The sequence below is a fragment of the Arvicola amphibius genome, chromosome 9 (assembly GCF_903992535.2).
Source record: "Arvicola amphibius chromosome 9, mArvAmp1.2, whole genome shotgun sequence".
Lineage (NCBI taxonomy): Eukaryota > Metazoa > Chordata > Mammalia > Rodentia > Cricetidae > Arvicola > Arvicola amphibius.
The window spans coordinates 59,330,122-59,461,758 of record NC_052055.2 but is presented as its reverse complement, the minus strand read 5'-3'; the positions used below and the strand labels follow the sequence as shown (position 1 = coordinate 59,461,758).

The 131,637-nt window shown below is 49.1% G+C and overlaps 5 protein-coding genes and 1 long non-coding RNA gene across 10 annotated transcripts; 2 read left to right on the top strand and 4 right to left on the bottom strand.

Moving 5' to 3' along the window:
* Positions 1-2,561: 2,561 nt before the first annotated feature.
* Positions 2,562-7,262, top strand: Dazap2 (DAZ associated protein 2). The gene is made up of 4 exons (XM_038342574.2): positions 2,562-2,714; positions 3,775-3,893; positions 4,521-4,766; positions 5,900-7,262. The coding sequence occupies exons 1-4, from the start codon at positions 2,702-2,704 to the stop codon at positions 6,026-6,028; spliced, it is 507 nt and encodes a 168-aa protein (XP_038198502.1). The 5' UTR covers positions 2,562-2,701; the 3' UTR covers positions 6,029-7,262.
* Positions 7,263-8,315: 1,053 nt separating this feature from the next.
* On the bottom strand, positions 8,316-24,880 carry LOC119822919 (small cell adhesion glycoprotein). 2 transcript variants are annotated; one of them, XM_038342575.2, is made up of 4 exons: positions 24,378-24,833; positions 23,792-23,860; positions 9,460-9,540; positions 8,316-8,963 (listed from the first exon to the last, which is right to left on the bottom strand). In XM_038342575.2, exons 2-4 carry the CDS (start codon positions 23,823-23,825, stop codon positions 8,785-8,787), a joined length of 294 nt encoding a protein of 97 aa, XP_038198503.1. In that variant the 5' UTR covers positions 23,826-23,860; positions 24,378-24,833; the 3' UTR covers positions 8,316-8,784. The 2 variants fall into 2 exon arrangements, with proteins under 2 accessions (XP_038198503.1, XP_038198504.1); XM_038342576.2 differs by lacking the exon at positions 8,316-8,963 and adding an exon at positions 8,982-9,389 and having other exon boundaries at positions 24,378-24,880.
* A 4,812-nt stretch (positions 24,881-29,692) lies between these two features.
* On the bottom strand, positions 29,693-57,944 carry Bin2 (bridging integrator 2). Of its 3 annotated transcripts, XM_038343377.1 has the most exons (12): positions 57,828-57,944; positions 51,155-51,235; positions 45,017-45,071; positions 44,675-44,769; positions 44,118-44,213; positions 41,144-41,251; positions 40,862-40,947; positions 39,189-39,264; positions 38,389-38,471; positions 36,106-36,808; positions 30,812-30,886; positions 29,693-30,056 (listed from the first exon to the last, which is right to left on the bottom strand). In XM_038343377.1, exons 1-12 carry the CDS (start codon positions 57,906-57,908, stop codon positions 30,027-30,029), a joined length of 1,569 nt encoding a protein of 522 aa, XP_038199305.1. In that variant the 5' UTR covers positions 57,909-57,944; the 3' UTR covers positions 29,693-30,026. The 3 variants fall into 3 exon arrangements, with proteins under 3 accessions (XP_038199305.1, XP_038199303.1, XP_038199304.1); XM_038343375.1 differs by having other exon boundaries at positions 29,693-30,886; XM_038343376.1 differs by having other exon boundaries at positions 29,693-30,886; positions 36,106-36,805.
* On the top strand, positions 31,075-44,890 carry LOC119823394. The gene is made up of 3 exons (XR_005286946.1): positions 31,075-31,226; positions 35,325-35,420; positions 44,595-44,890. It is a non-coding gene; the product is annotated as an uncharacterized LOC119823394 (long non-coding RNA).
* Positions 57,945-63,900: 5,956 nt separating the features above from the next.
* Positions 63,901-77,578, bottom strand: Cela1 (chymotrypsin like elastase 1). Its single transcript, XM_038343647.1, has 8 exons — positions 77,539-77,578; positions 76,756-76,838; positions 74,387-74,487; positions 72,816-72,941; positions 71,143-71,279; positions 69,719-69,864; positions 64,542-64,691; positions 63,901-63,984 (listed from the first exon to the last, which is right to left on the bottom strand). Exons 1-8 carry the CDS (start codon positions 77,576-77,578, stop codon positions 63,967-63,969), a joined length of 801 nt encoding a protein of 266 aa, XP_038199575.1. The 3' UTR covers positions 63,901-63,966.
* An 11,434-nt stretch (positions 77,579-89,012) lies between these two features.
* Galnt6 (polypeptide N-acetylgalactosaminyltransferase 6) lies at positions 89,013-129,145 on the bottom strand. Of its 2 annotated transcripts, none has more exons than XM_038342571.1 (12): positions 129,095-129,145; positions 121,274-121,492; positions 115,124-115,714; positions 113,457-113,629; positions 101,510-101,659; positions 99,936-100,170; positions 96,074-96,191; positions 94,644-94,844; positions 94,037-94,168; positions 93,352-93,453; positions 91,569-91,721; positions 89,013-90,650 (listed from the first exon to the last, which is right to left on the bottom strand). In XM_038342571.1, the coding sequence occupies exons 3-12, from the start codon at positions 115,615-115,617 to the stop codon at positions 90,537-90,539; spliced, it is 1,872 nt and encodes a 623-aa protein (XP_038198499.1). In that variant the 5' UTR covers positions 115,618-115,714; positions 121,274-121,492; positions 129,095-129,145; the 3' UTR covers positions 89,013-90,536. The 2 variants fall into 2 exon arrangements, with proteins under 2 accessions (XP_038198499.1, XP_038198500.1); XM_038342572.1 differs by having other exon boundaries at positions 121,390-121,492.
* Positions 129,146-131,637: the final 2,492 nt, after the last annotated feature.

Sequence of the window (131,637 nt, the reverse complement as noted above, 5' to 3'; positions counted from 1 at the left end):
TATTTCCTTTTTTAAAGATTTATTATATATATATATACATATATATATATATATATATATATTTTTTTGCATGAATGAATGTATGTGCACCATGTGTTCTCAGAGGTCAGCAGATGGTGTCAGGGTCCTTAGGACAAACCACCTTGTCTTCACACAGGTTCTGACCTGGGCTCTGCATGGCCTGGCTCGCCATGCTCGTCACCTTCATCTCTTACGGTTGCGAGCGGTTCTCACTTCTGTGATCTGGCCATACTGCCCCATTTTCATGGTCCATCTCATGGCCTCCCACACTGAACACCATCTTATCTCTAGCAGAAGTGACGTCCTCCCTTTCCCAGGGACCCTCTCCACTTGTTTAGTGGCTCTGAACTCCTAGATCTCATCTCAGGCACCACACTCCCACTCCCCAGTAAACCTTGCCTGACCACGTAGACAAGAGCAGGCGCTCATCTATGCGCTTCCCTAGCATCGCGGATGGTCCATAAGCTGATTCTAACCATTGTAGGTAATTACCTTGACTTTTCCAGGCCTTATGTTTCAAAACCACGGGGGCTCTGCTTTGTCTTCCGTGCCGTTTCTCTAGTGCTCCCCCGGACCTGACACAGTGGGCATTCGGTAAACACTGGCTACGGTACTGTAAGAAAGAGTGTTCGACAAGTAAACGAACAGCTCGGTTTAAGAGTAAGACCACGGCCCAGCACTCGGGAGGCAGAGGCAGGTGGATCTCTGAGTTCGAGGCCAGCCTGGTCTACAAGAGCTAGTTCCAGGACAGGCTCTAGAAACTACAGGGAAACCCTGTCTCGAAAAAAACCAAAAAAAAAAAAAAAAAAAAAAAAAAAAAAAAAAAAAAAAGAGTAAGACCACGGAAGCCGCGCCTTTAGTCCCAGCACTCGGGAGGCAGAGGCAGGCGGATCTCTGTGTTCGCGGCCAGCCTGGTCCACAGAGCGAGCTCCAAGACATCCTGGGCTCAGAGAAACCATGTCTCAAAAAACAAACGAAACGAAACGAAACGAAACAAAACAAAACAAAACAAAAAGAGAAACATGGATCCTCCCTTCTGTCCAAGAAAGTAGCCAGTTGCTCCTTCACCCCACCTGGTGGAGAAGGCGGCGAGCTGCAGCCCCTTCACCGTGATGGCTCACTAGGCGGACCGCCTGCCTCTTCGTTGGCTCAGCGTCGGACTGAAGCCGAACACCAGACACCTAGCAGAGGGACGGCACCACGCCCTGGAGGGCCCGGATATCAAATTAAACCTTTCTTCACGAGCCCCTGGTCCTGGGAAGGACCTCCCTGTAGCAGCACCTGGATTTTTATTTGTCGATGTTGCTTTTATTATTATTTTATTTACTATGTGTGTGGGTGTTTTGCTTTCAGATACACAAATGTCACTGGCTTTAGGATACTAATTTAATCCGAATCAAATTTATAATGCACTTAAAGGAACCTTTACAAAATACCTATAAGAATTCCAAAACAATCTTTAGTGCAACCTTGTCAGGGATTGACACTGGGTAAGTGATAGGAAAACAAAACGCAAACACTGACCCGGAACCTGGGAGTCAGGACACAAAACCTGAGTCTGTAACCTGTGTCTTTAGATCGGCTTTCTCGAGTATTTATTTTTATTTATGCATGTGTCTGTGTGACATACGGCACCCATGTGCATCTGGCAGGGTCCAGAAGGTGTGGGATCCGAACACGATAGGGGCCTCTGGAAGAGCCGTGTTCTTAACCGCTGAGCCTCTCTCCAGCTCCCCTGGATTAATGAGGGGTGCAGAAAGAAGCAGCTTGCCCGGGGCTGCTGTGCGGCCTGGATCAAACTGCTTTTACAGTCAGTCAGTCACTGGAGACAAAGGCAGGGATGACTGAGTAGGAGTGACGACGGGTCATCAGTCAGGGTGCTCTCGGGGCGCTGGGGTGGTGGTGGGGGGAGACGTTCGAGACGGTGGTTTCTCGGTGTAGCCCTGGCTGTCCTGGGACTCACACTGTGGACCAGGCTGGCCTCGAACTCACGGAGATCCGCCTGTCTCTGCCTCCCGAGCACGCGCAGCCGCGATCTATCGGGTTGTGATATCTACAGGCGTCTTTCCACTCCACGGTCTCACCCAGCAGCTCTCCACCCACGTCAACTACCACGGAGAACAAACTACAGATCGGTCCAGGACGGCCGACTGCAGACATGCGCAACAGCTCGGCAGACACGCTGGAGCGAGGAAACAACGCTGTCCGGAAAGACGTCCTCTTTACTCTCCAGCGCTCGGCCCTCTGCAGGGAAGGACTTCGGGTCACCTAGGACGGGCGGCAGGTGCAGGTGCTGGCTGCGCGCGCAACCCTGGCTGGCGGGGGCAGGTCTACGTCAGCGCGGCGAGGGGCGCTGGGCCGCCCGCGGGAAGGAGCGGCAGGCAAGGGGCTGGGCCTCACCTCCAGACACGCCGCGAGGGAGGACCCGGGGCTCGCGAGTGGGGGGCCGCGGAGCGAGCGCCGCCCCGAGCAGCACCGCCATTCAGGGCGGGGTCGCGCTCGCCCTCCCCCGCCGCGACGGCGGCCTCGCGAGTGGGCGGGGCTTCCGGCGGCAGCGCGCTCGGGCGTCTACTGACGCAGAGTGGACGGGTGTCACGTGACACGGAAGCGACTCCGAACAGGAAAAGGACGAAAAAAATAACCGTCCGCGACGCCGAGTCGAAGCGGACCCGCAGCCACCATGAACAGCAAAGGCAAGGCCGGGGGGCGGCGGGGAAGGTCGGGGAGGCGGGCTGGTCCGGGGAGAGCCGGCCCGGGGGGCCACGGGCTCGCGGCGGGCCGGGCCGCGCTTCTCCTTAGAGGGCCGGGAGCCAGGCCGCACCTGACGTGGCCGCCCCCTCCCCCGCGCCGCCGCCGCTCGGCCCTCCCGGCCCCCATAAACTCGGTGGCGCAGTTTGGAGCCGCGGGCTTGTGTGAGGTGGGGGGGCTTTTCCGTGACGGGCACCCGCTGGAGCGAATGGGGAGCTAGAGCAGGGCTGTGGGGAGGCCAATGGCGGGCCGGCGGAGGCGGGGCGCCGCGCTTCGGAACAACAGGCCTTAGCGGCCTTAACTAGTGAGGTGCCGGCTCCGCGGCGCCGTCTCCCTCGCCGCCCGCCCTGCGCTAGACCAGGTCTCCCCGTCCCCGTGCTTGTGCCGCCCTCAGAACACCCCTCCCGTTGCCCTCTGCACGGCTGACTCCATCCTCTCATTAGGAAGTCGACTCTGAGTAGGAATCTGGGAGGAAAACAGTCTGGACTGGAAACAGCCCAAAGTAGAAGTCCCCTAAGACACCGGCGGTCCAGAACCTCGGGGACGGGTCCCCAGACCTGTCCTTCATCGGGAAGGGGACACGGTCAAATTAGGCTTGATTCCGTCATCAGTATGCTTCTGGAAACAGCGCCTTTTCTGCTCCGTCAGCCCCGTGAGGGTGCAAACAGCCCTCCCTGCTTTTCTTGGCTCCAAGAAATTCGGCGCTGTAGGGCAATCTGTCTGTCGTCCCCGGCGCGCCTCCACCAAGTTAGCTACCCTGTGCATCCTGCCCAGCTGGTGGCTCTGTTCGCAGCCTTGCTTTAAGTTTGTGTCTGCATCTGTTGGAGTGAGGAGCTCACAGAGGGGAGCTCGAGTCGAAAGGAGATTGTGAGTGTCATTTGAGGATGCTGGGAACAGAACTTGGGGCCTCAGGAAGAGCAGCACTTTTTCTTAACCAGTGGGCCATCTCTCCTGTCTGCCATCCCCCCAGTTTGACAGACAGCACCTCCCCCTTTTGTGTTCCAGGTCAATATCCAACACAGCCTACCTACCCTGTGCAACCTCCTGGGAATCCAGTATACCCTCAGACCTTACACCTTCCTCAGGCTCCACCCTACACAGACGCTCCGCCTGCGTACTCAGAGGTACTGCAGCTTGCTAACTTTGAACTAGTTGAGGACACCCATGGGCCCCTCGTTCAGTCTTTAAGTGTGACTTCACAGACAGAAGGATGGTGATTACCATTGAAATTGTGCTGTTTGATTATGTTATTTGACACATGCTGACGTTAAGGTGAGGTTGGGACCCTTGAACAGTAGGTGACCCAGGAGACTGTTGTGTTATTGTGTGCCAGTGACTCTAACGCAGTGATCTGTACACACAAAGAACTGAGAATGGACTTAGGAGCCGTGCATGGTGGTTGAGGCTGGTAGTCCAGCACTTGGGAGGCTGAGGCAGGAGGATTCTGATTTCAGGGCTGTCTTGGGCTATATAACCGAGCCCTGTCTCCAAAACCAACCAAGGAGCTGGGGATGTAGCTGATTTGGTGGAGAGCTTGCTTAGCATGCACTAAGCTTAGATTTGATCCCCAGCACTGTGTGAACTGGGTTTGGTGGCTAGGGCTTGTAATTCCACCAGTCAAGGTGAAGGAAGGAGGATCAGGAGTTCAAGGTCATCCTCTACTACATTGAAGGTACCACTAAGACTTGATAAAGACAGTTCAAATAGGGATGTCACAGAGTAACATTCTGCCCTCTCTTCTGTTCTTTTAGCTCTATCGTCCAAGCTTTGTTCATCCAGGGGCTGCCACAGTCCCCACCATGTCAGCTGCGTTTCCTGGCGCCTCACTGTATCTGCCTATGGCCCAGTCTGTGGCTGTTGGGCCTTTAGGCTCCACAATCCCCATGGCTTACTATCCAGTCGGTCCCATCTATCCACCTGGCTCAGCAGTGCTGGTAGAAGGAGGGTATGATGCAGGTGCCAGATTTGGCACTGGCGCTACCGCTGGCAACATTCCTGTGAGTATGGGCTAACTGGAAGCGATATTCCTTCTCCCACCATCTGTGGACAGTAATGGTCAGGGTTGGCACAACAGCTGCTGTCTCATTGGCAGAAATGTGACACATCCTTTGGTTTTGAAATTAATCAAAATTTTCTTGCCTTAGTAAGATACTGCTAGCTAGGTGGGCAGTGGTGGCACACTCCTTTAATCCCAGTATTCGGGAGGCAGAGGCAGGTGGATCTCTGTGAATTTGAGGCCAGTCTGGTCTACAGAGGGAGTTTCAGGACAGCCAGGACTATTACACAGAGAAATCCTGTCTCAAAAAACAAAACAAAAACAAAAGCCTGCTAGCTTCTTTTTCATTGGTGTGGGCACAGTGAACACTCCTTATTAAGTCCATACACTCTTAATATCTACCACAAGGATGAAAGGTACCAGGAACCCAGGTGATTAAAAAAGTAGAATGCATAATCCCTAGTAAGTAGGTGTTAGTTACCAGTTCCTCCTGCTCAGTGTGCTAGTATTTGGGGTTGGTAGCCCACCTGGTTCTAGCAAAGGCCATCTTCTCAGGAGCCACATTCTAGAGTGAAGTGGAGCGGTGTCGTCAGTGGCTCTTAAGTGTTACAGTGCTGTGTTACAAGTCTGGAATTGCTGAGGTGCAACCCAGTGGTAGAGCATTTGCTTGGATATAGAGTGCTCTCCTGCTCCATGAACAAATGCACGCACGGCCCACAAGAGACCCCGTGGGCTGTTTTTGCTGTTTTGGAACTGTGGCATGCAGTGGTTCTCCTGGGGACAGGCTGCATCTTAGGGTGGGAACACTGATGAGTGACAGGCTCCCTTCCTGTCTGTTTGGATTCAGATGGTGACTTGCTGTAGAACTCAAGCTGTCAGAATTAGCTCCTTTAAATGGTGGTTGCCTGGTGTGTGGCACATGCCTATAATCCCACAGTGGGAGGCTGAGGTAGGGGTCAGCCTGGGCTACATAGCAAGAAGCAGGCAAGTCAGGGTTACATAGTGAGACCCTGGGTTAGCCCACCCCACCCCCTGCAAAAGAAAGTTACTGGTTGGCTCCCTGCTACCTTTTTGAGGCATCTGCTTCCCGTGTGCTCCTCCTCCTTGCCCACTGTCCTTGTCCTTTCCTTCTAGCCTCCACCCCCTGGATGCCCTCCTAACGCTGCTCAGCTTGCAGTCATGCAGGGAGCCAACGTCCTTGTGACTCAGCGCAAGGGAAACTTCTTCATGGGTGGCTCAGATGGTGGCTACACCATTTGGTGAAGAACCGTGGCCACGCCTGTGCCGGGAAAGACATCACGTACCTTCAGCACTTCTCACAATGTAACTGCTTTAGTCATATTAACCTCAAGTTGCAGTTTAGACACATGTTTTTGGGGGTGTCTTTCTGGTGTCCAAACTTTGAGGCACTTTTCAAATTTAATAAGGAACCATGTAAGGGTAGCAGTCCCTCCCTAGAGCATTTTGAGGTAGGGAGGCATCCATTCTTCAAATGAATGTGAGTGAAATAGCCCTGAGGCTCTTCCCCAATTCCTCTGGAGTAACACTGTACCATCCTGGTCTTCGCTTTTAGTAATAAAACATCAAATTAGGTTTGGAGGGAACTTTGATCTTCCTAAGAATTAAAGTTGCCAAATTATTCTGATTGGTCTTTAATCTCCTTTAAGCCTTTGATTTATAGTAGTTGTTAAATGAAACGCATTAGCTGTCTGCCTTTTCCTCCCCACCGGCCCACCCTGTCCTTCGTCTTCCGTCAAATCAGTGGTGCAGGACAGAAAGCTGGTCACGCGGCCCTTCTCGCCTGCACCTGTCCCACTTGCCATTTTTAACTCGTCTTCATAAGGATCCTCTGAAGCCCCCTGTGCCCTGAGCACAGACCCGTTTCTTTGGGCTTTGTGTATCTCCAGGAGAAGGTGAGGGGACCTTTTGGACCCACCTTGTAGGCCGTCTCTGCATCACCACGAACCCAGACTTGCTGTGGTGCCAAACCTGAACTTAAACAACAGTTCTCAGTGCAAGCTGTCCCAGAAAAGTTTCTTTAAAAGTGATGGGCAGAGAAGAAAACACATGAAAAAGCTTGGCTTTAAAGCCAAATTAAGGGTGTTTCGGATCCAACCTGGCTTTCATTTTCTGAGTGTCTGATGCAGCCACTCGGGTCCCCAGGAGTTTTCCTGTGATGGGTTGGTTAGTAGGGTCACATGAATGCCTCGCTATGAAACGACTTGAGTCCAGTGAGATCTCATTAGGATTAATATTTCAGGGATCCTTAATATTCTGATTTGTTTTCTGAGATTGGATTTTATTTTATCTGACATTTCAGTTCATCTAAATCTTGTGTTCTGTACATGTATTGTTTGACTGTACCATCGACTGTTATGGAAGTTCAGCGTTGTATGTCTCTCTACACTGTGGTGCACTTAACTTGTGGATTTTTTATACTAAAAATGTAGAATAAAGACTATTTTGAAGATTTGAATAAAGTGATGAAGTTGCATTACACTGTACTCTAGGCATTCTTTACTCAGCATGTGTTCACATGTTCATACATGTGAGGTCTTTTAGAGCTCACCCAGAAATGAGCTCGGTGCTCCTGTAACTACTTTAGCGATGTCTGTGAAATAAATGGAGACGTGCAAGGTGAGGTTTTAGGTTGGCTGTTCTCATGAGCTTTCACTAGAGCTGGTTCTGGGATTCAGAACACAATCTTAGAAATGAAAGAGCAGTGCTGGTCGTGTTGGCACTGGACTTTAATCCCAATGCGGGGGAGGCAGAGCCAGGTGGCCCCTGTGAGCTCAAAAGCCACCCTAGTCTACACAGTGAGTTCTCACTCGTGCTAAGGCCTCCATCAAGGGAAATACCTTAGTGTAGTAGTCTGTACACTTCAGGGTAATTTCTAGATGGTTGCTCCAAAGTTCTATGTGGAGAAATAACTGAACACAAGCGGGCCAGTCCCATTACTCCAGAGACTGTGGAAAGAGGTCTGCCAAAAGTTTATGGCAGCCTGGGGTAACTAGCAAGATGATGTCTCAAACCCACAAAGCAAAAGCCAACCAGCCTCTGTACTGCAGCTTCTGGAACCTACACTGCTAACATCGGGTAAGAGTTTTAATACCAGAGTATCCAAGGGGCTTGGGTGGAAAAGAGCCTGGTCCGGCAGTGGTGGCACACACCTTTAATCCCAGCACTTGGGAGGCCAACCTGGTCTACACAGTGAGTTCTAAGACAGCTAGAGCACACAGAGAAACCCTGTCTTGAGGAAGAAAGAAAAGAGCTCTACTGGTAGGAAATTTAGGTGGCTAAGTTTTTTCTAACTCCCTCTGTATATAAACAGGGATCTGGGAAATTGTGGCCTTTGCCAGGATAAAGGTCAAACCCACTTAGTTCTCATGTGTTTCTGATGGGACAGTTGCTGCTTTTCTGAACACTCCTGAGGTAGTTCTAGGAACTTCAGAACATCCCTAAGAGTTTTTAAAGAGCGACAGCACACGCAGAAGAGTTAAAGAAGCAGAGAAAACGCTAAGTCAAACTTTAGTTTTTACAAATGAAAATCTGACTTTCATAATAAATTTAATCTGGATAAAAACAGTGTAAATTTGAGGCTGATGGGGGAAATGGTAAGATTCGGATCAAAGGAAGTAACACTCGGAGGCCTGTCCCTCCTGGCCTGATCCTCCAAGAAGCTACACTAGGACTAGGCAAGTAGGGAGGGGATAAAGTGGACCAGCCCGTGGCCACCTTCCACATCTCCCACTTCCAACTCAGGCATGGCCCCATGTTGTTGGCCAGTTGTGAGCACTGTCCTTACCAAGGCCTGACTATATAGGTGTCATAAGCAGCTTTCTCCGTGTCCCTGGACCATGGAGTCAGTGATGATGTTATTGGAGACTGTGTCCTGGGAGGTGAGTGGATTTGCCATCTCATTCAATGCCACTCACTGGCTTCAGAGCAAACATTCCCTAATTATAGAGTCAGTGTGTTAGCACTGGAGCCAGGACTTGGCCCCTCCAGTCTGGGGATCATTAGATGAAGTACTCTTCCTTCTCTCTGCCCTTGGCTGAGTCACTCTCCATCTGGAGGATGGTGCTGGGCTCGCCTTCTGCGGGCTCGTAGGTGACGTAGCTGCCTTTGTTCTTGTACAGGTAAAAGAAGATCAAGGTCACCACCGAAAGCAGGGTGAGGAACACCACAGTGATCACGACTGGGAAAGGAGAGAGAGACATCTTTGAGTACTGACTGGGCCAGTCAGGTCCTCTCAAACCCAGCTTCCCCAGGACACAGCAGCCAGAGTCTCTTGGTATTTAGCTATCACACAGTTTAATTCCCTCTCAAACCAGTTCCTGATGATCATGCTAGAAACCAGGAGGGAAACAGCTGATGCCAACAGGAAGGGTGTTTTAATACATAGCTTCCCATGAGAGTTTCTCTTCCTCACCCACTCAACAAAACCACACATCTCCTCCTTCCAACCCACGCACTCCAGCTGAGCATCCACATGCGCCACAGTCTGTTCTCGGCCACTCCCAACCTTGTTGGCGTGTCTCTCCATCTTTCACAGCTCTGCATGTGTGAGACCTACATGCCAGAAGGAACCCAGTACTGGAGTTGGTCCCTGATGTGACTTTTCCTGTATGAGGAAAATCTTAGCTGTCACACTGGATTCCAGGGTATCTCTGAGCCCAGAGGCCCCTTGTTACCTGCAATGAGCGCTGTGCTGGCCTCTTCAGCTTGTGGGGACAGGGTCTCATGGGCCTGAAGAACTGGCGTGGTCATCAGTTCTGGGAAGTTGGAAGGGGAAAAGGAAATGGTGAGTCCTTTGTCCTTGCCATTCTGTCACTTCACCTTCCTGTTCAAAAGCTCAGTGGTTCAGAGCACTGTCTGCTCTTCCAGGGGTCCTAGATTTTATTCCCAGCAACCCCTCGGTGGTTCACCATCATCTGTAACTCCTGTAACTCCAGGTCGAGAGGATCTGAACTTCTAGTTTCTGGGCACCAAGCAAGCACACATGTAGTACACAAACAGACACACAGACAAAACATTGATAAACATAAAATAAAGATCAAAAAGTTCAACTAGTATCTACAGTAACTCCAAACAATAACCTGGAACAAAGAGATTAAAACAAACCATTTCCAAAAGACAACATTTTTATGAATTTTTCTCTATCTAATACAATGTTTAAAAACAGGGACTTGAGCTGGGCATAGTGGTGCACACTGTTACTCCCAGCACTTGGAGGCAGAGGCAGGTGTATCTCTGTGAGTTCAAGGCCAGCCTGGGCTACATAGTAAGTTCCAGGACAACCAGAGCTACATGGTAAGACCCTATCTTGAAAAAAGAAGAAAGAGAGAAAGAAAGGGGCTCTTGGTTGGTAGTGGTGGCACATGCCTTTAATGCCAGTACTCAGGAGGCAGAGGCAGGCAGATTTCAGAGTTTAGGCCAGCTTGGTCTACCGACTTAAAAATAGGAGGGGGTTGTTTTTCGTTAGGTGTGGTGACATGTCTGTAACCCCAGCACTCAGGGCTGAGACAGACTGACTGTTCCAGGGTAGCCTGACCTGTACAGGGAGGTTCTGTCTCAATACAAAACAACTACGATTCTCGTATCTGATGAACAGGGGTTCGAGCCTGAATTGATTGATTTTCAAATGTGATCTGTCCTTTTCAAGCTACTCCCTTGGGAAAAACATCACCTGCCAGCATCAGTCACTTCAGATGCTAACGGTACAGTACCTAGTTTATAGGCTGTGAGGCAGAGACGCAAGGATCCAGCCTCAGTCACTTCGGATGCTAACTGTGAGGCAGAGACAAGAGGATATGGCAGTATAAGGAACACATCAAATGTTGAGTGAATATATATGAATATATTTGTACCATGCAGCATAGATGTATCCTGTACATCTTTCCATGTTCTACATACTCTTTAATCTTGTCTGTATGTGTGCACATTTGTGGATTTTGGTACATGCATAGCATAATGCACTTGTGGAAGTCAGGGGACAAGTTCTGATGCCCATTCTTGTTCTCCCCCTTGGGTGATACAGGGTCTCTTGTTCTCTGCTGCCTACACCTGGCTAGCTGGCCTTGTGAGAATTCTTCTCCATCTTTCACCTCAGTACAGGAGTGCTGAGAAAGAATGCAGATGCATGCTACTGCCAGGCAGAGTGCTGAGGATGCAGGTGCATGCTACTGCCAGGCACAGGAGTGCTGAGAATGCAGATGCATGCTACTGCCAGGCAGAGTGGCACTCACCTTTAATCCCAGCATTCAGGAGACAGGCAGGTGGATGGATCTTGTGAGTTATAGGCCCGCCAGGGCTAGTGGGACCTGTCTACAGCAGAACAATGCATACTATGCATCTGTCTTTACCAGGTTCTGGGGATCAGGATTTGGGTGCTTATGCATGTACAGCACGCTGCCCACCAAGTCATCTCCTCGGCCCTACATACCTTTCATAAACATTAGTTTTCAGTAATAAAATATACTTAACCTGCCCCAAACCTTTTTCTTGTGGAATATTACTTTAACTATGTAAAGATGTGTTACATTTGTTTATGCTGCATTGGTTTAACTGTGTAAAGATGTGCTGCTGTTTCACCTGGCCTGCCTAAGGTACCTGATTGGTCTAATAAAAAGCTAAACAGCCAATAGTTAGGCAGCAGAGGAATATGCGGACTGGTGGGTAGAGAGAATAAATAGGAAGAGAAATCTAAGCTGGAGGGACAAGAATGAGCGGTGAGAACAAGGGAAACAGAGGGAGACGCCTGGGGACAGCCAAGCAGCTGCCAGCAGCAGGACACAAAGTAGGACACAGAATGAAAGGAAGGTTGAAGCCCCACAGCAAAACAGATGAAGAGAAACGGGCTAAATTAAGTTATAAGAGTGGTGGGACGAGCATAAGAGAAGGCCAAGCATTCATAACTAATATCAGGTCTCCGTGTCTGTATTTGGATGCTGGTTGGTGGTCCATAAGCAAGCCTGCTCTACCTTTCACTTCTAGGATAGGCTCTGCACTTTAACAGGCTTGCAACAGGACTTTCCCCACCCTGTATCTGTCTGTCTGTCCCTTAAGCTCCAAAGCCCAAGTCATTACTCAGAGTCAGGACATTATTAAACTGTGGTCTGGAAACTTGTGGGCAAGTCTTTTTAAGGTCTCTCTAGGTAGCCCCACTGGCCTGGATTTGCTCCATAGCCCATGCTGGCCTTGAACTCACAGAGATCTGCCTGTCTCTGCTTCCCCAGTGCTGGGATTCAAGGTGATAACCACACAGTCTTTTCCTAATTAGCATTTGATGTAACTGTTGAAGAAGTAACTTGGTAAAGGTCACTGCAGGATAGAGGTGTCCAGGAGGACACTGGTCAACTCTGGAGTCATCATTTTCTTCAATAAATAATTTAAGTCTGGCCTAGTGCTCAAACCTATAATCGCAACCCTCAAGAGCCTGAGACATGGGGCTCACAGTGAGTTCTAAGCCAGTCTGGATACAGACTATGAGATCCTATCTCAAAAAAACTGAAATAAGAGAGATGAGAAGCAGAGGAGGGAGGGTGTGGGGTAGGGGGAGAGAGGGACGGGGGGAGGGAGAGAAAGAGTGAGAGAGGGAGGGAGGAATAGAGAGAGAGGGAGAGAAATAGAGAAAGAAAGGGAGGAAGAGAGGGAGAGAGGGAGGGCACAAGCAAAACTAGCAGCTTTGTGTCCCACCTGCTTTGCCAGGAAGTGCGCTAGGCACACTGGGAACAGCAGAGCAGGACCAGCTCCACAGTGCTTACACCCCACAGGTCTTATCATTCTGAACTGCAGAAAGTCCAACAAGGAGCACCAGCAGGGACTGATCTGGTGGTGGTCCTGCTGGGGGCGACTTTAAGGAAGCAATGTTTGATGGCAGCAGTACTGGGAGTCGAAGTGGCTACTGCCAGCAGAGCCAGGTCTTAGGGCCGGCTGTGGCACCACTGAGCACGGGTAAAGGGATCTCAGCTGCTGTGAGCTGCGGCAAGAACAGGTCAAGGGCGTTGAGGGTCTTTTTTTACAGAGGCCAACAAGAGCCTCTAATTCCCCATGATCCCATACTGAAAAGCAGCAGGAGGTGAGCTGCGGAGAGACCTTCCAGTCCATGGCCAGCCCAGGGTGGGGGGCCAGGTGGGGTGAGACAGGGTCTCTGCAAAGGTCTGGCTGTCCTCGAACTCACAGAGAACCGCCTCATGTATGAGAGGCCAGAAGACAACTCGAGGGAGCTGGCTCTCTCCTACCACAGGGTCCAGGAGACTGGACTCGGGTCATCCTGATGGCTCACTCAACCTGTTATTCTGTGAATCATTAAATCGACATTGCAAGGCTATTGTGTGAATAAAGTGGGAGAACACCTAAAGAGTTGGCATGTCACTCAGCTGTAGTGCATGGGCATAGGCATGCACATGTGTGTGTATGCATGTGTGCATGCATGCATGCATGTGCACGTGCAGCTCCAGCTCCAGGGGATCCAATGCATTATTCTAGTCTCTATGGACACTCATAAGTGCACACACATGGAAGTGTGCACGCACGCACACACACACACACATCACATTAATAGTGATCTTAAAATATGACATCTAGCAAGATGGCTCAGCAGGAAAAGGCACTTAGTGTATAAACCATGGGACCCTGTAAAGGCTTTAAGTTCTTGAGCTTCTCACTCTCCAGCCTCCACCTGCTACAGCGATGGCAGGCATCACCCACGCTTGTTTTTACGCAGTGCTAGGGAACAAACTCAGGGCTTTGTTAGGCCTCTACCAATTAAGTAAATACATACTAGGCATAAGGTTTTTAAATTTACTTTTTATGTTATTTGTTTAGAGACAGGGTCTCACTATATAGTTGCTGTGGGCCTCGAATTCAAGAGTTCCTCCTGGCATTTTGGACTGACAGATTTTTTCTTTTTTTTTAAATGTATTTCCTTATTATGTATACAGTGTTCTGCAGGTCTGTATGCCAGCAGGCTAGAAGAGGGCAGCAGATCTCATCACAGATGACTATGAGCCACCATGTGGTTGCTGGGAATTGAACTCAGGTCCTCTGTCTGGAAGAGCAGCCAGTGCTCTTAACCTCTGAGCCATCTCTCCAGCCCAGATTTTTTTTTTTTTTTTTTTATGAAAATGGTCTCTACTAGAAGTGAAACAGCAGAGCAAGGTGATGCACACGACTTTCAGAGGTAGAGGCAGGAAGATCCCTGTGAGTAAGGCCAGCCTGATCTACATAGCCAAGGCTAAATAACAGACCTGGTCTCACACAAAAGAGAAAAGTGAAAGCTGTAACACCGGGCTGAGCCGTGGAGCCTGGCCAGGGTTTAGAGAGGTAGCTACTGTCCTTTTCTGGAGTCTACGCTAAAGGTCCAGAGTGCTCACGGTCTACCCACTCCTGTGTCCCTGCAATCTTCTCATTCCAGCATGATTTCAAAATGTGAGTCATCTACAAAAAGACAAAACAAAACACGCACATCAAGCTCTCGAGCAGCAATGCCAGGTTAGAAGCTGCCGGAGACTCCCAGAACAGCAGCAGGAAGCTCCAGCAGCTCAGGTGGCGGGAAAATGACAAGGGCAGTCTCAAAAGCGTTATATTTGGAATAGGCAAGGGAGGGGTGTAAGGCTCCAGGTGTGGCCTTGAACGTCTCAGGGTAGAGAGGAAGCAGGATCTCTGTCTCTGTCTCTCCAAATGGAGAGTGGCTTTTTCAGTAGGGAGAGGCAAGCAAGAGTCACGGGAGCTGAGGAAGTGAGCTCAAGAAAAGAGAAGCTGAGCTGGGCGTGGTAGGACAGTAATTCCAGCCACTGGGAGGACTGTGAGACACTGTGAGGCCAGTGTGGGCTACATAATGAGGCCTTGTCTCCAAGTCAGGAAGAAGAGAAGGGGAATGGCCCAGGAAGCACAAACACAAAAGGATGAGGCGGCACTTACAGAACTTGTAGCCAATCTTTGTCCCCTTGCAGGGACTCTGAGTCGCCTGTGCAGACAGACGGCTGCAAACCGGCTAGGCTTGGGGGGGTCAAGTTATTAAGGCCTGCTTTCGGGGTGCTGAACTGGAGACAGCAAACAATATGAGTCAGGATGGGTACCTTACGAGAAAACTGTTACAGACTTTTATGTTCAGAGTCCAGGTTGACAGACATAGAAATTAAAAACTTAAGCCAGGAGTGGTGAGGCAAATTTATAATCCAGGCTTGAGGCAGGAGGATTGCCATGAACTCAAGGTCAGCTGGGGTTCCATAAAGAGAGTCTGTCTCAATACCTAAAAATGTTAATTCAATAGCCAGGAGTAGTGGTGGATGTCTTTAATCCCAGACAACAGAGCTACATAGTGAGACCCTGTCTCAAAAAGAAAGAAAGAGGGGGGAGGGGAGAAAGAAAGAGAGGAAGAAAGAGAAAGAAAGGAAGAAAGAAAGAAAGAAAGAAAGAAAGAAAGAAAGAAAGAAAGAAAGAAAGGAAGGAAGAAATAAAGAAGGTTAATTCAGTAAGTATTGAGTGATTGACTGTACTCTGTGCTAGGTTCTGGTCACGAATCAATGAACAGAACAGGCCAGTTTACCTAGGCCATACGTCCACTGAGGAGCCAGAGATGGCTTGGTGGGCAAAGGTGCTGGATGCACAATGTAGAACACACATAAAATGGCAGGCAAGAAGTGATTCCACAAAGTCGTCCTCTGACCTCCACAGTTATTTATGCAGGGCACATGTACCCAGACACACACACACACACACACACACACACACAGAGAGAGAGAGAGAGAGAGAGAGAGAGAGAGAGAGAGAGAGAGAGAGAGAGAGAGAGAGAGAGAGAGAGAGAGAGAGAGAGAGATTTTAAAAAATGAATGAAAATAAAATCCACTGAAGAGTACTCTGAAAACTGAGGCAGGGATATTGAAAGTTCAAAACCAGCCTGGGCTATATAGGAAAACCCTGTCTCAAAAACCAAAGACAAATCAAACAACAACAACAAAACCCACCTCCAAATCCCCACCTTCACAGGGCTCCTCAACTGAAAACGAGCTGCGGTGTGCAGTCTGGGTTCTGGGTCAGTGAACGGTGTCACCGGACGCTCACAGCAGCGTTGCTTCTGAATCCATGGGTGAAGCAACCCCAGTGTCCATCAGGAACCGGATGAACAGAATGCAGCTAATGTAGACATGGGGTATTATTCCGCCTTAAAAACTGATGGAGGCGCTGGGGAGAAAGGCTCAGTGCCTAAGAGCACTTGCTACTTTTGCAGGGGGCCAGGGTTTAAGTTCCCAGCACTCAAGCTGTGGCTCACAACCACCTGGAACTCTAGTTCTGGTTTCTGAAGGCACACACATACAAAAATAAAACTGAAGGAAGGAAGGAAGGGAATTCTGATGTGTGGTACAACACAGATGAGCCCAGAGAACATGCTGTCAAGTTCAATAAACAAGGCACAAAGGACAGACAATGGGCTGGCCCGGTAGTGAACAGACTTTAATCCCAGGAGACAGAGGGATCTCAGAGATGGAGGCTAGCCTGGTCTACACAGAACAGAGTCCAGGGCAGCCAGGGATGCACACTGGTACTCTATTTGTTTTAAAGGCAAATATTGTATGATTGCATTTATATTGATTTCTGATGACCTAGAGTAATCAAATTCAAGAGACAGAGACAGAACATTTAATAGGTAGAGTCTGGGATGCTGAAAAGTGTAGGTGATAGATGTCCTTAAATGGCACAGACGGAACATTTAGGATGGGGCTGAGGACCAAGTGCTTGCCCAGTGTATGCACGACTCCATATGTAGTTCCCAGCAACACACATGTAGACACAGTACATTTTGTTATGATTTAATCACAAATTTAAAAACCTCTTTGCCTGGTGGTGGTAGCACACCTTTAATCCCAGCACTCAGGAAGCAGAGGCAGGCGGATCTCTGAATTCAAGGCCAGCCTGGTCTACAGAGAGAGTTCCAGGACAGGCTCCAAAGCTACAGAGAAACCCTGTCTTGAAAAACCAACCAACCAACCAAACAATCAAAAGCCAAACAAACAAAAAACCGAAATGACAACAACAAAAACAAAAACAGCCCTTCCCTTTGCAAAATGTGTGCATCTGTGTTTGTCTAGGTGCACTGCCTGATGTCTGTGTGCATGCCTGGGACCCATTTCCAAGGCTAGAGTTACAGAATGTTGTAAGCCTCCAAGTGAGTTCTGAGAACTGAACCCAGGTCCTTTAGAAGGGAGCCGTGCTCTTAACCACTCCCCTTCCCTCAAAGACAAGATGTGTAGCCTGGGCTGGTTTAACACGCATGATTCTCCTGCCAGCATAGCCTGCACAGGTGTTGTTGAGATGTCCCCCCCATATGTACAGAACACAAGGGAGGATTGCAGAGGGAGGACCACAGGGGGAGGACCACGGGGGGAGGACCACAGGGGGAGGACCACGGGGGAGGCTCTGTAAAGAATAGGTGAGCCAATGGGATTGGGGAGACAGAAAATACAGAAGGAAGTAAAAGTAATTCCATGGTGGTTGCTGGTTCGAATATGTGGAAAACAATCAGGAAGAGGGCAGGGCGGTGCCATGTAGGAAAGAGCTGCAAATTTCAATAAGAGAGTCGTGGAACTTTCCTGAGAGGTTCCCTGGAAACCTGGAAGATGGTGATGGAAGCAGCCATGCAAGCAGCAGAGACGCAAAGTCAAGGTTCAGCTATCTATAATAACCGCTGGGCACCTGGGCTGGAGTGCGTGCAGCATGTTAAAGGGGCCACAGGGAGGCACCTTGGAGGGAGCAGCAGGGAAAGAGAGGTAAAGGCAGCGCATGCGCCTGCGGGCTGCAATTTGGCCTGTAACTGTCCGTGAACTTCCAAGCTGTTACAGGCTCATCACAGAGCCGGTCTTGCTAGATGTTACTCTCCTACAGATCTTGTTAAAATGCAGACGATGGGGGCTGGAGATGGCTCAGCTGTTATAGCACTGACTGTTCTTCCACAGAACCCAGGTTTGAGTCCCAGCAGCCACATGGAACTTTCTGGAACTCCAGTTCCTAGAAGAGCTGATGTCCTCTAGTGGACTGTGCAGGCACTGTATGTACATGGCACACACACACACACACACACACACACACACACACACACACACAAAATGCAGGCAAAATAGCAAACATTCGTATACATAACACAAAAATTTAAAAAAAATCTCTATTTTTTAAGAATTCAGAGGCCGGGCGGTGGTGGCGCACGCCTTTAATCCCAGCACTCGGGAGGCAGAGGCAGGCGGATCTCTGTGAGTTCGAGACCAGCCTGGTCTACAAGAGCTAGTTCCAGGACAGGCTCCAAAGCCACAGAGAAACCCTGTCTCGAAAAACAAAAAAAAACAAAACAAAACAAAAAAAATAATTCAGACGTAATATATGGAGTGGAGGACCCCAGAAATCCAAATTTCACACTTTTGAAATTCTAAGACTATGATATCATGAAGAAGCTTAATCTAGTCCACGGGAGGAGAGAGAGAGAGAGAGAGAAAGAGAGAGAGAGAGAGAGAGAGAGAGAGAGAGAGAGAGAGAAACAAGTCCCCAGGCTCAACCAACAACCAGCAGCAACTCTCAGGCTCTCAGGCCTGGGGAGGGCGGCACTGTGGACTTTCCGGTCCACTGCAGCCCATGCATGAATGCAGATCCCATCAGCAGAGCTATGAGAAATTATAACCTGCTTTGATTTGCTCTGTAGGGCTGGCAGGCAACTGAACCTGGGCTCGTGCACACGCCAGGTGAAAGTGGCAGTGCTGGGTCCCGCTCTCTCGAACCCCAAGCGGCTGCTGCTATTTTAAATGAATGAATTTTGGGTTGTGTTGTGTGGCAACACGTGATTCCAACAGATTGATTTTAAGGGATCTCTTTGACTGTGGCTCGGCTAACAGGCTGATGGTGAAGATGAAGGCAGACCTGACGCACACTACAAACCCAAATGGGGAGCCTTTCTCTAGCACCCGAAAGCCTTGACTGGGTCTGGCAGTGAGTGAGAAAGTGGCCAGATCTGCTGGAAAGCAAAACCCCATAGGACTGGAGTGGAGTGGAGTGGGGTGGAGTCACACTTCTGTGGCCGGAGTGTTACCTGGGATGGGGAAGCTCTGATGAACAGACTGGGGATGGGGCGTGACTGCTTATCAGATACCCAAGGCGAAAAGAATAAAACTGCACTAGAGATTAAGAAATGGGAGTTGGGCGGTGGTGGCGCACGCCTTTAATCCCAGCACTCGTGAGGCAGAGGCAGGTGGATCTGTGAGTTCAAGGCCACCCTGGCCTACAAGAGCTAGTTCTGGGACAGGCTCCAAAGCTATAGAGAAACCCAGTCTCGACCCCCCCCCCCAAATTAAATAAATAAATTTAAAAAGGTGGGTCGGGGATATGGCTCAGTGTGGAGGACTAGCCTTTCAGTGCGTGGCCCTTGGTTTCGTCCCACCACTGTGAGAAATACACACAGGAAATTTTAAAAGTCAGGGCTGGAGAGATGGCTCAGTGGTTAAGAGCACTGGCTGCTCTTCCAGAGGACCCAGGTTCAATTCCCAGCACAGCACCACAAGGGACCTCACAACTGTCTGTGACTCCTGTTCCAGGGGAAATCAGATACCCTCACACAAACATGCATGCAGGCAAAATACCAATGTACATAAAATAAAAAATAAATTTTAAAAAGATTAAAGTCATTAGTATACTCAAAATAGGAGGCTGGGGGAGATCAGTCATGTGGTACGTAGGCGGGTTGGTGCACACACAGTAGGCACACGGTAGGTAGGCAGCGGGTCAGTGCACACACGGTAGGTAGGCAGGTCAGTGCACACAGTAGTCAAGTCAAGTAAAGCCTGGACATCAGCGCATTTACCACTGAACCCACAAATGACCTTCACAAGACAAGTTTTGGTTGAATGCAAAGCTGTGGTTTAGGGCAGGTTCAAGAAAAATGGAAGGAGGAACTGGAGTCAGAATATAAAATGTGTGTGTGCTGCCGAAGGCCAATGTCCTGTGTCTAAGTTCTCTTCATCTTATTGTTTCTGATCTTACAGCATCAGCTAGACTGGCTAGCAAGCCCCAGGGATCCCATCTCCACCTCCCAGCACCAGAATGATAGGCCTGCTTCCCTCGATGTCTCTGGCTTTCTCTGTCAGTGCTGGGATCTGAACCTGGGTACTCAGGCACTGTGACACAGCCATCTCCACTCTCGTCCCATAACTAAACATTTTTTTTTTCTTTTTGACAGCATTTTGCTATATTGCCCTGGCTGGTGCAGACTCAGAGATCTGCCTGCCTCTGTCTCCCAGTGCTGGGTTTAAAGGCCTAGCTTGAAGCAAACCCTACAGAGTTCTGTACAGGTGAATACAGAAATGGAGCAGCCACTGCAGCCTGAGGGAGCTGCCAGCCAGGGCTCTGTGCGCACTCAGGAATGACTCACAGAGCAAACAGTTCACGGTGCACAGCTGACGGTGCGTCTAGAGCCATGTCCTCAAAGAGGTGGGATCTATGCAGCGACAGAAAGCAGAGAACCTGGACATGGTACAGCAAACAGGGAGATGGTGGAGGGGACGCCTCAGCAGGAAACGGGAGATGGTGGAGGAGGAACCTCAGCAGGAAACGGGGAAATGATGGAGATTCCTTTCTAGAACTTTGATTTGCTCAAGACTGTCCTTACGAGTGAGAATGGGAAGCAAGCACTGAAGGAGAGCCAGAGGTTCACATGAGGTTTATCCACGGTGGTTTGACCTTATGTGCCCTGCTGACCTTAGTTGCTTTTGAATCGATATTGCAAACCAGGGCAGGTCCATAGCCTCCTCTGAGTGCTAGTGTTACATGCATGCGCCATCACAACTGCTAGTTACGACTTTTATGATGAAAACAGACAACAAGGTAATCTAATCCAGAAAGCCTGGCACCTAAAGAAGGCAGCCGGGCTATGGGTGTCTCGGTGCTAGAGTGGTTCTGCTCACGTAGGCCCCAACTCGGATCCCCAGTTCCTGTCAGTTTTTCCTAAGAAAGAAATCTGCCACTCTCTGTCTCCCTTCAGAGTAGGCAGGTGCGGGCAGAGGGCCATGAGCTTGAGGCTCCGCCCAGATCCGCTCCCACACCTTTCTTTTGTTGACCCAGATACTAGCTGATTTCTTTGTGTCTCTGTCTTATCAGGAGGTTTCAGATCTGCTGCCACCTGAAGTCGCCAACCTACTTATTTGCTCTAGGCCTGCCCAGACAGGGGCCACTCCCACAGTCCTCCCTATGGGAACCCACTCTGGAATTCTGTCCCTCTCTCCTGTCTCTCCTGTGCCCCATGGCAGGCGGCTGGGTGGGGGAGACTTGGATGGAAAGGACACACCGTGGGGGTACATCCAGCCTGGCATAGTCTGTTCTCATCAGCTGCACCATGGGAGATTTTCTCTTTTCTTTCTTTAAAACTGGGAAATCACTGAAAATTTCTTAACTTCCTCAGTTTTTGCTTTGATAAAATAAGAATAAAACTTGCTTGGTGTGTTGAGAACTAAGTTCAGTGAAAAGTTCTAAGTGTCTCATATGTGGTGGGACCACTGGGTAGTAAGGGTTGGGCTTCCCCTGGGGGGGGGGAGTGGGCGGAGTTCCCAAGGCAGGGCTCCGGTCCCTAACAGGGCAGGCTGACGCGTGGTCCTGCACCTTGGTCCACAGTGACCTTGGGCTTATGGAAATGTCTCTTAATGATTGCATTTTAATGACTTTTCCTTCAAAATCAAGAAAATGAGCTTTCAAATAAAGCTTAAGATTTAAGATTGATGTATCAGCCAATTAATTATTCATTGCAGTATTTTCATCCATAATAACTCATTATAAACATCATTATATTTGGGGGGTATTGAGACAGGGTTTCTCTGTGTAACAGTCCTAGTTGTCCTGGAACTCTGTAGACCAGGCTGGCCTTGAACTCAGAGAATCTCCTGCCTCTGTCTCCTGAGTGCTGGGATTAAAGGCAAACATCATATTAATGCTACCATAGTCTTAACCTGGAAAGATTGAAAAACACACATTTTAAACTTTTTGTTTTTAGACAGAGGAAAGAGCCCACCGGGACATAGGGAGTCACATGGTGTGGTGCAGAGTGGCCCAGCATTCTTTAAGGAGTCCTTAGGGACTCCTGACTGAGGAGGAGGGATGTGAAGGTGGGCTACCCAGGAGCTGGACCCTTGCATGGCACCCTGCAGGGAATCCTGCTGATCTCTAGTCTTCTCTCCACTCCTTGGATGCAGGATTGCTCACATCTGGTGAGCAGGAAACTGTGCATCCTAAAATTCTACCCTGCTCACACCACTTGTACCAAGAACATAAACACACAACTCAACAACACAACTCAATTTTAAAAATGGGCCAGGAGCCAGCGAGATGGCTCAGTAGGGGGGATACTTGCTGCTAAGCCTAACAACCTGAGTCCCTGAAACCCACATGTATGCTATGGCATGTGTGAGCACATGAGCACACATGTGCACAACATGAATAAATAAATACTTAAAAAATGGGCAGAGTCTTGAACAGACAGTTCTCCAGAGACACCCTGGTCACCAAGACCATGTAAACTTGCTTGGACATCACAGTCATTAGGGAAACAATCAAAGTCACAATGAGATACCGTGTCACACACACTGAGACAGCTAGCATCACACCCACCCCAAATAACAAGTGTTGGAAAAGATATGGGGAAACCAGAACCTTCGTGCACTGCTTGTGGGGATATAAATAACACAGCTATTATGAAAAATTGTATGGTGGTTCTTTTAAAACAATATATAATTGCTATATAACAACTCCACATCTGAATGCATATCCGACAGGATGGAAAGTAAACAGCAACCAGATATTCACTTCTGTGTGTCTAAACAGAACGTCCACACATACAATAGGATCTCACTTAAGATGTAAACCAGAGGACATTCTGACACATGCTACAACACGGATGACCCTGCAGGCTCGGCACTAAGTGGAATAGCAGACACAGAGCAAACACTGAATCCCCTCATCCAGAGAATCTAGTGCTTAGCTCTCCTCCCACTCACAGCCTTGGCCCACAGGCTAGCCGCGTGGTCTGTCTGTCTGTCTGTCAGTCCATCTCTTTGCTCACCTCTTCTCACCAGATAAATGGGAATCAAGTGCCTCAGATTTACTAATCCCTGGAGGAACTGCCCTAGATTTGCCTTCCCTGGGGTCCTCCCTGTCTTCAGATCAACAAAAGCAAAGCCACTCGAAGTGAGCCTTTGTTCTTCTGAAAAATGAGACTATACAAAAGAAGACAAAGGGATATAGATCAAGGTTTGCTCCTCCACACCCTGGCTAGCACAAGGTGAAAACAATCAATATGTAACTATCTGTCACTGGGCCAGACCAGCCTGATTAGGAACTGCAAGGTAAGAATCAATTCATCACCCAAGAGCGCTGCCCAGCGCATCTCTAGGGGAGCAAGAAGTGAATTATAAGGTAGGGTCTCTTTCCAGGGTTGCAGGCCACCACCACCTGGCTCCTTGCAAAACCCGTCTCCCTTTTCTGACAAGGACTTATGTAGCCCAGGCTGGACTTGAACTCACTACGTAGCTGAAGATAACTTGAATTTCTGGTACCTGCCTCTACCTCCCAAGTTGCAGGGAGAAGGGACCACAGGCAAAGCCATCACAGTGGGTTCCACCCCACAGGATTCATTCCATACAGGGAATCAAACCCGCGCTTGGCAAGCACTCTACCATTGGAGCTACATCCGAGCCCTCCCAGTTATCTTTAGAAGACTCTTTCCCACCTTCAGCTACAGGGGTGAATGTAAAATTGGTTCCTTTGGGCTTAAAAGAACATAATGAGCCCAGGTTACTATCAGAACCCGGAACTGGCTAGGCCCAGATGCACTAATGGGCACATTATAGTTGAATCCCGCTTCCTCCGGAGGCCTTTTCCTGTGTAAGGCCGGGAGGGAAGGAGGGTCTTCCAGTCTACACTGGGGCTTCCCGGACTGGTTTAGGGGTGGGATGGGCGTAGATTGTTGAACAGTTTTCGTATTCCATTTATTCCATCACTTACCTCCAGGAGAAGGTGTAGCCGGTAGGCTGCTCATCGCTGCCGAGGGCAGAGTATCTAGCAAGGCCAGTTCTGTGGAAAGAACGGAAAAGAACGCGGTAGATGGGGTCTTGAGGTTGCATGGCTTGGAGATCCCAGCAGAGCCTTCGGCGCCAGGTTTTCCTGAATCCCTTCCCCCTGGACGTGTCTCCGCTCTTCCTTCTGGTTCTCCCTGAGGATCTAATCAATTTTCATAAGCAAATCCCTACCCAAGAGCAGATCCCCGCCCGGGTTTATCTGGGACGTGTCACGTTGGTGACTTTCCCCAGGTCGCCCCTTTTACCAGGCTTGGGAAAGTCAGTCAAGGGTTGGCAACTGAGCAGCCGACCGGGTACCGCAGAACAGATCCGGGCACCACGGCCACCTGCATTACCTGGAGCCCCGCGGAGCCGGACACTGAGTGCACCAGCTCTCCGGGGACCCCGCGCGTCCCGTGCCCGCGCCCTTGCGGCCGTCGAGGGTCCCCGCAGCCGCGCGCTCCCCGCCCCAGGTCCGGTTCCAGCCGCCGAGTGCGATCCCGGGCTCCCAGGCTCCCCCGCCGTACGCTCACCTTTCCAGTCTGACCGGCGACGGGGCAGGGCCGGGCGCCGCGAGTCCTTTTGAACTCGCAGTGGTGGGAGCGGCCGAGATTCGCTCGCCCAGGCCGCGCCCGGGACCCCGCGCCGAGCGGCCGCCGAGCCCGGGCCGCGGTGGGTGGGACAGGAAGGAGCGCGGGGCCGCCCTCGGCAGGTTCCCCCGGGAGGAAAGGCCACTGTCCGGAGCCGCCCTCCCTCGTGCCCGGCTCGGCGGGGGGCGCGAGTCGCGCAGTCCTCCGCGCGGAACCGCCGGTGTCCCGGACCGGTGCAGGTAACTTGGCGGGAGCACCTCTCCGTCCAGCGCCGGCCAAGCAGGGCGAGAAGCCAGGCCCCACCTGCACCTTCCGCGTGCGACCTTCGTGTGAGGCCGTGGAGCGTGGAGAGGGTGAGGGGTGTGGCTGAGGTCTGGGCAGGATTAAAAGTCCCAGCGCAGACGCTTGCCAGCTGAGTGGCTGTGGGCAAATCCCTGAACACCTCGATAGTCCGGCTTCCTCATCCCTAAAATGGGGACTGAAAGTGGTAATTCCTGTAAAGCCATTTCACAACCCTGGTCCTAGCCCAGAGCAAGTGTCTTAATTTAAATATTCATCTGTGCTGCATTTTAGCTGCTGCTTGACTCACATCAGTGGCAGGAAATGCTCCCAAATTAACTAGAGGAACCCAGTGACTAAGAGGATGTAATTCTATACAGCACGGGCTCTGCAGTTGGCCCCGCTGTGTAAGCTAGCACACGCTATGTCTGATTGTCTTCCTGGGGCAAAGCTATGAACCCGTGGTGTTACTGTGGGGCTGGGGCCAGTTGATTAAAGCCTCACCTGGCGCATATTTATGTGCTCAATAAACACTGGCTAGTGTTATCTGGGCTGAGGGTCGGACCTGACCAGTCACACCTGGCTCTCTTAAGTGTCCTTTTTCTTTAAAATATAACCTTAAATGTTTGCTTTGGGGCAGAGGGTAGTTGGAGAAAGGCTGAGTTCAGCTTCCAGTACCCACATGGCAGCTCACAACCATTAGAAATTCCAGTCCCAGGGAATCTGACGCCCTCTTCTGGCCTCCACTGGCAATGCAGGCACACATAAAAAATTATTTGCTGGGGCTGGCGAGGCACTTACCTTGTAAAGTTGACAGCTGAGTTTCATCTGTGGCAACCACATAAAGATGGAAGGACAGAACCAACTCCACAAAGTTGCCCTCTGACGTCCATGCATGTTATGCCTGCACGCATACACGCGCATCGTGCACACACACAAATAATATTTTCCTTTTTTATTGTTTTGCTTTGTTTTTCTAGACAGGATTTCTCTGTGTAGCTCATAATTTTTTTCAGGGGCTGGAGAAATGGCTCGGAGACTAAGAGCACTGCCTGCTCTTCCAAAGGTCATGAGTTCAATTCCCAGCAACCACATGGTGGCTCACAACCATCTGTAATGAGATCTGCTGCCCTCTTCTGGCCTGCAGGCATACATACAGGCAGAACACTGTATACCTAATAAATAAACCTTTAAAAAAATTTCAGAGGTTTACTGATACATGACTTTACCCTAGGCATTTAAACACACTAAGAAGCAGAAGGCTGCAGGGGAAGAAGGAGCCATTATGCACACGTTGAGCTCCAGACTTGGCATCAAGTGAGGAATTTGTGAGCGCCTGTGTATCGCGCACTTCAGCTTTACTGTTTGACGGACCCTGTCATTCAACTGTATCGTGTCTGTAGAGTTCTCTACAGCACAGGCCGGCGTCAGATTCTGCCCTGCTGCCTCAGCTGTGGCTGTGTTGGGGTTCCAGGTTGGCACCTCACACCCAGCTCTGGTCTGTCCTCCGTGGAGAGGCATGGGGACACGTGATGGGTGGAATGTAAGCCCCAGAAACGTGAGGGAGCAAGCAGCCCTCTCGGGGCCTCGGGCACAGGTACAGATGATAGTTATTTTCCCCTCATTTTATTGGTTTCCGCGTGCTGCTACTGGGGTGGTGGCTCTCTGTTCTTGCCTTTTTCCCGGACAACATCTGGATAAATAGTTTGGTTCCCAGCTGACACTTGTCCAACCTAGCTAAGCATATGGCCCTTCCTTCTCCCCTCGGAAATGGGAGTAGAGTCACATGCCAATAAGGTGCCACATTCACAGCCGAGTGCCCTTCCCACTGCAGCTGTGTCTCTGCTGAAGCAGGTCTAGACTCCTCCCCTCCCAACAGACTGGAAGTTCTACAAGGTAGCTATGGCCCACTCCCCCAGAAAGATTCCCATTGCCTGGGGAGGAGAGTCAGCAAACAAGAAAAACCAAAACAGAAAGCAACAGCCCTGTAAAAGGAGGCTGGATTTCTCAGGTGTTTTGTTTCATTTTAAAGACAGGGTCTCATGTTTCCCACAGTGGCCTCAAAATTTCCTATGCAGCATGTCAGGACGACTTGAATTTCCGACCCCACCCCACCCCCCGCAGACTGGGCTGACGTGGGTACCACCATTTTGGGTTTATGTGGTGGTTTATCCAGGGCTTCATGAATGTGAGACAAGCAGTCTACCAACTGAGTTACATCTGCTGCCCCAAGGGTGTTTGCAAGACGGTGAAGATGGAGCACAGGAGGGGCCTGCGCTCCCAGCCTCTTCTCTACCCTTCAGTGCCCCCAGTCACACCTCGGTGGTGCGGGATGTCCTGTCTTTGCTGCTTTATTGGTCAGTGAATGATGCTGCACCACGCCCAAAGCGGGCTGGTATCTTAAAGGCTGAAGGAGTTCCCACAGACTCTGAAGGCCACAGGAGGGAGTGTTTTCTAAGGAAGCTAGTAAAGGCGGGCAGTGGGGGCATTTGAAGATCTCTCTTGGGAAGCACACCACCCCCCGGCCCCCAGACTACTGTTCAGAGTAGAGAAAGCCTGTGAAGAACACGCTTTTTAAACAAGATAACAGGGCTTGATTTCAGAAAAATGATTTCTACGGGTTTGGGTCCGGGAAAGCGTGCCTAGAGGTGGGTTTGACACTCCCTGTATTCACCATCACGGGTGTGTGCCTGCTTGCTTGATGGCCACTGTGTATGTCCACAAGTTCATCGCAGGGCAAGGAAGGACTGCCTGCCACCCTGCAGGGGTGTCTGATGGAGAAACCCTGGCACATCTGGGCCCAGTCCTCTCTGGGTATCAAAGGGCTTGGGAGGCACCAATGAAGGAAGCATTTTCCTGACGGCTGAAAAAATGACTCGGTTACCAGACTCTCCCTTTGCTAGGTTATACACTATACATGTAAGGAAAAACATAGAACCCCAGCTCCTGTATTGTCACACCAACTACTGGAGAATCCTGTAAGTATTTAAAATTCTGTGTCAATGCCTGTATTAGGGGACTGGGACCCCCTAGAATTAGTGTTTATAGCACAGGATATAATTCATGTATAATAAAGTCCGTAATAGTCCTGTACAGTTGGGTAAGCCTCCACCCATGTACATACCCATTCAACCATAATAGTAAAAGTCATGGTGTTTGTAATTACTGTTGTCTGGAAAAGGCCCGCCTAGCTCCCAGCCCCACCCCTTCCCTCCTGTCATCATAGACACCACGCTGCCATGTCATCCCCTGCCCCAGCAGTGGCAGTCAGGGTTCACATTTCCCTGCTGTACCGTACAAAAGGAACCAGCCAGGTTCTTTCTCCATCGTACTGGAGGATTTGGAGAGGACATGGCGCCAGGTAGGTGGCAGCCGCAGCTGAGGTCTGGGCAGCAGACCCCAGCCCTCCACAGATTCCATGTGTTGGTCTTGTCTTTCCTGCACCCGGCTGTTCTTTCTATGAACTGCTCACCTGTCAAGGGATCCTCCATTGCTTCATTCTGTTCACTTCTTGAAACCAGAGGGCCTAGATAAGCTTCCTTCCGTATGCAGTGACCCTGCCACGCTCGTTTCTCAAGCCTAACCATGAGGAATTCTCACAAATAGTGTTCGCCACGTGTCCTCCCACGACCCACTGTTGCCATGTGTCCTCCCGCGACCCACTGTCATGTCCTCCTGCGACCCACTGTTGCCACGTGTCCTCCCGCGACCCACTGTTGTGTCCTCCCGCGACCCACTGTCACCACGTGTCCTCCCGCAATCCACTGTTAATCTGCGGTTCTCACAGCACACACTAGTAGTCTTAGCGTGTGGAGATGGAAGCAGAAGGATCAGAGGTTCAGAGCCAACCTGGGCTACATGAGACCCTGTTTCAAAAGATCAGACGGGAGGGAAAAAAGAAAGCAAGCAGGACGGTAGATGGTGACAGAAAGGACTTCAGGGTCACTGTCTGCACTGAAAGCAAGGACAGGGTTCTGACCCCACACTTCATGTCACTCCCACCACGGTACCATGTCTGTGCCTCCCCTCCTGTGTTCCGTAGCGGCTTCCATCTGGCTCAGGCCCCAGTTCACACAGGACTGGACTGCACAGATGAGCAGCTCTGAAGGAGAGTCCTTTCCCACAGTATTTGCTCACAGGAATGCACCAGAGTTAGACAGGCATCTGGCCAGGAGGTTGGTGGACAGGGCTCATGTATGACTAAAGCTTTCTGAACCTGGGGCAGAAATCATTACAGTGGAAAACTGGTGTGGGAAGTCTTCTTCTTTTTCTAAAATTATTTTTATTTATTTATTATGCATACAATATTCTGTCTGTGTGTATGTCTGCAGGCCAGAAGAGGGCACAAGACCTTATTACAGATGGTTGTGAGCCACCATATGGTTGCCGGGAATTGAACTCAGGACTCTTGGAAGAGCAGGCAATGCTCTTAACCACTGAGCCATCTTTCCAGCCCCGTGGGAAGTCTTCTGTATGTATATGTGTTGCTTTTATTGGTTAATGAATAAAGAAGCTGCTTTTGGCCAATGGCTTAACAAAATAATAGTCAGGCTGAAAGAGATAAATATAAAGAGAGTAGGCGGAGTCAGGGAGAAGCCATGGAGCCGCCACCAGAGGCAGATGCTGGACAGAACCTTGCCAGTAAGCCACAGCCATGTGGCAATACACAGATTAATAGAAATGGGTTAAATTAAGATGTAAGAACTAGCCAATAAGAAGTAGAGCTAAGAGCTGGGCGGTGGTGGTGCGTGACTTTAATCCCAGCACTGGGGAGGCAGAGGCAGGAGGATCTCTGTAAGTTTGAGGCCAGCCTGGTCTACAAGAGCTAGTTCCAGGCTCCAAAAAAGGAGGTAGAGCTAATAGGCCAAGCAGCAATTTAATTAACAGTTTACATGTGATTATTTAGGGGGTCTGGGCAGTGGGAATGAATGAGCAGCCTCCTACAACAGAAAACAGTGCTCAGGGCAAAGACTCCACACTTTAGTTAAAGTCACACTTTATTTAGTAATGTGAAAATCTTTCAGCTTTACATCTTTTCCAAGTGAATAGATAGTTGGACATATGTCCTCCTTTGAGAATGTGTGGACATGCCAATAGATGCTTTTGTGTTAGCATTATTACAGCCCTGCTTCTATTAATGCTCACATCTTGAGTAAAATGTTCCCTGAGTGTGGTCCCCTCTCCCCAGGGCTGCTCCTCAGACTCCAACAATGACAGGTCTCCGAGACTGAGTATCTCACTACCTGACAACATGGAGTGGCTTGTGACCTTGACCCTGTGCAAGACATTTCTGTGGGCAGATGGAGTTTCTCTTCAGAGTTCTGCGTTTTCACTTGGAAACACCTGGGAGGTAAACATGGTTGCATCAGATGCTGGCCTACTCAGGAGGGGTAAAAACTCTACTTTTTCTTGAATTATATTCCATGCAGTGCTGGTGGCCTCTGCAGAGGGTGGCACCATGGTGCTGACTGCTGGGATTCTTCAGGGAGGAGCTGCAGGCTCCGTGCACAGGTCACTGCCTCTGTGGTCAGATGAACAGAGGAACCTGCCCACCACGTTGGCAGCAGCTGTTCTAAGGAATGGGTACCATTTACTTGGAGAACTGCTTGGGTGTTTCTTGGGAGCTAAATAATTCATGGATCCATTTCATGGCACCATTATGGCTCGCATTCCGAGTTGCTGTGCTGCACTGTGTCTGTGAGTATGTGTAAGTATGTTTCTGTGCATCTTGTATAATGTCTGTGAGTATGTGTATGTTTTTGTGTATCCTGTATAATGTCTGTGAGTACGTGTAAGTATGTTTTTGTACATCCTGTATAATGTCACTTTTTAAAGCAATATCAGGCAGGCTGGGGAGACCCCGCATGGACTCTGGGCAGGTACTGTGGGCTGCCTGTGATTCCAGCACTCACACTAGCTATAGAGCTGGCCAAGGGTGGCCTTCAACTTCTGACCCTTTTGCCTCCACCTCCCAAGGACCAAGCATATAGGTGTGTGCCACCGTGCTCAGTTTATGTGACACCAAGGAGTGAACCCAGGGCTTCCTGCTTGCTGGACAAGCGCTCCGCTGCCTGAGTGGCATCTCCTGACCTCCTTACCTCTTTCTGAAGCTCAGGTGCTGTGATGGTGTTTTCTCCTGGATCCGAACAGAGGTGAAGCTCAGGGCCTTGGTTCTACGAGAGAAACAGTTCTGTCAGCGAGAGACGCTCAGCTCCCCAGTGTCCCATGGAAGTTCTTCTGTGTCTTATGCTTCCCGAGGGTCACAGACGACCCGAAGGGCAAAGGTCTGACAACATTTCCCTGAGCTGGGAGCATCAGGGCAGGCTTTCTTCTGTGCCTTTTTACAGATCTGAAGGGTATCATGACTTGCTGGCTAGAAAGTCAGGTCTTTGGTTCTGGATTTTGTTCCCACGATGGACATACCTTGTGACTGGCTCCTGCATATGAAAGAGTCTTCCAACGGCTACTGGTCACTTTGAGACTGTCTTCAGGACCACACTGCAGCCCTCACTTGTAAGTGATCCTAAGCCATAAATGATCAGGAAAGGCAGGTGGCTTAACAGTTTCTTTTGTGTGTCTGTGTGTGTGTGTGTGCGCATGCATAAGCACACATGTGTATGTGATGTGGAATGTCCTTCTGTATGCTGTGAATATATTTTATTACCATTTGTTAATAAAGAAACTGATTTGACCAATAGCCAGGCCAAATAGCAGAATAGAGGCAGGCAGGAAATCCAAGCAAAGATACAGGGAAAAAGAAGGTGGAGTCAGAGAGACACCAGCAGCTCCTGGGAAAGCAAGATGTGAGCTGACTACCCATGAGCCTTGTGGTAAAATATAAAATAATAGAAATGGATTAATTTAAGTTGTAAAAGCTAATTAATAATAAGCCTGAGCTAATAGGCCAAACATTTTGCAATTAATAATAGGCCTCAGATTGGTTATTCCGGAACTGGCGGGCAGGAGAGACACCTCCAGTTACATGTATGTGTGTGCATGTGGAGGCCAGAGTTGATGCTGGGTATCTCCTTTTATCACTCTCTACCTTTTTCTTATTTTTTTAAAATTACATTTATGTGTGTATATATGTCATGGTATGTGGAGATCAGAGGACTGGGACTGGCTTCTCTCCTTCCTCCACGTGACCCTAGGTACCTAATAGGTCACTGGCCTCAGTGGTAGGCATCTTTACTTGCTAAAGCAGTCTTGCTGCCCCCTTGCCATATTCCTTGAGACAGGGTCTCTGAACTTGAAACTCACTAATTTGGCTAGCTTGGATAGCCATCAAGCATCAGGGCTTTTCCTGTCTTCAGTTCCCATATGTCACCAGGTCCAGTTTCACATGGTGCTGAGATCCAAACTCAGGCCCTCAGGCTTGTACGACGAGCACTTTGCCATGGAGCCTTCTTTAGGGGAAAGTTAGGAACCCAAGCCATAGACAGCACTGTCAAAGAATTATGTCACGAAGACCTTAGCCCTTTAACATAAAACATGCTCTCTTTGAGGGCCGGGTCACTCGGCAGTACTTGCCTAACATGCCTGAGTTCTGAGTCTGATTCCATCACCCGAGTAACACACACTACAAACCCTCCCTGGTCACCTTCTCTGACCCACTCTTTAAAATTGCAATTTCAGCCCCATTTCCTACATCCTTCCCCTCGTAACATTTCTTCTTATCTTCTATCACCACTAATTTTTACTAGTTTCTTTCTGTTCTTTCTTTGCCACTTAAAAACATGTGTGCGCGCGCTTGTGTGTTAAGCCAGGAGAGGGTTTCAGAGCCCTTCCCGATCCACTCACTGTCCTTCAGAAAGCCTCTCTGTAGACCCAAGTCTCACCCTTTAAGGTTTGGCTGGAAGCCCCAGGGATTTTCCCATCATGCCTTACTTCTCCTACCCTGGAGCTGGGTCACGGGTCACATCTGTGCCCAGCCTGTTATGTAGATGAGGGATTTGAACTCCAGTCCTCATGATTATACAGCAAGAGCTTTTAATTGCTGAGATGTTTCTCCAGCCCGATTTGTTTAGACAGGGTCTCATGTCGCCTAGAGTGGTTCCAAATGCACCACATAGCTGAGGATGACCTTAAACTTCGAGTCCTACTGCCTCCCTCAGTAGTGCTGGGATGATAAGCTTGTGCCACCAAGCCTGGTTAACAGAGCGCTAGGTAACAAACCACTGTTCACGGTCTTAACCCAGTTTCCAGAGAAGTGCCTGGAACATGGTATGGGCTTGGTGACTGAGGCTGGTGAGTGAATCCTAGTGCTGTTCATTTCTCATGTGACCCTCTCTACAACACACCTGACTATAGACTGCCTACCATAGGCCATCATATTCCTCCTCCTCCTCCTCCTTTTATGATTTTCAAGAGAGGGTTTCTCTGTGTAGAACAGACTGGCCATGATCTCACCAAGATCCACTTCCCTCTGTCTCCTGAGTGCTGGGAATAAAGGTGTGCACTACCACCTGGCCAGTCCATTATCGTCCAAGCAGCCCGTCCTAGTCTGTTTTCCTGTCAGCCTTTGTACACCGCCCTTTCCCCAACATTGTTTCTTATTTTTTCCCTCATCCTTACTGCTTGCCTAATTGAACTTTCTGAGGCGGGATCTTGTTATGTGTGGCAATCTGGTCTTGAATTCAGCATCACTCTGCTAGGCTTTCCCATCCCTTTATGGGATCCAGGCATGTGCCAGCATGCCCAGCTCCATCCCACTTTTCAATATTTTACGTGTGTGTGTGTGTGTTTGTGTGTGTGTGTGTTTGTGTGTAGCACACAGTGTCATGTCGGCTGACTTTAGGAAGTCAGTTCTCTCGCTCCACAGTGGGGCCCAGGGATTAAAGTCCAGCTCCACAGCAAGCACTTTCAGCTGCTCGTCCGTCCTGCCAGCCCAGTTCTCTCGTTATGATAAGCTTTCCCTATGATTTGAATAGAGGCCTGGATAGACAGCTCAGTGGTTAAGAGCACTGGCTGCTCTTCCAGAGGACCTGGGTCTGACTCTCAGCACCTACATGGTAGCTCCCAACCATCTGTTACTACAGTTCCAGGGGATACAACGCCCTCCCTGGCACACACACAAGAAGAGCACAGACTAATATACAGGCAAAACACACACACACTCTCTCATTCATATATATATATATATATATATATATATATATATATATATATATATGTATGCACACGCGCGCGCATACACACACACACACACACATAAAATAAATAAACCCCATAGCTTTAACAGAACATAACTTCATTTCCATGACCCTAATAGAACTTTGCTGTGCGGTGAGTCAGCACCTCACCTTTTCTAGACTGTCCCTCCCTTTCAGATGCCATCCCTCTGGGTAGTAGCTGGGTAGTAGCATGGCTGCAGTCACAGAACTGGGAGGCAGAGGCAGGAAGACTGCCACACAGTCAAGGCCAGCCTGAGTTTCAGGCAAATCAGAGCTACATAGTGAAACTGTTTCAAAGAATCAAAAGGCCATACCTTTTCTTTACAAGTTCTATAAATTCCCGCCTTTAGGTCCTCGTCATCAAAGATACATCCTGAAAATCTGTTGCCCTTTTCTTTGGCTTATTTACCACCCCAAGAATCATAAAGTATAGACTGTCTCATGCCCCTGTTGGAAATATGGGGATGGTGGCACATCTTTTAATCCCAGCGCTGGCACAATCAGGCAGGAAGACCAAGAGCTCAAAGTCACTCTGAGCTATATAGCAGTCTGAGGCCAAGCTATGTGAGTCCCAGTGTCTGGGGAGAGGGTGCAAAATAACTTAGGAAGTAGAGGCACCTGCTGCCAAACATGATGACCTGGGTTCAATCCCCGGAAGTCACATAGGAGAAGGAGAGAACTGGTTTCTGGGAGTGGCCTCTGAGCTCCACCTCCAAGCATGACATATGTGTGCCAACACACATCCACATGTACACTCATCCAAGTCATGACATGTTGCCAACACACATCCACATGCACACACATCCAAGCATGACACGTGTGCCAACACACATCCACATGTACACTCATCCAAGTCATGACATGTTGCCAACACACATCCACTTGCACACACATGCAAGCATGACACATGTGCACCAACACACCCACATACACACACATCCAAGTATGACACATGTGCACCAACACACACCCGCATACACACACATCCAAGCCATGACACATGTGTGCTAACACACATCCACATGCACACACATCCAAGCCATGACACGTGTGCTAACACACATCCACATGCACACACATCCAAGCCATGACACGTGTGCTAACACATACCCACATGCACAATTAAAATGAAAAGGTGAGGCAAGAGAACTGGGCATGGTGATGTGCACTTGTAACCCCAGGATTCAGGAGGAGATGCAGGTAAATTTCCTATGAGTTGAGGTTAGCCTGGTCTATGTAGTAAGTTCTAGAGCAAGTAAGACCTTGTCTCAAATAAAACAAAGCAAAAAACTTCAAAACAATTTCAAGTTTTAGGAAAAAGTTCCCAAGGGTGTTGTTGGGTGGTTTTTGTTGTTTGTTTCGACTGGGGAATCCATCCAGCGCCTGTGCACACCAGACAGGAACTCAAATGCTCTAACAGACTGACCTGTATTCCCAGCCCGTTTAGAAGAATGTGGAGACCCTGAATACCGACTTGTCTTGTCTGTGGAGCATTCTGACTTTGGTGAAGGAACAAAGACACAACAGGAGCCAGGTACGGTGGTGCACACTGAACAGTAGTGCTCGGGAGGAAAGGCAGGGACACTGGGCATTTGAAGCCTGCCTTTCTACACAGTGGGCCCTAGTGTTCTAGGCCACTCGGGCTATGTAGTGAGTCTCTGTCTTAAAACAATGAAACACTGGTCTGGAGAGATGGCTCAGCGGTTAAGAACACTGACTGCTCTTCCAGAGGACCAGGGTTCAATTCCCAGCAACCACATGGCAGCTTACAGTTTCTGTGATTCCAAGATCTGACACCCTTACACAGACATACAGGCAGGCAAAACACCAACGCAAATAATATAAAAAATTATATAGAACAAAACATAAACCAAACAAAAAGCAGCTCTCAGGGAAGCTCACAACTGTCTGTCTGAGTGTTCCTCTTTCTTAAACTTCATGCTTAAGCCAATATTAAAATATTTTTTTATTAAAGCTGGGCTCAGGGATGCAAGCGTTTAATCCCAGCACTCAGGAGGCAGAGGCAGGCAGATCTCTGTTTGAGGCCAGCCTAGTCTACAGATACTACGCCAGGACACTAGAACTACACAGAGAGACCTTGTCAAAAAAAAAAAACAAAAAAAAACAACCAAACCAAACCAAAACAAAACAAAAAACCCAAACATTTAGAAAGCCAAACCAATTAACATAGAAAAAGACCCAACCAGAGCCTCACTTGCCTGGACGGTGCTCTCGGTGGAGGAGGCACATGGCTCTTCTGGGCTGGGGCTGCCAGTGTTTTCCTTTTCTAAGGCCTCAGGGGTTCTCAGCGGCTTCTCAGGTGCTTCTGGATTGGAAGAGACTTCTAAGGAGACCCTGGGGCTGCGGGGTGAACCCTCTCCAGAGGCTGGAGGGCTGTGGGGCCCACTGCCTGAGGCAAGCCTGGGGCTTGGAGGGGCTTTGGGTGGTGGAGGCCGACTAGGGGGTGCCGACATCCTCTGGATAGAGGCTCCTTTCCTGCTCTGCTCGGCTCCTTCACTCGCGGTTCGGGTGCGAAGAACAACCTCTTGTGGGGAAGGCTGCTCTGTCAGTGTCTGACCACTGCCCAGGGATGGAGCTGGGGAGCACAGGGCGGCTTCCTCCTGGGATGCAGGAGAGGGTGGGGCCTGGGTGGGCCCGTTGCAGGCTGGTAGAGGCTCTTCCCCCTCAGAAGACCTTGCTTCAGACTGGCCTTCCTCCACTTCCTCATCCTTTAAGGACTCCTTGCTCCCACAGCTCTCTTCTTCATCTGCGGCCTTAGAGGCCAGCGCCTCTCCAGTGGCTGAGACGGACTCGCTCCCACTGGTCACAGAGAGAGCCGAGGGGCTGGTAGGGGAGGTCACAGGGCTGGAGGCTGTAGAAGTTCTAACGGGGGGAGAGATGACTAAGGAGCGTCTGCTGCTGCTGTGGAAAGAAGGACAGTGGGGTTCAGCAGGTCACAGGACGCTGTCACCCAGATGACCACAGGGATTATCACCGCTTGAGGCGGTGTGAGAAAGTAGGCACAACTGTCAGCGAAGCGCACCGAGAATGAAGTAAGAGGTACATTTCATCTCCACCACAATTGCAGCTTCATAGCAGAATGAAAAGAAACAGAGAGTGGCTCAAGAGACCCTGAAAACCCATGGTCTGACCTGCCCCGACCCTGCTGTGTCCTGGGCAAGAGGGCCGGAGGAGGAGAGACACTTGCTTCTCATCCTGAAAGGGGTGCTGGTGTAGCCTACGCCTTTTCTAGCAGACGTAAGTTTAGAGGCTCAGACAAGAGAAGAGCTGTTGTTATTGTTTGGCATCCTGGGACATCAATGGAGCTGACTGTAAATCTGGGGAGAGTGGAAAGAGAGCTCCGGCTTTCAGTGCCGGAGAAAAGAAAATGGAGTTCTTGTAACAAAAGAAACTATGTCTACAAAGGTCTACATTGACCCATTAGTAACTATTAGTAACTCTTCTTGCCGTCTATAGTCCTCCCTAAGCCCCATTCCCGCTCAGGTCACAAGGCCAGTCTCACTGCCACCTTGCAGCCTTCTGCCAGGATCATCACACAGGCCGTTATGTGTCTTTGCTCAGTTCCCTCTGTTCCTTATCTGTCAGCACGGCCTGTGGAGACAGCTTTCTGTGTCACCTCCATGCTGTAAAACACATCAGGGTGGCCGGGCCTCCTGTGCTGCTAGACCCACAACACCCATCAGCAAACCTTCTCACAGAAGGAGCGGGCGGGAGCAGTCATATTCCGAGGGACACTGACCAGGATGAAGAACTCCCCAAGGACAAAAACACAACAGAAAAGTGACAGAAGAGCCAACGCAGACGGACAGATTTCTACATGCGTGTAGGTACAGATTGGAATCCAGAATAACAACAAACGCCTTAGATAGATCACTTCTTCAGAGAAGGTTAAACAGTTGGAAAGCAGGAAAAGAATCGACAGGGGTGTCACAGAGCAGGAACCCTGAGCTCTCCGGCAGCACCAAAGGCCGCTCAGGAGAGCTAGCCATCTGGAGCTGCAAAGACAGCCAGCGGTTGAGAGCGCATGCTCACCTTGGCAAAGGTGGGAACAGAGTAGGTGAGGAGAGGACGGGGGGTGGGGGGGACAGGACACATCAGCTATGTTCACAGCAAGCAGTCCTTCTCTTTCCACCCGCACTCTCCAGGACAAGGTAGCATAGGCTGGCCTGAAACTCTCTACACCACTATGTGGCCAGGATGGTCTCAAATTTATGACTATATTGGCTTACGCTCCCAAAACCAGGAGGGTGCCACTGTGTCTGGTTACAACAGCTGGCCACCTAAGTTTGGTGTAGGTTATGATGGTTTATTATTCTTCATCTCTAGCTATACTGGAAATGTTTGATGAAAAGAAAACTAATGTCCATGGGGGCACAGAGTAAACAGCAAAGACCTGGAGTAAAAAGGCAGGGCTGGCGTGTGGGATGAAGCTGCTGAGTGTGACCACACAGGACACAAGACAAGCAGTCTCATGGGCTCACCTCGACAGCCCCTTCACCACAAAGACTTTGTTGGAATGTTGCTTCTCCAGTTTGCTCATCACTTCATAGAGACTGTGGTTCAGCTAGTCAGGAAGAAAGCAGAAAAGCTAGACAAACGCGAGCCCGCGGCCATTCCCTCCCCAGTCAGCTCTCCCAACCCAGACCTCCTGGTCCTTGTACCGCAACCCTCACCTCTCCAGCACTGCCACAGTCGGGCCCCACCCTATGCCCTTCCCCCTTGGTCCATCGTGCCCCGAGGGCAGCAAAGGCAGCTTTCTCAAGTCGGGTCTTTCTCAAGGTGGGGTTTGGCTTGAGGCTGTCACTTGTTTCGGGTGACCCAGGGAATGAAAGCTCAGGTTAACATTAACTAAGCAAATCCTAAGTTAGCAGGAAACTGTGGGAAGGAGTCTGTGCTACCTGTGAATACAACATGGAAACAGTACAGAATGCTGTCATCTCACAGCAGAAGAGACCTCGCGAGGTCATGTCCTACTCCAGAGCAGCCATCTGAAACAATGACCTGTGCTCAACCGCTCTCCCCGCTGCCCAGCAGCAGCTCTGGTCACGTCAAGTCCCTCGCATACCCTCACCTCCTTACTCACGCTGGAGCTTGCGTGCAGTCAGGTAATGGAGATGAAGATGCTCTGATAGTGTGCACAGGTGTCTGTTTCACTAGCACTCAACACAATCATTTCATTAGGCGATAAAAGCCAAACTGCGCTCCCAACTGTGCCTAAAGATACAGTGTAAACAAGGCCCACCATGAAATCCCTAGAGAGCCCCACTGAGGAGTCGCTCACCTTGCTCATCTCTCTGTAGAACACATCTCTCAGGTTGGAAATGTTTTGGAAGACGGTCACATAACAGCTGATACGGCTGCAGGGAAACAAACAGGCGTGGGTAAGGGCAGCAGGACCCAGCTAGCCACCAACCAGGCTCTCCAGAGAAGGGCACCTGGCCTCCTGGATGGAGAGGGTCTGGAATCTGACTCATGGCAGCCGGGCCAGGTGTGCTGAAAGGGGAGGGGAGACACTATTAGCCCGGTTGGGTGTGGTGACACGTGCCAGCACTCTGAGTTCAAGGCCAGCCTGGTCTACAGAGTGAGGCTCTGTTTAAGAAAGAAAAAAGTTATCTGTTTTGGGCTTCTGGGGTGTTAATGTAGAAACTGCTTTGCAGAAGTTTTAAACAACTATAAGAATATAAGGCGATGTAATTATAATTATTATAATAAGGAGCTTTTTTTTTCCTTCAGCAATACATGGATTCTATGTGTGTGTACTTTAGCAGATTTCCCCTATAAACAAAAGTTTTTATCTGTGACAAGGAAAGAACATGCAGAGGCTCCTCCATCTTGTATTCCTACTGCAGCCACTCCAGGTTTAAGGAGTATTGCTCTCCTGGATGGAGAATCCTGACCTGAGGCCTAGCTAACTGTTCATTAGCCTGTTTGTATGGAAACCCCCTCTAGCTAACTGCTTTTGTTAATTACTTGCTTCTGCAAACCCCCATCCCAGCCCCTGCTGAACAAGATACCAGAACATGGTTTCTGCCTTTAAAAACCCCATATTCTGGACACACTCAGGGCTACCCCTTGGTCCCCAAATACCTGGGTGTGGCCCCAGCCAGCTGGAATGAAGGCTTTCAACTGGCTAAACTGTCTGAGCGGTCCTCCCTGGTGGGTTCCCCGTGAAACTTAGAAAGAAGCTATGTGTTTCTACTCTGTTTAAATTTGGAGTCACATGGGGCATGATGGCACACATCTTTAATCCCAGCACTCAGGAGGCAGAGGCCAGGCTGGTCTACAAAGTGAGTTCTAGGACAGTGAGAGCTGTTATATAGAAAAACCTTGTCTCCAAAACAAAACAAAACAAAACAAACAAACAAAAATCGGAGTCACATAAATGCAGTCAATAAAAAGAACGGTATCCTAACATCTTAGCATGGTGGCATCCTGGGCTACACCGCTAGACTCTGACTTACGAAAGGCTACAGACAAACTAAGCAGCACAATGCTCCAGCTGCAATCTGCTGTAATCTTAGGAGAGCGAACGTGGTGCAATGAAAATAACATGCAAATGAGTTTCAGTCCCTGTTTCTCTTCCACTGTGGAAGCTTTGAATCTAGAACACTTCTGTCGACCACGAAGCCTTGGCATATTCGTTAGTGTGGACGCCTGTGAACCGTGACGGTTTCAAAGCACACGTGTGCGATGAAATGCGGATGACAAAGCCTTTACCAGACAAGAGCTCTCCTCCCTAACGCACCTGTCCTCCAACCCAGAAAAGCTGGTGGGGCAAGGATGGCTGGCGGTGTCACAAGCCTAGGGAGATAAGGACGCTTGCCTAATCACACAGCAAATTAGTGGCAGTGTTGAGGCTACAGGGCTCTTTCCAAGAGGCGCCACATGTGGACGCTGGTGGCTTTGTACCCCACTGGCCTGAGCAGCTGGCCCATGCTGGATGTCAGTCATTACCTGTTGTAGAGAACAGGCAGCTCCTCCAGCAGCTCCTGGTTCAGATCTTCAAACACGCCCTGGGCTTTGCTGAACTCTTCTTCTGCCTGCGTGACGGAACGAGAGGTAGAGGCTGCCTCCGTCACCCTCACCACCTCTCCTCTCCCTGCCCAGACCCGAGTCCTCCTCTGCCTCAGGACTCTGACTGCCCAACAGATGTCCTTCAGGACACAGGACTCCCTCAGGCCTGCCCTCGTCTTGACCCCCACCTCTGGGGGTGGGGCAGGGTTTGCTGGGTTTTACCTTGGCAGTCTTAGCCTCATCTTTCTTCTTGGCGTTCTGCACGGCCTCCAGGTGGTGTCGGGCACTATCATAGTCGACCAGTTTCCGGCCCCGCTTGGCAATTCTCTCCTAGTCAAGGGTGATGAGAAAGGGTATAGACGCGACTCACTTTCCAGGATGTGTAATAGAATACCAAACAAAGAAACAAGATTCTTGGATTTTACCACTGAATTGTGCAACCTGTATTAAGATTTAAAATTTCCTACAAACCCGTTATAAACTGGTTCAGCTTCCAGGAGCAAGGCCCTTGAGCATCCCACTAAACTGAAAATCAGGATTTTGGGTTTTAGCCCCTTATGTGCCACTTACTAGCCTCGTGGCCTAGGGTGGGGGACATCTCTTTTTGAACCTTGGCAGCCTCATTAACCCTACACAATATCACTCTATGGCCAGACGCAGAGCACGAAGCACTCTTAGGGAGTCTGTGCGGTCATCAAAACCACAAGCTGTGCTGGGAGCAGACCACGCCCCGCCCAGCTCCTCTGTCAATGTGATCTTCTTCCATAGCTCGCACTCCTGCTTCAACATGGGGTTGTAGGAGATGCCTCTGCGCTGTCCAGGATGGAAACAGCTCAATGGTCTGTAGCAATGCAGAGGGCCTGGGTTCAGTTCTGCCCACCAGATGACTGACAGCAACCTCTAACTCTGGTTCTAGGATAATCTGACTCCCTTTTACAGTGTGCAGGCACCTGCGTCCATGTGGTGTGCATGCTCAGGCACACACACTAAAATAAGTAAATGGATCTTTAAAAAAGGAGAGGGCTAGGTGTGGTGGTGCATGACTTTAATTCTAGCACTTAGGAGGCAGGAGCAAGGAGATCTCTGTGAGTTCAGGACCAGCCTGGGCTACTCTGTTGGCTACTTTTAGGTCAATTTGATATAAGCTGTAGTCATCTGAAATGAAAAACCTCAATTAAAAAAATGCTCCCATTAGATCTGGCTGTTGGGCATTTTCTTAATTAGTAATTTAAGGGGAAAGGCCCAGGCCACTGTGGGTGGGGCCATCCCTGGGCTGGTGGTCCTGGGTTCTATAAGAAAGCAGGCTGAGCAAGGCACGAGGAGCAAGCCAGTAAGCAGCACTTCTCCATGGCCTCTGCATCAGCTACTGCCTCCAGGTTCCTGCCTTGACTTCCTTCTATGATGAACTGTGATGTGGAAGTGTAAGCCAAATAAACTCTTCCCTCCCCAGCAAGCTTTTAGTCATGGTGTTTCATTGCAGCGCGAGAAACCCTAAGACAGCTACACAGTAAGACCCTGTCACAAAAAAACCCACACAACAACGACAAACCAAACCAAGCAAAGAAAAAAACCACCAGTGATATATAATTCAACTTCTGCTTAGCCACACAACAGAAAACTACCTTGGAGTGCATTCTATCTCATGTTCTGAAAAGCTGAAGCTTAAAAGCTAGGCGTAATCATTGACATCAATTTGGAAGCCCATGGCAGCACAGTGCCAGCAGAGTAGATGATTAATAAACCACAGCCCCCTTCTGAGGCCCGAGATGCTTCGATGCCTGAAGGTGCTAGCCTCTGACAGCTGAGCGGGTCCCGTCCCCGAGACGGACAGTGTGGGCAGACCAGACAGCGGTCTCCCCAAGTTGTCCTCTGACTTACTGGGTGCTGTTGTACACACTGTGGTGAACACACATGCACAAACACGCAAACACGCACAGCAAATACATGAATAATGAAATAGGTTTTTTTTAGAGCAGCTGGTGAGATGACTTAGAAGTTAAGAGCAAATGCGAGTCTCACAGAGGACCCAATTTTGGCTCCCAGCACCCATGTCAGGTGGCTAGCAGCCACCTGCAATTGCAGCACCAGGGGATCCAATACCTTCTTCTGGCTTTTGTGGGCACCCACACACATGACACACAGATACACATACATATAAATAAAAATAAAAAATATTTTTAATTTTTTTTTTAGTTTTGGTTTGGTTGAGGTTTTTTGTTTGTTTGTTTTTAAGACAGGGTTTCTCTGTGTAATAGTCCTGACTGTTCTGAAACTCACTTTGTAGACCAGGCTGGTCTTGACCTCACAGAGATCCTCCTGCCTCTGTCTCCCATGTGCTGGCATTAAAGGTGTGCACCACCAGTGCCCAGCAACAAAAAATATTTTTAAATAATTAAGTTTTTTAAAAAAATTCTAATTTGGCTTTCTAGAACACTTTGGAACAGGCTAGGTTCTTTTCACCTGACAGAACTTCAAGTATGTGAAGATATATCAAGACATCTCCAAGTTTCTTCTATACAACGGACATCTTTAGATTTATTAGCTGTCTCTCCCATCTAAAAGGGAAGTCCAGGCACAGTGACACCCCTGTAATCTCAGAACTCAGAAGTCACCCCTGTAATCTCAGAACTCAGAAGGCTGAGGTAGGAGGGTGGCAAGTTTCAGGCTAGCCTGGACTACATAGCAAGATTCTGTTTAAAGAAAATAAAAGAAGTGGATGCTTTGGGGCTGGAGAGATGGTTCAGCAGTTAGGAGGGCTCTTCCAGAGGACCCAAGTTCAGTTCCCAGCACCCATGTCAGGTGGCTCACAACCACCTGTAACTCCAGCTCCAGGGGACCCAACACCTTTGACCTCCAGGGGTAATGTACCCATGTACACATGTCCCACTCAAACACGCATGCACACACATAACTGAATATAGTAAGAACAAATCTTTAGGTAAGAAAGAGATGGACGCTTTGACCTAGTTGGATCTGGTTCACTCATCAATTGAGCCCAAAGTGTAATTCACTGACATCTAAGTGTAAACACAACCTCACTGCACCTCTGTCAGCCTGACCTCTTATCTACCCCGCTCCATAGCTAACCAGGGGCTCAAGTGCTGCTTACAATGTAAACCAGATGTTTACTAGCTGATGTAAACTAGCTGATGATCTAGCTAGTGTGGATGGCCTCCAACCCAGCAGACTGAGTTACCTTCACCTCGCTGAACTGGGCCACATAGTTTTCCATGGTCCTCAAAGCCTGGTCGGCCAGTTTCTCTTCATAGTCTTCCCAAAGGAGATCATTGTTCTGTGGGATCCAGGCAGAGGGTGGTGAGTACCCTATGTCTACAAGCATCCACCAGAGAAACACCCACATTCTCTCTGCAGAGAACTCTACTGTGGCACCATAGTTAGAATAGCATGTCAGATTCTCAAGAAGAGACATGGGCTCTAAGGAACGGCATTCAGGGGGTGAAGAGCAAGGCTCCGGCCCCAAGCTTAGAGGACATGCGTGCATGTGCTTGAACAGTTAACTGCATGTGGCTGTTTCTCATAAACAGCCCATCCTCAAGGAGGGGACGTTTCTGTGACCTTACGGGAGGAAAGAAGGTAGAACCAGCTGTAATCCTGTTGCTTAGAGGTGGAGGCTCTGTAACAGAGAATGAACTGGCCCTTTTCTGTTTTCCAGGATACAGAGAGAGGCTCAGCTGAGGGAGATGGGAGATGGGAATGCATCCCAAGGCAGAGTCACGCCCAAGCAGCCCTTACCCCCACGATGGCCTTCAGCTCCTCATGCCCGTCCCAGTCACTGCTGTAGACCTCCTGCAGGGTCTCTGACACTCGCTTTGAACTTTCATGCATCACTGAAAGGAGAGAACTCAGTCCTACCACCAAGTGTCTCAAAAAGCAATGATGTAATCCCACGGTGACAAGCCACAAGGATGGGTTCTCAGTAAGAGAAGCTGGGTGGGGCTGGAATAGGAAGTCACTGGGGGCCCTCAGAGTTTCAGGGGTCAAGGGCAGCTGAGCACTGGGAACCCTGGGTCGGGCTGTTCCACCCATCAGCCCGCCCAGCCCGCCCAGCCCGTGTCCTCCCAGGCTGATACTCACCTTTGACTGCACTAAGGAAGCTCTTCAGGTCCTTGTACAGCTTGTGGCCTTCGGCCTGGAAGCAGAGAACGGCTTTGGTAACTAACACGGTCTGTTTGGAGGGTGCTGCAGAGGTTGGCCTTGGAAAGCTCAGTAAAGACAGAGCTCACTCTGCCAGCAAGCTGCAGGTTGTCTCTTTGGGTTTATTTACTGTATGAGCTGGGACAGTGGAAGCCCCCATTGCACATTTTCTGCCTTCTGCTTTTTCTCTCTTCTAGTGCACAAGAGCCCATACCTAAGCCCTGGAACGAGGGCCCCGCATGTGACTGTCTGTTGATCCTCGCTGCCGCTGTACCACAGCCCCTTTCCTCTCTGAACCTTCACACAGACATTTCCTGCCTCCCATGCTGTCTTACCCCATCTTCACTCGGCCCTCCCCCACCCACTGCTCCTACTCCAAGGAGTCCAGTTGATCTCCTTCCCTCCTGTGCACTGAGCCCATCTGACCTCTCCGTGCTTCTGCCTCTGCTCTGGTGTCTGAATTCTTTCTCGCTCTCCCTTCCCCCTTTCTTCTCTCCCCCTCTCATCTCTGTCTCTTTCTTAAAGAGAAGCAGAGCCAGAGAAGGAGGCTGGAATTAGATCTCACCCTGAAGAATGAACTAGTCATGACGTCTGTTTCAGCCTCTGCTTCGTCACTGTTTAATGACAAAAATCTTTCCTCTTACTTAGTCCATGCTGCCTTGAACTTGCAACAATGCTCCTGCCTCAGTTTCATAAATAGTAGATATTCTCTGCTTCTGCTTCTTTTTTAAAAAAATGTTTCTTTTTTTTTTTTTTTTTTTTTTTTTTTGGTTTTTCGAGACAGGGTTTCCCTGTAGTTTCTAAAACCTGTCCTGGAACTAGCTCTTGTAGACCAGGCTGGGCTCGAACTCAAGAGATCCGCCTGCCTCTGCCTCCAGAGTGCTGGGATTAAAGGCGTGCGCCACCACCGCCCGGCTCATTTTTAGTCTTTTTAATAGTCTGTCTGCCTCTCTGAGTGCAAACTTACAGGTACCAAAAGAGGCCAGAGGAGTCGGGTCTACCTGGAGTTACAGGAAGTTGTAAGCCAGCAGATGTGGATGCTGGAAATTGAGCTCAGGTCTTCTGGAGGAGTGGCACATGCTCCTGAGCACTGAGCCGTCTCTCCAGTCCTACTCTCTGCTTCTTAGGTAGGTACTTCCAGGAAACAGAAGCCAGTAACCCCTGCCCCATACAGGGCTTTTCATGTTAAACAGCTCTGAAATAGTACCCGTACAGGGAATCTTTAAAACATTTGTATGTATATTAGTGTTTTGCTTGCTTGTATGTATGTGCACTGCCTATGTCCAAAGACGACAGAAGATGGTGTCGGATTCCTTGGTACTGGTGTTTTAGATGGTTGAGTGGCCATGTGGGTGTTGGGACCTGAACCCAGTCTTCTGCAGAGCAGCAAGTGCTCTGAACTGCCGAGTCATCTCTCCAGCCCCAGGAAATTTTAAAAAATTCTTTATTATTACATACATGAGTGTCTTGTGAAGTGTGTGTGAGTACGCATGTGCCATGCCACACATGTGGAGATCAGAGAGTAACTACTGGGAGTGAGTTCTCACCTGCTTTGTTTAGGTGAGGTCTCTCTTATGGTTTCTGCCCCCAGTACATCCTCAGGCTCACCTTAAGAGTGTTGCCATTAGCCAGGCGGTAGTGGCACACACCTTTAATTTCAGCACTCAGGAGGTGGAGACAGATGGTCTCTGTGAGTTCGAGGCCAGCCAGCCTGATCTACAGAGTGAGTGCCAAGACAGTCAAGGCTATACAGAGAAAGCCTGTCTCGTTTGCTGAATTATAGATGCGGTGGTGCAGCAGTCAGATTTGCAGGTTCTGGATACCGCCCTCGGGGCATCAGGTCTTCCTTCATACCGACTTGAGGACAAACCTTAGGCTCCTATCACCAAAGCTGTCTTCCTCAGAGGTCTCCTCAATTATTCCCCATTGCACTGTTTACAGCCTCCCTCACCTCACTCTTCTCTCCTGTGTGGGTAACTCCAGTTTCTAGGATGGGGTGGAGACGAAGTGAGAGAGAGCTAAGGTGTGGTCCACCCACTTCAAAGGAATGTTGCAGGCCAGCTCAAGGGCCAGAAGGAACCGGCTCAGGGAACAGAGTATTTGAAACCTAAGAGATGCTGTGCAGTTCACCAGGAAATACTTGCTGTGAATTCGTTCATTACTAGAAAGGCTAGTGAACTTTTAAATTAAAAGATAACGGGGAAAAAATGGAAATTTCTATCTAATAACTGCATACATACAGAGGTCAGAGAACAATGGCAGAAACTGGTTCTCTTTGCCACGTGCGTTCTGGTGACTGAATTTACATCAAGCTCGGAAGCAAGTGCCTTTTCTCACAGAGTCATCCTGCCAGCTCAATAGTCAAGATTTTAAGGGCTTTGGAAGAGTTTTTGAAGTTATAAAAATTAATAAAAGGGCTGGAGATAGCTCAACACTTAAGATCAGTTACTGCTCTTGCAGAGGACTAGAATTCAATTCCCAGTGCTTACCTGTAGCTCCAGCTTCAGGGATCCAACACCTCCTGAGCAACTGGACATGCATGTGCATATTCACAGATACACATGCATACACATAAATAAAAATAAAAATCTTCTGGGCAATGGCGATGCACTCCTTTAATCCCAGCATTCAGAAAGAAGAGATAGGTAGATCTCTGTGAGTTCAAAGCCAGCCTGGTCTATAGAGTGAGTTCTAGGACAGAAACCTTGTCTCAAAAACCAACCAAACAAACAAACAAAAAAAAAAACTTTTCAAAAATTTAATGAAGATTTAACATTTTTTTGAAAGAAAACAATAGGGACTTAACTTTTTACTTCATCATGAAAACTTGATTTCAAAACAATCTGACTGATTCAACTGCATTGACCAGATGACCCAGTGGTTAAGAGCATGCATTATTCTTCCCAATGACCTGCATTCCATTCGCAGCTCCCAGGGCAGCCAGTTCACAGCTTCCTATTGCTCCAGCTCTGGGCACCCGACACTCTTCCTGTCCTCAGGAACTCAGCAGCAGATGGCAGGTCTGGTCACAGACTGCCGGGAGCTGCCTGTCGTGAGTGCTGGAAAAGGAAGCTGGGTGCTCTACAAAAAGTGTGCATCAACCACATTCCACTCTTCCCTTACACACTGGGCCATCTCTCCAGGCCCACATTCTATTCTTTCTTTACACCTTTGTTCTTCCTTTTGAAGAGATAAAGTATGGGAGTGGCCGTGGATGTGGTAATAGTGGGGAGGTGGGCTTTAGGGCGACAGGACTAGTGCCCGGCACCCATTTCACTTTGCAGACCCATCCCCCTCCCCTGGCATGTCTAGGCTAAATAACCCAGCATCTGTTTTCCCGGTGCCAGCTTCTCACTTGGCTGGCTGGCTGGTGTGCTGGTTCTATTCTCAGCTGGCAGGTTCCCCTACTTCTCCGGCTTCAGTTCCCCTGTCTATAAATGTAGAGGAAAAGCCACTTCTATCTCTTGATCTGCTGATTTCATCAATTCTGCCCTCTGAAACTTTGCCAAGTTCTCAGCATTGCCACAAAGAGTCTGAGTTAGTTCTATCCACCCCTTCTAGAGACAGCACCCTCAGTTAATGAGCCACTCTCTGTGAAGCTTGACCAGAGCAGTCAGCGAGGCAGCACTGGATCCCAACAGACTGAGGATAGAAGGTCCGGGTGGGACTCCCGGACACGAGCAGAACAACAGGAGACGGCACAACCAAGCCATGAGCAAGTGCTGTCTGTACCACCAGGAAAAGACTGCAGAGCTTCCGGAGGGAAAACACCTTTTCCTGAATTGTGAAGGAGGGAGGCGAGGAGAGCGCGCAGAAACAAAACTTACAGAGGGTGTGCGATGGGGCACTTGGCAGGTATGCACAGCGCCCAGGGCCTGAGCTCAGCACCATGCCGGCTGACTGTGGTGGTGCACACCTATAACCCAGAATCCAGGAGAGGAAGCACGAGGATTGAGGTTCTCCTCAGCTACCCAGTGAGTTCAAGACCAGCATGGGCTTCATGAGACACTGTCTCAAAACAAAATGATGGAGCCCACTCTGGAACCCAGGCAAATTGCACCTGAGAGTGACAGCTGATACAGAGTTGAAATGCATAGGGAGGAGGTGAAATGATCAAAACACAGCATGTGTGAAACTGTCAAAGAGTAAACTTTAAAGGTTGAAAGTGAAGAGCTGATTCCTTTGCCATTAGTGACTCAGAACTATTCCTACTCCACGTGAAAGGAGACAAGCAGACATGGTGGGACTCCTGATGGTAGCTACCAAATAAAAATGAAAACCTAGCTGGGCGGTGGTGGCGCACGCCTTTAATCCCAGCACTCGGGAGGCAGAGGCAGGCGGATCTCTGTGAGTTCGAGACCAGCCTGGTCTACAAGAGCTAGCTCCAAGACAGGCTCCAAAGCCGCAGAGAAACCCTGTCTCGAAAAACCAAAAAAAAAAAAAAAAAAAAAAATGAAAACCTAAATCTAATCAAGCTTCTACATCTATACATCTACAGAAAACAGAAAACACAGACAACAGAACACATTCAATAGTCAGTAAAAAGCCGGGCGGTGGTGGCGCACGCCTTTAATCCCAGCACTCGGGAGGCAGAGGCAGGCGGATCTCTGGAGTTTGAGGCCAGCCTGGTCTGCACAGTGAAGTTCCAGGACAACCAGAAAACAAAATGAAACAGCAGCAACAACAACAACAAAACAGCCAGCAAAGCATAAATTGTAGGTGACTGTGGACAAGCTGTGCTCTCAAAGGACAAACCTCAGGAAGGAGGACCGGAGAGATCCTCAGCGGAAGAGAACTAACTGTTCTTCCTAGAGAACGGGCCTCCATCTCCAGCACCTGGCCTGGGATGCATGGTGAGTACCAGGTCAACCAGGGTCAAAAAACTAAGAAGACTCTGTTATAATCCAAACCCAAGAAGAAACAACCCTAAAATAATCTTAGAAACTTCACGATTATAATAGATATATTTAAGTCTTATACACACAGATATCACAGCAATATAGAATATGAAACAAGAATGGATATAGCCTACAGAATCATTATTGTTCTAAAAATCATTTTCTTTTTCCTTTTTATTTTGTGTGTGTGTGTGTGTGTGTGTGTGTGTCTTTGCGTATGCACATGTGGGCAGGTCAGAGCCAAGGAAAACATGTGGACATCCAAGGAAAACTTGTAGGAATCAGCTCTCTGTCTCTACCCTGTGGACTCCAGAGCTGAATCTCTCCAGCTTTATGTTTATTTTTTTTTTGTATCTCAGGCTGGTCTTGAACTTGTGACTGTTGGGGTGGAGGTGCCATCCCATGCCCCCTTCCAGGAGCTGCCTCAGTCCAGACTCTGCCTCTGAGAAAGTTTGCCATCGCGGCTCCACCCCAGAGGATATTAAAAGCCCCCTCCCTGTGGTTTCCTCGACTTCCCCTGGGGCCACCCAGGAATGCTGTGCTCAGAATAAACCTAGGTTTACTGATTGGTTTGAGTGGTTTATTACATCAGCGGCATCAGAATCCCAGTAACCAGAATTTAAACTTAACATTTGGTGCTGAAAAGTGACCTTCCTGTTCTAGCCTCCCCAGGGCTGAGATTATAAGCATGAGTGACCATGCCTGTTCCCGTTTCTTTTTTCTGAATATACTTTCTGATCTGTAGTCATGAATATAGGTTTTACATGGAAATAATAGAGGCGGGGATACAAATGGCTGCTGGCATCTGGTGTGGGCCCAGCAGTCTTGTGTTCCTGGCCTGTGACATCTGACCTGATATTCAATAGTGTCGGAACTGCACTGCCACGAGATGTTTGTTTATGCAAATCACTTGTGAATCATAAGGAACGTCAGCAGTCTGTGTGCTGAGGTAAGCCCGTGCGAGCCGCCATGCCTGCTGCCAGGGTCTTCCTAACGTCAATGCTATAACATGCAGAGAAAGAAGATCAGGCCCTGTGGACTAAACAGGGCAACAGCCACAGAAGGGCAAGTTCTGTTGCTTTTCAGAGAACAGACTGAGCAGTAGGCCAATGAGATGCCTGCCCGCTAGACTCTTCCGGCACCAGGCCCTCGGTACTGCCCTTCTCCACCCTCAGGTTACCTGTTGTTGGTAGAAGTTGCTGGCACTTTGTTCAAATCGCTCATCTTTGGTTTCTACAGTTTTCCCCAGTTTCTGCAGAACCTGAGATAAAAGACAGAAAGGCCTGTATGGTTATGGTCAAGTCTCTTAGGTATTGGTGTTGGGTGTAACTACAGGTCCCATTTCCCCTCAGCTCAACAGAGTCAGGAATGTAACACAGCTAACAAAAACAAGGTTTGTGTTTCTCAAACTGGGACACCTGGGGGACAGGTACATGGTATGGGGGATCTATCTGCCTGCTTATTCTCATTCACAGCCTCCTCTCTTTCTCTCTCTCTTCATAAATAAGTTGTAACTTTCTGGATTCTCATTATTTGAGCAAGGTGTTTTGAATGTTTGGTTTGGTGCTGGGTTGAACCCAGAGTCTTGCACAAGCTAAACATACATTCTCCCACTGAACTCACCTCCAGCCTTAAACTGATTTGTTTGTTTGTTTTTCTTCTGTGTGGCCCTGGCTGTCCTGGAACTCATGCTGTAGACCAGGCTGGCCTTAACCTCAGAGACCCACCCGCCTCTGCTTCCTAAGATCTAGGGCTAAGGTCTGTGCTGCCACACCCAGCTCTTAAACTGATTTTTAAAAGGGAACAAAAGAGGACATTGCACCAAAACAAGATTACTGAGATGACCTGACTTGGACCCTTGGGACACATGTGGTAGAAGGAGAGAACTGACTCCCAAAAGCTGACCTCTGACCTCCACTCGTGTGATGCACACTCGCATACACACCCACGTGTGTGATGCACACTCGCATACACACCCAACAGCTAGATCGATGAAAAAAGAAAGAACCAAATCTTCTGAAAGCCCTATCTTGGGCTTTCAACTTCTGCCTCTTCCTCCTCACCAACCCCACCATGCCACCCTATTCTTTCTGGTTTCACTGGCACAGCCTGAGGCCCGGCCTTTATTGCTTTCTTCTCCGGCCTTCTGCAATAGGTCTTGACAACACTGCTTCAGGTCTTCTAATAGCTCCTCAGTAGACACCCATGATGTGTTCATGAGGCACCATGGGTAGTTTTAGCATGGAGACAGTCCCTAGTGCTCTATCCTTCCACAAGCTTCAGCTCTCGGTGGCCTTCACTACACAACCATATTATTATTTTTGTTGGTTTGTTTTAAGATTTCTGAAAATCTCCACTATTAATTGTTAGAGACTTCATTCACTTTCTAGAATACCCTAATGACTTCTCTACTTTGCTATGCAAGTATAAAACAAATATAAATAAATAAATAAACACCCAGCTCAGCCCTTTCTCTCACTAATCTCTACCTGCTTTATTCTATTAATCAAGTTTATCACTCACTCCTAAGTGTTTGACACTTTGGTATTTTCATGATTTCCTATTATTATTTAATTTTCTTGTATTCATCATCTCTGTTTTCTTCTAAATCTCCACTCCTCAGATACTTACTCTGCTTTTTTCTATAGCTCAGAATCCAGCGAGAGGCCATTTAGTCACGTCAGTAGGAAGGAGGCGATTCCTACTGGATGTGGATGTGGGCTTTGCTAGACTGGGACCACGGCCGTGCACTGCTGGGCCTGGATACGGGGCTTTTGCTAGGCTGGAACAGTATAAACATGGAGTGGAAAGGATTCCTGACCAAAAATCTGGGTGTGTGCAACTTCACACAGCCTTCTGGGAGGGTGTGGCTCATTCAGGGTGTATTTGGGGAGTGACAGAAATAAGATAGGTCGACTAGGATCTCATTATAAAGGAATCTGAATCCCAGAGATGTGTGCCTAGGCCTGTGCAGAAGGCTGTGTGCACCCTGACCCAAGTCTGCCGTCTTATGGCCAGAGGAATAGGTCAATGCCTCTCACATCTCATGCTCTCTCCATGGTGATTAAGACCAAGGCTTCTGCAGTCACATAACTCATACTGTGGCCTTCTGTTGACTGGCTATAAGACAGTTCTGCCCAGGGATACACAGTGAAAGATATTTTTGTCTTGAAACTACTGAGGGATTAAAAGAGACCATGTATGTGGACTGTTTTCTCTAGCTGTCTGCTAACTGTGTCTAGTTTTGTTTTTGTTGTTTTTTTTTTTTTTTTATCTTTTTGAGACAGTGTCTCACTATGTAGTCCTGGCTGTCCTAGAACTCACTATGTAGATTAAGCTGGCCTCAAACTCAGAGATCTGAACTCAGAGATCTGCCTGCGTGCCTCCAGAGTTCTAAGATTAAAGGCACCACCACCATGCCCAGTAGCTGGGTCTGGTTTTGTTTCCTTGCCTACGACGACGGCAGGTGTTTCCTTTTCTTCCAGCGCATCTGTCTTTGTTGGTCTCTAACCTCACCTCACTCATCACTCCTCCCTCCCTGCACAGTCCCCTCCCTCCCTGGCTCCACCCTCGCCCTCCCCAACAACAGAAAGTTGCAAAACCACCTTGGTGGTGGTAGGCACGGTTCTTACTTCCTTCTCGTTACTCCTCCCTTCCTTTGCCCATTTAATATTTCTTAGGCGGGGGTGGAAATCAAGAAAACTCAACTTAGAGCCAATGCAGAGGACAGCTAAAGGCTTGAGGCTATAAGACTGCATGGGGTATGAAAGCTGAGAATCTTCACACCAACAATTTTTTTTTTAAGACTACAGCATACACCTTTAATTCCAGCACTTGGGAGACAGAGGCAGGTTGGGGGGGAAGATCTCTGAGTTCAAGGCCAACCTGGCCTACAGAGCAAGTTCCAGGACAGCCTCAGCCACACAGACAACACCTGGTATTCCCAGGCAGTCTCCCATAGAAGCACTAACCAGGAAGAATCCTGCTTAGTTTACTAGATCAGATGGGATTGGGCGTGTTCAGGGAGGTATGGACATAGACCCACCATTAACTCTTAAATGGAGAAGGTGAAAGAGATAAGCTGGAAATATTTATCATCTCTCTAGGCCTGAAGTCACTTGTTGCTATAGAAACTGGTGCCTGTGTTGGGCCGCCTACCGCACTGGAGGCGTTCTCTTGGCCTTGACGGAACAAGATGTGCGTCCGTGCAGCAGATGTCTGCTGAAAGAGTAAATCTCTGTGTGTGTCTGAGTGTTTGAGACAGAGTCTCACTCTGTAGCCCAGGCTAGCCTCAAACTAATAGTCCCAGCCTGTTGAGAGCTGGGCTTATAGGTGTATACTACTATACCTGGCTAAATTCTACTTTATGATCAACTCCTAATGAAAGCTAACAATACCAGTCCCTAAAGTCCTGCCCTGAGAATTCTGCCAGTTAGTCTGGCCAGGCAGCTGACAAGTTAGGATTCAGATACTTGGAGAGTATGGGCTAGCGAGAAAACGAGGCAAGATGTCGACACTTCGTGAGTGTGAGTGTGGGTGGAGTATGTTCCAGGGTCACCTGACCTAGTCTTCTATCTAACCTTTGTGTAGAGTGGGAGGGATACACCTTTAAAACTCCATGGCCAACTTCTTTGCATTTTAGGTGGTGTGAGTAGGAACCAGATGCTAAAGGACAGTATGCAGTACTATCAGACTTTGTCTTGGCTGTAAGGATCTAACGCACTCTGAGGAAAGTGTGCAGACACACACTAGCTGGAGGCTCTCTCTAAGAGCCCCTGTGTTCTTCAGGCTCCTTTCTCACCATTCTCCTGCTCCAGCTGCATTGCTCACTATTCCGCCTGAAGTGATTGACAGCTCAGGTCATGCCAATGCTAGCCTTGCTCAGCTGGAAGGTGTTCTCACACTCATGGGGGGACTACTGACCACCCACAGTTCCTATTTTAAACTCAGCCACTATTAGAAAACCTTCCACCCAATCCTCCTGCCCTCTAAGTTCCCACAGATGTGCATATCTTAGGCAAACAAGTAGATTCTAAGCTTCCGGCAGACAAGAGTGCCTCTAATTTACCTCTTAATTCCCTAGTCAGCCCCCTGAACAAAAGAATCTATTGCAAATATTTGACAAATTAAACTCTTGGGGATATAAGCTGAATAAATGTTAACAGAGAAAAGAACAATATAGGAGTGGTTTTTAAAAATGCCCTTGCTCAGGGGAGAATTGAGCAGTCGGCTGCAGAGAAATCACACACAGGGAAGCAGTTGACTCAATGTGAGGATGTATCATACTGTACCAAACACAGCTCGTGCTGCATTCGGTGAGAACTGGAAAACAACTGGAAGGATGTTTTATTCTATTGTGTTCACTAGTCAGCAGGCCTTCCCCCTTCAGAGGAGCGTGAGCCCTATGTAAGTGTTTCCCTTCCATCAGCTCCTTCATAGACAGGCTCTGCAGGGTTGGGGCCACACTGATGGCAGAGAGGCTCATCGGGAATGTGGCAAGGGGCCATCAGACTTAGCTGAGAGCCACCTTGTCAGCCAGAGGGTCTGCTTCACTGGAACTCTCTCTCTAAAGAGGGAGTTATCTTGTTTTCAGTAACTCCCCAAGACTCAAGATCTCTGGCTCTCCCACCCAGGCCCTTTCTCCTTTAAGACCAGGGTCTGCCCAAGCCAGCCCTGAACTCACAAGCTCCCTAAGCCAGCCCTGAACTCACAAGTCCCCACTCACGGGCGCAGTCTAGCTTGTGAGGTCTTCAGGGCAGACTTGTGTCTGTGCCTCTCCCTATCCTGCCAGGGTCCAGGACAGGAAGAACAGCGTGCTTGCTAACTACGTAGGAAATGCTTGATTCTGACGTTCAGAGTCACCTTCTGTTTTCAACTGAGTCTTGGTAGATAGAGTTTCATAGAGAAAACCAACCTTCCCATTTTATAGAGAGACCCAAAGCCAAGGACAGAACATTATTTAGGAAGGTTGGGGACCTATGCTTAAAGGAGACAAAGAGCTCTAAACCCAAGGGTATTGTGTTGACAGTGGGCCAGAGGAAGCCAGGCAAAAGCACCTCATGTATCTGGGGCTTTAATTTAAATTTTTTTCTTTTGTGGGGCCCAGGATCCTGCTTGCTAGAGAAGTACTCTAACACTGAGCCATATTCACCAGCTCTTAATAGAGCAGGTTTTTTGGTTTTGTCTTTTGTTAGCTTTGCACAGTGTAGCTTTCTCTAGGTGAGTTCCCTGACACCCTATTTATAACTAGACCCTCCCACAAGCACTGCACTCAGATCTATCAGAAGTCCAGTTAGACAGCCTCCAGAGAGGCAAAGTAATGGCATGTGAAGTAACAAAGGCTAGCCGCAACATCTTTATTTTCCTCTTGTCTTCCACATGACCTCAGAAGACAGACATCTATAGAGCCCCTCTCTTCCCTCATGGCCATTTAATTCCGAGAACTACATCTCCAACTACTACATTCCACCAGTTCCCTCGGCAATGGCACTGGAGAGCGGTTGCCCCAATCCTCTCAGCGGCCAGTGTGCCACCTTTAAAAGCTAACACAAATCTTTCCATTGTTAAGCGTGTTGTTTATTGAACTGCTTCAAAGTTCATGCACCCTTTTCTCTTTGCTCATGCCTCTCCCCCTTACCACCTTTTCTACTAAGCACAGAAAATACTTCAGATGGTAAAATCAAAATACCTTTAAAATGTGTAGGGAAAGGGCTGGGATAGAACTCAGCTGGCAGAGTGTTTGGTTTGCTCACAAAAACCTCTGGGTTCAACCCCCAGTATCTAAAAGCTGTGTTGGCACATGCCTGTAACCTCAGTACTCGGGAGCTAGAGGGAGGCAGGGCGCTGGGAAATTCAAAATCATAGTGAATTTGGGGATACAAGAAAGTCTGCCTCAAAAAAAAAACCCAAAATAGAAATACCCAAACTGAAGAGCGCTGAGAATGGCGGCTCAGCTTGCGACCCCAGCAACCTTGAAGACTGAGGTTGCAGGATGAACACCATGAATCCTGGACCAGCCTGGGCTACAATTTAAGACTCTTTCTCAAAAAAACAAACAAGACATTGCGAAGAGGGGCCTTACAACCTTTTTTTTTTTTTTTTGACAGCATCTATCCCTGGCCGTCCTGGAACTCACCCTGTAGACCAGGATGACCTTGAACTCACAGAGATCCGCCTGCCACTGCCTGAGTGCTGGGATTAAAGGTCTGTGCCACCATGCCCCGCTGTCCCCATAATATGAATGGACGGTGGCATGTTACAGGCCAGTTTAAGGAAGCACACGCAGAGGCCTTAAATCACCGGCAAGGCCCAAGGAAAGGCATAAGAAGCAGGGACTGGCTACTGTGCACAGCTCCTCCTCACCCCAACAGAGTCTTTTGTAGCTCAGGATGGTCCTGAACTCAGCATACAGCCTAGGAAGCCATGGGTTTTCTATGCTCTTGCCCACTGGCTCCATGTATACCAGTGTAAACAACACTCAGGTGTGAGGAGAAGTGTGTAGATTATCCTAGTCCTCAGCGCGGGGCGACTCACTGGTAACACAGCCGCTGTCACTTACTGTGGGGGCAAGAACCTCCAATTAATTCATCATCTGTGAAACACCCTCCTTGCTTTATGGCCAGGACAAAATCTGCGACACAGGTGGCCACTATCATTTGTTCCTTCCTGCCGTCTTTTCTGGGTCAGGCTGAGGGCTGCAAAAGGCCCCTGAGCAACAGCTGTCTCCTCAGCTGCTTCCTTCTCTCCCACATCGGCCAGTGTCCATGGACGCTCACTCCCCGCTCAGTTTCTAGACAATAGGACCCTTCCTCCTCAGCCCAGACCCGGGCGCCCTGCTGAGGCCGGGCTCCTACCTTCTCCTGGGCCCTGCTGAACTTCTTCTGCACCTGTTTGGCGAAGAGGCCAGCTGCTCCACCAGCCTTGCCCTCGGCCATCCTGCCTGCTGCGGGGGCGCTGCCTAGTCCTGTGGTTTCTAGAGGCCCCTGAGAGGAAGTGCGGCCTCCCAGCATGCCTCGCGTCAGGCCAGAGGGCGGGTCTTCTTCACACCCTGCCTGCGGCCTGCTGTACCTGGGCGGCCTGAACCACTGCCCACTCCCCGGGAGGACCACTGGGGCACACCCCTGCCCACTCCCCGGAAGGACCACTGGGGCACACTCCTGTCCACTCCCCGGAAGGACCACTGGGGCACACTCCTGTCCACTCCCCGGAAGGACCACTGGGGCACACCCCTGCCCACTCCCCGGAAGGACCACTGGGGCACACTCCTGTCCACTCCCCGGAAGGACCACTGGGGCACACCCCTGCCCACTCCCCGGAAGGACCACTGGGGCACACCCCTGCCCACTCCCCGGAAGGACCACTGGGGCACACTCCTGTCCACTCCCCGAGGACCACTGGGACACACTCCATCTACTCCCCGAGGACCACTGGGGCACGCCATTGCCCACTCCCCGAGGACTACTGGGGCACACCACTGCCCACTCTCCCCGAGGACCACCGGGGCACACCCCGTCTACTCCCTGAGAACCACAGGGGCACACCACTGCTCACTCCCCGAGGACCACTGGTGCACACCACTGCCCACTCCCCGAGGACCACTGGGGCACACCACTGCCCACTCCCCGAGGACCACTGGGGCACACCCCGTCTACTCCCTGAGAACCACTGGGGCACACCACTGCTCACTTCCCGAGGACCACTGGTGCACACCACTGCCCACTCCCCGAGGACCACTGGGGCACACCACTGCCCACTCCCCGAGGACCACTGGGGCACACCCCTGCCCACTCCCCAGGAGGACCACTGGGGCATGCCACTGTCCAACTCATGTGCTTCCCCAGGCAACAGGCTGGCATCCACAGGGTCGTTTGCAGCTGAGAGGGCAGCTGGGCTGTTCTGAGGAAGCTGACTGAGAAGGGATTGCTCACAGTGGACTTTGGTGGGTGCACAAGACCCTCGGAGATGCTAGCTCTACAGTGAGGAAGGAATGGCCCCTTCAACACTGGTTCCCAAAGGCTGAACGGAAAAGAACTGAACTAGGAGACAGAACAGGTTGAGTCTCACTCGGTAAGGACCAGAGCCCACCTATGGGCTGTACCTGTGTTGACGCTGGGAGGCTGTGTCTCAGTGTGGGCTGCTCTAAACCTGGAAACTGTGAGGACAGAGCACAGAAGGTGGGCAGAATCCAGATCTGAATTTGGAAGGAAGCCTGGAAAGAGATGGGGTCCTCAGGAAAAGGGATGCTATTAATAACATACTGAGGGAGAACCAGGGGAGTGTGGCGCGCACCTTTAATCCCAGCACCTCAGAGGCAGAGGCCGGTGGATCTCTGTGAGTTCGAGGTCACGTGGTCTACAAAGTGAGTTCTAGGACAGCCAGGGCTACACAGAAGGACCCTGTCTCCAAAAAGCAAAAATATATAGATAAGAGCTGAGGAGGAGAGTACAGTAGAAGCAATGGTGAGCAAGCATTTCCAGTCAAAGCACATTATGTTAGACTAACACGGGATGGGAATTTAGACACAGGATTTTAGATTATGTAAATTGGGGTAGGGCTAAAGGGATTACTCTAGGGACTAGGTCTTCCAGGAAGTTCCCCCTCTCACTTAGAAGGAATAACTTAAAGGTATGGATGAATACGAGGTTTGGGGTAACCATTTATTCTAGAATCTCAAAGAGCTGGTAAATTCCCTCAAGGAAAAGATGTCATAGCCGACTCCCTGTGGAATGCAGAGGGAAGCTGGAGGCATGCCAAAAAATGCCTGCCATTGGTTTCCTTTCCTTGAGCTAAAAAGACACCGCACTCAAGGCCAGGAGTGCGCCAGGCACTGCAGCTCAGGGTGAAGCTGAGCATGAATGGCAACCCCAGTCTCAAGTGCTTAGTGTTGAGTGGATGGGCAATCCGGTGATTATCCAGTAATGTTCTTGGCTCACTTACAGAGATGGGGACAAATATTTCAAGCAATAAGTGGTTAGGGAATGGATGCTGGCTTTGGTAACGGCCTGAAGAAGGCAGATTAATAAAATGGAAGGCCCTCATATAGAATAGGAAAGAGCAGAGAAATAAAGAGACTATAGGTCCTGCTGAGCTGCTGGGAAAAGATGCCAATGGCAGCCAGGACATCAGTAGCCCAAGCCTGATGCAGGATGAGCACCATGAATCCTGGACTAGCCTGATACCCGAGTCACTCCCAGGATGTCACAAGACTTAAGCAAAGTGTCCTAACTATTACCTCTAAGACTCTTCCTTCTTGGTGTTTGCTTGAGACAGGACCTGTAGCTCATGCTGCCCAGAACTTGGGCAATCCCTCTTCAGTCTTCCAAGTGCAGGGACTCCAGGTGTGTGCCACTCTGCCTGACTGAGAAGCTCTCTGATGCAACTGACTGGTTGGTGCTGAGGGAAACAGTAAGATCAAGCTGGGGAATGCCTAAGAGTTGTGCAAACAAGCAAGTCACGTGGGCTGCCTTAAGGAATATGGGCCCTTGTTGTGCTAATTTCCTTTGACAGAGAACAACAGTAACAACAACAAACCAAACAAAAACCCACAAAACTGTTTCTTATAACAGTTTTATAAAAACAGTTATATAAAATTATATAATTTTCCTAGGCTACCCCAACTCCTCTGTGGTGGAATTAGGACAGGAATTCAGACATCCAGACCACAGTCCAGTCTCTTATAGTGTACACAGTGATGTAGAAGTCACAGTATACAGTGATGTAGAGGTCACAGTATACAGTGATGTAGAGGTCACAGTACACAGTGATGTAGAGGTCACAGTATACACAGTGATGTAGAGGTCACAGTATACACAGTGATGCAGAGGTCACAGTATACACAGTGATGTAGAGGTCACAGTATACAGTGATGTAGAGGTCACAGTATACACAGTGATGTAGAGGTCACAGTATACACAGTGATGCAGAGGTCACAGTATACAGTGATGCAGAGGTCACAGTATACACAGTGATGTAGAGGTCACAGTATACACAGTGATGCAGAGGTCACAGTATACAGTGATGCAGAGGTCACAGTATACACAGTGATGTAGAGGTCACAGTAAACACAGTGATGTAGAGGTCACAGCACACAGTGATGTAGAGGTCACAGTATACAGTGATGTAGAGGTCACAGCACACAGTGATGTAGAGGTCACAGTATACAGTGATGTAGAGGTCACAGTATACACAGTGATGTAGAGGTCACAGCACACAGTGATGTAGAGGTCACAGTATACACAGTGATGTAGAGGTCACAGTATACACAGTGATACAGAGGTCACAGTATACACAGTGATGTAGAGGTCACAGTATACAGTGATGTAGAGGTCACAGTATACAGTGATGCAGAGGTCACAGTATACACAGTGATGTAGAGGTCACAGTATACACAGTGATGCAGAGGTCACAGTATACACAGTGATGTAGAGGTCACAGCACACAGTGATGTAGAGGTCACAGTATACACAGTGATGTAGAGGTCACAGCACACAGTGATGCAGAGGTCACAGTATACAGTGATGTAGAGGTCACAGTATACAGTGATGCAGAGGTCACAGTATACACAGTGATGTAGAGGTCACAGTATACACAGTGATGCAGAGGTCACAGTATACACAGTGATGTAGAGGTCACAGCACACAGTGATGTAGAGGTCACAGTATACACAGTGATGTAGAGGTCACAGCACACAGTGATGCAGAGGTCACAGTATACAGTGATGTAGAGGTCACAGTATACACAGTGATGTAGAGGTCACAGTATACACAGTGATGTAGAGGTCACAGCACACAGTGATGTAGAGGTCACAGTATACACATCTATGTAGAGGTTATAATATACACCATGATGTAACCAGCTCTGCTAATACAGTGGTGAAGTAGTAAAGAGAAAATTAAGGGTACACAGAGGGAAAGAAGTCCCTTCAGAATGTGATTGAAAGCGAGAAACTTCAACATGGCTTACCAAATCAAAATGCAGAGATGGCTCACTGGTTAAGAGCATACTGTTCTTGCCAAGGACCTGAGTTCAGTTCTTAGCACCCATGTTGGCTCAGAACCCACTAAAGTCCATGCATCTGTCCTCCAAAAGGACATGTACTAATGTGCACAGATCATCCACTACCATTTCCAGTTTTAAAGACAAATAAACCTAGACAATGGTGTTAACAAACTATGGGCCAGGCATTAATAACAGCACCCAGTAGACAGAGGCAGGTAGATTTCTGTGAATTGAATCTAGCTTGGTCTACGTAGTGAGTTCCGGGCCAGTCAGGGCTACATGTGAGACCCTATGTCTGAGAGACAGACAGACAGACAGACAGACAGACAGACAGAAGAGAGAGAGACAAAGAGAGAGAGAATGCATCTAACAACAAACTATGCTTATTTAGAAGCAGATAGTGGCCCCGAGTTTAGCTGGCTTAGGATTCTTATCCTCAACCTCAGAAATACACTCATGAAACCACCTTACATTTTCATGTACAAAATGAAATTCTTTCACATAAGAAAAATAAGTAAATCAGTTCATATATTTTTAGCTTAAGTTTTAATTTTTAAAATGTGTCTACTTTTCAAAAAGCTTTGTTTTATTTTTATATTTTATATGTATGTCTGTGTAAGTGAAGTGCCCCAGGAGACCAGAGACAGTATTGGGTCCTGTGGTGCTGGAGATTCAGTTGGTTGTGAGCTTCCATGTGGTGCTCTGGGAACTGAACTTGGGTCCTCTGGGAAAGCAGAAGGTGCTCTTAACTGCTGAGCTATCTCTCCACCCTGACTTTGTTTAACCTTTAAATTGTGAAGTAAATTATATCTTTTAAACAATATATCTTAGAAAGCCATACAATAATTATGTTATATAATATATATAATTGTATGTTAGCATATATGTAGTTGGGCATTATAAGGACACGTAGGTGTTTTGAGAGGCTCAGCCACACTTAGATGGGTATTGTCTTCTGCTTACGTGTGCACATGTCTAAGGCATGTGATTCCTCGCCCCTGTTTAATAAACTAAGTCTGCTTCCAGCTGTACCTTTGTGGAGGTTCTGAAGGAGGGGATGGGGGACTGTGCTCTGCTGGTGCCAATGCTGCTGTCTCCCTGCTGCTGGCAGGAGGCTCCGCCTCAGCCAGTTCCCTGCTGTGCTGTCCACTCCCTGAGTCCTCCTGTCTGCTCTTTAGTGATTGCTCTGAAAAGCTGTTCCTCGTCCACCAGAACGTCTTCTTTCGGTTCCCCCTTTGTTTTTCCTAGCCCATTCTTGGCACCCTGTACCCTGGCCAGGACAGAACAGAGTTATCAGCTTCCCAGTTGTGTGTGGTTTATAGAGTCCAAGATCCGCTTGCCTATTTTAGTCTCCATGAAATGCTGATTCATGCTTAACGCCAGTCCTGAATGGTTGCCTCTTCCTCTCTGGTCTCCCCCTTCCTCTCACCCTTTTCTTTCTTTATTTAGTATCTGTTCTCCTCCCTCCCTGTCCTGCTCTATTGCTGCTCCCTTAGTCGGCTGGCGCCTGATCTCCTAATCCCACATCTAGGGCATCTTGAAGGTCCTGTCATCCCAGAGCTTGGAGTTAGCACTTGTTCCAAATACAGAGCAAAGGGGTAACCAGGCCATGATGTGGTGAAACTCATCTTAGGTCCTATAAGTGGATTTTCTGTAGGGTACTTACTTATAAATGCAAACACACACTATGATAATCCATTCAGTTTTATTTGCCTTTCTGTATCTGGTTCAATAGGCTCACACTGTTTCATCACCCCCTCCTTTGCCCCAGGTGCTGGCAACCCAACCCAGGGCTTCTTGCATGGTAGAGGAACCCTCTATGGCTGAGCGCCACCAGCACTCCTTCGCCCCCCCCCCCCCAAGTACTGAGGATGAACCCAGGGCCTGGCTCTACCACTGAGTGATGATCCTGACCCTGCCTCCTTCTTGCTGATGTCAAGTCTTATTACAGAGCTAAGAACCATCTTGGGAAGGCCAATGGACTCAGGAAAGTGTTCAGTTGGAGGCCATGACCTGAAGGAAAAGACAGTTATGTTCTCAGTCAGTCACCTCTTTCCATGCCTTTCCTCAGGGCCTCTAGTTGAGTATGGCAGTGCACTGGATTGGTGGGGTAGCACAGAAAGTAGGTTGTTAGCCACATGCCCAAGAAGGGCAAGGGCAGATCTTCGACATGTCTGTGAGCCAAGATTACGGAGCAAGGCTCCAGAATGTGTCTGCTGGCTGGAAGACACAGTGACACGCTGTATGGCCCCACTACTGGAACAGCTAGGCAGTGTCTTCTGCTAAGACCCCTTCCATAAGTGAAAATTACGGAGCACTTAAGGGAGAGGGGGCGCGTGCAGTGCAGGTTTTTCTACAGCCCGCCCTTGACTTTGATTCAGCCACATGTGTGCTTGATTCAGGTTAGAATAAACTATAAAGGCACCATGAGGTGTGTGAAGGGGACTCTGGCTGAGGAGCTTCTGTGGGGGAGGGAAGGGAGTTAGGGAGACAACAGCTTCCCCAGCCTGGGTTTTCCTGCCTAACCCAGCCAGTGCTGGATCGCCAGGAAATCATTCTCGGGAACTCACAGTATTCATCCAGGAGATGTAAGCAGAGACTCGAGTGAAGACTGTGGGCTTCCTGGAGACATTACAGCCCAGGCTGGACACAAAGCTCGTCACTCCGTGCACAGAATACTGGCCGTTCACCAAGCAGTGGAGGGGACCTCCAGAGTCACCCTGTCAGAAGAGGAACAGAATTCTAAAACAGCAGCTCACCTTCTGCCCACCTATGCACCCAGGTACACACACAAACACACACACGTGCATACACACATGCACACAGGCACACACGTGTCCACACACACACACATGCATGCACACACAAGCATACACACATGTCACGCACATAAAAATCAATAACAGCTTAAAGTTCTATGCACCACTGTGGAGAGGAAAGATAACAATAAGACATTGACCTCAAAAGCAGGAGGTTGAAACGAGTCCTGAAACCATGAATGGAAGCAGGACATGAATGAGTGCTGCAGGGGTGGGGCGTAGGGGTGGGGGTGAAGGATGCGGGTTTAGAAAGGGAGGAGAGACTTCCATTGTGCGGGTGCAAAGGAAGTGGAGATCTGACTGGCTTCCACAGTGGGAATAGGGGTAGGGGCAATCTGCAGTTTTAGCTCTTCCCTTCCACATGGGTTCTGAGGACTGAACTCAGGTTGTCAGGCCTGCTGAGCCAGCTTGCAGGCAGGCTAGAACGCTCGCTGCTGCCTGCGCAGGGGGAACTGGAAATGGACTCCGTGGCTTCACACAGGCTAAGCACACAAACCCTCACTTTCCCCCTTCCTTCCCGCCCCACCCCCGCAACCCCTCTCTTTCTTTAGACAGGGCTTTGAGGGGACTGGAGAGAAGACCCAATAGTTGAGAACACTTGCTGCTCCTGCAGAGAACCCCAGTTCTGTTCCCAGCACCCACATGGTGACTTTCAACTGTCCATAACTGTGGTTCCAGGGAATCTATGTTCTTTTCTGGTCTCTGCAAGTGCCAGATATGTCCACAGTGCCCATACATGCACTTATTTTTAATTAATTCTTGCCTGGCTGAATTTATTTTTTCCTTCCTTCCTTCCTTCCTTCCTTCCTTCCTTCCTTCCTTCCTTCCTTCCTTCCTCTCTCCTTATTTATTTTCAAGACAGGGTTTCTCTGTAGCTTTGTAGCCTATCCTGGAACTCTCTCTGTAGACCAGGCTGGCCTTGAACTCACAGAGATCTTCCTGTCTCTGCCTCCTGAGTACTGCGAATAAAGGCATGCACCACCACCGCCTGGTTGAATTTACTTTTAATTTTCAATCATGGGTATGTGCATGTGGGTACCTAGGGAGGCCAGAGAGAGTCTGGCCCCTGGATCTGAAGTTACAGGTACGCGTAGCTTGTGAGCCACCTGATATAGGTGTCGGGTCTGAACTCTGGTTCTCTGGAGGAACAAGAAGCATATTTAATGATGAGCCATCTCTCTAACCCCAAAGTATGCACGTGTGTGTATAAATGCATACTAATATATTTAAGATATGGAGGCAGAGTTCAAAAGATTAGCTGGACATGGTGGCATATGCCTGTAATCCCAGAATTTAGGTATCTGTGAGTTTGAGGCCCTTTTGAGTTACATAGTGAGTTCCAGACGAGTTTGCACTATACAGAGAGTGCCTCGGGGGGGGGGGGGGGGGGGGGGGGGGCGGGGAATGGCGTTAATACAGTGAATGGCTCTTCTGGATATTTTCCACTATTCACTACTGAGCCTCATAGTTTCATTTGCCAACACAAGCAAGCAATACACTTAGCATCAATAAAAATTAAACTTAAAAAGGAAAGGGGGCGTGGAGACAGCTCAGTTTGTAGGGTGGCTAAAGCAAGCACCGAGGCCTGAATTTGATTCCCAGGACCCAGATTTAAACAAAGAAAATAAAACCCCTTGTAATCCCCAAGCTGGGGAGATGGAGGCAGGCAGACCCTGGACCCTAACCTCTTTTGTGAATTATGGGGTAGTAAGAGACCTCATCTCAAACATAAAGGTAGATAGTGCCTGAAGAACGGTACTCCAGGCCGTCCTCTGCCCCCCCCCCACACACTTGCAAATGCACATAAACACACACAAAGAACTAGAGAAAGTGACCAAAAAATTCAAACTGGAGCTGATTCTTCAAAGACCTCACCATAATCCCAACTACTTAGAAAAAAATGTTTTTAGACGACTATACTCACACACAAAATACCCAAATCTCTCCCACCCACACCCTAACAAATTAAGGGAGGCAAGTTAAGATTTACTTTACATGTACGAGGGTCTTGTCTGTGCACTATGTGCATGTTAGTGCCCACAGAGGTCAGAAGAGGACATCAGGTCCCTTGGAGCTGAAGTTAGGGGAGGTTATCTCTCCACTCCACCCCAATAATTTTTTGAGAATATTTCAGAACTATGAAATGAATGGCAGGGAATTGAGCATGTATAATATTATCGCTTTATGCTAAATGACAAGATAAAAGACTGAGCTGGACAATAAGGAGGGTGTGGCTGGAGATTTAGGTCAGAAGTTCTGGAAGCTGTGAAAGAACCCAGTGTGGATGTACAGACTGAAGCCAGAGAGAGCCACGGATCCTAGAAGGGGACTTGCTTAGGTCTGTGAAAACCTCAAAGGCCCACTATTGGGGGGCTCTGCAGCAAGAAAGAATCCAGAGACACATCTGTTACAAAGACTTATCCACGTGGAGAAATAAAATGCCCAATTCTTCAGAACCGAAGGCCTCTGGGAGCAGAGGCGCGCGAATTTGTTGGGGAAGGCTGGACTTGAGGAGGGAGCTGGGACCTAGGAGAGGGCGCGCTGTGTGTTAGTTTATCTCTCCTTTATGGTCTTGTTATTAACGTTTGATTTTATTTTGAGACAGGGTCTTACTGTGTACCCTGGTTGGCCTGAACTCTGGTGACCACCTGCCTCTGCCTCCCCAGTGCAGGGATTATAGGCGTGTGCCACCACGGCCAATATCATAGTGTTTAAGTTTTAACAGTGAAAATTGGAACAGCAATGGTCACTTGACTTCCTGTAGTTCTTTGGGTTCACAAAATCCTTTAATCCTTCTGTCCTGTTGTAACTAGCACACCGGCCTCCTGCAAACTTCCCTTCCACTTCCACAAAGCTGAACCTTAAAATCAAACCACACTCTGGTGCTGTTGCCAAGATGGGAGGAAACCCAGCTGGGAATTAACCCATCCCCCTTTAACTGGGTCTGTGAGAGAGAGGGAGTGAAGCCTGTGCCAGCCTCATGGCCTGGAAGGACAACCCTTTCCCGCTCACGTAATTATCCTAGGCGCGCGCAACCTTTGTTCCTTCATTTTCTGTAGTCAAACTGACTTCCTAGTTCATGAGTAACCAGAAGCAATAAAACTCAAGACCTGCCTGCAATCCTGTTCACGGGCAGGGGACACCTGTCACCTCCAGCTCCCCTCCCCGCCCAGTTAGAGCCAGCTCCACCTGGGCTCTGGATTCCATCCCTCCCTTCCTTACTGGGATCGTGGCCATCCATTATTCTTCTGGGTCTCCAGGACACTTTCCTCTCTGCCCATAGCTACTCGCAGTTTTCTTCCCATTGAAAGATCCATCTTTCCATGACTTCTGTCTCTAGTGGGTCTGTCCTCTCCCTCATCCAAGGCTCTGAAGCAAGACCCACATTCCCTGAAGAATGTCTTTTTACGCTTACCTGTCAACTGTGCTTCTGCCCTCACCATTGACAGAGACTCTTGCGGAACAAAGAGCTGTCATCCACCGCAGTTCCAGCTATGAGATGTCCTATCAGTCTCCAACAGTTTTATAGATTTTATTGCATGTTTATCTCTTATGTCTACGCCCTTTCTTGGATCTGGGTGTGTTCTCTGTTCTCCACCCACCCCGGAAACACTCAAGCCTTTCTGTTCTTGTTGGTCTTTCCCAACCCACTACTCTTTCTTACTCGGCCACTTTTCCTTGAGATGGGGATCACGTTTGTTCCCAAGGGCATCTCAACTGGCGTTCTCTCCCAAGCTTTATTATTTTATTTCTGTTTTCAAGATAGCATCTCATGTATCCCATGCTGGCCTTAACTTGACTTTGTAGCCAAGATGATTTTGATGTTCTGAGCCCCCATCCTCTACCTCCCCAGTGCTAGGATTATAGATGTCCACTTCCGTGCCTGTTTATGCGACACTGATGGGATCAGGACTTTGTGCTCCTGCCACTGTGCTCACAGTTGAGAGAGTATCCTTTGGGTTTCTCTAGCCATTTCCAAAGGTTCTACCATAGCCAACGACAGCTCAGCAGCCAAGCACAACCAGGTAGGAGGCTGGGTATGATTTGGGAACCTCTGATCCTAGCTCATTCTAACTGAAGGGAAAGACCGAGACTCCTCCTGGTCCTGTAAGGCCAATGCCTTCATCCATCGCCCCTTCCTCTGGGTGGCTGTCCTGGTTTTTCACCAGGTAGGTCTTTCCTGACTGGCAGACAGGCAGTGACTGCCCGGAGGTCCATGTCACTCATTGTCTTTAGTTTAGTCCCAGTGGTACAACAGCACACTCGGGTCCACAGTGCCAGCACGCCACACTGCCCTTGACTTTTGGCTGTCATTGTTGAATCCCCCCTGTGTTCCTAACACCCAGCACAGCTCCTGCACATGAGAGACATGCAGACGGACACAGGATGAACTGCACTGAGCAACTATAGTACAGTTTATTGTGGGTTGATCTTATCTAGGCAGAGAATTCTCTGCATTGTATAAGAGAGATTATAAAACTGCTTAGTGCAGGTTCCTGTGCCCTCCTGTACCAACTCCTGCGAATACCTAAGGGAAGGGCAGCAGAGGGAAAGATGTAGAAGAAGGGAGAAACAAGAAAAGGGTTTGGATGCTACCTTTCACACCGTTAACTGCCACCCTCCCCACAGGCCCAGCCCCACAGCTACCATTAAAAGGATTTAGGTCACAAGTAACTTCTAAAGAACACACACACACACACACACACACACGCACGCACACACACACACACATGCACACACAGGCGTGTCAGGCTACAGAGCAGTTTTGAGGTCAGGATAGTGAGCAAGGTATTTCCCCATTCCTTCCCACTTTGAGATCCTGTGACAGAGTAGAAGGCTGAGTCTGTCCTGGGTGCAAGAACAGGCAAGGGACTGAGGGTGAGCAAAAGGCAGAGCGCCAAAAGGGGCTCCCACCTGTGTGCACTCACCTGGCATCCTGAGCGAATCCCGTCTCCACCAGCACACACCATGGTCCTCTTCACCGTGGAGCCCCAGTAAGAGGAGCTGGAGCAGGTGGCATAGTCCACGCTGGGCAGGTACGCCTGCTGCAGGGTCTGAGAAACCTGCCCATTGGCTTAATGGAATGTCATGTTGGAAGTCAGAACAGGGGAGGACTCTCCCTTTAACATCTCACCAAGCCTTCCCAAGATCTGGCTACCTAAACTTGGGGCTGGCTCCTCTCTGCTTGTGGCAAGTCACGGATCCCCCTCTCTTTTCTGTAGATGGCAGCCACAGGTTCACTGTTCCCAGGCACTGACCTCCAGGCCTGCTTTTGCTTACTCCTGCCCATGGATAACTTAGCTAAGCAATAGCATAGTCTCCATAAATTCTGCCTGTTCTGCTGCTCACACCAGAGGTTCCACAGAACAGAGCAGAGCAGAGCAGAGCAGAAGAGACACTGGGGCCATCTGGCCCCTCTCTTCCCCTTCCTCTCCTTTCATTTTCTGGAATGCAGCCTCATTGCAATGCCCAGGCAGGCCTCAAACTCCCGGTCCCCCTGCTGCAGTCTCTCTTGTAGCCAGTATCTTATTGCCCTTTCTCTCTTCTTTCTCCTCCTCCTCTTCCTCTTCTTTCTTCTACAGGGTCTCACTATGTAGCCATAGCTGTTCTGGAACTCACTATGTAGGATAGACTGGCCTTGAACTCACAGAGATCCACCTGCTACTGTGAGTGCTAAGACCAGAGGCCTGTGCCACAGCTGGTTTATTTCCTTCTTGTAAGCTGAGTTCAGGGGCTGGAGAGATGACGTGGTGGTTAAGAGCCCTCACTGCTTTTGCAGAGGACCTGAGTTCAGTTCCCAGCACCAGTCTGGGCAAACACCCTCTTCTGAACTCTGCACTTCCTACACGTGCAAACAAGTGCATGTACACATAGTTAAAAACAATAAAGATGAATCATTTTTAAAAGAGCTTGGTACAGTTTTCCTTTATCTGACTCTTCTGAGTCTTGAAAGCCTTTGTGTCTGATGCTATTTCTGTAGGTCCTTAGAGTCCTTTCCTGGTACAGAACCACAGTGCTATTATAAGAATTGAGAGCTGGATTAGAAGTCTGTCTGTGTCTGCCCCTGGCTTTCCCAATAGACTGTGCTCAGGTAAGGTCTTGACTCTTCTCTAGGAACCCCACTCCTGCCTTGTGGCTGCCAGGCTTCTGGGCTATCCTTAATGTTTCCACGTTCCTAACCGGCTATACGAGTCCATGACCTCTGACTCAGCTGTATCTGTGATTTGATCTGTGGTTCCCTAAGCTGTTGGTCTCGGCTATAAATGTCTAGGGCCACAGAAAAAGAAGTTCTAGGAGCACAGCGGTTTCATCAAAATCTCAGTGGTGTACGGTGGAAGTGTGCATGACTTACTTTGGGTTTTCCCCCAGCCTGTGATGTAGCAGGGAGTATTGTTAGCCAGGGTGGTTCCCTCCTGGGGCAGAACACCCAGCTGGACGTAGTTATTGAGTGTAACACTCTGGGCCAAGCGCAGCAGAGCGATGTCATAGCTGCAGGAGGAGAGGAGGTATTTTACTCATGAGCAGGTCCGCGGTTCAGAGGATCCAAGTCCTGCTCCAAGCATCACATCATATGCCTGAAACTCCTTCCAGCTCTGTGCCATCTGATGACTTCTGGTCCCGCACACATGTGAACACACACAGACACACACACACACACACAAAGACAGACAGACACACACACAGACAGACATGCACAAAGACAGACACACAGACACACACAGGCAGACACACACACAGACATACACAAAGACAGACACACACAGGCAGACACACAGACACACACCACACAGACAGACATACACAAAGACAGACACACAGACACAGGCAGACACAAACAGACACACACCACACAGACAGACATACACAAATACAGATACACACAGACACAGACACAGGCACAGGCACACGCACACGCACACACACACACACACACACACACACACACACACACAGGCACACGCCCTTAAAGGAGGGGACAAACTTGGAAGCTGTTGAGCTGCGGTACATTAGGTGTGCAACAGCAGCACCTGTTGGTAGGATGTTGGAATTACAGCCTGGCTCTGCTTTGCAACCTAGGTGGGTGGACAGCCAGAATGGTAAAAAAGCAGGAGGCGTGGTCTCGGCTATAGATTCTCAAACAGGTACAACCCCTTCTGTGACCACAGGTTTTCTTCTGGTGGTGTGGCTTCAACTACAGCCTTAAGCATGTCAGGCAGGCACTTTACCACTGAATTATGTCCCCATTTTTCAGCAGACAGGGGTTAGGTGTTTTAGAGCCTGGGTCTTTTTGATCCCAGGCTGTCTTTGTTCTAGCTATGTAGCTGACATTGACTTTGAACTCTTGATCATCTTGCCTTAGCCTCTCAAGCGCTTGCCTTAGAAGCCTGTCCCACTGAGGGCTCCCTAGCCACCGCGTTAATGATTGCCTTTCCAAGACTTTACAACCCACCTGAAGAAACGTCCTTGCCTGGTCTGTTCAAGGATCTGAGTTCCTTCTCCTACACCAAAGCCAAACAAAAACCAAGCAAAATTTCCTTGTACACATGAAGTATATTCCATAAGGTGAATAAATAGCAAAGACCAGACGAAGCATTGTGTGGTGCTATGCTCCTAGAATCCAGCACTTGGGAGGCAGGGTGGCAACCTCAGCTACACAGTGAATTTAAGGTCAGCTTGAGTTATATGAAAGACTGTCTCAAAATATCAAAACCAAATTAAAATACTGACCCCCAGAAAAACAGAGGCATCAAAACAGAAAATTCTCACATGATCAAGAGGAAAACCCATAACTCTGCAGGTACCCAGGTCCCTGTGCTCCTGGCTGAGAAGCCAGCACACTGCTTGCTGCAGGACGAGGGGCTCTCTCCCAGGCTCCACCCACTACACAACAAGCCCAGGCTACAGAAGCCACACACAAAGTTTCAGCCATCCCTCTATGCCCCAGGAGAGCAAGTGAAGGAAACAGAGACCCAGGGACAAGGCAGCCCCTGCTCCAGCCCACGGGCAGCTCAGCCTCCTGCATACCCTGCAGCCACGTTGTTCCTGTTCCAGTTGGGGTGCACCACAACCTTCTGCACACTCACGAACTGCTCAGTACCATCATTCTGGCTCAGGTTGTGATCTCCAATGGCCACACGGAAAGTCATCTGGCTGGGGAGAGAGAAGGAAGCCTGAGGAATTTCTCTCCCCCCCCCCCCCGCCTTGGAGAAAGGGAAGAAAGTGGGTGACAGCTCACTTTGGGCCAGGAGCTCAGCTTATCTGGCCTAGACAGAGGAGGGCAAACGTCTTCGAAGGTGAGAATACAGCAAGCCCCCTCATTCCCTGAAGTTATCGACTTGTAGCAGCAGAAAATACAATCCCTGCTCATTTTCAGTTCATTAAGCTAAGAGTGTAGATTGAATATGATGGTACTCGATGATGCCGAGTTGCGGGGGAAATAAACCTAGAGGTTTTACACACACACACACACACACACGTATGTATGTGTGTATGTATGTTTGTGTGTATGTATGTGTGTGTGTGTTGTTGTTGTTGGTTTAGACATTGTCTCATCCCAGGCTGGCTTCAAACCCTCAATCCTCCTGCCTCAGCCTCTTGTACGAGGGTTACAAATATTCATCACTGTACACTGTCTAGACCAGTACCTCCTAAACTGTGTCCTGGACCAGCACCGTTTGCATCACTTGGAAACTTGTCAAGGTCTGAGGAGATTGTTCAGTGGGAAAAAGACTCACTGCAAACATGAGGAGACACCTCTGACCTCAGCACTGAGGCAGAAGTGTGTCCCAGGGCCTCTCGGCCCAGTCTAGCAAAAATATCAAGTTCTAGGTTCAATGAGTGACTCTTTCAAAAAATAAGGTGGAGAAGCGATTAAGAAGACTTCCTGATGTTGACCTCTGACCTCGCAAATGCTCCTATGGGCAATCACACACCTGTATACACTCGTACACGCATGCACGCCCTCCACTGAGATGCAACCATCAGGCGCCACCCAGAATTTGCCATATCAGAACTCTGCAGAGTGGGCCACCAACTGCTGCTTCCCATGAGACTGTAGGACTGCTCAGATCTGGAACTGCACAGGCAGTGTGGTTCAATGGATAAAGGTGCTTGCTGCGCAAGTGTGGCCACCTGACTTCTACACCTGAGATGGGAAAATCAGCTCCACAAAGTTGTCTTCTGACCTTTGTATGTATATCATGTCGTGTGCCCCCTGATGATGCGCGCACACACACATCCATACACACACAACAACAATACCAATAATAATAGTAACAATACATTCTAACTTTTTAAAAAGGAAACTTTGCTTGTTACAAGGACAAGTACTTGATGGTGAGTCAGCATTTAAGTGTTTCCTCAGCTGTCAGCATTATTTTCCCGCTTCAGAGAGACTAGGAGAGCAGAGGTCACACAGCCTGAAGATGCTGGAATGAGATTTGAATCTGAACCTGCTGGACACCAAAACTTGCATTTTATACCATCCCTTCCATGCCCCCTGAACACACGGGCTCGATGATGGTCCATTGCTAGTCCTGTCTGGAGAAGTCCAAGTTCTATAGTCTTCCAAAGGGGCCAGTCACTTCCTCCCTCACCTGTCCACACAGTGAGCAGCTGTCATGACCCAGTTTCGCCGGATGAGGGTCCCTCCACAGGTGTGGTACCATAACCCTCCATCACGGTACTGGAGGGAAATCTAGGAAAGAAGAAATCAGGGGGGGGAGCTGGAGTCTCCCTTTTTAAGACTCCTGCCATCATTCAAAACCAGCTCCCCACCCCCACCCCACCCCTGCCGATTGCCCCAGATGGGCTGGAAGAGGTTATGCAGAATGCCTTGCCCAGAAGAAGTATACAGTTGCTTCTGGGGTCAGCTGGAAAGAGTCTCTACCGTTTGGTGACATTTGCTATGCACACATGGGAAAGTAAAGGCACAGCAAGTGCCTCATGCCCCTCTCCAGTAATATGTGCTGCCCGTGGGCGTAGAACTCAGGTTCTTCCATCATCTCCATTCCAAAGGGAGCCGGGCAATTCTCCTTCACCCAAGCCCTGGGGGTTCAGGTCTCCAGGGTCCTCCCTTCAGTGTCTTCTAGAAGTACCCTGGCCTCGCACATCAGGGAGTACTTAGAAATGCCAACGGAATATTCTTTTTTTGTTTTTTTCTTTGTAATCAGTTTGTGTTTTCTCATATTACACAATAGATCTACTTCTGAGAATTGGGTTCAGATTGCTGTAAATTAAATCTAATTGTAATTGTGGTGATTCCTCTGGAAGGATGGCTGTCAAGCAGCTAGCGTGCCAGCTTTATGTATTCATATCTGCAGTGAGTCAGGCGCAAGTGTCCTGTTAAGGCTATGAAAACATTAGCCAAAGAAACTTCATGCCTCTGTGTTTTAGGCATGCGGGCTTTACACTGCGGAGTGGTGGGTGCGCGTGTGTTTTAGGGCACCGGGAGCCTTTTGGGTCCACCTGGCACATAGTCTGAAACGTATCACACAGGCCATCGCAGGAATAATAACAGCTTGTGGAGTACGGATGTAACTCAGAGGAATAACATTTGCCATGCATGATGGAGTCCTGGTTCAAGCCCTCATATTACAGAAGGAAGGAATGAAGTTTGGCTCACAAGTGAATCACTTGCTAGGCCTGATAGCCTGGGTATAAATCCTTGAAACCCGTGTAAGACACTGGTGTGTTCCCAGGACATGTGCTCAACTATGTTCATAGCAGAATTGTTTGTCATAGCCAGAACCTGAAAACAACCTAAATGCCCCTCGACTGAAGAATGGATAAGGAAAATGTGGTGCATTTACACAATGAAGTACTACACAGCAGAAAAAAATAACGACAGCTTGAAATTTGTGGGTAAATGAATGGATCTAGAAAACATCATTTTGAGTGAGGCAACCCAGACCCAGAAACACAAATATCATACATACTCACTCTTAAATGGCTTTTAGACATAAAACAAAGAAAAACTAGCCTATAATTCACAATCCCAGAGAACCTAGACAACAATGAGGACCCTAAGAGAGACATACATGGATCTAATCTACATGGGAAATAGAAAAAGACAAGATTTCCTGAGCAAATTGGGAGCATGGGGACTTTGGGGGAGGGTTCAAGGGGAAGGGGAGAGGCAGGGAGGAGGGGAGTGGAGAAAAATATATAGCTCAATATAAACAAAAATAACTAACTAAATAAAATCTAACCCCCCCCAAAAGAGTACAAGAACGAAAGGAAGAAAGAAGGAAGGAAGGAAGGAAGGAAGGAAGGAAGGAAGGAAGGAAGGAAGGAAAGAAAGAAACCCGTGTGTTCATTTCAGCACTCGGGAGGCAGAGGCAGGAAGATTCTCTGAGTTTGAGGTCAGCCTGGTCTACACTGCCAGTTCCAGGACGGCTGGGCCCCATGTTGAGAACCTGTCTCATACAGCAAACTGAAACCTGGACGTGCTGGTGAGCACCTGTGATTCCCAGCACTCTTGTGGTGAGGCAGGAGTGGGAGAAAGAAGAGTGAGCGGGATTTTTGAGGGGTCAGCGAGAGAATGAGGGGTAGCTTAGAGTATGCAGTGCAGTGGCAGAAGCATTGGGAGGCTCTGCCACAAACATGGCAGAAAGCTCTAGCTGTGCTGTGGAATTTTCTGTCTCTGTCTGTCTGTCTCTGTCTGTCTGTCTGTCTGTCTCTCTCTGTCTCTGTCTCTCTCTCTCTGTCTTTCTCTGTCACACACACACACACACACACACACACACACACACACACACACACGTGTTTGAGTACGCGCCCAGGAATATATGTCTCCTCCCCCAGGTCTTTTGCAATTAGAGTTCCACCTTAGTTTGGCCCCACACATCTTTAAAATTCAGAATTAGACAACAAGTGAGCTGCTGAGGGTAAACCCAATAGACATGTAAACTAATTTTGGGGGACGCACATTATTATCTCTTGTTTGGGCAGGGGAAACACCCACCTGAGATGGCCAAGAGTTCCTCTGGGCTTCAGCCCCTCCAACCACCCGTGCATTAGTTTCTGGAAAGTCCTGGGTGCTGTGTCCTTTGTGGGGCAGAAGAAAAGGCACTGATGACTCAGCGTGGGGGCAGCCAGGCGGGGGTGGGGAGCGGCAGCTGGGCTGTGAAGACTGTTAGCTTTGTCTGCAAATTCACAGCCCTCCCAAAACAGGTCCAGGGGCCCAGCCCTGAGTTGTCTGCGCCCCTTCTGCCTCTTTTGAAAACAGAGCCCAAGCCCCTTCTTTCTTTGGGGTGTGTCAGAACTCTGACTAGCAGGAAAGACCTTTCCCAAATCACCAGGCTAGGGGCCCACAGACGCCTGCTCTTCCTGCCTCAAGGTCACCCTTCAGCTTGAGGAACCCCCTCCATGCTTTGGCGGGATTCTCCAGGAGGTACTGACAGCTGTCAAGCTGGTGGTGTCCTGCAGTTATGAGGGATGGTGGGGAACCCCCAAAGGGGCTTCTTTATACTTCTTGGCTCAGGTACCTGTCACCTAGCAGGCACCTACGTGGCCAGTCAGTGGCCCTCAGTCCTGCGTGGCCAGTCAGGCAGTGCCCCTCAGTCCTGCGTGGCCAGTCAGGCAGTGCTCCTCAACCTTGCCCGTCTTTTCCTCCGGGAGAAAGGACTCTGCTAGGCGTAGCTTTCCACCTTCCTCTGAGATAGAGAGCTGGTCTGGGCTTAGAGACTTTCTGACCCTGCTGCTCAAATCCCCCTCCCTCAGAACTCAGGCCAAAGGATCCACTTACCATACAGGACCAGGGAGGTGAGCACCAGGAAGCGCAACATGTTGCCGAGAGGGTAGCCCACTGCCCCTTGCCATGAGCCAAGCCCTCTTTATACCCCTCTTATCAGCAGCTTTGCTGACTGACCTTCCTGCTGCCGGCTGGGCAGGGCTGTGGGTAGCGGGCGGGAAAGCACAGGTGCCATGGCAGTCCAAATGGAAAGTGTTCAACTTGGTTATCTGCTCTTCAAAGACAGAGCAAGGTGGCACTCGGTTAACCTGTTTCAGTTGAAAAGCATCCAGAAATCCTTTTTTTTTTTTTTGAGAAGTAAGATGGAGAGAGCACTATGGAGATGGCTGAGAGGGTTAACAGCCTTTGCCACCAAACTGTTGACCCCAGTCAGTCCCTAGAACTGACATGGTAGAAGTGAATGGAATCTTGCAAGTTGTCCTCTGACTTCCACATGCGCACACACACGCACACATAAACATATATATACACATACACATACACACACATACACACATATATATACACATGAACATACACACATGCACACACACATATATATACACACACCTACACACATGCATGCACACACATACATAATACAAATATATATACACACGCATGCACACATACACACATGCATGCACACATAATACATATATACACGTATATGCACACACATACACATATATACACACACATATATATACACACATACACACATGCATGCATGCACACACATACATACACACACACATACACACATGCATGCACGCACACACATACATATACACACACACGCACACCATAAATATGTAAGTAGGTAAATGTGATATTAAAAATTTTGAGCCATGGTAGTGCATGCCTTTAATCCCAGCACTCAGGCGGCAGAGGCAGGTGTATCTGTGAGTTCAAGGCCAGCCTCGTCTACAGAGCTAGTTCCAGAACAGGCTCCAGAGCTACAGAGCAACCCTGTCTCAAAAAAAAAAAAATCAGATAGCCGGGCGGTGGTGGCGCACGCCTTTAATCCCAGCACTCGGGAGGCAGAGGCAGGCGGATCTCTGTGAGTTCGAGGCCAGCCTGGTCTACAAGAGCTAGGTCCAGGACAGGCTCTAAAAAAGCTGCAGAGAAACCCTGTCTCGAAAAAAAAAAAAAAAAAAAAAAAAAAAAAAAAGAAAAAAAAATCAGATGAAGAATGAGGATTGCTTTTCCTCCAGACGTCCATGCGTGGTCAGAAGCCCTGTCATCGTTCACACTGCCCCACAGCGCACTGTGGGACAGAATGCAGAGAGACCTGTCCTGTATATGCAGGGGCTGGGGGCTGGGGAAAACCGAGGAGAAGAGACACAGCAGCTTCTCTATGTCCAAACAGGGAGATGGAACTTGTTCCCAGCACACAGATTTAGGCTTGAGCCCAGGAGCAAAGCAAAAAAGACACTATGGAGAGACCGATTTGGGAAGGCTCAGGAAAGCCACAGCGCTCTCAGGACAAGAGAATGTGGACAAGATGGAAGAGGGACCTTCAGGACGGGGAGAATAAGGGTCATGAGGATGGAGGGCAGAGGGTGCACAGGAGGAGGGGCTAGAAGAGGAAGAAGGTCAGAGGCCAGTGTGCCCCAGCTGGGCCCAAGGCAACCATGGTCACCGCAGTTACTGGAGCAGCGGGGTAGCAGAGCCTGGAAGCTGCCATGACTCCCCTAGGATCCTCTGATGCACCTCAGAGTCCGGGCTTGGGGAATGCAGGGCTGGGAGAGGCTGGGGAAGGCAGTTGAGGGCTCTGCAGTCTGTCCCCTGAGCCTTCAGGATGGTGGATGTCCAGGAAGCTCCTTCTGCAATTGGCCTCCAGAATCTAAAAACAGAGGTGATCTCATGGAGAGGGTTGAGCTACCAGAGAATCCAGGGCATCTTGTGTTCCTCTCCCACCTTCTTGTTTCTCTGGAGACTGAGAAGCAGTTGCTAGTCCAGGATGTTTGGTTGGAAGTGTCACCCCAGCCCCTTGACACCCCTAAACATTCCAAAGAGTCTGGAATGTTTGGGTGGGGCTTCACCCCAGCCCCTGGCAGCCATTCTAAAACGTTTGGGTGGAACTTTCCATTCCAGGACCCCTCTCCTGGGAGTTGCTGCGGTCCAGACTCCATCTCTGAAAAAGGCCACCAAACGGTGCCCCTCAGAGGGTCAAGCCCACTCCCACAGGGTATTTAAACTGCCCCCTCCCGCAGAGCGAACACACGGTCTTGTTCTTCTTTCCCCTCTCCGTGGTTTCCCCGTCTTTCTCCCAGAAGGCCTGAAGGACCACTCAGAAGCGCTGGCATCCATTAAACTTGGGCTTCTTCTAATTTGGTTTGATTTGGATTATTGTGTCGGCGGAGAGCCCTACCAGGCCACAAAAACTTTACAGTGCCTAAGAGAAAGTTTGAGAGCCTCCTCTCGTGCATAGTCCACCATCACGGAATCCAACGTCTTTAAGGGCAGGACCAATCCTGTTCCCTGTCCACATGCACTTGAAAACCAGCCTCTTTCTGGAGTGCTGGCTCACAGTTGCAATTCCAGAGCTCAGAGGAGGTAGGAGGATGGGAAGGGGTTCTGGGCGAGCTTGAGACCCTTTCCCAAACAAACAAAAACATAACAAATAAACTCTAGGATTCCATTCAAACCCCTACTACTGGCACTTCATCCTTAAACTGGGCAGCCTTTCTTTCTTCTTTGAGGTAGGGTCTGGTCTTGAACTCCGATTCTTCTCCCTCCACTTGCTGAGGTTATAGGTGCCCACCACTACACCATAGCTGCTTCAGACTCTCTCCGTCTCATTTGTAGGTTTAGGCATTGACCTTGGTTGGCTTCAATGTCAAGACATCTTTTTTATTTGTTTGATTTTGTTTTCCCAAATAAGCCATTCCAAATCCTAGGATTTCATCCTTTTTTTCTTCTTTTCTTAATTTTTGTTTTGTTTTAAGACAGGGTTTCCTTATGTAGTCATGGCTATCCTGGAACTTGATCTATAGAACAGGTTGGCCTCGATCTCACAGACATTCATTCTCCAACCTCTGCCTCCTGAGCACTGGGATTAAAGGTGTGGACCACCACTGCCGGGCTGGAACACATCCTTTTCAATTAAACAAAGAGGTGAGGCTGTGGTTTGTGGTATAGTTTACCACAAAACTTCATGGCTGGCCATAAAATTTCCCACAAAGTTCGGAAAAGGCCCAGTTGACACAGAGGAAGTTTGAATGAATTGGCTCTAATGGTGGAAAAACTATTATTAGATCCTGATTTGTTGATTTATTTGGTGATTCACTTAAAGCACTGTTTGTGCTGCCTGTTTGCCAAGCATGACTTCATCGCTACCTGAAACAGAATGACCTGGAGAAACAGCTGAAGAGTGGGCCAGCTCTAACAGCCTGCTGCCTTCAGTGGGCTCCTGGAAACTTTGCTTGTTTGCCAGCTCAGCTCTAACAGCCTGCTGCCTTCAGTGGGCTCCTGGAAACCTTGCTTGTTTGCCAGCTCCGCCTTGTGGTTTTAGAATATAAAAACTGACCCCAGGACGGAGAAGTCTTTCAGGAGCTACCCTGTGCTTTGGTCCCAGGTGGCATCTCTCCCCTTCCCACTGGTGTCAGAGCACTTTTCCCGGAAAGCTCCCTGAAGCAATGGTACAATGACACACGAGAAACGGGACAGACCTGTGATTCCGGCATGAGGCGAGGGAGGCAGGACGGAGAGTTGGAGGCCAGTTTCTGTCTGGAGAAGAGGAGCTGAGGGAGGAAGGGAGGGGAGTCACAGAGAAGAAAATCGAGCCTTTGATTTTCTTTGTTATTTTTTTCTTTCCCCATACTGACTTTCTCTTCCTTCCTTCCTTCCTTCCTTCCTTCCTTCCTTCCTTCCTTCCTTTCTTTTTCTTAAATCCTTCTCATTTTAACTGTTTGGATAGGAATATGCTATACATTTTCCCCTACTCACCTTTCCTCCTCCCCTCTCTCCTTCCACCCTCCCCGCTACTCCACACTCCCAATTTACTCAGGAGGTCTTGTCTTTTTTCCCCTTCCTATGGATCCATGTGTGTCTCTCTTAGGGTCCTCTTTGCTACTTAGGTTCTCTGGGGTTGTGGCCTGGAGGCTGGTTGTGCTTTGCTTTGTGTCTATTATCTACTAATGAGTGAGTACATATTATATTTGTCTTTCTGGGTCTGAGTTACTTCACTCAGGATGGCTTTTTTTAGTTCTGTCCATTTGCCTGCAAGTTTCAAGATGTCATTGGTTTTTTAACCTTTGATTAGTAGTCTATTGTGTAAATGCACCACATTTTCCCTATCCATTCTTTGGTTGAGGAGCATCTAGATTGTTCCTAGGTTCTGGCTATTACAAATAATGCTGCTATGAACATAGTTGAACAAATGTCCTTGTGGTATGAGTGTACATTCTTTGGGTATATGCCTAAGAGTGGTATTTATGGATAGTTAAATACCCATATTTTGGAGGTAGATTGATTCCTAATTTTCTGAGAAACTGCCATATTGATTTCCATAGCAGCTATACAAGATTTCACTCCCACCAGCAATGCAGGAGTGTTCCCTAACCACATCCTCTCCAGCATAAGCTGTCATTGGGGTTCTTGATCTTCTAACAGGTGTAAGATGGAATCTCAGAGTTGCTTTGATTTACATTTCTCTGATGACTAAGGATGTTGAGCATTTCCTTAAGTGTCTTTCAGCCATTTTAGATTCCTCTGTTGAGTTCTTTGTTTAGATCTGTACCCCATTTTTTATTGGATTAGTTGGTATTTTGATGTTTAGTTTCTTGAATTCTTTATATATTTTGGAGATCAGACCTCTGTCTGATGTGGGGTTAGTGAAGATCTTTTCCCATTCTGTAGACTGTCGTTTTGTCTTATTGACCATGTCCTTTACTTTACAGAAGCTTTTCAGTTTCAGGAGGTATCATTTGTTAATTGTTTCTCTCAGTGTCTGTGCTACTGGGGTTATATTTAGGAAGTGGTCTCCTGTGCCAATGGATTCAAGGCTACTTCCTTTTTTCTCTTCTATGAAGTTCAGTGTGGTTAGTTTTATATTGAGGTCATTGATCCATTTGGACTTGAGTTTTGTGCATAGTGATAGATATGGATTTATTTTCATTCTTCTACATGTTGATATCCAGTTATGCCAGCACCATTTGTTGAAGACACTTTCTTTTTTCCACTTTATAGTTCTAGTTTCTTTGTCAAAAATCAGGCATTCATAGGTGTGTGGATTGATATCAGGGTCTTCAATTTTATCCCATTGGTCCACCTGTCTGTTTTTATGCCAATACCAGGTTGTTTTCAGTACTGTAGCTCTATGGTAGAGCTTGAAGTCAGGGATTGGGATGCCTCCAGAGGTTCTTTTATTGTAGAAGATTGTTTTGGTTATCCTGGGTATTTTGTTTTTCCATATGAAGTTGAGTATTGTCCTTTAAAAGTCTGTGAAGAATTTTGCTGGGATTTTGATGTGTATTGCATTGAATCTGTAGATTGCTTTTGGTAAAATTACCATTTTTACTATATTAATCCCATTTATCCAAGAGCATCGGCACTTTCCACTTTCTGGTGTCTTCTTCAATTTCTTTCTTCAAAGACTTAAAGTTCTTGCCATACAGGTTTTTCACTTGTTTGATTAGAGTTACCCCAAGATGTTATATGTTATTTGTGGCTATTGTAGAGGATGATGTTTCTCTGATTTCTTTCTCAGCCCATTTATTATCTGTATATAGGAAGGCTTCTGATTTTTTTGAGTTAATCCTGTATCCTGCTACTTTACTGAAGGTGTTTATCAGTTGTATTAGGTAGCTACACCAGCTTGTTTCTTAGGACCATTGACTGGAAAATATTTTCCAACCTTTTACTCTGATGTAATATCTGACTTTGTAGTTGAGGTGTGTTTCTTTTTACCCTTTTTAATTATTTAAAGTACTGCTGTGTAGTACTCCATTGTGTAAATGCACCACATTTTCCTTATCCATTCTTCAGAAATAAATCAAAACACTTTAAAACATTAAATGCAAATATAAAATTTGAAACAAATCTGTAAAGTACTGCAATTTCTACATGATATTGTTTGATGAAGATCTTTAGGTAATACTCCTGCTTAAAATTCCCTCCAAGTGTGGTTACTGATATATATATATATATAATATATAATATATATAATATGTATATTATATATATATATATATATATATATTAAAATGCCTTGTTAGAAAACAGTAATGCAATGAGGACCTCAGTTGTAGAATTGTTTAGCATTTGGAGCTGAAATGAGAAGCAAATATCCATCAAGAGGAGTGAATCATCTTTGTAAAAATTAGTTTTTTTAACTGATTTTATTGAGCTATACATTTTTTCCTGCTCCCCTCCCTGTCTTCCCCCTCCCCTTTAACCCTCTCCCAAGATCCCCATGCTCCAAATTTACTCAGGAGATCTTGTCTTTTTCTATGTTCCATATAGATTAGATCTATGTAAGTCTCTCTTATGTCCTCATTGTTGTCTAGGTTCTCTGGGATTGTGATTTGTAGGCTGGTTTTTCTTTGCTTTATGTTTAAAAACCACTTATGAGTGAATACATGTGATAATTGTCTTTCTGGGTCTGTGTTGTTACCTCACTCAAAATAATGTTTTCTAGTTCCATCCATTTTCCTGTAAAATTCAAGCTGTCGTTATTTTCTTCTGCTGTGTAGTACTCCATTTTGTAACTGTACCACATTTTCCTTATCCATTCTTCAGTTGAGGAACATTTAGGTTGTTTCCAGGTTCTGGCTATGACAAACAATGCTGCTATGACAATAGTTGAGCACATGTCCTTGTGACATGATTGAGCATCCTTTGGATATATACCCAAAAGTGGTTTTGCTGAGTTTTGAGGAAAGTTGTTTCCTAATTTTTTGAGAAATTGCCACATTGACATCCAAAGGGGTTGTACCAGCTTGCACTCCCAGCAGTAATGCAGGAGTGTTCCCTTTTCCCCACAACCTCTCCAGCATAAGTTGTCATCAGTGTTTTTGATCTTGGCCATTCTTACAGATGTAAGATGGAATCTCAGAGTTATTTTGATTTGTTGAGCATTTCCTCAAGTGTCTTTCAGCTATTTTAGATTACTCTGTTGAGAGTTCTCTTTTTAGGTCTGTACTCCATTTTTTTTTTGTACTCCATTTTTATTGGCTTATTTGTTCTTTTTTGATGACCAATTTCTTGAGTTCTTTGTATATTTTGGAGATCAGATCTTTGTCTAATGTGGGGTTGGTGAAGATTTTTTCCCATTCTGTAGGCTGTCATATTGTCTTGTTGACCATGACCTTTGCTTTACAGAAGATTTTCAGTTTTAGGAGGTACCATTTATTAATTGTTCTTCTCAGTGTCTATGCTACTGGGGTTATATCTAGGAAGTGGCCTCCTGTGCCAATGTGTTCAATTGTATTTCCCACTTTATCTTCTATAAGGTTCAGTGTGGATGGCTTTATGTTGAGGCCGTTGATCCATTTGAACTTGAGTTTTGTACATGGTGGTAGATATGGATATATTTTCATTCTTCTACATGTTGATATCCAGTTTTGCCAGCATTGGCATCTTTTTTTCCATTTGGTACTTTTTTGATTCTTTGTCAAAAATTAGGTGTTCAAAGGAGTGTGGATTAATATCCAGGTCTTTAATTCGATTCCATTGGATGGACCTATTTTCATTTTTCTACATATTGATATCCAGCTATGCCAGCACCATTTGTTCAATATGCTTTCTCTTTTCCATTTTATATTTTTTGCTTCTTTGTCAAAAATCAAGTGTTCATAGGTGTGTGGATTAATATCTGGGTCTTCGATTCAGTTCCTTTGGTCCTACCTGGCAAAACAGACACTGGTTCTTACCTCGACCTCAGTCTGAAATGGCGATCCTGCCTCCCAGAATCTCAGAATGAGACTGTGTTGTTGAGAGCTGTTTCCTCCCGTTTTATAATCTTCTTTAGGACTGGGACTAAAGGCATGCACCACTATGATTAAAGGTATGTACTGCTCAGTTTCTATGGCAACTAGTGTGGCTACTGGGATTGAAAGTGTCTGTCATTATGGCTACTGGGATTAAAGGTGTGTGTTACCATAACCTGGTCTGTATGGCTGACCGGTGGGGCTGTTTTACTTTCAGATCTTCAGCAGTCTTTATTTATTAAAATACAATTGAAATGCCACTACATTGTCCCAGATTTCCTTGGATATTTTGTGTTAAGAATTTGTTGGATTTAATATTTTCTTAGACTAATGCATCTATTTCCTCTACTGTATCTTTAACTACTGAGAGTCTCTCTTCCATCTCTTGTGTTCTATTGTTTATGTTTGTATCTGATCATTTACCCAGATTTTCCATTTCCAGATTTCCTTTGGTTTGTGTTTTGTTTATTGCCTCTATTTCAGTTTTTAAGTCTTGAACCATTTCATTCACCTGCTTATTTGCTTTTACTTGGTTTTCTTTAAGGGATTTATTATCTCTTCCAATTTTTTGTTTGTATTTTATTCCATTTCCTTAAGGGAGTTTTTCATTTCTTCTTTAAGGGCCTCAATCATCTTCATAAAATTATTTTTAGTGCTGTTTTCTTCTGCTTCACCTGCGTTGGATGTTCAGGTCTTCTCGCCAAGACCCACTAGTTTCTGGTGGTACTGCTCTTTGTGTTGCTTAGTGTGTTCTTACATTGTGACCATCTCTTCTCCCAATCAGCCTGTGTTTCAGGGAGGGTCCCTCCTCCTTCAGTTGGTGTGGCTGGGCTGTGGCTCCGTCGAGCACTCCTTCAGGTGCAGGCAGGGCCACAGCGCTGGTGGTCAGCCCTCCAGGTGCGTCTCTGGCGATTGCAGCCTAGGTGTAGGTGGGACTGAGGCTGAGGCTCTGATGGTCCATTAGCTTCTGGAGGCCTCTGCTGTCACCACGACTCGTGGTGGGTGGTGAAGCTCGTAGTGATATTCCATTTGTATTTTAATAAATAAAGCCTGCCTGAGGATCAGAGAGCAAAACAGCTGCACTGATGTTTTACTGACCAGGCAGTGGTGGCACACACCTTTAATCCCAGTAGCCACAGTAGTTGCCATAGAAACCAGGCAGTAGTGGTACACACCTTTAATCCCAGCACTAGAGAGGAATTTTATAATGGGAAGAGACAGCTCTCATACACAATCTCATTCTGAGATTCCTGGAGGCAGGATCACCATTTTGGACTGAGGTAGAGGTAAGAGTCAGTGGCTGGCTGTTTTGCTTTTCTGACCTCAGGTTAAGCCCCAATATCTGTTTCTGGGTTTTTATTAATCGTGCTACAGATGCTGTCTCCCGGCACAGCCTGGGCCAGCAGCAACTCTTTTGTAATTTTTTGAGACAGAGTTTTGCTATGTAGCTCAGGTTAGCTTCTATCTTGTAATCCCTCTGTCTCTGTGCTGGGTTCACAAGCTCTCAAAAGGAATGAGTTAGATTAAATGACTGATATGAGAAGACACTGCCGGCATGCTAAGCGAAGGAAGCCAGTTATGAATGTGATCATGTCTACTCTGTGCATATGCATGGAAAATGGGGAAATCTATGCTTCTTGCTATAGCCAGTTATCACTTCTAAAGAATATATATGGCCAAGCGTGGTGGCACACGCCTTTAATCTGAGAACCCAGGAGGCAGGGGCAGTAGATATCTCCGAGTTTGTGACCAACTTGGTCTAAAATGCCAAGTTTCAGGTAAATAGGGCTATCCAAACAACACAGGTACCTGGGGCTACATTAAGTGAGGTTCTGTCAGAACAATAAAAGAAGAAAAGAAAGAAAGGAAGGAAGGAGGAAGGAAGAAAGGAAGGAAGGAAGGAAGCAAGGAAGAAAGGAGCAAGCAAGCAAATATAGCTAGGTGTGATGGTGCAGGTTTAGGACCCCAGGGCTTAGGAGGTGGAGGCAGGAGGGCAGAATTTTAAGGTCACCCTCCGCTGCAAAGTGAGTTAGAGTTTGAGGCCAAACTGGGCTACTTGAGGCCATGTCTCCAAGTTAAAGCATCAGAAAGTGGTTACATGGGAGCAGCAGCGGGCTGGAGAAGGTAGGACCCTTGGTAGGCCTGAGAATAGTCTTGGGGTGGGTTTTAAGGATGATGTTGAGTTGGGAAAGGTCAGTGAGGCAGCCAACCTTAGCATTCATTCACAGTGCTTAGGGACCAGAATACATTTAGGGACCCACGAAGTATTTCAGTTTAAGATCTGAAGAAATGAATGAGCCTTCATGCCCATGTGATCAAACATTGTTGCTGTCATTGTAGCCTAGGTTGGCCTCCAAGTCTCCATGTAATCGATGATGTGAATATCTCATCTTGCTTCTGTCTCCTGAATGCTGGAATTACTGGCTTGTGCTATCTACCATGTCCACTTTACCTGGCCTTGTGCATGCCAGGCCCATGCTACTGACCGAACTCTCCCCAGCTCTTAAATTTTTCTTTTTAAATATTAAAACTTAAAAATTTTTATGGGTATGAGTGTTTTGCTGCATGTATGTCTGTGTATCACGCATGTGGCTAGTATGTTCAGAGGCCAGAACTGGAATTACACACTGTAAGGAGCTGATGAGGAACGTGAGTCACTGTGTGACTGTGGGGAACTGAACCCAGGTCCCATGGATGAGCAGAATCCCTAACCACTGAACTACCTCTTCAGTCCCCCCTTTCTTTTCTTTTCCTTTTCTCTTTCTTTCTTAAAAAGATCATAATTTATTTAACTTTATTTTATGTGCAATGATGGGAAGGTGTCAGATGCCCAGGAACTGGATTTACGGACACTTATGAGCTGCCATGTGGGTGCTGGGAATAGAACTCAGGTCCTCTGGAAGAGCAGCCAGTGCTCTTAACCGCCCAGCCATCCCCTTTTCTTTTCTTCTTGAGACAGGGTTTGTTCTGGAACTAGCTCTTGTAGACCAGGCTGGCCTCGAACTCACAGCGATCAAGAGATCTGCCTGCCTCTGCCTCCCAAGTGCTGGGATTAAAGGCGTGCACCACCACCACCACCACCACGCTTCCCCTCTTTCTTTTTTTTGAGACAGGGTCTCACTATGTAGCCCTGGTTGGCCTGAAACTTGCATTGTAGACCAGGCTGCCTCTGCCTTGGGATGAGCCAAAGTCACCTTCTAGCTTCTATTCCCATCACCACCTCAACCTACTGTCTTTGTTTCTCAGGCCCCCTCCACCTTCCTGTTGTTTGGCTCATGCTGGGGAGCTGTGTGTGACATGTCCTCCAGTCCTTCCTTCGACGGGGTCGGCTGTCACTGAATGAGGCCCTTCCTGACTCCTTCACTAGCACATCCCGGGTCTTGCTGACATTTAGAGTGGGAGTGCATGGGGAAGGGCCCATCGCACAGCTGCACACACTTCACTGGCTAGAGGAAGCTTGCAGATCAGTGACAGTGGCTGTACTAGGACAGTGTAGTTCTTCCCAATCTGTTTCAGCCAGAACACAGAGAGTGGAACTCGATACAATACCTCTACCAATACCATAAAACATTTATTTCCACTGGGTCCTCATGTCTTTCTTCCCTTCCCCCACCCTGGATCATAGCTTGACCAGTTCCTCTTCCTTTGGCTAGACCACCCCTGACTCTCCCAAGGAATGCGGGAGACTTCTGCCAAGTGTAGTTGCATGGACCATGGGGCAGCTGTGATCCCACGGCCCCCTCATGTGGTGACAACTTGCTACTGAAGCCTTCCAAAGCCTCGCTGGACATTTCTATTTTCTTCCAGGCAGAACAGAGGGGTCCAAGTTGATTGTAGTAGGGTTGGCGCTCTCACATCAGCTCCACACTGGGCGCTTGAACAAGGACAGCTGGTGGCGTTCATCCTCCAGTCTTCTGCACACCGTCCCTGATTCCTCAGACTTGCTAGGACTCTGATTAGCCTTATCTGGGGTTTGGTCTCAGAGCTGCCAAACATCTTGCCAGGTGACCTTGGGCAAATACCTATCTAGATTCTACTGAAAAACAAATTAAATACTTGGTCTACCATAGTTCGGGGCTGCGAGGTGCTGCCCTCAGATTCCCATGCTGTTTTATATTGCTTTCAAGACAAGGTTGAACTCTGTAGCTCAGGCTGGCCTTGGATTGAAAATGTGTTAGTCTCTAAGTACCAAGATGGCAAGCCTACACCTTCATGTCTAGTTCTTGCCTTGCTTTTTATCTCCTTGTATATGGGTTAGAACAAAGGGGCCAAGGCCTTAAGCCTTGAGACTCACCGATGCCTGAGCCGATGAACTTCTTTCAACACTAACTGCCCACGATTCTCAATGTGGTCTCCCATCTTGCTAACTGACTTTCTGGAGGCCAGCCAGCCAGAATGGTCAGAGGGGGTCAAGAACCAGCAAGGCTGGCAGTGCATGGTCTAGTGTTGTTGTGTGCTGGATGGAGCCCTGGTTCAGCACCAAAGATGGGGCCTTAGCCCCAGCTTGAGCCACCTGCCAAGTGTGTGATTACAGAAAGGGCCTCCACTCTGTTTCCTCTCCTGGCCTTCCTTCTCTCCTGTTTTCTGTGGTGCTAGGGAGTTTCCCAGGGCCATTCCCTGAGCTATATCCCAGCTCAGTCTCAACCTTCTTATTGGTACAATGGGGGCTCCTTTCCTGTCTCTTCCATGGATAACTGTACAAATGCTGTGGGATAAAGGCACTCTGTGTAAGTCAGCACGATTTGGCACTAGGGTGTGCTAACAACAGAGGGTGGTCTCTGCACTTCCAGTCCCTCTGCAGGGTGAACTTTCAGTTTGCTTTAAAGGCCATTGTCTCTAGAGGATGAGGAAAGCCTTGGGCCAAGAAGTATGTGACCTTCTGGTCTCTTCCACTGTCACGGAGGAAAGAAAATGGCGCTAGTGTCACTGCAAGAAGAAGGTCCTGACTTGACGGCCACTGGGCTTAGAAATCCACCTCTCAGGCCTCCAGAGGAACTGGGGGAGAAGCCATCCAGATGCTTGGCGACACCACTTCCTGAGGGGCTTGTTGAATTTGCACTGGGGTTGATCCCAGGCCTAGACAAATAGCCAGAGCTGACGGGGGTCACTGGGGTTACAGGGTGCCATGGCTGGCTTTTTGTCCTGGGTTATCAGGCAGGTGCCTGATCCTGAGTTTCTGATGAGCTGATCCTAAAAAAGGCAACATAGAGGATGGTCAGCCTGGGGACCATGGGACAAGGGCAGCTGACAAAAGACAACACAGTGGAGGGTCAGCCTGAGGACCACGGGACAAGGGCAGCTGGCAAAAGGCAAAGGAAACCAGGTAAGCTATAGAGAGGACACTGCCAGTTCCTTCCTGAAGATCCACGCACCACGGCAGCCTGATGGCGGTCACTAAAGACTGTAAGACCATGGCTGATCGAAAAAACAAAAAAAACAAACCCTTTCAGAGCCTCCCTTTCTCCAGGGTGGCCACGTTCAAAAACTTGGGGTCATAGCTGCCTTTCCCCCCTTTTCTGTTTCTGGCAGAAACTTTGGTTCTGTCCTTTCTGGTAGCTTCATGGTTAGGCTGTTCTTTATTTCTGAGCAGTTGACTGAAGTGAGTAGAGCTTGGGCTTGGTGATGAGAGCGGTTACCGCCCACCCCACACCCCTGGACTCCCAGAGACTCCACCACACACAGTGTGGTGGGAGGGACAGACCCTGGACTCCCAGAGACTCAGGGAGGCCTGAAGCTTGGGCCAGACAAGCTTGTTGAATTTCATCGGGCTACTTGGTAGAAATGCAGACATTGTCCTTTGGGATGGAGCCCCTAAACGATTAAGAGAGATGATGCCTGTGCATTGCTTAGCCCCTGGCACGCGAGGCAGGGGAGCACCACGAGTGACTCTTCACCTGTTTGGATTCAGCCTTAAAATGTGTCATGGCAGAAGCGCCCCGACTATCACCTCTGTTCAGCCAGAACCAGACATTACCAGACATTACCAGACATTGGCCGACTCCACAGCCACTGTGCATTCCACCCAGAAGATGAAGAAGAAGATGAGGGAGAAGAGGGCAGATGATGCTCTGGACTCACGGCCCTGAGCTTTCTGGGCCACTGACTTACCTGCGTCAACTCCCACTCCTCGTCCTTGGGCACTTTGCTGTTTTTGCCAATGAACTGACAGCTCCTGAGGCCCAGCGTGCTAGCGCTGGCGTGCAGACACAGCTGCTTCCCAATGTTGTGGCGAAGGTCCCTCTGGGATGTGTACTCAAAGTACTGGAAGTCAAGACAAAGATGTTCTCTGGGGCAGATGGGCAGCTTCCCTGCTACCTCCCAAAGCCACTTGCCCTACAGTGCCAACTAGAGGACTTCCTGGGGAGGAAGTGAGAATGTGCTGCAACTTTCAGTGATTTGTGTCGCTTCAGTGATCGCTGCCACAACACGTTATACTGGATTAAGAGTACATAGAACTATAAATTATTTGCACTATAATTGAACTATAAATCAAAATTTACCTTAGCCTTATACATATAAGTACCACCTTTGCAGCCATATGCTGGAACACTACATTTTTGTGTGACAGGGATTCTTGTTTTGTTGCGAAGGCTGGTTTAGATTTCTGTCATGTAGACCAGGCTGGTCTCAAACTCATGACCAGCCTTCCAACTACTAGAACATTGTGCCATCCAGCACATGACATATGCTATCAGTCACCTGCTGGTTCTAGGTTGGTTAATAAATCACCATCGACATAAAATATTCACCAATGGGCCACCTAAAAGGGCTTTGCTTGCATCTGCATGTCTCCGCAGTCAGTTCCGGCTACCCCTTCATCTTGCGTCAGTTCTGCTTTAAATACAGATCTGTACCAGATCTGGGTACCAGATAGCTGAGGGATGGGATAGGAGCATGCTGGTTGGTTTTGTTACCTAGAAACAAACTAGGGTCATCTGGAAGAAGAATCTCAACTGAGAAAATGCCACCATCAGATTGTCCTGATGAAGGCCAGTATAGGCAAGGGTGCAGGGCAATTTTTGGTAATGAGAAGGCCCAGCCCACTGTGAGAGGTGGTGCTCTTGGGCAGGTGGTCCCGGTGGGGAGGAAGCCGGCTGAACACGAGCCTGGAGAGCAAGCCAGTTAGCACTGGTTCTCTATAGCCTACGGCCTTTGTTTCAGTTCCTGTCTTCACGTTCCTGCCCTGCTCCCTTCAGTGATGGATTGTGATGTAGAAGCATAACAAAAACCAAACCTGCCAGCCAGTGGTGATGCAAGCCTTTAATCCCAGCACTCAGGAGGCAGAGGCAGCCAGCCAGCCTGGACTACATAGCATGTGCCAGGACAGCCAGGACTACGTGGTGAGCCCCTGTGTCTAAAAACCCTTTCCTCTTTGTGTTCTAACACAGCAACAGGACACAAACTAAGGCAGAGTCGTACAAGTTACCCTCAGGGATGTGCCGGGGCACTGGGGCATGGGGATGTTTCCAGGGTGTTGGTAGGGGGCTGTTTGGGGGTCACTATTAGAGGTGGAGTCAGAGCAGTATTTTCTGTCCAGGGGACATTAAGGATAAAAGCTGAGTATATGTGTAGGTGAAAAAGAGTGCCTAGCAACTCCCCACAGCCCTCAGCAGCTGGTCTCAGCCACAGCCCTCTCTGTTGGCAGCGTCCCCTCATCCTCTAGTGCCCAGCATGATGCCAGCCCTGTGGCCCGCTTTGTCTGTGTGTGTCATGCTTTCCCATTCAGCCTGACTGCTTCCTGCCGCAGGGGTGACTCCTCCCTCCACATGGCCTCTGTTGCAGGCCTCAGGAAAGGACGATTCAGAACAGAGAAAGGGGGCCTGTGGGAAGAGGAGGTGCCTCAGAGATGGCCTCCTGTCGCGTCTACCCGGGGTGAGCATGTTTTATCTACCTGATTGCCGCCAAGGTTGTGGCAGACATACATGATGAGAGGCTTCCCTCCACGGTTGTTCTCGCCCACATCCAAACACTGGTTGGTGCCAAGATTCTTGATCTGCACAAAGGTGAACAGAGGGGAAGCAGGATAGCTCAGCTGGGTATGGGCAGGATAGCTCAGCTGGGTATGGGCAGGATAGCTCAGCTGGGCATGGGCAGGATAGCTCAGCTGGGCATGGGCAGGATAGCTCAGCTGGGTATGGGCACGACTGGAATGGCCTTTCCACTCTGGGCATGAACTAGATGCCTGGAGCTAATAGCAAGGTGTGGCAGAAGAGCCTCGAGGATGGGCAGGGCAGGGCTGGGTACCCTTTGTAGGGAAAGATGAGCAGGCCCTTAGGATGCCAGGCCCTGAGAGGTCCTCCACTCACAGGAGCTACCCTCACCATCACCTGGGACTTGTCCACGTCTGGATGGAAACAGTGCGCATGGGGCCAAGCGATGCGTATTAACACACTCTCCTGGGTCTTCTCCCAGACTCAGCCCTTGAGAATCACTCCTCACGGATTGTCCCCTTTATCAGTTTTTTAACTATTGGAGGACGCCCCCAGTTGTCTCCCCATCCTCTTGGCTTTGCTGCTCCTGGGCTGCGTGGTCTTAACTTCTGTTGGGGTACCATGGTGGTGGGTAAGCTAACTCACGGCTCCATAGAAGGTGGGGTTCAGGTCAGGGACAAACATCTCCGGGTAGACATTGTGCAGGTACCAGGAAAAGTTGTGGCAGTGTAGCTGCTCCCTCAGCTGCAGTCGCTCCGAAATGTCACCAAAATTATTCTGTCAACCAAGTCAGTCCCCTAAAAGGTGAGTGACACAGCCCAGGTCTTCCTGTCTGGGCTGAGCAGCCCAGACAACATGGAACACTGACACCACTCCCCCTGCTCATCATGGCTACCGGCTCAGCCTCACATCTAATACCTGACCTCTTGCCTTTCCTTGGGGACCTCATCACCTCACAACACTCCCTCACGTCCTGTGACTCCCCAGTCAGCCTGTCAGAGCCATTCCTCCAGTGATGGGTTCTCCTTCCTATCTCTTTCCTTCCTTTCCTTCCCCTCCCTGGAAGCACAACCAAGGCTCCCCCACCTCTAGCTTCGGAGCCCTGTGTTCGCAGGGCTAGCTTATAGAGTTCTGAGGAATGAAGGGAGGTAGGAGGGTAGAGATGGGATGGCCCTGCCAATGGGCAGCAGACCGGGGGCCTGGAATTCCACAATTCTCTCACCAAATGTCACCCGGGTACTGGACATCTTACCTCCTGGACCATCTTTGCTGCCTGAAGGTTTCTCCTGTAGAAAAGCTTCTTGTAGCTGTCCATCCAGACCTCAGCCAGGCGCACCTGATTGCGTGCAATGACACTGGTGCCCTTGGGGAAGGTATGGGGACTCTTGGTACGGAACACGTGGCCCACCACGGAGCAGGGGATGATCTCCAGCTGGCCTCCACACTGCCATACCTGACACGAAAGAAGACAGGATGGGGCCTTCAGGAGGTTGGATGACAAGTCCCTCCAAGCAGTTCTGTTCAGTCCCCAGAACACCAGTGCCCAGGTCCTAGGATGGAAGCATATGTTGCTTCCATCCCTGAAGAAAGACATTGGCAGGCTTCCCCCTACGGCACAGCTACCCATGTCCAGGCTGTCTGTGCTGCTTGCTCTGGGTTAGTGGATGTGGTGTGCAGTCCTGAGTCACCAGGGCTCATGCCAGAGAAAAGACGGTCAGTTACTTCTGTGCTATGGCTTACTCTCAGCTCTTGGCTCTTTGCTTTCTGATCTGGAGACATGAACGCTTTCCCAGGGGTTATAGAACAGCTGGCCTCCCCTACACCACAGCACCAGTCAGTGGCTCATGGCCACTAGGCCTTGAGAATGCCAGCTTCCCAGGAGGAATCCTGGATCTGGGTCAGAGGCTCACCAAAAGTGAGAACCAGATACTGGCTGGTGGCCCTTCTCTATGCTAGCTGCTGGCTGGAGACATCTCTCCCACTGGGCTCCTTGGGTCTTGTTTTGGGAGGCTCCTGCTATTCACTTATATATGCAGCAACAGAAATCCACAGCCACAGCTACAGTAACATCAGAAGGCAATTATGTGCCTGATATATGCCAGGTACCGAGATGACTCCATTAATGAGCTCATTTTCCTATTAATTACTTTCTCGCAGGTTTCAGAGGCAATCCTTCCTAACCTGTCTGGATTTGCCTCATTCTCAGAATTCCTCAGAGTTCTGCCTCCATCAGAACCAGGTCCCACCTCTTGTCTCTCTTAGAAAGAGCTTGTTGAAAACCCAAAGGCCCCCAGGGCAGGTGTCCTTTGACGTGGGGAGAGGAGCCTGATTTTTACAAAACAGGATGGGTGGCAGTAAACCGGCTCCTGATTTGTTCTCACCTTCACTGAGACTGTTTCCTTCATCCTTCATAAAACAGTCGATACCTGAGTTCAATCCTTACTGCTCCCATAATCCCTTCCCTCTTAGAAGTTCTGCCCTGGGATGTGGTTCAAGCTATCGGACTCAGCTCCAGAGTCTTACTGCCCTCACCGGAAGCCAGGGCAGGAAGTAGACAACCTTTCAAGTCCAGTTCCAACATGATATCCTTGAAGCTACCAATGCCCGATAGACAACTTGTAATCCTCCCCCCCCCCCACCACCATGTTGAGGTTTCCCCCTTGAAGCGCTCTCCATTCTCACCCGGAAGGACATTTCCACATTCTCCCCTCCCCAGATCTCCATCTGGCTGTCATAGGTTCCGATGTGCTCAAAGTAGGCTTTGGAGATGGAGAAGAGGCCACCAGCGAACGTCGGGGATCTGGAGAGGCAGGGAGAGACACATGTACCATCTGTGTATCAACAGTAGTGGGGCAGCAGATGTTTGGCGGGGACGGCTGGTGTCCGGCTCCTCTCTTAGGTGTCCTACTTCATGTCTTTCACCTTGTCCAGTCATTCAGCCCCTCCTGCTAACTTCCACTGTGCCTGCTTCCCTTTCTAGAAATGGGCCCAGGAGAGAGGCGGTCCGCATTACTCTATTCTAAATGAACTCCTTCATCTGTTCCACTAGGGATATAGGAAACATCACCCAGAAGGTTCTGGGCGCCATGGCTGCAGCTGGAGCTGACAAAGGCATCCTGGGACCACAGTCTAGAGAGGAGGAGGTTTCAGCTCTCATTCTGTGTGGCAATATGGCTAAAGCAGAGAAGGCAACCACCTCCAGAAACCCCAGGACAGATTCTGCAAACAGGCAGGGTCCATCCATGGCAGAATGAACGCATGCTACAGGTTGGGCTGGCCCCATTCTCTGTCAGGGTCCTTGTCCCTTCAGGGGCTGTATGGTCCCAGGTTAGCTGGGGCCTAGCCTGCTAATGTGTTTTAAACTGCCCGAGAAACTTAAGCTCAGAGGAAAGCTTCTGGTTGCCTTGAACAGGGGGCACTGGTAAGAGGTGCTCCTGGCAATAGAGTGGGTGGACAGGGAGGGCTGAGTTCAGTCTGGACTCTGGGGAGACAACTAAAGGTTCAGATGAAGGCAGGGAGGCACAGACCCAAGTAAAGACTGTGCCAGTGTAGCAAGGAGACGTTACAGGAGTCCAGGGAAGTGGGGGATTCCCTGGACCTGCTCTTGTCTCCCTGATGCCACAGTCACATTCTAGAAGGAATTTCAGTTGAGAATCCATCATGCTTGGACTGGGTTCCTGTCACTAGTTCTGTCTTCTTTAAGGGGTACTAAGGCAGCCCAAGCAGCCCCAGGCAGCTTCGAGAGCCCGAGAGCTCCAGATGAAGCACTGAGGGAACCTGCTCTTGAGGATGCCTGAGAGGTGCCCAGACTGGGGGACTCACTGACAAACTGGCCATGAGGATAAACGCCACCCTTAAACATCACTGTAGACTCATCTCAACAGGTAGCCTCTAGAAAATGCCTATATATCCTGGCCTGCTTCCTGGGACCCTGTGTCCCTTAGCTCTCCCTTCAGCCATCTCTGCAAGAACGAGGACAAGTTACCAGTGTTGACCACCATACGAAGTGTTTCTAGCAAGCCACCTGTGCTGCCAGGCACCTGAACCCAATGCACATTCACTCCTCAAACACTGGAGCTTTGTTCTCCCGCTGGACGGTCTTACAGAGGCCGTCGAGCTAGGATGTTAGTGAGGGGTGGGGGCCAGGTGCCCTGCCCGTGCTGCTGTGTGCCTGGTCCCGGCCTGGGTGGAGTAAGGGTTTGTTGTTATACATGCCAAACAAAGGCTCCTATGAGACAAACAGTCAGCAGGCAGTGTAGATTTCTTCATCTGTCTTCTCTTTCCCCTCTTCTTTTTGTTTTTTGTTTCTCAAGATGAGAGGTCCTACTCTATAGTCCAGGCTTTCCTGGAACTGTGTGGCTCAGGCTAGCCTAAAATCCGTAATGATCTGGGCAGGAGAACAATGGCTCAGATGGCTCTGCAGGGAAGGCGCCACGCAAGTGTGAGGGCCTGAGTTCAGATCCTGAAACCCTGGGTAATGCAGGTGGACATGACAACCTGCCTGCTACTCAGACTCAGAGACAGGACCCCAGGGCAAGCTGGCTAGCGATCCCAGCTGTGTTGGTGAGTCCCAGGTTTAGTTGGGAGACAGTGCCTCAATGAACGAGGTGGAAGGTCACTTAAGGATGAGTCCCAACACCATCCTTGGAAACAGGAACACACAAGCAGAAGCACTCACCTGCACATGTGCCCACAACACATGCAAAAAAACATGTGCACAGTGCACCAGTACACACATCTGCACACATGCACACACACAGCACAAAAAGAAAAAAAACGTCCTGTAGAGGCTGGGCAGGCAGGGAGCGAGAGGCAGCCTCCGGAGGCTTTCAGCACATTGGCTGTCGGCTGTCTAGCCTGCCTGCTGTCAGAAGGCTATGGCTGTGGCTCCCAGCCTGCGGTATCAGGACCCCTTTGGGATCGCATATCAGATATTTACATTGCGATTCATAACAGTAGCAAAATTACAGTGGTGAAGTAGCAACAAAAAGAAGGCTATGGTCGGGGCACCACGACATGAGGAGCTGTATGAGGGGCCGCAGCTTTAGGAAGGTTGAGAATTCGTTCTCTATCATAAAAAAATGGCTTTTACTTTTTTTTTAAATAGGCTATCTTCAAGGCAGGCATGAGCTGGCTAGCCAAGGATAACTTGAACTTCCGGTATTGTTTTCCCTTCTGAAGGTGGGGTTTCAGATGCGCACGGCCAGGCTCAGTTTGGTTTTCACATTTTGAAGCAACTATAAAAAACCCCAAATCTACCCCCTTCTCCCCCAAAATAAAAGAATACCAATAGACTATATGTGGGTGGCTGGCAGAGTTAGACAGTTCTGATGTGTCTCATTAATGAAAAGTCCATGGCAGCTGAAGCTTCAGTCTGATGCACACAGCCTGCATTTGTTCCTTTCCCCTCACCCCACCCTGCCCTGCTTCAGACTGAACCTAGGCCTTCGTACACGCTGGGCAAGAGCTCTCCCACTGGCCGCTGACACACGTCGCAACGCCTTAGACATTCTAGCTTTCAGACAAAGTCTCACTGGATTTCCCAGGCTGGCCCTGAATGCACGGGAGCCCAGACAGTTCTTGGATTTGTGATCCTCTTGTCTCAGCGTCCTGAGGGGCTTGGATTATGTGCTGGATAGTTTGAGCTTGACACCGGCTAACATGCTCTGAGAGGAGGGAGCCACAATTGAGAAAATGCCTCCATAACATCAAACTGTTGGTGAGCCTAGGGTATTTTCTTGGTTTGTGAATAATGGAGGAGGGCCATTGAGGTACAGTCCATTTTGGGGAGTGCCATCCCTGGGCTGGCGGGCCTGCGTTCTATAAGAAAGAAAGCTGGGCAAGCTATGTGAAGCAAGCCAGTAAGCAGCTCCCCTCCATGGCCTCTGCATCAGCTCCTGCCTCCAGGTTCCTGCCCTGTTTGAGATTCTGCCCTGGCATCCTTCTATGTTGGACTAGGATGTAGAAGCTTAAGCCACATAAATTCTTTCCTCTCCGCCTTGTTTTTGGACATGGTATTTCATTGCAGCAATGGCAACCCTGACTGAGACAGAGTACAAGCATGCATCACTCGGTCCAGCACCTGTTTTCTTTCTCTGAGTCTTTCCTGAGACAGTAACCTGGGAGCCCACGCCACAACTACCTATGAAATGATTGTTCAGCAATGACCTCCATACAGCCTCCCTCACCTGCTCTGCAAGCAGAGGCCCTGGCCTCCTAGATATAGGGAGCAAAGAGTGAGGTGAAGGTGCACAGGCTGTCAGACGGCCAGTAGTAAGCAGGAGCAAGCTATCACGGAGTGAAGCGGTAGGGTCCATGCTGGGCACACAGGTCGTCTACCCTGTGCTAGCTGCAGAATCTGAAGTTAGCTGCTTACCGTCTTGGCTTCGTAGTCTCACTTGTAAAACAGGCTAACCAAAGGACCTACCTCACAGGGACTGTGGCTTGATAAAGCACCTAGCAGATGTTGGTGTGGGATGGTACAGGTCCCTGGAGCTGAGTGGGCAGAGGCCAGGGTAGGGACTCAGCAGTGTGCAGTCCTTACTTGATGGGGTACGTCTCATCCTTGCGCCTCTGCTTCTCGTGTGCAGGAAGCAATTCCCAGCCAAAGGTCAGGCTCCAGTCAAAGTTGCCACGGCTGTGGGCTTTGCCTTTCTGTGAAGGTCTGGAGAACCGGAACGTGTTAAGGTCGATGGTGACGATGTCTGGGCTCGCCACCACTGTCTTATCCTCAGCGATGCGAGCCAGGAGGGGCTCCAGCCAGCCGTGAAAGCACTCACCTGCAGACCCAGACCAGAAGGTGGAGGTCAGGGGCCCAGCCACAGATGAACCTTCTACCCTCAGAGGAGGCCCAGGGCGAGGAGGGCACATAGAATCCCTGAAGCCTCTTCCTCCACCTCCTGAAAGTTGGATGTGGCTTTGGAAGGGGGACGGTAGGTTTTGGTGGAGCAACCTGGTCAGCATAAATCAGACACGAACTCCCACGGACCTGAAGCCGGTGTCCTCAGGGTTTCCAGCCTCCCCCCCCCCCCAGGGCTGTCTCTCCTCCAGGGCATGAGCATGTCAACGCCCAGCTCTTACTGTGGAGCTGCCCTCTTACCCCCCCCCCCCCCGGGCTTTGGGATCTTCTCTCTTTCTTGTCTCTCCTCCTGAGAGCTTTGCTACGCAGTCTCCACTGACTCAAACTCATTATACTGAGCACTAAGTGGACTGGCCTCAAACCTGCAGTGATCCCCCTGCCTTTGCCACCAAATGCTGAGATAACAGGCACATGTCACCATGCCTAGACAGTTTTGACATTAAATGAACATAGGTGTTCTACATTACTTTATTTTTTAGATTTATCTATTTTACCTTATGTATCTGAGTGTTCTGTTTGCTTGTATATCTGTGTACCATATGTGTGCCTTGTGCCTGCTAGGTCAGAAAAGGGGATTCGATTGCCTAGAACTGGAGTTATGGATGGTTGTGAGCCACTATGTGGGTGCTGGGATTAAAACCCTGGTTCTCTGCAAGTGTTTTTAACCTCTAAGCCATTTTTGGGCCCCTATTTTACTTTATTTTAATGATATCTTGTTAGGTAAGTAAGGAAACTGAGGCCGAACCACATGGGAACTTGGGTTCCTGGTACCAGTCTAGAGTTTTCTGGTTTCTATTGTTCTTTCAGGAAAAGTCAAGGGGGAGGCCTTTTAAACTCCACATATAGCCCTATAGAAAAATCCCACACAGGAGCGTTCCTAGTGGGGACAGGGTTTCTCTTATGTCCACACAAGGGAAGGGTAAATGGCCATCAGCATGGGGACAGGGGTTTCTCTTAGGCCCACACAAGGGAAGGGCAAATGGCCATCAGTGTGGGGACAGGGTTTCTCTTAGGTCCACACAGGGAAGGGTAAATGGCCATCAGAGTCACTGCCAGCTGTCCTGAGTCACCAAGCCTCATGGTTATGCTCTCTCAGGAACCATGCCTGGAGTCAGTGTGAGGAAGGGGCAAAAATGGAAGAGCACCCCAAGCCTCTTTACTTCTGAAACAGAAGGACAGGACGGCCTCAGCCCTTCATCATCTGCCAGTGGTGAAGGGCAGGTATCTAGACCAACACCGGGCGGGCATCTGCTACTCACAGTGGGCATCCAGGAACGTGAGCACCTCGGCCTGCGCCACGCTCGCTCCCAGCAACCGGGCTGTAATGAGCCCTTTCCGCTCTGGCTGCCGTACCACCCTGACGATCTGCAGCTGTTGGACGTACTGCTCCAGCCTCTCCTTCAGGTATTCTGGAAGGGACAAGGCCACCGTTACCAGCTCCTCACTAATCCCCTGTGGGCACCATGCCCAGGTACTCCCAGGTCTTCAGCAGGTCTGAATGCCAACCCCTCCCACACACCTGTACAGATCCCTTACACAGGATGCGAAGGCAGAGAGCGGAGACACGCAGGGAGGAAGCCCTGCTTGAGGCCTGTCATCAGGGTCCTGGTCATCCTGCTTCCGCCTCCCCTCTCCAGTGCTGGGCATGCCCGAAAAGAACACATACTTTTCATAAGAGAACACTATATATAAACAAAACTGTGAACCCCATGCCCACAGGCTTGCACAAGCTAGGGACTAACTAAGCAGGGAGCATGGCAGACGTGAGCCTGTGTCTTAAGAACAGACTGCCTGGGGGCAAGACAGATCATGACAACCACAGTAGGTGGTGGACAACCTGCCAGGGCTAGTGCAGGCCCAACAGGAGCCTGCAGAAGGGAGGACCCCTCTGCTAGAGCAGGGAGGACCCCTCTGCAGAGCAGCAGCTCCTCCTGAGGGAGCACGCTGCCTCCTTCCTCTCAGCTGTGCTGCCCCTTCTGCTCCACACACAGATCAAGCCTAGGGACTTCTCTTGATGCTTCCCTTTGTGGGGAACACCTGGAGAGGCTTTTTCTGGCTATAGCGTGTAGTGCTCCCTAAGTACCCTGGGATTCCACCTAAAATCCTCAGGACATCTAAACTAGTTTTGTTTAGAAGGATTCCATCTCGAAACATCAATTATCTTTATATGTTAACGTATCTTTGTTGACGAGTTTCATTGTCTTGGCTGCCTTGGAACTCACTATGTAGCCCTGGCTGACCTCAAACTCACAGATCTGCCTCTGCCTCCCGAGTGCTGGGATTAAAGGTGTGTACCACCACCACTCCTGGCTTACTATTCTATTTTAAAAACAAAGAAAAAAGATTGTTTTTAAATTATGCATATATGTGCGTGTCTGTACAGTGTTGCAGGTCCAGAGGATGTCAGGCTCTCTGCAGCTGGAGTTAGAGGCAGGGTTGAGCCGACCAGTGTGCCAAACTTGGGTCTCTGGAAGAGCTGTTAACTTGAGAGTCTCTCTCCAGCTCTCTCTCCTGTTCCTAACTGTGTGAAATGGAGGCGCTTGTAGTTTTAGGAGTGGAAAACAGCTCTGGCAACTGTTTGTGTTCTTCCCTCCAACTGTGGCTCACACTGGGCCTCTCTCTTGATACAGTGCTTCATAAATTATAGCCCCTGAAAACAATTTATTGGGGTGTCACCCCAATTTATTGCCCCCCCACACACATAACACCTGTCATGTGCCAGTCACTAAAGCAGGTGACATCGTGCCTGTTTACCCCAGGGTTAACAATGCAAAGTCAAGACTGGGAGCCCAGGTCACCCCAGCAAACCCTGTGGTGGCACTGGGGTCCTCAACAGCCTGTGTGTGAAGACTTATCTTCTCTAAGAGCTCTAAGGTCACCTACCAGGACTTAAGGGGTGTGAGTTTCTTGGAGTGAAGGTGTTTCTTGGTCCCCTTAGTTATCTTGCTGCTTCCCCTGTGAGGCCCCAGGAGGTCACTGCCAGGGAGAGCAGAGCCCCGGGAAATAAACTAAGCTTTGAAAGTGACCTTCTTGTTTTTCTTTTTCAGTTCTTCTGGTAGGCAAGTGTTCCTGACCCACTGCCCTTGCAAATTACACCCTCCAGGAAGTCACCTGAGAAGGGGGCTTGTCTTGTTTCAGAAATAGAGCCTCTTGTCTTTGGTGCCAGGACCTGGCTGTTCCAAATTAGTCTCATGTGGTGGCTTCAAACCAGCAGTGACTTAGTGTCTGCAATGCACTGTCCAGGGGCGGGACACTGGCTTGGACAGGGAGTGTCTGTCACTACCATGGGACATGTGAGCCCCAGCCTGGCCACCATGGGACATGTGAGCCCCAGCCTGGCCACCATGGGACATGTGAGCCCCAGCTTGGCACCTGCCAGGTGTTGCTGACAGGAAGGAGGAGCCCAACTGTGGTGTCACCTCAGCAGCTCAGCTGAGGTCTCCAGAGACTCTGCTCAGCTCGGCTCAAGGGAAGCTCATGGTAGAGATAACCACAGCAAGCCTCACAGGAAGTGGGTTGTGTGGTAAGACAGTGAGAGGCTCTAAGCTGTGACTTCCAGGGCCCTGTGCTCTAGAGTTCTCCCACGCCTTCCTTCCAGTCTCAGGGGGCCAGGCTGGGGGCTCCTGGTTCTGGGCCTCAGGTCCTTGCAGTAAAGCCAGACAACTTCCCACATCATCCACCATCTGTCCCACCTCTGGGTTACTGGACATGGGACCCAAGGATGAGTCTAGAGACAGGCAGGCCAGCATGTGCTCTCAGGTCCCGCCAATGACAGTTTGTGACTTTACCACTCACCAGGATGAGAGTCCACAAGGAAGAGGCAAACCCCTCTCCTCTGCCCCATGCAGCCCACAGGTCACAATGCTTCTGTGACTGACAGCTCCAAGGTTTTCCTCCAGCCCTGCAGAGCCCTGCACCTCAGTGCAAGTCTGTGCTCCCAGCCTCACCCCGCGACCTCCACACCAGCAACCCTTTAGCCACTCTGCCTGGCGCCAAACTGGGCTCTCCCTGCCTTTTCCTTTCTTTAAAACTCCATTGTCAACTCAAGCAAGCTGATCAGTTCTTACCCCATAGCTGTCACCCCAGGTATCACAGTCCGCTGTCCTCCCAACCACCCCTCCATGCTTTCCCAGAATGTTCTAGATATGGAGCCGCATTTAATCCTGGCACTCAGGATCTTCTGAGTTTCTAATTTTTTAAAAAATTATTTTATGTGTATGGTGTTTCACCTGCATGTATGTCTGTATATTACATATGTGTAGTGCCTATGGAGGTCAGAAGAGGGTGCTGGATCCCTAGAATTGGAGTGACAGCTGTGACCCACAAGGTGGGTGCTGGGAACTGAACCTGGATCCTCTGCAAGAGCAGCCAGTGCTCTTCAGTGTTACATCATCTTTCCAGCCCTCAGCATCTCTCTGAGGATGACCTTGAACTTCTGATCCTCCTGTTGCCACGTGTTGGAATTACAGGCGTGTGCCATCATGTTTGACTAATGTCATGCTGTGGGTTGAACACAGGACCTTGTGCATGCTAAGTATTTACTCAACTAACTGTATTTTATCCTTGGCCACCTCCTGCTCCTCAGCGCTCTCTCTCTCTCTCTCTCTCTCTCTCTCTCTCTCTCTCTCTCTCTCTCTCCCTCTCCCTCTCCCTCTCTCTCTCTCCCTTTCCCTCTCCCTCCCTTCCTCCCTCCCTCCCTCCCTCCCTTCTTCCTTCCCTCCCTCCCTCCCCTCCCTCCCTCTCTCATGCTAAGCAAACACTCAACTAACTGTATTTTATTCTTGGCCTCCTCCTGCTCCTCATCATTCTCTCCTTCTCCCCCCCTCTCTCTTTGGTTTTTTGAGACAAGGTTTCTCTGTAGCTTTGGAGCTGGTCCTGGACTAGCTCTTGTAGACCAGGCTGGCAGTGTTATCTCTTAAAACTGTAAATCAGATGAACTTTTTTGTTTTTTAAGACGTGGTGTCTCTATGGGGTCTAGGCTGGACTCAGGCTCACAGTTCTGCTGCTTTAGTCCACTACAATTAGATAATTTTACTAACAGTCTTTCAGAGGTGCATTAAAAACAAAGCCAGGTCCAGTGAGATGACCTAGTGAGTGGAGGTGCTTGCTGTGAAGGCCTGACAACCTGAGTTCAATTACTGGACCACAGAGTGGAAGGAGAGAACCAACTCCCCGACAAGTGCAAAGCCCCAGGTTCAGTTCTCAGCACTGGGGGTGGGGGGGGCACACAAACCAAACAACAACAAATTTAAAAAAATCCATCACAGATTTATCGTAATATAATCTAGCAATTTCACTTCTGGGTACAGATAAAAAGAATTCCAAACAGGGACTGAAACAGATATTTGTATACCTGTTCACAGCAGGGTTAGTCATAAAAGTCACTTGCAAAACCAACATATGAATGCATAAGCAAAATGAGGTTTATCATTATCAGGGAATGTTATTCAGCCTGATGTGTGCTCCACAGACCAGGTCTTGAAAATACTATGGAATGTGAAAGAAGCCAGCCCCTAAAGACAAATGCTATGTTTGCTATCCACCTATAGGAGGAGTAGCCAGCGTGCTCAAACGCAAAAGCCAGAAGGCGGGATGGGGGCAGAGGTGCCGGTGCAGACGGCACTGTGGTTTTAACGGGCACAGAGGTGCAACATGGGAAGATGAGACCTGCAGATAGCAGTGGTGATGGTCGCACGGCAGTTTGCATAGGTTTAGAGCCAAAGGACTGTGCACTTGAAAATGCCAAAGCTGGGGCCAGTGAGAGGGTTCACAGGGTTGAAGTACGGCGCTGATGGCATGAATTTGATCTCCAGAACCCATGTTAAAAAAAGTCAGGGGTGGGGGCATGCATCTGCAATCCCGGACCCCCTACAGCGAGATGCAGGGCAGAGGCAGGAGAGTCAGAGGAGAAGAGAGAAGTGCCCAAAAGTTGTCCTGTGCCCTCCACACATGTGCCACGACATGTGGACCTGTACTCAAACACATGCACACATGCACATACACATACAATAATAATAATAATAATAATAATTTTGACACAATTTCTCTGTTTAGCCCTGGCTGGTAGCCTTGACTTGCTTTGAACTTGTTATGTAGACCAGGCTGGCCTCAAATTCACAGAGACTCAGTCCCAAGTGCTGGATTAAGGCAAGTGACATCATGCTTGGCTAAAAGAAATTTTTTTTAAGAAGAGAAGGAAAAAGATGATCAAGATTGAGAGGCAAGAGCCCTGCCTATTATGCACAGGGACCTAGGCTTGATTCTCATCTTGATCACACACACACAAAAGAATTGTTCATAGATTTAAAAGGAAAAGATTAAATTCATATACTAAAATTAAAAGTAAGCAAAAAATGGTGATGCCAGCACACCTTATGCTGGGCACAACACACAGAAGAGCAGACTCACTTGCCACTGCTTACACAGGCCTCGTGACTCACCCTTGCTCACTTTTGTATCCGTGTGTTTGGCTGCCTTGCCCACTTCCTTTTAGCCATGACAGCCTGCTTGCTTGCCAGCGCACCACGCCCGAGGCTCCTTGTGCTGCTTTTGTGGGGACAGCCTGAGCGGCCTTCCCTGGCATCTCTGCTGAAGGGGTCCCCGACTCAATAGCCTAGCACTGTTCCTTTTTTCTCTCTTACTAGAACTGCTTCATAGACTCGTTATCTAAAATGCCTTTCTGGGGGTTGGAGAGATGGCGCAGTGTTAAGAGCCCTTGCTTCTCTGGCAGGGGTGCACCCACTTCAGGTGGCTCACGGCTAACTGGAATTCGACCTCCAGGTCTCTACTTGCCTCTGTGGGCACTACACTCTTGTGCACATATCCTTATATAGACACGTTCACATATACATACATATAAATAAGATCTTACTTTAAAAACTACAAAATAAAGGTATGGGGAGAGAGGTCGGCAGTTAAGAGCTCTAGCTGCTCTTGCAGAGATCCTGGGTTTGGTTTCCAGGACCCACAGAGTGGCTCACAACCACCCTTCACTCCAGGTCCAGGGATCCAATGCGCTTTTCTAGCCTCTATGGGTACCAGAGACGTACACGTGCACTCATATACCTGCAGGCAAGGCATTCATATACATAAAAAATCTAAAAAAATAAAATAATTTTCTGTCTTTTCAACTAAAAAATCTAAGCAACTAGGTGGTGGTGGTGCACACCTTTAACTACAACACAAGGAGGCAGAGGCAGGTGGATCTCTGTGAGTTCAAGGCCAGCCTGGTCTGCTAAGAGAGTTCCAGGACAGCCAGGGCTGTTACACAGAGAAAGACTATCTTGAAAAACTAATAAAATAATTAAGCTCCAAGAAGACAGGGCAGTAAGGGGTGAAGTCTAGACTCCGATTCTGCCTCTTGGCAAGGAATTGAAAGTCCCACAGCCTAGCACAGGGTCTCCTCCCCCAAGTATCAAATGCCCACATAATCATGGTCACAGGGCTGCTGTGGGGCACCTGGGTAGGATGCCAGAGAGAAGGCACACTGTCCAGAAGAGAAGCAGTCCTTTTGTGTGTGTAACAAGAGCCAGTTAATCCGATCAAACAGTCAAACCTGTGGGAAATTTTATCCTGTGTGGATAGACAGGCAAGATTGCTGACCCCATAGCTCTTCTGTTTCTACTGATTAGCACTCAGAGGCTTCCCGAGTCTGAGAGGCCGCAGAGAGAGGTGTTTCTTATAGTCTGTGCACTGCCCAGAGGATTACATGTAGAGATGTGGAAGTGAATATCATTATGGGCAATGACATCTCATCATACAATCTCAAAGCAGGACTCAGAAAATGAAGAGGACCAGCCCGAGTTCTCAGGTGAGAAATTAGAGATGACAGACATGGCCTTAAGAGCAAGTGTGTGGGGATACTGGAGAGATGGCCCAGTGGTTAGGAATTCTGGATACTCTTACAGAAGGCCTGTGTCCAATTCCCAGCATCCACACAGAGATTCACAATTATCTGTAACTCCAGTTCAAGGGGAATCCTCTGGCCTCCAAAGACATCAGGTGTACACATGGTACACAGACCTACATGCAGGCAAGACACTCATACACAGAAGAAAAACAAAACAAAAGAATGAGCCCAGGCCAAACTGGAGGTGACAGAGAGAACACATGGCACAGCCATGTCTGATGGGGATGGTAGAAGTCATAAGGCCAGCCTAGCTGTTTGACAAAGGCCCAGCAAAGCTGAGCCACACAGTGGCTGCCGGGCCACCTCTGGTTGTCATCTCCACCTGTTGCATACTTGGGGGACTTTTAATATTTGTACAATTCAGGGATGTTGCATTGATGGGAAATTTCTTTTTTTATTTTTATTTTATTTTTTTTATTTTATTTTTTTTGGGGGAAATTTCTTATGAATCATTTATGCCCCTCCCAGGAGCACTGCTTCTGAGCTTCCCCAGGAAAATCCTGAAGACACTACCCCGCCCACTTCTAGGGAGATATCCTTATCTTCTTGAAGGTCTTCCTCATGCCTTGGAGGCTGTGACACACTTAAAGACGCCAGAGGTCTCTTTATCAGGCTCTGAGACATTCTTTAAACATCTGTCCCTGTACTTATGCAGGAACAAGATATTCAAAACAAAGTAAACTCAAAAAGGTCAACAAAATTCAGTGGGCTGGAGGAGTTGGCCACAGATCAGATTGCAGCCTCTTCCCACTATATACCCAGGCAATCACGTGGGATACACAGCACCAAAGTGTATTAGATTAGCCCTCCATGGAGACTTATGTTGATGGATAAGAATGGTGTAGGAAGAATGCGATGTCAGGATCCCTCTTTCCTGGAAAAGCTGGCACATGCAGAGCCACGGTGGTGTCATATGACCAAGGGACAACAGAGTGCCAGGATTAGATTTACAAACAAACTTTGTAAAGGTATAAATGTGAGCATTGGAGTATGCCAGGATCTTAGTAGCTGCAGCAGCTGTGGCCTGAGGATTTTTCTTGGGCACTCTGACCATTAAGAGTTAATAATACACGCTTGGACATGGCAGCAGGCCTGGGATGGCTGGAAGAGTTTGTTTTAGCCTAGTATCCTTGTAGCCACAAAAGCTACCAGCCTGAGAACAGGCTGTCATATGCCTCTAGATTCTTAAAAATTGGGTTATGGGATTAATGAGTAATAATAATTAAGAATGAAAACTGCTTATCAGTGATGTCAAAACTTGAGGGGAAATGATTGGAAATGATAACTCTGTTCTGTCATAGTTTATTGATGACTAAAAGATTAGCAAGAGGAGGTGAAACAGATGTCCAAAGCCAGAATGATATGATCTATGCTTTGGAACAACATGGAAGTATCCCTGTTTACTAAATTCTGTATAAAGAAGCACTCTGGCTTCCAGTCACTCAGGCTGCAAGATTCTCCACATCACCAGGGACTACTTCTCTCTGTCTCTCACCTACACTTTACAGGATGGCCCCTGGCAAACACAGGAATGGGGCCTGGAGAGACGTGAGTTTGGATCCCAGCTCAGCATCATGTTGCTCAGAGCCACCTGCAACTCCATCTCTGAGGACCCCTGGATTCCTAGGGCACCTGCACTCACACGCATATATCCACATAGACACATATAATAATGTAGTTTAACTATGAATGTATTTGGAACACGGGCCTACTGGCTGCTATGAAGGGTACTGTCCTGATTGGTCTTTTTCTTTCTTTTCTTTTTTGTCAACTTGTCACAAGCTAAAGGGATCAACAATTAAGAAAATGCCTCCAAAAACCTGCCTGTAGTCCAAAGCCGATGGGACACTTTCTTAATTAGGGGTCCATGTAGGCAGGCCCAGATGGCTGCAGGTGCTGCCAGCCCTGGTCAGGAGGTCCTGGGTTATATCAGCAGGCTGAGCAAGCTGTATGAGTGTTCCTGCATGGCCTCGGCTTCAACTCCTTCTTCTAGGTTCCTGCCTTGAGTTCTTGTCCTGACTTCCCTTCACGATGGACAACAACTGCAATGTGAAATAAATCCTTTCCTTGCCCAGACACTTCTGGTCATGGGCTTTTGTCACAGCAATAGAAAACCTAACTAAGACAGAGACTGGAATCAGGAGTGAGGTATTGCTCTGGCAGACCTGACCATGCTTTGGGGAGGATTGTGGAAGGACGCTGGGCCCTTGGCTAGAAAAGCCATCCAGTGCTGAGAGCTTACGGAGCTGGCATGGGAACTCAGAAGATGACGCTCAGAACAGAGCAGAGGATAGAAGACTGGCTTGCAAAGTTTCAGAGAGAAGTTTGAGGGTCCTTTAAAGATTATATTGGGGCCATGAGATATTTTGAATTAAGAATCTGTGGTTCTGGTCAGCTAGAGTCAAAGACTCGGCTGTGATTAGCAAGAGGCCGGGACCAGGAAGTGAACTCTTCTGGGAAGTGTTTCTTTAGGGTCATTGCACAGAAGCTGTGGGCCAGAGAAGACCAAGGCAGGACCTCTGCACTGGCAGCCAGCTGAACTTGGTCATGTGGAAGAGTCACACAGGGTACTGGTTTTAAAAACATAACGGAGTCATGGGGAAGAGCTGAGGCTCAACACTGAAAGAGGCCAGGGGACATCACTGGTGCAGGTGCAGCCTCGGTTTCAGAAGAAGCCCCAGGATTGAAGGGGTCACAGAGAACAGCAGAGGCTTGGACTGGTCAGGGTCCCAGAACAGAACCTGAGAGAGGCTACTGATGAAGGCACAGCCCCGGTTGTGCACAGACCCCAGCATTTTGGAAATGCAGACGCATATGACAGCCACCGAGGACAGCAGCAGCTGTGGGCTGGAGCTAGCCTGAGCCCACAAACGAGCTACGTGTACAGTGAACGTGAGCTAGAGAAATGGGGCCTTTTGGAGCCCAGAAGACAGTGAGTTCCAGATGTCAGACACAGCTGTTTATACTTCTAGACTTGGATTTTGCTTCAGTCTGATTGTGACTGTACCCTGATTCTCCCCTCATGGAGCCTTTAACTTGTTTTTGATTTTCCCAGATGCCTAACATGCCAGGCACTTGCCCACCAGACAGCTTTTCTGCAACCCCGATACTTGTGTGGCCAAGTGCCAGTCTTCCCTGGAAAAGAGACAGCTCCCTAGACAAGAGGGTTTAGTAGTACTTATGCCCAGCTGCCTCTCCCTCTGCCCTCATCCCCTTGAAGGATCCTCCCTAACCCAGGACTAGAGCAGCCGGAGAGACAGGGGGCTCTGGCTGTAGCATGGGGCATGAGCACGGGCCCACAGTGATGCCTCGTCTCTTTTTAAATAGACATATTGGGCCCGGGCATGAATGCCACTTCAACACGTGTGATTGCTCATTCTGTCAAGTTCACAGGCTCTGGGATCACAGAATGATGACCCCACAGACATCTTGATCCGGTTAAGAGAAGCAGGAAGAGTCGCCTGCTGTGGGTGCCATCACTCGTTGAGCACAGACAGTCACTGGCTGTGGATGCAGTGTGCCCAGCTGCCTCTGGCACCTGCTGTTGTGACTTCCCCACCACAGTGGACTATAGCTTTAACCTGGGAACCAAACCTGTGTCCTCTGAAAGAGCAGCCAGTGCTCCCGACAGCTGAGCCATCTCTCAAGCCCCTCGTCAGGTATTTTATCACAGCGACGGGACAAGGAACTATGACATCGATAGAGAGAGAACCTGCTTACAGAGTCCTTGGTTTGAGCACAGCATCCCAACAAAGCGCAAACCTCTGCAGCCTGTTACTCTCAGATCCATGGCAAAGCTAAACTGCAGCCACCCTCAGTCTCCTTAACAAACAGGCTCCTGTCTCTAGAGCTCTGCTTGGGCTCCCTTCTCGCCCAGGCATGCCCACCACCTGCTGCTCCTTCCTCAGACACTCATTCTGTCAGAGCCAACGTTACACTTCAAGTTTTAGTTGCTGTGCCTCAGAGATCCATGAAATAAAAAGGCCTCTGACCTGCGAGCCCCTTGCCCCAGGACAGACAGCTCCTGCAATGCTGGGAACTGTTGTTTATGGGAGGTAGCAAGACACATGTTTTTGTTTGACCCATCTGCATGGATGTGCTTGACCACAGATGGGCAGGAGGTTCACAGGATGGAGGTACTTCAGGATATACGTTTGCCTCTAATTGGACCTGAAGGGAAATGCAATCAATTGTGGGATTTCCTTCCTATGCCACTACAAACTGTGATTCTGGGCCATTTCTTGGGAACCTCACCAGAGCCCATCCACCTGGCCGGTATTTAAATAAAGCTTGCTTCAGATTTGGCTGGAAACTGTGGTAGTGGTCTCGGGATTAACAATCCCCCCAGGCCCAGCTCCAGCACGGCCTCCATCATTAGCCAGTCATAGTCACACCGGGCAGAAATAGCAACTCGGGGCTGCACACGGCCACAATGAGCTCTCCCCGCACGGCGAGGAAAGCACACAGAGAGCGCTCCTGCAATGCCATTCGATCCTCTGTGGCCCCCGAATCATACTCATTACCTGTCTCACACCCTCACCTACCATAGGCAGGAGTCGAGAGTGCCCATTTGTAGAAAAGGGAAGCTGGAACTCAGAGAAGCCCAGCACAGTCAGGGCTGGAATTCCTCAAGGTTGGAATTTCAAGTCCCGGTCATTTCATGACATTTCACTGTCTGCTAAAGGAGCGCTCAGGCCCTTCGCCCATGAGCCTTCTTAGGGAACCATTTTCCCCTCTGACTCATGCCAAGGTCAGAGCCGGGTGCAGAATACTCGGGAGGTTGAAAACTTAAGCAGTCTCCCCTATTAACAATTAGGACAGAAGGGGCTTCTGAGGGGAGCCTTCAGAAGTAGAGGGAGACCAGGAGGGCCCTCTAGCCACCTGCCCTGTCTTCCCTCTCTTCCCCTCCTCCTCCTTTATTTGTATTTGCACGCCGGTGCACACACACTCAAATCACAACACTCAGGTAGAGTTGGTTGGTAGCGCATGGGTCTCAGGGTTCAGACTCAGGTCACCAGGCTTGGCAGACAAGAGCATTTTCTTGCTGAGCCACTTGCTGGCCATTTCCTTTTAACTCCTGAGTTAGGTTTGCCCGCGATAGCAAACAGGGAGCCTCGGAGGCCCAGGTTGCCACGTGTGGTGCGGACAAGTTCGAGGCTCTAGGAATGTGGCCCGTGCGCCCTGCCCCCACCTGACCTTGAGACGGGTGTGACAGGAAGCAGCAGGCCTGGTCCTTGGAGGCCCTGCCCTCCTCAGAGGCCCTGGACTCCACCCCTCCTCAGACGCGCCAGCCTCACCCTCTGTGCTGGCGTCATCTACAAGGATGATCTCCTTTAACAAGATGGCAGGGCTGGTGTGCAGGACGCTGTACACTGTGCGCAGCAGAGTAGACCAGGCTTCGTTGTGGAACACAATGATCACGCTGGTGGTGGGCAGCGGGGGACAACGCCGGAACCTCTGGTCCACACACCTGGAATAATGGAGGGATATACAAACTCTCTAAGTCCTGGGAACAGGGGAGCAATTCCGGGGGGGGGGGGGAAGAGGTCTGTCTGAGCTCCTAACTCCCAGCCCCCCCGTTACCACCCCACACCCAGCACACCAATCTCCATCCCCTGCCTGTACTTGGGAATAGCTGCTCTTACCCTGTGGCTCCATCCTCCCGCCCTAGGTGCAGTCCCCTCCAAAGCCACAGCCCAGGATGCTGAGGTACACAACCCCTCCTCACAACTGAATTTCGCTCCCAGGACATGTGTTCCCACAACTGCCTCCTTCTGCACCTTGGACACTGCACAGGGTGTGACTGTTCAGAGGGCTGAGTCACTAAGGGCAAATGTTCAGTGTGAGGTAAAGCCCTTCCCTAAGAGTTCTAGTTCATACTACCTCTCGAAACCCTCCCCAGACTCCCCATGACCTGACTCTAGCAATTTCCTGAGACCTTTCCCCCATCGTCTTCCCCAGCAACCACTGCGTGACACCTGGCTATCCTGCCATCTAGACACTGTAAGGGTCAGGGACCTGAATCCCAGGGAACACACAGCTGACCACCCTTTTTTTGTGTGGAGACAGGATCTCCCAGTGTAAACCAGGTTGGTCTCACATTGGCAATCCTCCTGTCTCAGCCTCCTAAGGCCTGGGATTATCAGACACTGTTTCCTGACACGCGATTCTCTCCTGCTTATCAGGGAGATATTGTCAGACTGCGGGGAGCCTCCTCAGCTTCCTGCTCTGGCTGCCCCTATGCCGGTATTCTTTGCTGAGAGGTTCCTGATGGCCAAGCTACACCTTGTTGGCTCAAGTCCGGGGAAGCCCAGGTTTGCAGCCTGTTAAGGTCACGACTTTTAGTGGAGCCTCTTGTTAAAAAGGACAATGGCTAAGTGTGAAAGACAAAAAAAAATTATCAGGATTACGGGGGGAGGCACACGTTAGAGGGGAGGGCAGCTCTAAGATCCAAGTGTGGGTCTTCTTCCCAAAATCAAGAGCATAAGTGGCTTCAAGTTGGAATGACTTATGGACCTGTGGCCTTCACTAGAGGGAACCAAGAGGGTGGTGTGGTCAACTTCTGGACTACCACAGCAGCAGTCCCGATATGTCCCCTCTCTCGAATTAGTACCAGAGGCCCAGATGGCAGCAGCAGGTTCAGCACCTTGAGGACTGCAGAAGCTACAACTTTGTCCCAGCCCCTCCCAATTCCCTGTGCCAGGTCCTGGCCTGCAGCTTTGGGTTCCTGTTCCCTTCACAGCCGTGTTTTAGCTCACAGGTCCCTGTGGTCCCTGCCTGACCATAGTACTCCTGAGCTTCAGCCCCAGATCAGGGCAATTGGCCAGCAAAAGGGAAGAGGAAATCCCTGCCTATCCTCAAATTCCCTTCGGCTTGCTTTCTGACAACTGGCCAGTGAGCACAGCCCTCCTGGCCACACTTCTGGGAAAGCTCTGGTCTCCTGAGAGTTCTGGATGCTACTTACTCAGGGGGTCGGGTGTCTGGCCCCAGGGACCTCTGCAAGGAGATGCGGTCACTGGCAAAGGCATTGAAGCAGTGTTTCTTATAGCCCTCTTCCTTTTCCTGGGTCTCTAGAGGAGTCCATTCTTTCTTCTGAAATGCTTTTCCATCAGCCCCGGGGCTGCTAGGGTCCTGAGGTGGCCGTTCCCAGAAGGGCTTCAGCTCAGCAGGGGTATAGAACCCAGGAAGGCAGGAGTGGTTTGTGGAGAGCTGAGTCTGCTGGGGTTCCGGAGCCCTGATCTGCAGCTTGGGCATGGCATCTCTAATGTTGTTTACAGCACCTAGCATGAGGTCCAGCACATGGTCCTTCTGGCCTACCAGGGACTTCAGCCACGGCTTCTCCATGGCCTGCTGCTCCCTTTTGCTTACTTCCTTTTGCCGGATGAAGAGGAAGAACATGAGAGCACTGCCGAGCATGGCTAGGCGCAGGGGCATGTGGCGTCTGCGAAGGAGCCTCATCTTCCTGACCAGGACCCAAGCAGGGTCGGCACCAAGTCTTGGATGTCACTTTGGAAATAGCTTGCTATGCCAGGGTGGCCAAACCTGGGGCGTCAGCCTGAGAAAAGAGGGAATATGAGAGAGATGAACCACTGCAGAGATAGGGAGGGCTGCGGACTCCGAGCTGAGTGTGCCTGTCCCCTTCGCGCACGGCCACAGCATCCTGGCATCTAAATTTCCTTTTGCTATAAATGAGAAACTGGGTCCCTGTCTTTCCTGCTGGGAGGAAACTACTTTGGGAAACACTGTCACTAAAATAAAGTTTAGCAGGAACACACTTGTCGGTGCCATGACTTAGAAGACAGGACTGGACAGCACCCATGAGCCACCTGTAGTCTCATTCTAAGCTGTTTTGGTTTTTGAGACAGGGTTTTCTAATTAGCCCAGGCTGGCCTCCAACTCCTGATCCACAGCCTCCTGTGAACTGGGATTATAGGCATGGACGACCATGCCTGGCCCGCTTTGCATGTCAGATGAACTGTCTTGTGTGACCCTGGTGGCCTGGACAAGAGTGTCTGTAGCATCACTGATCAAAAGTGGCAGCAATGCATAATCAGCTGTTGAACAGCGAAGTGTGAGACTACGACACTGCCTCACTCTCTGTCGCCGCTGAAGGAACGAGTCACCTCTCCGTGAAATGCTGCAGAGACAGCGTTGCCCTTTACCGACAACTATAAAATACGCCCGTGTTAAAGATGGTGCTGTGCATATAAATATGCGGTAAAACTACAAAGAGGCTAAGAGCAAGAAAGCCAGCGTTTCTGAAGAAAGACAAAAATGTATGAAGGAGTCGGGCATGGTGGATCATGCCTTTAGGGAGGCAGAGGCAGGCAGATATTTGTGAGTTCAAGGCCAGCCTGATCTACACAGCAAGTTCCAGGACAGCCAGGGCTATTGGGGGTAGGGGAAAAAGAAAAAGAGGTACAATACTGATTAGAAATAAGCAGATGAGGACTAGAAAGTTAGAAATTGCAGTCTTCTTTTGGAGACGGATGCTGATGTGAGCAGTATCTTACCCCCTTCCTCCCTCCCTCCCTCCCTCCCTCCCTCCCTCCCTCCCTCCCTCCCTCCCTCTCTCTCTCTCTCTCTCTCTCTCTCTTTCTTTCTTTCTTTCTTTCTTCTTTCCCAAGACACAGTTGCTGGAACTAGCTCTGTTGACCAGGCTGGCCTTGAACTCATAGAGATCTACCTGCCTCTGCCTCCTGAGTGCTGGGATTAAAGCCATGTGCCACTACCACCCAGCATCCCTTTCTCTTTCTTTTGAGACAGGGTTGCTAGTGTAGACAAGGCTGTCCTGGAACTCACTCTGTAGACCAGGCTGGCCTTAGACTCACAGAGATCTGCCTGCCTCTGCCTCCCGCATGCGCCACCAGACCTTGCCTACTCTTAGTCTTTATGTCTGACACATATTTTGTAAATATAGTTGACCCTGAAACAATGCAGGGGTTAAGGGTGTCAGCTTCCTATTCAGTTGAAAACATAACTTTCTACTCCTCTAAAACTACCATCAGTGGCTATTGACTGGAAGGAAGCCTTACTAATAGCAATAGTAATCAATTAATACACTCTATATGGTGACCAACACACACCAACTATGAAAAACTACATGTATATTCTGTATACTTTGTATGGTGGCCAGTACACACCAGCTATGAAAGATTACATGTATACGCTGTATGGTGGCCAGTACACACCAGCTATGAAAGACTACATGTATATTCTGTATACTCTGTATGGTGGCCAGTACACACCAGCTATGAAAGATTGCTATGTATCATGTGAGATTTCCTGGAAGAATGACCAGCTCAGATGGAGACAATTAGTGTCAAATGACATTTTAAGCAGCTACTCCCAACACCTGAGGTTACCATAGGAGCACAGGAGAGGAAGCAATGAGGTTATCACATGGTAGAGCATATAGATTTCAGTGCTGTAATACTGTAGTTCATTCTATGCAATTACTACTTTTTCAGTCACGCTGAGGCCTCACGTGTCTAAATGCACTCTTCACAGAGCTGCTCCCACTTCCAGCTGGGACTGAAGGACGGATCTTCAGTTTCGCAGCACTGCTATCCTCTCGCACACGGACACAGCATGCTTGTATGCATACGTTCTGACAATCATAGATTCGTGTGGCAGGGTTGGAGCTTAGTTGACAGAGTGTGATGTACACACGTCCTTTTAACATCCAGAAGGTGGAGGCAGGAGGATCAGAAGTTCAAGATTATACTCAGCTATTAGTAAGTTCAAGGTCAACCTGGACTGTGAGAGACAATTAAAAACATGTACACATAATAGGTTTGTATATCTTTTGTGTCAGACACATCATTATCGACATATATTTTATGCACTCATGATGTATCTATTAAAGTACATTTCTACGTTCATTTGTTAGTTTTTCAGATTGTCAAAAATTCCTCGCCCCTCAAAATGCACATATGGGTGGGCCCATGGGGCTCAAACTCCTGTTGTCCAAGGGCCAAGTGGTTTCTTCTGTATTTACTCACTTAGAATATGTATGTATGTATATGTTTACGTGTGTGTATGAATGTATGTATGTGTATGTATGTGTGTGTATGAATGTATGTGTGTGTGTGTGTGTGTGTGTGTGTATGTATGTATGCTTTTGGTTATTCGAAAGAGGGTTTTTCTGTATAGCTCTGGTTGTCCTGGAACTCACTTTGTAGACCAGGCTGGTCTCGAACTCAGAGAGATCCACCTGCCTCTTCCTCCCCAGTGCTGAGATTAAAGGTGTGCTCCACCACTGTCTGGCAATTATTTTATTTTTTGATAGGATCTTACTATGTAACTTGTTGGCCTAAAACCCATGATCTCCTGCCTCAGCTCCTGCAAGCTGAGATTATGAGCACATGTCGCTAATTCCAGATGAAACTGTAATTGTTGCTGCTTTTAATCTAAGATTCTATTACATGATAACACCTTCCATGCAGTACTAGGCATGGGGGAGGGGGACTGAGGGAGTAAGAGGATGGAGTGAGGAGGGAGGGGTGGGCTAGGCAGCACCCCAGTCAGAGGATGAATATGAAGAGTTTTCTATGGGAGCTAAGCTAGTATAAAGGTCACCAGCTGATGGGTGCTGGTGTCAAGAGATGTGACCTCAGTCTCAGTCCCCCTTTAGAGGAGCCACCTCTATATCTGGTACAGGGTTAAGGGAGAAAGGAAACGTTTCTCAGAAGTGTGGCAGTCTTATCAGTGTGCACAGTCAGTTTTCAAAAAATAGCCTCAGCTATTAGGCACAGGTGACCCTTGGGAGATTTATTTTATCCCTCTAAGCCTTGATTTCCTCATCTATAAACTAGGAGTTGCTAACACCCAACTCGGGCGGTGCTGAGGATTAGGCTAGGTGATGTATGCAAAACCTACGGTCACGTTCATGTCATGTTCTAAGCCCTCAGGCACTTCTATTGTTGCAATGAATAAGGCCCTGTGCAGTTTCCCGGCAATTACCTACCCCCAGGCATCTGTTCCTTGGCCAAAGCCACAGCATCACACCTGGCATCCTTTGCTTTAAGGTAACCCTGGGCTAGTGATGATAGTCACCTCGCCAACCCCGTTCGTTCCTCATAGTGCACACCCAAGACCTGTGGAGTCTACTCTGAGAAAATACAAGTGGCTCTGCTTGAGACGCTTAGTGCTCTTCGCTGAACCCATGTCTGTCCGCGGGAAGCCTGTGCTGGGAGTCTCTTTCTTGTACATGGTCAGCATGGACTCAATGGCCAGCAAGTTTCGTCTGTGCTGTGGAGACAGTGATTTCTTTCGTAGCATTATCAATAATAAATGAAAGAAATCCTTATTTTGATGTTGGAGAGATGGCTCAGCAGTTAGGAGTAGTCGCTGTTCTTGCAGAGGAACTGGGTTCAGTTCCCAACACAGACAGGGCAGCTGACAACTCATTCCAGGGGATCCAGCACCCTCTTCTGGTCTCCGAGGGCATTGCGTGCATGTGGTGCGCATCTATATTTGCAATCAAAACATCCATAACACAAAATAAAAACAAATCTTGTTTTAAATTCCTGCTTTGTATTAAGGATTATCTAGGCCATGAGAGACATTTATTGATTCTGTTGCTATAAATGGAAGACCTACTATGTGCCAGGGACTCTGAAAGGGCAAGGCTGAGTAAGGCCTCCCCTCAGGGAGGGCGCATCAGAGAGGTATCCTTAGGTGGGAGAAGTGTATAGGGAATGCCAAATGGAGGAAGGCCAAAACGTCACATGGGGTGGGTGGAGCTTGGGCTGGGCACCCAAGTTCACCTTAGTTGTCTGCACAAGCTTAGCATATTTCAAGTGAAGAGCAATATCAAGGGCTGAGCTGGAATGGCCAATTAGAGAGCAGCAGCCCAGGACGGGGGAGTGGGAGGTCAGAGATGCGCAGCAGAAGCTGGCTGGGGTGAAGCCCTCACGCTGTTTGCCCTTGAGAAACGGGGAGCAGTTTTCCAGAAAGGATTCTAGGAAGAGGAATAGGATAGATGGTGGCCCAAGAGATGAGCAGCAGCTGCTAAGCAGCTGGGTGACCAGGTAAGAGGGACGGGGGATCCGACCCAGGGAGCAGCCCTGCCAGTGGCAGAACTGGTACCAGCAAAACTTCTTTGGGTCTTATGGTGGGACACAAAGGTAGACAGTAGGGTGTGAGGCTCAGCGTCTCTCCCCAAGGGTTGTGAAGGTCCCAGGAAGTGGGCAGTCCTGGGAAAACACTCAGCAGCTGAGAACACTGGGTGCTCTAAGGACCCAGGTTCAACTCCCGGCACCCACATGACACCTGTAACTGCTGTAGTCCATTTCTGGGAGAGCTGGTGCTCTCTTCCGGCTTCGCAGACACCAGATATCTGTGCTACACAGACATATACTCAGGCAAAACGCTCATATGCATAAAATAGAAACAAAATTTTAAAAAATTTAAGTGGAAGAGGTGGTTCCACAGAGCAGGCCAGGGAGGAGCGAGCACTGAATGCCATCTGGTACTGCGAGCCACACTGTACTGCGAGCCACCCGGACTGTGAATCCACACTGTACTGTGAGCCACACCATACTGCGAGCCACACGGTACTGTGAGCCACACCATACTGCGAGCCACACAGTACTGTGAGCCACACCGTACTGTGAGCCACACCATACTGTGAGCCACACGGTACTGTGAGGCACACCATACTGCGGGCCACACGGTACTGTGAGCCACACGGTACTGTGAGCCACACCATACTGCGAGCCACACGGCACTGCGAGCCGCACGGTACTGCCTATTCAAGCTATTGAAAGTAAAAGGTAGCAAACAGCACAGACAGCTGAGAAAGGCAGGGTTCCCTCCAGGTCTCATGAAGCTTTCAAGGAGAGAAGCAGGATTGCATGTGGAGGCTCTTTCCCAGGGCCTGAGCTACGCCGAGGCCCCCTCCAGGGGTTCTAGACCTGGCTGCAGACCTTAGTCTAGAGACTGTCGAGAGCAGACCGAGCTCTGTAGCCTGGGCCAGGTCTGTTGAGCCAACCTGTAGCCTGCACTCAGGGCAGTTTTCTGGTTACTTCCCTCTCCAGCATGAGAGTGGGCACAGCTGGACACATAGGCATGGTAACACTGCAGTAAATAGAGCCAGGCCCGGACTCACCTCCTCTAGGAAGGCCTCCTGGAGTTACCCGTCACTCCAGCACCCTCACCCACTGAGTGTGGTCCTTTGAAGAGGCAGACACCTTTATTCCTTTTATTTTCCCTGGAGAAACAGACCTCGGGTTAAACTGAACTCCGGAACATCTGCTCTCTGGATCCAGTCTGGCCGTCTAAAGCGTTCTCTCTGGAACCTGCAGTTCCTCAAGGTTCTAACCACATCCTGAAATGAAAGGAGACACCTGTGATTAGACTTGGCAGGCGAGGACTTGTTCTCAGTGTCAGCTCAGCATGCCAGCAACAGGAAGATAGCCCTGGAGAAATACCAATTTCATGGATGCCACAGGGCTTTGGGGTTGAGGGCTCCTGCTCCATGCAGACGCAATCCTAGAGTCATGGCAAACAAGGGAGAGGAGGTTGGGCCCCATGAGCCTTGGAAAAGGAATAAACCCTAATGCAGTAGTTGGTTGAGTTCAGGGCTCTGCAGGACCCAAGTCCCTCCCTACCTGTGCTCACATCCCTGTGGCTGCCAGGGAGCATCCACTCTCAGGTCTCTCCCTCCCTTGGGCCTGTTGCTCATCAGACTGCCAGAGCCAAGATAACCCAAGTCCTAGTTGAGGAAGACATGGGGGATGGGCTCCTCTAGATAGAGCACACACTCATTCCCTTGCTGCTCTAGACAGAAGAGCCCAGGCTATCCCAATACTAATTCCAATAGGTTACTGCACAAAAAGTCTTTAAATAGCCAGCATATGGCAGGAGGACATTAGAAGGGGCTGGAGAGATGGCCCAGCAGTTAAGAGCACTTGCTGCTCTTGCAGAGGACACTGGCTCTGTTCCCAGAACCCACATGAGGGCTCACAACTGCTCAGAACTCCAGTTCCAGGGGATCCAGAACGCTCTTCTGGTCTTTAAGGGCAGCAGACATGTATGCAAAACACATACATGTAGGCAAAAAAGTCGAACACATAAAATAAAAATTTATTAAAAAAAAGACCAGAATGCAAAAAGACAGCTATAGTGGCGGTGTATCTTTTGTCCCAGCACTCAGGAGAGCAAGTGGATCTCTAAAAATTTAAGAGCATCCTGGGCTACATAGCGAGTTCCAGGCCAGGGCTATACAGTGAGCGACTGCCTAAAAAGAGAAGAGAAGAAACTAAGTTGGGCTGGGGACATAGCTCAATGGTAGAGCGCTTGCCCTGCACGTGCTGTCTCCAGTGCTACAAAAGCAAACAAACAAACAACAAAACCCCAAAGCTGCATTGCATGATTTTATCATATTTTCCTCTTTGTTATTACCTATGGCTACAGCATGGATCAAAGTCTCAGAACAGCTCTTGGCTTTAGTAACTTCAGAGGTGTAAAGGCTACAGATTCAGCAAGGATCTTTGGAAAACTTTATTTTTGCTTTTAGTTTATGAACTTTGAATAATTAAAATTCAACACTTTATCTTACTGAAGGTGACAAACATTACTTGATATAAAATTAGAACTTGGGGAATGGACCTTAGTGAGTCAAGAGCCTGTCAGGCCACACGAGGCCCTCATCTCCAACACCAGCACTGTATCAACTGGTGACACCTGTAATCTCAACACTCAGGAGGTGACAGCAGGTGGCTCAGAAGTTCATATGGCTCCACAGAGTTTGTAGGCAGCCTGGGTCACGTGAGGACCTGTCTCAAAAGGGAAATGCAATGGGATAAAGTAAGAACTAAAAATGTGCCCTTCAAAATTTATACTTCCCAATGAAGTAAACACAGTTAAACAATCACATTTTCAAGTAATTTTCGCTATGGCAGATACTTTATACTTCTGATGTCATCGTTTGTGTAAGCTTCTGGGAGACTTTTGAGCTCTCCTGCCACAATGATATGAGTACAGGAGTAGGAAAACGCCACACATTTAAAACTCGGTGACACAACCCTCTTCCAGGAGAGTCTCCTCTGATCTTCTGCCATCTTCAGTAAAGTAATATGAAAAATCAGCTATACAAAATTCATAAAACTAAAGCAGAGTTAACCTGTCCCCATTATCTACCTGTCTTTGTCTTCCTCTCTTTCTCCTTCTCCTCGCTCCCAGTGCTGAGGATCTAAGCCAAGGCTTCACACATGCAAGGCAAGGGCTTTTCCCCACTGAGCCACACCTCCAACCCTGGCCTCCTGCCTTCCCTTTTCTTCATTGTCATCATGACACAAACCTGCCTGCGTCAGTTGTGTCTCTATGACCTGCCAGGGACCTGGACTCCTGGACGTCAAGGGCCATGCCAATTCCACCATCTGACACTTGTGAAGTCTGAAGTACCAACTGTATGAGTAGGTGACCCAGCCTGTTATAGACTGAATGAGCGTTTGAGTTAGGTGGCCTTCTGCTGTCATGTGCAGCTTGCCGTCTGGTGTCTAGCAGCCTTGTTGTGTCGGTGAGCCTAGTTCAGTTGGATGACTCCAGACACAGCTAGGAGCTCCCAGGAACAGGTCCTGGTTTGGATTCTCAGAGCTCTGCTTTGTTCCTGCTTTCTCATCTCCCCGATGGCGGTGCTACAGGGGCCTGGGCTCTTCTGCCCCTCTCCATTCCTAAACCCCCTTACTGCATTTCCCTTCTCTCCAACTCCCACGCAGGGATCCCGTGCTCAGAGACGTCAAAACCAGGAAGTACCAAATGAGGTCTTGGCTCTCATGAAAGACAGGGTCAGCCACAAGACCATACCCAGGTAGCCTCTTTGCAATGAGGTTTCTTCCTGTATATGCAAATGAACCGCACACCTCAGGGAGATGAGAGATGTGGCCTGCTGTGGCCTTCAGGAAGAAAGCTGTCACACCATCCCCACAGGATATTTGCTCAAGTTAATTGGCTCACCAAGGTGTTGGTGTAGGTGGGTGGACCTCAAGGAACAGGTTGGTTTCAAGATCCTGGAGGAGGAAGGGCGCTACAAGGTTGTATAGCCAAATGGTTGTCCCTTCGTCCACCATGACACGCTCTCTTCATCAAGCCCAGTGGCCTTACCTCCCCTGTAGTCAGACTATGAGAAGATGACCAGATGGTCTCTAGTGCTTTCCTTCCCTGTCAGATGTCTCTGGTCCCAGGACGGTGGGATGTCTCCACTCCCTGTCCCTGAGTTAGACCTTCACGGACACTTTGGCTCTTTCTGAAGACCAACACTACAGTAATGTGCTGGGCTCGTTCTCCCAGAACAATGTGCTAAGTTATTTCTGCAGCTAGCACATCTAGGTTCATTCTAGAAATGTTCATTCTAGAAAATGTTGAACTGAAGTTATCCAAACAGATTTTCTACTGAATAAACAACCAGTTTCTCACTACTGTGTAACAGGATCGGTGTTTGACGTAAAAGTGTTTGTTACACCTTTGTCGTCTTACCCCAAGCATAACTCACTGGAGATCAGAACAGCAGGCAACTAAACAGGAAGTTGAGCAGCTCTCGGGCTTTATCCCCAGGGTCTCAGGTGGGGGAGCTGGGCCTCTCTAACCTCCTAGGGCTTGAATTGAGTTTTCCCATCTGTTGGCTGTTGGTGGATAGAAGGAGACAAGCTGGGGGTCATGGGACAGATGGTTCTAATGGCTGGGGCTAGAAGTTGGGGAGCTCAAGTTCGACCCTCTCTTCTCTCGGGGCAGTCTGCTCCTGGTCGCAGGAGTCCTGCTCAGGATGGCTGGAAACTTCCACCTGCCACAGCCCTCAGGCCTGCAAGCAGCCCGCTGACTTGAGCAGTTCCACAGTGCTTCCAGAAGCACCCCTAATTCCTGGTTCACACCAAGATCTGTGACGTTCAATCCCTTCACAATACCAAGGTAACCAAGCCCTTGCTGATTATATCCTGCTTTCTGGGTTCCCTTCCCCTTCCTAACGTGAAACCTTCCTCTCCACCCAAAACTGTCATCAAAAACTGTCCTCACCCTGGAGGATGAGATGTAGTACCTGCCAGAATCCTTTGCTCTGAGCTTCTCCAGTTCATGATCAGCAAAGCCCTGGCCACATTTCTTTAGATTAAGGCTGTTTAACCGGGGCAGATTCATCCAGCAGTCAGCTTGCCATCTGCATTTATTTACCTTCCAGGCTAACCAGTTGCTTGGCATGGCTCTCTTTCCCTTCCTAAGGTCTCGGCAAAGCAAAGCAAAACAGACAGTTGAAACTCTTGCATATCATGATTTTTTTTTCCCCAAAAAGTCTTCTGAAGCTGGAAAGGTGGCTCAGCAGCTAAGAGAGCTCACTGCTCTCCCAGAGAGCCTAAATTCAGTTCCTGGCATCCACATCTGATGTTTCACAACTGCCTGCAACTCCAGCTCCAGGTGAATCCAACTCCTCTCTGGCACATACACATAATTAAATTAAAAAAAATAAAAAGAGGTCTTTCTAGTAGGATGTGGTGGCCCAAACTTGTGTTTTCAACCGTTAAGGAAAAACCAAGAGTTCAAGGTCAGGGGCTAGAGAGATGGCCCAGTGCTTAAGAGCATGGCTGCTCTTGCAGGGACTTAGTGCCTCACAACCACCTGTGACCCCAGTCCCATGGGACCCACTGCTCTCTTCTGCCTTCCATGGACACCAGGCACGCGCATGGCACAAATACATGAATGTAGGCAAGAAAGGCAGTCACACACAAGATAAAATCAAATCAAAATGAGTTCAAGGTCACTTCCATTTACGTGGAGAATTTGAGGCAATTCTAGGCGACGAGAAGCCCTATCTCTAAAAGAACAAAAGAAAGCAAGGTTTCCTAGGTGTGTCACGGCCCTCGGGAGTTGGGTGTGCATCTTTGTCCCCAGAGTCACTCACTCCTCACTTGCCCTGCTTTCTCCACGTGCGACTTTCCCACTAGATTCACGGAGGAGAGTGAGCAACACATTCAGACAACTTCGTCCTGTTTGCTTTCTGCACCCTTAAACCCTGTTTCTCAAGCTTCTGTATCCAGAATGCTTATTCTGACAGCTTGGCCAGGTATCCATCCCTCTGCACTGAGGTGTGTGTGTGTGTTCAGGAGTGTGTGTATATATGTGTGTGCATGTGTGTATGTTCATCTGTGTGTGTGAGAGTATACATGCGTGCAGGGGAATATGTGTATGTGTGTGTGTGTGTGTAGTAACTTCCTTCCCTATCTGTCTTTTGTTTGCCATTAGATGCAGAGCTGTGGTCAGAAAGGGGTTTCTTGCTGCACATCTCTCCCTAGGACTCAGGCTGGGCTAGATCGGGCAATGGAGAGTAACTGGACCCCACAGGGCTCTCAGGTGCCAGGGGATTCATTCTCAAAGCTCTTTTCTCCCTGGGCCGAACCCATCCTTGTTTACCACACAAGGCTTTTACCCAGCACAATTATAGCATTGAGATCCTCACGGAGACAGGCACTGCCCTGCGCTTGACCTCTTGTGAACTGAAACGCTCGCTCTCATCCCATTGACCAGAAACGGGCATTTTGGGCTTTTCCAGAAGAAAGGCTGAGGGTATATGAAGAGCCAAGTTCACCCGGACTCTGGCACAGCCAAATACCCACTGTGGTATTCGGCTTCACTTCCAGAACTAGGGACATTGGTCTATGTCCATCAGCCCCAGGGGATGTTTAGGGCAATGTTATCACCATCTTTCATTTGCTTTTTCAAGCAACAAAGATATTGGCCACAAGGACACGCCTATGATCACCTCACTATGTCACCCAGGCTCGCCTTCAGCCTGACTCCTGGGCTCAAGCAACCCTTCTGCCGCATCTTCCTCAGAAGCTGGGAAGATAGTGGTGGTGCATGCCTTTAATCTCAGCAGTTGGGGGGTGGGGACAGAAGAAGGTGGATCTCTATGAGTCTGAAGCCAGCCTGGTCTACATAGTGAGTTCCAGCTCAGTTAGGTCTATGTAGCGACCCTATCTGGAAAAAACAAAAATTTAAAAAAAATAAAATAAAAACCTCACATAAGTTATGTTTTTTTGTGTTGTTTGGTCTTGGTTTTGCTTTTGCTTTGAGACAGAGTCTCAGGTAGTCCAGGCTGCCCTCAAACTCATTACCTAGCCAAGGACGACCTTGAACTTCGGACTCTCCTGCTTCCACCTCCCCAGTGTTTAGGTTCCAGGTGTGTGCCATCATGCCCAGCTTTTGCGATGCTAGAGACTGGACCCACAGTCTTATGAGCACTAGGCAAACACTCTGCCAACTGAGCCACATGCCCAACTCCTACCTTCTGTTTTACCCAGAAGTAAAATGAAGCACAGAGTGACTAGCGTGACTGTGGGCACACAGCTAGGAAAAAGCAGATTCACACCAAGGCTCATGTCTGTCTAGAGCCATGACACATCTTATATCTGGTTGGTCCCTAAAGCTCTAGCAATCACGTCCACAAGCACCTCCTCATTTACTCCTTACCCCGACAGTTTACGTGACGTGGCTAAGGTTATACAGCTACATTAGTGGGAGTGAGCGCTGAGTCAGCCACTGGCAGCCTTCATTATCCACCACTACCTCCCTCTGTGAGCCTCTCAGGTGAGCGCGGGGCTGCCCCTCCCTAGCCTGACTTCTGTTCTGGACAATGGCCACAAGAACTCAACCTATGATCGCATCCGTGTCCGGGTTTCTCCCAGTTGAACTTGGGCTAAGATAGTTGTGATCTCCTGACACCCACGGGGCCTCCCTTTCCTGGACTCTTCCGGGTGCTGGAGACAGCACCAGCTGTGGGCAGTGATTACCCAGCAGTCAGTTTCCCTCGGTTTCACTTGCTCTATACTTCCTTTTGACTGTTCCGTTTGCTCTTTGGTCCTGGTAACCCCGAAGCAGCTCTCTCCTGTCACCGCTGGGTTCCCGAAGCACGTGGCATCGCTGGGGAATGCCTGTGCTGACGCAGACTCTTGGATAATTTTAATGAAGTAGATTTCAGAACCCTGATCCAGTCATCACATGAATTTGCCCAGCTCATCCTTCTTAGCCTTCCTGATGACAGGGGAAAGCTCTCCTGTCGGGAGGAGAGGAGGGCAGATGTACGCACATCTGCGGTTAAGTGAACATAGCCCTGGAGGTTCTTTAGTGTGTCTAGAGTCATTAACGTCAGCCAGTGCCTGCCTTTGTGGGTCTCAGGATAAGCTCAGAGTGCAACCCTTAGAGCTCTCCCTGAGACCACTGCGGTGTGTTCCTGCTTAAGACAGGGCTTCCTTTTTGAGCTTTGTGGGCAAGTTATCATCAGCAGTGTCCACAGAAGCAGTGGTCTGGAGTCTGGGACGACTAGCTCTTGGGCAAGTAACAGGAGGGTTCTCTTTGTAGTCTTCATGAGGTATGGAACAAGTGAGCAAGAGAATCAGGAAGTTGGTGACAGTAAGTCACACACTCCCTATACAATACCACAGAACTCTGCTCTCTACCCCTCAAAAGTGCCAAGCACCCAAGGAGGGGGGGGGGAATCAAGCAGGCAAGGGCTCCGAGCGGCCCCCACCAACAAGACTTCCCCTGGTTTGTCCCTTTTGCGCAAAGGTGACATGGCAGGAAGAACCCTCTCTGAAGGTCTTCCCGCGCTTGAGCACATGAGGTGATCGCAATCTGGGGAAGAGCAGGGTAGGCGCCCGGGCGTGAGAGAGGGGAAGAGGGAGTCGGAGCTCCCCCCTTTAACTCCCCTCCGCCCCGTTTCTAAACCGCAAAGGTGGAGGGGGTCTCCCCAAGGGAGGCGCTGGTTGGCACCGCACCAGAGGAGGTGTCTGGCTCGGCTCCTTCATTTGACTGCGGGTCGGAGAGAGGTGGGGCGGGTAGCAGGAAGCTGGGACTCAGAGTGAGCCGGAGTGGAGCGAGTCCCCGAGAAGCGCAGGGCTGCGAGGTCCAAGGGCACCGCGGGGTCGAGCGCCCCACTGCTGCTTACCTATCGCGCCGAGGCCGAACCGCTGTCGCCGAGCCGTTTGCCGGTTTCCCCGACGCGGAGGCTGGGAGGGCGGGCCCGGGGCGGGTCCTGTCATGGGTGGCGCCCCACCCCGCTCTGGCAGGTGCGGCGACTCGGCTCCCGACCCGAGAAGCCCGACAGCTCTTCCCTGGTGCAGGGTCCGAGGCTACCCCAGGCCGCCGGCATCGCCTGCCGTGGGCAGCGAGGGCATCGAGCCACAGCGTGCCTGCCGGGAGCCACAGTGGCTGCGGCGTCCAAAGCTTGAGGCCAGCGGCGGTGGTCGTGCTGGGCGGTGGCTAGTCCAGAGGCTCGTCCAGGTGTCCCAGGCAGATAACTTGTGGACACATAAATTCCCCTCCCTGTTGTAGAATATTATTTAACTAGGCAAAGATGTGTTACGTTTGTTTATGCTGCAGAGTGAGTGTAAATGTGTGTTGCTTTTGTTTATGCTGCAATTGTTTAGTTATGAAAAGATGTGTTGCTTCGGTTTCACCTTGCCTGCCTGAGGCACTTGATGGGGTGTAATAAAACGCTGAACAATCGATAGCTCGGCAGAGAAAGGCAGGTGGGACTGGCGGGCAGAGAGAATAAATAGGAGAAGAAATCTAGGCTCACAACAGAAACCACAAGACCAGAAGGAGGAGAGAATGAGGGACGTGCCCAGCACAAGAAGCCAGGCAGAGGACAGCCAGCCAGAGAGAAGCAGTGAAAGTAAGATAAGGTAATAAGTAAGAAAGGTAATAAGCCCCGAGGCAAAATAGAGAAAAGGTTTAATTTAAGTTAAAAAGAGCAAGCCAGAAATGTGTCTAAGCAAGGCTGAGCGATCAAAACTAATAAGTCTCTATGTTATGATTTGGGAGCTGGTACCTCTCCCATCTAACTGCTGCAGTCATTTATATGTATGCGTCTTGTAAATTAGAGGAGTTGTCCGGCTTGTTTACAGGGGTGCTGGGATCCAAACTCTGGTCCTCGTCATTGAGCCGCAAGTGCTCTTTACTGCTGAGCCAGCTCTCTAGCCCTCAGGTGTGTGTGTGTGTGTGTGTGTGTGTGTGTGTGTGTGTGTGTTGTTTTTGTGTTTTTGTTTATTTGGTTGAGTTGTTGTTTTGAGACAGAGTCTCAAGTGGATTGGGCTAATCTTGAACTCCCTCTACAGTATAATTGAGGATGACCTTGAATTCCTGGTCCTCTGGCTTCTGCCTCCTGAGTTCTGAGATTGCGGATACTTCCTTACCCAGCTTGGATACTCTCTTCTGGTAGACGCTGGTGCCTGTGGTCCCAGAATTGGGGACGTTAATGTGGGAGGATATGGAATTGGAGGCAGCACAGTCAAGTGAGCTTGAGCTGAATAGCCCCCCCCCCCCAAAAAAAAAAGAATGCTGGTTCTCTTTTGGTTGATAGTAAAAACGATTTTGCATTTTCGAGTCTCTAAGACTCAGGGACAGGGTTTGATCTAAAACCCTGTGGCTGGGTTGAATGACTCAGTGGTGTTCTGGGAAAGCCGGCAGAACACAGGCAGAAGCTCTCACCCAGCTTACTCGGGTGCAGGGCGGCATTTTCGCCAGAGAAGAAAGAAAGGTGTCTCGTGTACTTGGCATAATCACCTCCAGCTTTAGGAGCCAACCCCACACCCTCCATCGTCCACCACCGACTGGGAGTTCAAGCCTCATTCCCTGTGGCTCTGCTGCAGACTTAGGTCCAGGCTCTGCCCTCCCTTACTGCTCTTCCTGCTGGGATGAGGGAACGCTGTCCCCATTTCTCTTTCCTTGGCTATTAGACTCCCTGCCTAGGTTTGACCTATCACATTTGCCCCACTCTGCCTCTGACCTTTGGCCACTTGGACCATCAGGAATATGTGACCTTAGTTAGGTCCCAACAGGGCCTGAGGTGAGGGACTTGCACTTCCCCAGGGCAGGCTCATGACCGTGGACAGCATTTTGGAGCTTAAAAGAGGTTATGTTTGGCTTTCCAAGAAGCTACACCAGCCTGTGTTTTGTGCCTCACATTCTGAAGTGGTTTTCAATGAATTAACTTTTAAAAATAAGAATTGATTAGTTAGCCACCTTTTAATCCCAGTACATAGGAGGCAGAGGCAGGCAGATCTCTGTGAGTCGCAGGCTAGCCTGGTCTATAAAGCAAGTTCCAGGACAGCCAGGGCTACACAGAAAAACCCTGTCTTGAAAAACTAATAATAATAATTTTAAAAAGAAAATGATTAGCATTTATGTAGGGTAAAAGGGACCACTGGAACAGGAAACCAACCAATCACCGAGCACCCTGAATCCGAACCCAGAGCCAGTGAGAGAAATACACCCTGGATTTGAGACCTGAGCCAGGGAAAGAAATATCTTTATCCCTGAACCCAGAACTAAAGAAACATGCCCTGACTCTGAAACCAGTGCCAAAAGAAACACACTTTGTCCCTAGAATCAGAACCAGTGAAAAAATAAAAAATATGCCCTGGTCCTAAGATTAGAGTAAAAAAGCTAAAAAGGACCATAAAAAAAGCACAGTTTGGCCATGAAATC

Bases quoted from the DNA above. Each gene is read 5' to 3' on its own strand.
- Cela1 (XM_038343647.1), bottom strand. From the start codon at position 77,578: ATGTTGCGCTTCCTGGTGCTCACCTCCCTGGTCCTGTATG. The intron at 69,865-71,142 runs GTAAGTCATGCA...CATTCCATTAAG, and splicing joins AGGCTGGGGGAAAACCCAAA to CCAATGGGCAGGTTTCTCAG. The intron at 64,692-69,718 runs GTGAGTGCACAC...CTCTTCTGACAG, and splicing joins GGATTCGCTCAGGATGCCAG to GGTGACTCTGGAGGTCCCCT.
- Bin2 (XM_038343375.1), bottom strand. From the start codon at position 57,908: ATGGCCGAGGGCAAGGCTGGTGGAGCAGCTGGCCTCTTCGCCAAACAG. The intron at 45,072-51,154 runs GTAACCTGAGGG...CTCTGCTTCCAG, and splicing joins GCAACTTCTACCAACAACAG to GCCGAAGGCCACAAGCTGTA. The intron at 36,809-38,388 runs GTGAGCCCATGA...TTCTTTCCACAG, and splicing joins GTGGTGAAGGGGCTGTCGAG to CAGCAGCAGACGCTCCTTAG.
- LOC119822919 (XM_038342576.2), bottom strand. From the start codon at position 23,825: ATGAGCAGCCTACCGGCTACACCTTCTCCTGGAG. The intron at 9,541-23,791 runs GTAAGTGATGGA...CCAACTTCCCAG, and splicing joins GGCTACACCTTCTCCTGGAG to AACTGATGACCACGCCAGTT. The intron at 9,390-9,459 runs GTAACAAGGGGC...TTCCTCATACAG, and splicing joins CAGCACAGCGCTCATTGCAG to GAAAAGTCACATCAGGGACC.
- Galnt6 (XM_038342571.1), bottom strand. From the start codon at position 115,617: ATGAGGCTCCTTCGCAGACGCCACATGCCCCTGCGCCTAGCCATGCTC. The intron at 96,192-99,935 runs GTAAGGACTGCA...CTGCCTCTCCAG, and splicing joins GATGAGACGTACCCCATCAA to ATCCCCGACGTTCGCTGGTG. The intron at 91,722-93,351 runs GTAGATAAAACA...CTTGACTTCCAG, and splicing joins ACAACCTTGGCGGCAATCAG to TACTTTGAGTACACATCCCA.
- Dazap2 (XM_038342574.2), top strand. The intron at 3,894-4,520 runs GTACTGCAGCTT...CTGTTCTTTTAG, and splicing joins CTCCGCCTGCGTACTCAGAG to CTCTATCGTCCAAGCTTTGT. The intron at 4,767-5,899 runs GTGAGTATGGGC...CTTTCCTTCTAG, and splicing joins CTACCGCTGGCAACATTCCT to CCTCCACCCCCTGGATGCCC.